The following is a 127,087-nucleotide window of genomic DNA, read 5'->3' on the forward strand; positions in this document are numbered from 1 at the left end:
AATCAGTTGCAGACAAACATGAGTTTAGACACTGGAACAAGCAGAACCAGTAAGTGAAAAGAGAACTCTTACCACACTCAAAACCATTCACTTGTGTCAGCACTTTGTGGGTCTTTTTCCATTTTTCTTTTCTTTTTTTTTAATACAACACAGCCCCTGAAGCCTTTCAGCTGAGGAGAGGCAGCGGCACTCACCCGGTAAGTGGATAGCCTCTATTTACATTGTCACGGGTAGAAGGGTACCCAGCAGCATATCTCTCTTGTACAGACTGCTCGGGGGCTAATGTATATCAGTTCACGTTTGTGCTGCCTGGTCCGCTGCCTTACAGGCACAATCCCATTTCCAGCTCAATGCTTTATCACCTTGATGACCTGTTATTTATCGCGTTCCATTGCAAGCTGCCACGGCATGAGCAAACCCGATTCTGAATCTTTGTGTTTCCCAATCTCCTCTCCAAAAATGTGAATGCTGTCCTGCAGCTGTGGCATTGGTTCTGAGTCCTGTTTGTGTGCATCAAGAAGACTGAAACCATCAAAGGTTTTTCACTTTGGCTCTTTCTAATGCATGCATTGAAAATAATGGCTATGCCAATATGACTGCAGCTCAGACCCATGTTACAGCACAGGAGGTGAATCAAGAATTACTGCCTGGACACCCCCACTCTGCCATCACTACCCTATCACCAATACCTCTCCTCACAAACACACTCCTTCCACCCACTACCACTGATGAAAGACATGAGAGAGTGGTGGAAAAATCAGCCATTAGCAAGGAGCTGTAAGTAGCTTCTCAGCAGCAAATTAATGGACTCTTGTTGACTGTGTTTGGCAGCCAGGTACACTCAAGGGTGAAGCTCTCAAAGAGACATAAACAAAATCAAACAGATCAATAAGGCTTTGTCATCTGATGTGATTGTTTTCTTCCAGAGTCAAACCATTCAGGTTTTTGTGAGGTTCTCCTCATCAGCTGTTTCCTGAAAATGTTGTGAAATGAGCATTGAAGGACCACTCAAATAACATTTGGATGATCTGAAGATGCAAATTCACATTAAAGAAACACTGAAAGGGACTATAAATACAATATGATGAAGAAGAGGGCATGTTTGCGTCCTGGTTCCACTAAATCTAGACCGGTGGTGTGTACAAGGTTCTAACCCCAAGTAGCTCAGATGCATCTATCTGAGTGTAAATGTGTGTTAGAAAGAAAACACTTATATAGAAAAATAATATTTATATTTTTAAATGTTATGCCAGAGCAAATACACTCTGTTTAAGATGGGTTTGAGTGAGCTGAGTGTTATTATTCCAAGAGCATCATTGAGGGGATGCCTTGTGTTTTTAAGGCATCTTTAAAATACATGTAAGCCATTACTGATGCTCTTTGTGCACTCCAGTGTATTATTTAGAATACTGTCATGCAAAGCGACACTTTGAGTTGCACTTTTTCAGAATCTTGGCAAGACGAGACAGTTTTGTCTGCGAGGATAGCTACTGACCTTTTGGGATGCTTAGTTACGTAATATCAGGATGAAAAGGCCTGCCAAGAACATGTAATGATGAGCATATGATTTCTGGGAAATTCCTCATGGAACATTTGGTCAAAGCAACCAGACTGAGTCCCACCAGCTGTGGGGGTGTTTGCTTGATGTCTGTTGTCATTTGTCTTCTTGATGCGTTGTTGCTTCTCTGTAATAAAAATCTTTTGCAAAAAAAGATCACAAAAAAGGCAGGGGGAGTAAGACAGGGCTAAATTGTTGAGGCACAAAAAGGGCCAAATGTTGGCACCAGAGGTTAGAATTTGAATCCCTTACCAGCAGTTTTCAATTGAAGATTCAATCCCAGTAAACCATCAGGTAAAAAGAAGATCTTGTGGATGCAGCATTTAATTATAATTGACTTGATTTGGGGCACCTTTTTTCAGCCGTTGGGTGATCCTTTCTTCACACGTTGGAAAGACTTGAAGGCATTTTCCATTTCATATTCATTTCACGTTAACCACCTGCTACCTGAAACCAGTAAGGAAAGTCGACTGCAGATTTAAATCCTCCACTCAATAGAAAAACACACAGTAGATGTAAAGTGAGGTTCCTAATGTGTTGGATAAAACATACGTTCTGATGTAGTTTTGCTGTACACATCATAGTAGATGTTAAATCAAGATGTGATTGGAGTGCACATTTTCAGCTTTAATTCAAGTGTTTGACAAAAACATTTCATTAAATTTTAAGGAATTACAAAAAATTTTATAAGTAGTTCCTCATCTTCAGAGCATCAAAATTAATTGGACAAATGACTGCAGTTTAATGGCTACAGGAGCCTTGTTCCCTTGACAAAATGAAGCTTTCAAAGCTTTTTACTGTAATTGCATATAAAAACAAAATAAACCTGCTGGAGAGACATCAGGAGTGGCCAAATCAAGAGTGTTGTCCATTCTTAAAAATGATGACTATTCTGACCTACTCAGGAACACCGAAATGCCTGAACGATGTCAGAAAACAAGGAAAGTGCATGATGACAGAATTATTTCCAAGGTTAAGAAACACAACAACATAGAGCCAAGTCAAGGTCACTCCCAAAGAGGTGGGTTAACTCTACAATCAACAGATGCCTTCATGAATGGAAATACAAAGGATTTGAAAATTAGATTTTGCCATAAAACACTGCTTTGTAAACTTCTGGAAACCTTTTGGACAGATGATACAAGATGAACCAAATAGGCAGATAAAAGTATGGAGAAGGGAAGGAACGGCTCATGATCTGAAGCATATACGACATCTGTCAAACATGGTGAAGGCAGTGTTATGATGGCAGGATGTATGGTTGCCAATGGACCTGGGGTCACTGGTGCAGGGCTATATTCGCTGCACAGAATCAGACAAATGCTCCAAAATTAGTTTAACAGGGACGCACGATGCAAAAAGGATCATAACTCAAAGCAAAATGCAAAACCAACATAAGAGTTTCTCAAAGATATAGCACAGATATGTGATATGGAAAATTCAATGGCCAAGGCAATAACCTGATGCCAACCCAACAGAACAGCATTTCATTTATTAAATACAAAACTGAATGTAAACAGAGCCACAAAAAAGAAACTGCTGAAGTTGGCTGCAGTAAAGGTCTAGCAGAGCAACTCGAGAGAGGAAACAGCATTTGGTGATGTCTGTGGATTCTAGGCTTCAGGCAGTCACCGACTGCAAGGAATCTCATGCAAGTATTAAAAACGTTCTTTATATTAAACATAATATTAGTTTATCCAATTAGTTTTGAGACTCTGAAATTGTGGAGTGATGTTTAAAAAAGGCTGTAATTGATAAATAATTACTGCAGGTGTTTTGTAAAATCCTTGGAATTGAAGTTGAATTAAAGTTTGTATTTCACTCACATCTTGACAGTGCTGTTGTGGTGTAGAGAGGCAAAAGTACAAAAATAGTGTCTTTGTCCAACAAATCACTGATCTATCTGTATTTGCTTACCCAAACTCCCTGCCTTTTTGAAGCCGTATTGAAGAAATAACCTGTCACTCTGTTCACAGTCTGATAATCCATCACATTGCATCAGCGTGATGTTCTTTATATTCTAGTGTCTAATCAGCACAAACAAAAAAAAAAAAACCAATCCCATTAGGTTGTTTTTTTTCTTGTCTGATGTGAATGATGAATCTATTCCATAATGTCCAATTTCACACAGAAGATGAGATTGGATGTTTATTTTTCTTCTGTAGCTGCTTCTCGGTTTTGTGAATGTGCAGAGTTCAACTGAACAGCAGAAAGCATGCAAAGAGAGCCCGGTGCATCCTACTCCAACCACACATCTGTTCCCATCATTTGCTGACAATTCATTGCAAGGATTTACTGCTTCATGTAGCTTAATCGTATCTGGGTTTATTCCAACTAAAAGCAACATCACTGAGTCTCAGCTATTACATGCAGAGAAGTTTGTGTGGGTTTTCATAGTAATTGGCCGACTGCTGGTGCCCCTGTGTCTCAAAACACTGAACACAAATACATACAACCAAGATAGCATACAGAATACCTGACAATTATTATCATTTCTTCTTGCAGCACCTGCAGTGGCTTCATTTGTATATATTCTCGATCAAAGCAACACAAGCTGTTATGGAAGAACTGCCAATAGTTCCACACGACACGACGGGGTAAAAATATAGAAAGTAGGGCAGCTGTCTGATGTCTCGTTAACAGCACTCTGTAATATCGACATCACAGACAGTCCCATAGTGATACATGCAGACATGCATTGATACCTGGGTGCTCTTCTTTCTCCACTCCTTCCTCAAACTAATCATTATGTCTTTTTCTGCTGTGCTGTTGTCACAGTCACAGGGTTTTGATTATCTCTGAGTTTGGGTTCAATTATCCCGGCATTTGAAATGTTGGGTTCCTGTTTTCATTTTGTTATTATTCTAAAGTGAATTTTCTTGTGAGGTGTCCTGTGTTACAGTTCATGCTTCAAATGTGTATTCTAGTATATTAAGCTTTCATGTTTTTGCAGAATGCAGACTAGATTCTGGTTTCTGTTCTAGGATTATTCCTAAGAAGTTCCTGCTTTGAGTTTGTTGTTTGTGTTTAGTTCCCTAAATATTAGTTTAGTTCCCTGTCTGTTCATTCCTGATTTGATTTCCTATGTGGATGCATCTGAGTGCTCAAAAGTTCATTTCTCTCTGTCTTCATGTATATTGAGACTTCTCGTCTCTGGGATCTGAATCGGGCTTCCTTCTTCCTTTGTGTTTGTTTTACATCCCACTTTGTTATTGTGCTGTTTGTTTTCACCTGTGACCTGTGTCTCATTCCTCTGCTGTTTCCTACTCACAATCAGCCCTCAGTGTATTTACAGTCCAGTCCTTTCTTAGTGTTTGTGAATGTTTCTGCTTTGGGTCCATTACTGTTCAGTTCTGAGCATTACACCCTTCATGATCATCTGCTCTCTATCTTTCACTGTTTTTTTTTCTTTGCACTTTGCTAAACACTGCTCAGAATAACGAGTAGTCCACTGTAGGTTAATTTTTAAGGCTCTGGCAGCACTCCTGCTGCCCCCCATGCAAAAAAAAAAAAAAGCAGATATGGGCCTGCTGCTGGGTTATTGCCCTTTCTACAGTCCTGCCCAGCTCACCTCATGTCTTCTCCACACTCTTAAGACTCTTAAGACTGTGTTGGGAAATGCAGCAAACCTTGCAATGTCTTGTACGGATGTGCCATCCTGGAGAAGCTTGACCTGCAGTGACAAAAAACAGAGGAAAATGAGTTAGGGGAGGCATAAGGAGAAGGCAGCAGTCTGCTTCCTTTTTTGAGAGTTGTCTTGTTGTTGCCTCTCGAGTTTACCTATTCTCACTTATATCTGCACTAAAGAATGGACTCAGCAATGGTTTCCATGAGAACAATAGACAGTGAAGATTTGTGAAGATTTTCCTAGATATGTAGAACTGTTTGTAGTGGCTGTGAATGGTAGATAAATGCTATTTGAATGAATGTCACCATTTGGTTGTTGTGTCCTTGTGTTCCTTTTTGGCATGACAAAAAAAGAAGAAGATAAGTGTAGTTACACCAGCAGTGACATTCTTTCAAAACTCAGTTACAGATCAGGTAAAAACATGTTTTTTCACTCAGTTTTTCCTCCCCGACAGCACAAAAGACAGGTTATGTTTCTTTGTGGTGGTAATGCGTTCTAATTATGTTGGAAAGAGGTAACAATTTTTCACACCAAGAATGGCACCTCGCATAAATAGAAACGAAATTTCTTTTGTTTTTACCAGAGAAGACGGAGTGATTGCATTACAGCCTTTTGTGCTGCTGTCACTCTTCCAGTATGGTGGCGTCTATCTCATCGGCAAGCAGTCTCCAAACAGCAGCCTGTGCTTTGTCCTGCCAGAAGATGGCAAAATTGAATTGACATCTTTCTTGTGCTTTTATGGTAATATATTCGGGATGACTGAGGTCTTATGGTATTGTGTGGAAACACCACTCCTCCCCTCCCCATCACGTCTGCTTCCCCTCATCGTTTCCCAATATATTTCTCCATCTGCAAAGGCAAATGAAACCGACCAGGATCTGCCGTGTTCTCAATGCCAATTTCATTTGCCATGTGGATGGGGCTCACAGTGGGATTATGTCATGATTGGCCAAAACAATCAAACCCAGGCCTGCAGTCTGAAGTGCTGCTGCACTGTGCACTGTTATCATTATAACCTTGAAAGACCTTCATGGGCAGAGAGAGGGAAGTCAAGAGGGCCTCGATGCCATTACTGTGCAAATAGCACCCCCTGTTGATCAGCAAAAAAGGGGAATTGGCTGTGCACACGCTACACGCTTATGAGGAAAAGATCCCTTAATGCTGGGAATGGTGCTTTGATGCCATGTAAGGACGCAAGAGGAAATCCACACTCAAACAACCTTAATTAATTAAATAGCCATCTTAATTTATTTGATCTTTTCTAGCAGAAAAATAATTCTGCTGTCCTTTGGGGCTACCCCAAGGATTTATGGCTTTCCTGTAGTTTAAAAATAACTGATCTCAGAATTAGAACATCTACAACAAATGTGAATATTGCAGCGGAATCATGAATCAGTGGGTGAATTTGAATTATGTTCTACTCAACCAAAGTAACATGGATATTTGGAGGGAACATTGAAAAAAATTACAGGTGCCTTAAATGAGACGAAATAAAAGACTAATTTAATAACTTTACCAGTTTTAAAGAAAAATAATTGTGAAAATTTCAAACTAAGGAAGTTTTAAGTGCACTGAACAACACTGGATTAGATACCTGTTTTTATTTTATCTGGGTCGTTCTATAACATATCAGTTGACCAAGTTCCCAGCCTGACCATATGTGTGAATGTGTGTGTGAATGGGTGGATGACTGAATGTAGTGTGAAGCGCTTTGGGGTCCTTAGGGACTAGAAAAGCGCTATACAAATGCAGGCCATTTACCATATGTGATTTCCCTGAAAAAAAAAATCCTGGCAGATGGAAAAGTTCTTAAAACTTTCCAATTTTAGTTTTGTAATGTTATTAATGAAATAAATAAAACACTCTAGAGTTTTGTGATGAGGTTAGGGGCATTTTAAGCTTGAGCAGTATTTTTTATACTTATCATCTGTGTTACAAATTTCAACACCCATCTTTGAAATTATTATTTCGATAAACCTTCAAATATGGTAGTTCAGGCCTTGTTGTCAATTTTTTAACCAAACTCAAGCTCTCAGAAATGTATGTTGAACTTCAGCTTCATCGCAAAAATACTTCTTACCTTTTTCTGACCAAACTAATAACAGCGGAGAGCTAAAATTAAGCATTTTTGTTTGTTTGTTTGTTTGTTTGTGTATGGTATAATATGAGGTGGCCTGCCAGGAAACAGGTGGTCAGTTGACATAGAACAGGTTTTTTTTGTAATACAGTAATGCGAACTAGTGCAGTTATTTGGTATCTTTATTTGTTTTTGTTTTAAGAGTTTGAATATTATGAAGACGTCGAAACGTGAACATTTTTGTCATCCAAAAACAAAAACGGCAGCAAAAAATAACTCCATGTTTTTTGAGCGTCAAATGAATCTTTTATTTTGGAGAAAAAAAACCGCCTCCTGATCCTGTTTCTTCCGGTGCCGTAGCCGTGTGTTCCTGGCGTTTGTTTCTGCTGTGGACTCAGGAGTGCATCTTGGAGGCTGTTTTCACATAAATAATCATGTCTCTGGAGGTGGAATCTGCAGAGTAAGTACTCCGCTTAACTATTGTTAAAGGAGTGTTATTATTAAAGTAAACTGGGTTTTAAAAGCTCCATATTTGATCACATTTTTGGGCAGTGAGGCCTCCTTCATCCTGCAGTAAACTGCAGTAGCGGTAGTTAGCGTTTTTGTGCTAAGCTAACGAGCTAACTTCCAGCCATACGCTGAAGTGTATGTAGTGTATGACTGGAAAGTGGAGTTAGGTACTCTTTCAACTGGCACTATGTGATATGAAACATTTGTTTATTGATCATTTATATTTTAATCGCTTCTGTGTACTGCACAAAACTGAAAGAGGTGAGTAAATTAGCATTAGCTTAAGATGTGCGCTTCCCAGTCGCCGTAGATTCTGACATGAGCTGGAAATGTTACTGATTCAAACAAACCCAACCTGGACAACTCACTAAAGTAGCCAGATTGCTTGACATATTAAGTCTGCTTCATTTAGTGTCAGTAACTCCACTTTTTGTCAGAAACTCGCGGTCTATTCAAAACTAGATTCACACTAGATTCAAAACGGTGCTCATAATTTGCTAATATTCAAAATCTCGCAGGAATCCATAATTGAATTATCTAAACTGAGGCTTTTTGCAAGAAAAAATACTAGTGAAAACATTAGTAGTAAGCATAGTGTTTAGAAATGACCACACATCTGTCTGCAGATTCTTACTCCTTAAAATGAAAATTGATGGCAAACACAGTAACAATAAAAAAATAGGGAAAGTTATTAATCACGACTGAAGGATTTGCTCCAAAGCAAGTTTAACATACAGGGATGCCTCAGGATTTTTTTTTCATAGGGGTGGCCATTTGAGGGCAATAATAATATAGGTGGGGTGGCTGTAGCTCAGGTGGCAGAGCAGGTCAGCCACTAATCAGAAGGTCGGTGGTTCGATCCAGGGCTGCCTCCTGGCTGCATGCCAAATATCCTTGGGCAAGATACTAACCCCATGTTTGCCTACTGGTGGTGGTCAGAGGGCCCGGTGGCGCCAGTGTCCGGCAGCCTCGCCTCTGTCAGTGCGCCCCAGGGCAGCTGTGGCTACAATGTAGCTTGCAGAGCGCATGCAAGCAGGGAACATGTGCATATATATATATATATATATATATACTTGAAAAATATGGTGAGAAAGAAAAGAATTACATGACTTTGAATTCCATAATAACCTGTTTTAATTGATTGATTGACTAACTGGAACGTCCCAACTCTTTAATGTTTCTCAGCAGAGCTGAGCAGGAGCAGCTTAAGATTCCTCTCCCAGAATGGAGTTCACTTTAAGAGAAAACTTGTTGAGGAAAGACAAATGAGTATTAGATCATGTATGAGTGTGAACTGTTTGCCTGTCTCTATGTTGGCCCTGAGATGAACTAGGTTTTCTGCAACCTGATATGGATCAAATACCTATAAATAGAGCTGGGCGATAGAACGATAACGATATGTATCGCGATATAACTTTTACTCGATAGAGAAATTAAGCTATCGCGATAGACCTCGCCGCTCTCGTCCTCTTAAAAAAAAAAAAAAAAAGGTCAGCCAATCTAAATTAAGTAGCGCAGAGCCGAACCAATCACAGCCGCAGCGTCACCTCGCGTGACTTGTTACGTACAGCACAAGTGCCAAGCCGCACGTGGGTTTGTTTGGGAAGCAGCCAGCGGAGGTAATGAGTGTGCCGACTAGAAAAATCAACCGAGCGTGACCGAAGAGAAAACAGATGATGGTTCCAATGCCGGAGAGATTGTCGAACGGAAGAGCCATAGAAGTTCCGTAGTGTGAAGGTATTTCGGCTATTTCAAGTCTGACAAAAAACAGAGTAGCGTGCACTGTAAATTGTGCCGAAAGCAAGTCTGGAAATACAATAAACTGGTGCATGCGTCACACTGTGCGCCACGTTATTGTTTCGGTGAAATGAATTTCTACAATACTGTTTCTGTTAATTGTACTCTCTGCAGTGTTTAAATGCTTACATATATACACACAGTTACTGTCCCTCCACACATACGACTCGGTTCTGCTTCTATGCCCCAGCTTTGTTTACTTTTTCCCACCGAGCCTTCTAGACTTCTGATTGGCCAACATTTCTGCACGGTTAGGAATCTAGCGCCACCTGCTGCTTTGGCATGTTCATAACAGCGTTTTCCTTCATTTCTGCCTTTATGTGTGGACGGGATTATTTTTTAAAACGAAAACGGAAAATCTCCGTTTTCAAAAATACCCGTGTACGTGTGGACGTAGCCTCAGTCTCTGACTGGAAGCGCTAATTCGTCATTCGGCTTTTGTCAGACTAAAGTAACTGTTAAAACTGTTTGAAAAGCTCAGCTATACAACAAGGAGAGATTGAGAATTTCCTTTTAGTTCTCAGTTTATTTGATATTGACAAAAGTTAGTCAGTTTTGTCTGTTCTTCTGTAAAACAAACTAAGATTTATTTTTAGAATTAATATTTTGTTTCTAAGTGGAATTGACAATTTAGTCTGTTTCGTTTGTTCTGTTTTGAAACTTAAACGCTTTAGCGGCTGCCTTTTGTGTAGTTTGCAATATTTGCCTTTATTTATCTGACAAAGTCTCATGTTCCTTAAGTACATCTACCCTGTTGAACTTATTATGGGAAATAAATATTTAAATAAAAACAAGCTGCTGATTATTTCACATTTTACTTGTGAGCAACAGCACATTTAAATCTTACAAATATAGTTATTTGGCTTATATCGTGATAGATATCGTTATCGCCTGAAATGAAAAAAACATATCGTGATATGAAAAAATCTCATATCGCCCAGCTCTACCTATAAATAAATAAGACTTTTGACATTTTAAACACCACACAGATATTTCCATGTGTTTCACAATCAACTATTTACTGGTGCAAAACAAAATAATCTCTTGGCAACACATTTATTCAAAACAGTTTTATCCAGCCATCAAAGTTTATTAAAATGTATTACCAACATAGGACAGTCTTGCTAAAGGGGCCTCTGGGGAGGACAGCAGATTTTGCCCCCCTGGCACGCCCTTGGTGGTGCTGATGGTGATGATGATCTAGAACATAGTTTGAGTTTAGAAGTTATTAGTTCACTCAATTCTAAAATGTGTGCTGGACTTTCAGTGCATGCAGTACTGGCATTTCCCTACACTAATGAAAGAGAAATCACTTTAGTTTGTTCCCAGATTAAAGTGAATTATTTCAACAGATTTAATCTTCTCCATGATGAATAGCCAATAAATAGATAAGAAAAACATGAGTAGGCTATCTTCTTAGATTGGCTGCATTTGTGTCAGTATAATCAGACATTGCAGCAGATAAGAGTCAAGCATAAAAGCATTTATTTTCTGCATCAAAGTCTAAATGTATTTCAGTCCCAGTGATTATGTGCCACATTAATGCACCGTGGTGTTAGTAAGGCACAAACACTTATTCCAACACCAGAGAATCTATTTCACTCTTAGAGCGTACTGAAGACTTAGTGAATATAAAATGCAGATAATGGTATATGTTAGAGGTGGGAATCACCATACATCCCACGATACGATATTATCACAATACTTAACGCACAATACGATATTATTGCAATTTTTTTAAATATTTTGCGATATTCAGATTCTGTACATAAAGGTAAACGTTATCAATATTCATTTTATCTAATATCAAAGTCTCACACTCAGTATTTCTCTCATTTCAGTCAGTTTTATTGTTGACAAACTGAACGGTTTGTATTACGGTCTAGTCCAACTTAACTGAATGCAACCATCTGGTACAATTATAGCTATTCTGAACTATGCAATTTATGAAAACTATGCAGCCCCTTCAGCAACTGAAGAATTTGAAAGTAAATTAAAACAAAATATAATTTTACATTAAATAAAAAAGTTTTAAACTTAATTAAAATAAAACATGTCTTAAATTAAAATAAGTAAACTGTCATGTTTATTGCTGCCAAAAAAAAGTTAAACACATTTGGACAGTGTCAGGATTCTTGCTGAGAAAAAGGATCAACATGCTCTGAAGTCAGAGCATGTTCCAGTCCACAAAAACTTTTTTTGTAACAAAATATCGATTTCTGCTGTCCCTGTGTCGATACATTATTAGCAAACAAAATATCACGATACTACACAGTATCGATTTTTTCCCCCACCCCTAGTATATGTTTGGTATAAGTTACTATGAGAACCTAACCAGGTAAAAAGAGTGCCACCTTGTGACATGAAAATTCTGAATTTGAACTCACTATACCTCAAAGTGTAGGGTATCATCAGGAACGTTTCTGACCACCAAATCCTGAGCTTGTTTTACCTGAGCTGAGCTGTCTTCTGTCTCACGTTGTTTGTCTATTTTCACAGCGTGGTCCGTCTGATTATGCAGTACTTAAAAGAGAACAATCTGCACCGGACACTAGCCACTCTGCAGGAGGAGACGACAGTGTCTCTGAACACAGTGGACAGTATAGAGAGCTTCGTGGCAGACATCAACAGCGGCCACTGGGATACTGTTCTACAAGCCATCCAGTCCCTCAAGCTGCCAGACAAGACCTTGATAGACCTTTACGAACAGGTATGGTCTGGATAAAGTTTTGATTGACAGGTCCAGAAGACGCTGGCATCTTATCATCATCTGGGATTATACGGGGGGTGATTGCTTGTTTGTATACAATGAGAAGTGTTGACAGTAAAGTGTGAATATTAGATTTAGAGAGTTATAGATAGATGTTGATGATGATGATGATGATGATGATAGTACATTGAACTGGGCTTTCACACCATTTTGGATGGTGTCCAAAGCTTGGCTAAGTCCTCCAGCTTTATTTCTAATGGTTTCTGGTCAGAAAGGGTTTTTTTCAGGTGTTTCTTGTAATACTATCTTAATCCAGATGTTTTCTTTTCTAAGCATTTGTATCATAGCAAATCTCCCAGTGTAAGCATAGTAGATCTTTTTGTTTGTTTAAGTTGGGCCTTTGTGTTGATTCCCTCACCAGGTCGTGTTAGAGCTGATTGAACTGAGAGAGCTGGGTGCAGCTCGTTCACTGCTCAGACAGACCGACCCCATGATCATGCTGAAACAGACCCAGCCAGAGAGATACATCCACTTGGAGAACCTGCTGGCTCGCTCCTACTTTGATCCCAGAGAGGTGAGATAAATTGCTTAAAGTGACTCTTATTTATTTTTTCCATTTTTTCCTGAGTTTATTATTTTTTTTCCCTCGTTTTTTTTCCCTCGGCTTTTTAAATCTGGAAAAATAAGGTTTTAAATCAGAAAGAACATCAGATTAAAATGTGCTGTACGTTTTTAATAGATGTGCATGTTTCTTTCTTACGCATTGTTGAAATTCTATCCAGGCCTACCCAGATGGCAGCAGTAAGGAGAAGCGTCGGGCGGCCATCGCTCAGGCGCTGGCAGGAGAGGTCAGCGTGGTGCCTCCCTCTCGTCTCATGGCTCTGCTGGGACAGGTATGTGACCTGCAAATTTGCAGGTGTTGTACTAGTTTGTGAAACTCATTTGCCTCTTAATTTTACAAAAAAAAATAGGAATGTACAAGCAGAGTTGTCCTTGATTATAATTCTGCATGCATAATATCGACTCCTTGTTATTGTATTGTCTTAACTACACACTATTCGGTTGTTCAGTGATGACGCGATGAATCCTACTTCCGGGTCTAAAGTAGTCTGCGTTTAATATGGCTTTTGTGTTGTTAACATGTTTAATGTTATGTATTTTCTTATATTTGATCTCAAAAAGCTCCTAAAACAGTCAGTGATCACTGTTGACCTCGCTCGGCTTTTATTACCACTAATCATTTATTTAAGCTCAGTTTTTAAAACCTTAGGATGTAACTACAGCCCAGCCCATGCAGCAGTATATGAATGACTAACCTCGTATTGTGGATGGATTATCTCAGTTGTTCTCCTGGCTGAAGTTTTGTCCTTTTACAGCATCCTGCCATGCGATTACATTTGTTCCTGACCACCGAGAACACTCACGTTAACTTTTATCGAGTGGGAAAAAAGTTAGCTTGTTCATATTATGCTAACATAGCTGTGTCGCTAGCGGTCACGTAGCACATCATTATATACCAGCTAGCCCAACTTCAGTAACCCTACAAACGTCACTGCTGTTTAGTTTTCTGTCTTCATTTATGCTGGAAGTGATAACAGAGCTGTACGTTTGAATTTGTTTCCAAAACCCCGCAGTCAGGACATGCTATATTGTATTTAGATAGAAGCTAGCGAGCTAACTTCCTGCTAACTTCTAACTCCGTTAAATGTCATAAATTCCGTTTTCATGGATGCCTGGATGTTAAACTCAATTGTTACACCTGGTAGAGCAGAATGCTGATCATTTTATTAAAGATGAAAGACTTTAGACAGTTTTTCAACTCTCAGTAATGCCATAGCGATCATTTGATATATGGACCTGCAGCGGAGTTTAGACCCAGACACGGCTAGTGACGTCAGACTTAACAACCGGATAAAGCACCTTGTTGTGATTTGGTGCTATATAAATAAAATTTGTTCCTCAGTTCAGATAAAATGCAAATGCTTATGTCGTCCCCCGTCATCTTTTTCCTTCTGTAGGCTCTGAAGTGGCAGCAGCATCAGGGTCTCCTGCCTCCTGGTATGACCATTGACTTGTTCAGAGGTAAAGCTGCCGTTAAAGATGTAGAAGAGGAACGCTTTCCCACGCAGCTCAGCAGACACATCAAGGTACCCACACTATCCCAAAATGGCAATTTGTATTAGTCAGCTTCTTCACTGTGACCAGGCCTTACTGCCATTTCTTCAAGTTCATGACTTAAACTTGTTCTGACGTGACTTGTTTTTCCTCCCTGTGCAGTTTGGACAGAAATCTCACGTGGAGTGTTCCCGATTCTCCCCTGATGGTCAGTATCTGGTCACTGGCTCTGTGGACGGTTTCATCGAAGTCTGGAACTTCACAACTGGCAAAATCAGGAAGGTGGGTTGAAAGGAAAAGAAAGGCAGATTTAGTTTCTGCTTAAATGTCACTCTGTTTATGCCAGTTATTTTTAATTATTATATATCTTTTGTGTTTGCAGGATCTGAAATACCAGGCTCAGGATAACTTCATGATGATGGATGACGCTGTGTTGTGTATGGGCTTCAGTCGGGACACAGAGATGTTGGCCACTGGAGCCCAGGATGGGAAGGTTAAGGTATAGAGGACCAGCTGTACTTCAGTTTCTGTCATTGTCCTTCTGTGTTTCATTCACCAATTCTGCACTTGCAGCCCATTTCTAGCTATATAACCACATCTATTGGTATAAAATTATAAAAACCAAGAAGACATTTTAATTATTACACATGAAAGCTCTCAGAAAACTGAAAACCTCAGTTTCTTTCACTCGTGTGTTTTCTGTTTTACTAAAACACGAGAACAAACTGTATGTGTCTGTGTAGGTTTGGAAGATCCAGAGCGGTCAGTGTTTGAGGAGGTTCGAGCGTGCCCACAGCAAAGGAGTAACATGTGTCAGCTTCTGCAAGGACAGCAGCCAGCTCCTCAGTGCCTCCTTTGATCAGACCATCAGGTAAACTACTATCTGACTGTTTGTCCTTACCACCAGCAGAGGAGGCTGTGCAGCCATTAGGGTGGTGTTTTTCTAGTGGTGTTTTCCCCCATATGCACAATGTGTTTACCAAACTCAATCATGCACTCACTTCTAGTTTCTCACTGCGACTGTGGTGTGAAATAAAGATAATACAGTGGTTATGGCTGCCACTATTATTTCTCAAAATCTAAAGCTCATACTAAGGACGTGCAAGGTTGTTTAATTGTCACAAAGTGAATGATCTTAGTGCTGATGTCCATGATGACCAAACTTCAAAGCAGGCTATGGGATCATGAGTGTGGTCTGGTTGTGTTCAAGCATGTAGGAGGTGGATGGGAGCAGGTGAAAAGATCACTTTTTCCCAAAGTTCAGTTGGCTTTTTATCGTGATGATTTTGGTTGTTTAAGAAGAACCGTAGTTTTTAGCTCCACTCAGGCTCTCTCTTTGCTGTACACTCTGTGAGTGTACGAGTGGCTGCTACTGTTTGAAGTTCTCTTATCTAACAACAGCTGGTGCCTAGATGCTAACAATACTGTTACCATTGGCAACAAAAGACCATACTAATTGTGTCTTGAAGTATTAAATACACTTACATTAAAAAACAAAAACAGCTGCATTTTTGTGTCAGTAAATCAGCAGTGGTGGCTCCTCTGAACATGATTTACTAAAGCCCCTCCCCCGACTAGCAGCTGAACACATGAACAGTAGCAACAAACAACCAACCAGTAATAACAAGGAATTTCAAGAGCTCAATAAAGCTCCAAGTAGGGCTGGGCTATATCATACCGTTCACGGTAATACCGGTGTCATTTTGGGCAACGATAGGAAAATGACATATCGCGATAGAATATGGGTAAAACGCACATGCGCAGTGCCTATGTTTACATACGCACATGGCGGCGACGCAGAATGAAAAGAGCGAAAGTGGATCGTTAAATGAAACAGATGAACCAGAATTGGTTTGTAAAAATCCCACTGGAAATGCCTTTTGGCAAACTGTCAGCAAGGAATTTGCGCTGTTACATTTTTATATAACTTTAATGCACATAAAAAAACAGCTGCTTGTTTAAGTGAAAATACATTGATGGGGGTTTTTGCACTAATAAAGTTGTGGAGTTGTAAAGTATTTTGTCTAGTGTCAATTATATTGTCAGTTACTGTATATCGTTATCGCAAATTTTCAAATGTATATCGTGATAAATATTTTTGGTCATATCGCCCTGCTCTAGCTCCAAGACAGTTAGAATGTTTACCTGACTGGCACACACGTTAACATTAGCCATGTAATTACGTACATTATGATTATGGTAGCACTGCCGGCTATGACTAATAAATGATAACATTAATGTTGGATCTGGGCAAGAAATAGTTCTGGTCCTCTGTAACATTAATGTAGTGTTGATTTAAAACAATAGCATAGGTACTTTTGTTTCTATTAATGTCCCAGATGTTTACCAGCAACACACAAACAGTGGCATCCAATCTTAGCGTCTGTATTTTATCAGCATCAGTAAATATAGTGCGAAGTCAGCAGAATCACAGGAATTTAACAAGGCGGAATAGACTACTGTTCTTTCATTCTTCATTAAAACTACTGTGCTCTTCAGTAAACCTTCTTAAATTATTATGTCGACGTCATCCCTATTTGTTTGTTGTTGTTTTTCATAAGAATCCATGGACTTAAGTCAGGTAAAACTCTAAAGGAGTTCCGCGGTCACTCCTCGTTTGTCAACGAGGTCACATTCACTCCGGACGGCCATCACATCATCAGCGCTTCATCTGATGGTACAGTAAAGGTAAGAGAAGCGGCTGATTTAAAAATAACCCCATTCATCCACTTCTTTCTCATAATGCTTCTTGCTTTCCCACTCATCTTCAACGTGCTTCAGGTCTGGAACGTGAAGACCACTGAGTGCACCAGCACCTTCAAGCCTCTGGGAACGTCAGCCGGCACTGATATCACAGTCAATAACGTCATCCTGCTGCCCAAGAACCCGGAGCACTTTGTCGTGTGCAACCGCTCCAACACAGTGGTCATCATGAACATGCAGGGACAGGTCAGTTAATGTCGCCACATCACTAACAGTTGTTTGGGATTTTCTTCTAAACCCGGAGTTTTAGGTAATAAGCTGTTTTCTTGTGCAGATCGTGAGGAGTTTCAGCTCCGGTAAGAGGGAAGGTGGTGACTTTGTGTGCTGCACTCTGTCGCCCCGCGGCGAGTGGATCTACTGCGTGGGTGAAGACTTTGTGCTCTACTGCTTCAGCACAGTCACCGGCAAGCTGGAGAGAACACTGACGGTACGTTACGGCACTCAGGATCAGAGTTTCCAAAAATACCACACCATATTCTGTCCTCTGTTCCTCCCCCAAGTTCTTATCGCTGAAGTTTTGAAGTCAGTGTTGAAGGGGGGGATGTGTAACTGCCTTGTCTTCCATATAAAACTATATACATGTAGGTGTTGTACTGGTCACTGCTGATGTTTCCATTTTACACACAGTAGCTGAAATTATTTTGCAAAATAATGGAAAATTTTTGTGTGAATCCATCACTTCAGACTGGAAGAAGCTCTACTCTGTTTCACTCTTGATGTTTTTGGTGTATCTTGATCACATCTTACATCTCCCATCTCCAGGTCCACGAGAAGGATGTTATCGGCATCGCTCACCACCCCCACCAGAACCTCATCTCCACCTACAGTGAGGATGGCCTGCTGAAGCTCTGGAAACCTTAAAAAGAAAAAAAAAAACACCCTCAGGAGAAGAGACTGATGCTCTCCTCAGTCTGGACACGGCTCCGCCCACTTTGATTTATTTAACCTTCTGCAGCCCTAATAAATCCTTCTCAGATTCAGGTGGTTCAGAGGTTTAAATTAATGGGAACACAGTAGTGACTAAAATGCAAAGACTGAGCAGGATTTTAAGAAGTTTTTGTATCATTAAAAAAATATACATGTGAATGTTGACAGCTACGGCAGTTTGGGGTGTTTGCACAGCAGAGTCTTATTTAACTCAGCTTCTTAGGTTTGTTGCATATTTTTTACAAATAAAGTTTTCATTTCATGTGTCTTAGAAAGCAATTTGATGAACAGCGATGGTATTTAATAATTTGTAGGCCACCCGCTGTTGTTGTTTTCAGTAACAGTTTTCCACAGAAATTATTACAAATGTGAAGGAAACGTGATTGTCACAAATTCTCGAACTGTACTCAGTGAAATCCTAAAGAAAAGAATTCTGCACATTTTCCACTGGCTGTTCAATAAATAAGATTCTGTTGTTCAACATGCAAGCATTTCCAACTTTTATATAAGAGCGCTTCAGCAGGAGGAGAGAGGTCCACAGTGAGAGTGCAGATACTTGAGCCGACTCATTTTAAAAGTTTGTTTTTGTAAATATATTTTTGTTTGCATTTTTCAGTAAGATCTGGTTAAATAGTTCATGGTTGCATGTTGGTTCCTCTCATTTAGAATAGAAAAAGTATAAGATGTAGAAAATGTTACCCAGTATTTTTGAATTCCTCAAACGTTGCTGATCTTGGACAGAAAACAGTTTTGTTCAGTGATCTATAAAATACCACCTATTTGGTTATCATTTGGAAATGGGGTGTAATATGTCAAGTGTTTTTTGTTTTTTCCTTCTGGTTTGTTTTTCGGATTTTTTTTATACCCATTTATATGAATTTGCTGTCTGGATGCACACGTCCTGTGTAACGCCGTCTGTCTGTGCCATTAAACTGTTTAACCAGAGCAGTGAAATGTGACATCTGTGCAAAAGAAATAATCCCTTCCAGTGCTTTTGAATCATTGCGACATACCGGTAATTCAAGAAATCTTCCACATTTTAAAGGCGAGAAAAAAAAAAAGAAGCTTCACAAAACATCTGAAGTTTTTAAAGGCAGTTCGGTCTACATTTAATTTCCTGCCTCCCCGAGTTCTGGAAGATGTTTTGGTAATTCTCTGCCTCTGCGTTTGATCCCTGAATAAACTGGTGCATGGCTGTTGGTACAGCAGCTCTGCAGAGGAGAGGAGCATCCAGTCAGTCAGCGAGGTAAGGAAGGTTTGTAAATCCTTCAAAATAAAAGCGCAAATGTGAAAAGTATAATGTACCTCTACTCTGATTGTTGTCACCAGAATTGTTTTGATTATTTTACCAAGTCAAGAGCATTTCAGAAAATTATTAAAGTGTCATTTATTCTAAAGATTCTGGAGCCTTTTATTATTTCCTGTAATGGCAGCATGTAAGAAGGTTGTGGTGGTTTCTTACACCAATGAACAATTACTTATTTGTATCCTACTTTTTTCAACAAAAAAGAATTCCACACAGACTAAGGCTCAATTTATTTTCAGCTTTTTGAAGTCTTATTTAATTTAGCCAAAAACACATCATACTAAAGTTTATTTTTTTAACTTCTATATATATATATATATATACAACAGGAAGTTGTTTGCATTGCTGTGAACTTGATGTTGCAGAGCAGCTGGTCACAGAGGTTGAATGAGAAGTTCGTGTTAGGTTTTCTGCAGGGGAGAGTTGCTATGGCAGGATTTCTGCTCATCACTGTGCTTTTTTATCTGAACTGTGGCTCATTTGTTGTTGTTATAAGCAGACCTGCAGATGGCACAACCTCAAGGAGAGCCACTGTGGCTTTAAACACAGCTCTAACTTCAACTGAGAGCCTTTTTTCTGCAGGGAAACCCAATACCACTGAGGTTCCCACCGCAGGATTCACAACTAGGTATCGTAAGTCAATAAGCAAACCCACCACAGCTCCAGAAAGTCTGAGTGAAGCTGCTGGTAAAACAACTGAAAGAGAAGAAGAAGGTCCTCCAGAGTTGGGTGAGTGGACACAAACTGATATTTATTTCTGTTTTTCATTTTCTTTAATGCTGTTTAATCTCAAATTGATGACAAATTGTTAAATTCAAAGGGTTCTCCTTCATGGAAAAGCTTACATGAGAGCAAATGAACTCCACTGATTGTCCTTTGGTTTTACTGGTCATTACTTTTCCCTTAAGCAAAAAGCCTATGTGGTAAAGCAGTTTCAGTGTAAATGCATCATGGTGACACTGAAAGAGAACAAAGCAGCCAAAACTTTAATTCAATGTAAATTCTGCTTTGAAAGTTAGATGCAACAAACTGTCTACCAACTCTAATCATGGTCGCATTAATCACTGATGAAGCGACAGACTTTCAACAACTTGAAGCCACAGTTTTGTAGATACTCGGAGTGTAAAAGGACTGTGTTAGTGTTTTCATATCTGCGGTCGGAGAGTCATTGTCCGAGGGCTGGGGGAGGATGTTCCACATTCTGCAGAGGGTGCAGTGAAACATTTTAGCCGTGTGTTTCCGCTGATGAAAACCAGATGTGCTGTGCAATGCCTGAGAGCAGAAAACAGAAGGCAACTCTTCTTAAAACCAGTCACATGTAATGTTGGTAATGCAGGAATATTCCACTGCACAGCGAGCAGATGCATATCCAGAACATCTACTGCAGGGGTTGTTAGTTTGTTTATTGAGCTCGTTATTTAATTCAAGAAGGACAGTGCATGTTAACTGTCTCACAGACTTGGGGCACAGGGAGTAACATCTTGTTTGCTTTCTTGGCAAGAGTCATCTCACCCTCAAAAATTAAACCGTACATTATTATTATAGCATGAAAAAATGATGGACAGCACCAAGAAACAGCTGGCCTTGTCTCCATAGTTAAATATTTTTGAATTTTTAAATTTGATTGTTTGTGCAGGGCTTTTTCCCGTTTCTGTGTTAAAATAAGCAGACCAATTCATTATTAATAGAAATATATGAGAGTCTCATCTAGTTCTCTGCAAGAGATTGAAATATAGCTATTCCAACCCCCTGAGCCACGATTGCCCCGTGGCTCAGGGGGTTGGAAATCGCATTTGTAACCGGAAGGTCGCCGGTTCGATCCCTGGGCTCTCTGTCCTGGTCGTTGTGTCCTTGGGCAAGACACTTTACCCTACTTGCCTACTGGTGTGTTGGCCAGAGGGACCGATGGCGCGATATGGCAGCCTCTCTTCTGTCAGTCTGCCCCAGGGCAGCTGTGGCTACAACTGTAGCTGCCTCCACCAGTGTGTGAATGTGAGAGTGAATGAATAGTGGCATTGTAAAGCGCTTTGGGTGCCTAGAAAATCGCTATATAAATCCAATCCATTATTATTATTATTTTCCTTGAAAGCAAAGTTCCATTGTAAAGTGTCCTGTCTAAAATATTGCATATTGATGTGGTATGAGGAATGCATGCCCTGTTGTGTATCAAATGGTTTGCTTTTTTATAGCAAAGAGGTCCACCAGAGGCATTAAGGTAGCAAAGAAGCCCAAAACGGTCCTGAAGAAACCCAAAGTCATCGGCAAGAAGCCAAATGCTGCTGAAAGAGCAAAACCCCAGGTCAAAAAAAGAGTGAGCCCATCAGTGGCCACAGAAACAGCCCCACGTATGTATCGGGGGTTAGCCCCAAAGTATACAGTATGCCCATCAGACAGGTTTGGTTGCTTTTTCCTGCTTGAAAGAGGTCAAGCTGTCAGGTCACACTCACACCAGGCAGCCACAAACCAAACTATTTCCTAAACTAGCTCAGATAAGAGCCATTTATGGGTTTAATATTGTGACAATCAAACTCAAGGCAGTGCTGAATGGAGGCATACTGTATATGTAAAGCCTGATGTATAACTGCTGTGTGTTACACTCATTCAGTGCAAGCTCAAACTAAAGCCTGGCAGCAGCTTCCATCCACCTGCAGCTACTTTTAAAAACACAGGTATTCATGATACAAACGCAAAATTGATTCATTGAAGCCCTTAAAAAGAAGAAAGTGCAGACTCAGACTTTTGCTGAACTGCTCACAGATTTCACCTTTCTGCTTCTGCCAGTCTTCTTTATTTACATTGGGAACACGATAAGCGATGATGTATTGTACCATATACAATGAGTTTCCTCCTCCTTCACTTCAATTTGAAGAGTTTTATTATCTTCCTCTAGCTTCCTTTTACTCTTAGCGTCTCTTGATTTTTGTCCCTCATGTATGATTGAGCCGAACTTAGTCCCTGTAGTTAACACACATCACAGAATAGAAGTGTTTTGTAGTTACTAGTGTGATTATGCACAGTCTGGTTTCTGCCGTGTGCATATTCCCTTGTATATACAGTACATATCTCATATTTGTGTACTAGACTGGAAATCGTGCCAGCTGAGTAAGCGTGTGTGTGTATAGTGCATCTGTCTGCATAATCTGTGTGTACAGAGGGAATGATCAAAGGTTAGCTCAGTGGAGGCTGGCTAGAAATAAATGCTTAGTAGGCAAGCTGTCATGTCATGTCAAATCAGAGCCGATGTTCGTTAAAATCCATGCAGGCCTGTCAGACAGTGCTGGGGTGAGATTAGCAGTGAGTGATATGACAGAAAATGTTGCATGTTGAGAATAAGTACGTGTCAAACTTATAATATTGCCTCTTCCTGGTTGTTAGCGGAGGTGTTTTCATGCCTTCATTCATCAGCAGCATGATGCATAAGTTAATATGAGTGTGACTTGACTTGAACTTTAGAACAACAGGAAGCAGCAAAGAGCGAGTCTGGGAAAAATGGGAAACCAGCACAGAGGTCAGATTCAGGGTCAGGAAAACATCTTCTATGGCTTCATTCATTTTAAATGAAAGATGAAATCTTTAGTGCTGGAGAACAATGAAAGACGCACAATAATGCTCTTCTACCTCTAGAAAAACTCCTGGTGGGATTTATTTACACAGTTAATCAGCTCAGTTGTGGATTCCTTTAATGTAGTCAAAGCTGAGTGTAATCCGGGCATCGTTGTGAGTTTGCCAGCTGTCTTTGGCTCCGCTTCAGAAGTTTGAGAATAAATTTGTGGTTTGGCAGGATTCCCGTGGTCAGCAGCAACAAAGACACATTTTGACTCACAAGCAACTCGAAGGAGATCCTACAGGAGTGCAAGGCAAAAGGGGGAAAGGGTCTTTACAGGAAATGCCATCAACATTTAGCATTCATTTATGCTACTTCTATATTCTGGCCCAACGCTTTTTAGCAGCTAATAAAGCTTCCTAAGAGGAGGAGGCATTTTGAACCGAGCTGAACCCAGCAGACAATGAGAGTCTGTCCGAGGACTCACGGCTGCAGAGCCCGTGAACAGGTTTACAGAAACCTCAGTGCTTCAGCTTTCTCTGTTTTCTACCTGCTGCCTTTGACTTAATTTGTAAACCCATCAGGGTTGAAGACACTTGAACAAGTGAAAATCTTAAAAACATAAAAGAATAATAGTTATGTTTCCGCTCAGCGTTCGTACAGAGGGGTTCAGATTTGCCCACTAAAAAGGTCAACAATAATGATGAGCATTTCCAAATTCATCATACAAGCGATTTTTGTATGGAAGCATCTGCCTTTTTATCTAATCTGCTAAAAAAAACGTGAAAAATGCTTTTGAGGGGTCAACTCTCAGCTTTTTATTCACGAGAAACGTGTGTGCATGTGTTCAGTAAAATATGTACAAGGCACGGTTATGTTTGTTTAAATGCAATGCATCCATGCGGCTGAATATTTTATACAATCACATATTGATGCAGGGCGTCAAAGCGCACTGAGCCACAAGTTCCTGGAAGTTTGATTTGAACATCTGCATTTTAAAATAATCTAACGTGCTTCAGTGTAAATAAGAAAACCCTTTTTTCCAACAGTGTGTTCTGTCTGATGGCACTAAATTATCAGAAAATGACAGTTCACAGATATTCTGTCTTTTAATAACGTTCTAAAAAAATCTGACTTCTACCTTTCGAACTCACACTTCTTCGAATTCACCCCTTCTCCTGTAATTTCATTCATAATTAAGTGAAATGACTGATAAAGCCCTGCTGGTTGTCTCAGAATGTCCTCCACTGGGTCTCGAGTCACTGAAGGTCAAAGACACACAGCTGAGGGCTTCGTCCTACAAGCGCCGAGGCCTGGGTCCCCACAGGGGTCGACTCAACATCCAGGTGACTGCGCAGAATTTAAAAAAAGATCCACCGCTGCACTTCAGGCTATACTTGCAGAAGCATCATAAACACTGTGCATTCCACTTGTGTGTGGCAGTCTGGAATAGAGGATGGAGATATCTATGATGGGGCCTGGTGTGCTCAGTACAGAGATAAGAAGCAGTGGCTGGAGGTTGACGCTCGACGGCTGACTCGCTTTACTGGTGTCATCCTGCAGGGGCGCAACTCCATCTGGAGGTCAGTGCTGGTGGGTTAGAAATCAGTAAGCCTGCTGGGAAACTGGTTTCAGGACAGAATGGAAGTATTGTTTCATTTTGAAGTCCAAGATAATGTTCCCAAAGTCTGCCTACTGTGAGATGTTACTCAATGTTACTTAATTTAAGACACATAAAAGCAGGCTTTGCTCCGTCTTCAGTTTGTGCTCTTTTTCAGAAACCTGGTAATGTCTTGATTAAGTTAAAAAGTGTGTGTCATATCACATGTGCCATATTTACAACCCAGATGTGTGTTTTCTGTTCACAAACAGCTGGGACATTGTGCATACCTACAAGGTGCAGTTCAGCAATGACACACTGGTCTGGAAGCCATGTATGAACGGGACTGAAGAGGCTGTGAGTGAACACCCGAGCTCTGATCTTCCCTCTACTCTGTGTATACGTTTCACTTTCTAAGCTGGTTATAAAAGGAGTCACGAGGCCGTTCTTTGTCTCGGGTTTATCTGTTAAAGGTAACGGGTTAGCCTTTTGCATGTTTATGAAAGAATACAGGCCAAAATAATATAAGCAAACTGATCTATCACTTGACTTTTAGGGATTTTTTTTTGGGGGGGGGGGTGTTTTTCTTGTATTTGTGGAATAACTTTGCGTTATTCTTACTCCCACCACAGAAGCTTGAACCCACTTCATGGACAAAAAAAGGAAAAGCCATTAGAGTTTAATTTACCCGCAAGCTGTTACCATCATTCCAACAAAGTCCTGTAAAGGAAAGTTTGGTCCATAGTGTTGACGCAGCACATTTAAAGATTATATGCTATTTCATTTTTACAGTGTGAGGGCAAAGTTTGTGACGTTCGGTTATTGAAAACTCAAAAACTGGTTTAACTGTGCAGATTTGTTGGGGTTTGTTCTTTCCCCTGCTCTGTCTGGCATGTGTGACTCAGCCACAGCTGGCACGATGTGCCAGATGTGCTTTGTCCAACCTTTTTCTTTCTTTCTTTTTTCCCCCACGGGGCTTTTGAATTCAGGTGGTGAAAATCAGAGGAAATTAAAATATGACAAGCGTGCACAAACTGACGTTAAAATTCACGGTTTGCAGTGATAGAGCAATGTGCTCATATTCAGTTATGAAAATAGTTTTTACAGTACAATTTTATATTTTTATTACTAAAAAAATCGTATTTGTATTATAGGTCGTTAACCTAAATGTGTCCTTGTGTCGCAGATATTTGAAGGAAACCAAGATGCAGAGACACCCGTCCTCGCCCTCTTCAACACTTCCACAGTGGCACGCTATATTCGGATCAACCCACAGTCCTGGTACCAGAATGGGACGAAGGGGCACATCTGCCTGAGAGCTGAGGTGTTGGGCTGTGCACTCTCAGGTATAAGAGGCCACTAGCTGGAAATAGTTTTTTTACATTCATATAGATATAAGTATTTAATTAAAGTGACACACGTTTCCCATTTTACAGATCCAAACAGTATCTATCCATGGCAGACAGAGCCCACAGAGTCCAAAGACAAGCTGGACTTCAGACACCACAACTATAAGGAGATGAGAAAGGTGTTTGTTTTATATCCTGAACATTTTAATGTGTGTGTGGTCTGCTTGGTCTGACCAAAAGCAAATATACAGAGGTTTCATTCTGTTGAATGAACTGTGCTGCCACTACGAGCTGTCTGAATCTGACGGTCAGAAAACAAACAACCAAAGCAAACACAGGTCCACCTTCCCCAAACATAGCCAGAGGTCTGACATGGCTGATTTATGGGATGTAGACGTATGAAATGTTTATACTCCACTTCAGTGACAAGAAGTTTCTCTGTGCCATCTAACTTACTTTGTATGTGTATTTTATGCGTTCTTTGGCAGTTTTTTAACTTCAATTTCCTAAAAGAAGTGTTGGATAAATACTTCAGATGGTTCAAAGACACTCAGACTAAATGAGGAACCTTCAGATAATTAATTTCTAATAATCCGTTTGTAAAATAATTTACCCCACATTTTTATACATATCATTTGTTTCCCGCTGAGATGGGTTGAAATGATGCACTTGAATTTTATCTGGGCATCATCTAAGCTTAACACACTTCCAATGAGGCTACAAAACAGTTGCCCTTTGAAATACTGTGTCAGTGAAACACGTTTTTTTGTTTTTTGTTTTTTGTTTTAACAGCTGATGAAGTCAGTACAAGAGGAGTGCCCTGACATCACGCGCATCTACAGCATCGGGAAGAGCTATATGGGGCTGAAGCTCTATGTCATGGAGATCTCCGACAATCCAGGAAAACACGAGCTGGGTGAGACTTACAGAGAAATGTGAAAGCGGCAGGAGAGGGAAGCTTAACTCTAGGAAGAAAAGCTCATCAGTGAAATCATTTGGTTTTTTTTAACACAAATCAAAGCTTAATCTAGTCTTACTAGTTAGAAGGTTTCCGGTTTTAATCCCTGACTCCTCTAGTCTGGATGTCAGAGTATCCTTGTGCAACGCAAAAAAGCAGAAGACCCTAAATTCCCTGAGGATGGCAGTGGTGCTCTGTGCGTGTTCATGACGTCCACCACCTCCTCACAGGTGTTTTTTAATTTACTTCTCAGAAGCTGAACTTCTTATTTCTAATTAGAAACATGGCACAAAGCTGCAATCATTATTTACTTATTGAGAGCTTGGAACACTGTGAAGAGTCAGGGCTTTGGCTCTTTACTGGTTTAAATCTTATCTTAAACTCAGGATTTTCTCAGCTATCACTAGAAAATACTCCTGCAGATCAGCTGTTATGACATCTGGAGTTCCACAGGCGTTAATCATGGAGCCTGTTCTTTTTTCTCTTTGTACATGCTCCATCTAGGTCAAAGTATTCCTCAACATAATTTGCCTTTTCATTGATGTCTATAATATTTACAGTTTTATTTACCGTTTAATCTGGGCAGACACTGTTTCATAAGAAAGCTCCAATCTAAAGCTTCAACTAAACCTTGAATCTTCCACATGGTGCTGTGCTGCCATGCCGCTTCTCCCCTAATGAGACAGTAAACTAAGAGGTCAGCAGGTCAGTATACTGGTTCTGACCGTGTCTTTCAGCCCTTCTTCAGATACAGTGCACTACTGTGTGAGACATAAACAGTCCAGAGTTCTCCCTCGTTTGCTTTAAGGTGTACAAATGTTTTCTTTGGCCTCATCGACTCAGCCCGCGTGGCAGCAGAGTGGTAGGTAGGGTATTTCCCGCCAAAAAATCACTTCAGGTTGTTATGTTGAAGTCAGTCAGGGGGAGGTTGGGGTCTGTTTGGGTTTAAATCTGTGCTCTTGTTTGGTTAACCACATCTTCTTCATTGTTCTTTTCTCTGATTTATTTTACGCTGCTGTTGATAAGGGTGGCTGTAGCTCAGGTGGCAGAGCAGGTCAGCCACTAATCTGAAGGTTGGTGGTTCGATCCCAGGCTGCCTCCTGGCGGCATGCCAAATATCCTTGGGCAAGATACTAACCCCGTGTTTGCCTACTGGTGGTGGTCAGAGGGCCCGGTGGCGCCAGTGTCCAGCAGCCTAGCCTCTGTCAGTGCGCCCCAGGGCAGCTGTGGCTACAATGTAGCTTGCCATCGCCAGTGTGTGAATGGGTGAATGACTGAATGTAGTGTGAAGCGCTTTGGGGTCCTTAGGGACTAGAAAAGCGCTATACAAATGCAGGCCGTTTGCCATTTACCATGATGGCTTTGTTGAAGCTGAGGTCATATTTATAGCATTTAAGCATTCTCCACTGCAACCACTGAACATACAAGGTATGGACATTGAGGCTGTGGACAGCTACAGGTACCTTGGTGTTCATCTGAACAATAGACTGGACTGGACTCATAACTCAGACGCCCTCTACAGGAAAGGGCAGAGCAGGCTGTACCTGCTGCGGAGACTCAGGTCGTTTGGAGTGGAGGGCCCACTCCTGAAGAAATTCTATGACTCTGTTGTGGCTTCTGCTATCTTTTATGGTGTGGTCTGCTGGGGCGGCAGCATCTCTGCTGGGGACAGGAAGAGACTGAACAGGGTGATCCGAAGGGCCAGCTCTGTTCTAGGATGCCCTCTGGACCCAGTGGAGGTGGTGAGTGACAGGAGAACGGCGGCTAAGCTGTCATCCCTGATGGACAACGTCTCCCACCCCATGCAGCAGACTGTGACAGCACTGAGCAGCTCCTTCAGTGGGAGACTGCGGCACCCACGGTGTGGGACGGAGAGATTTCGCAGGTCTTTCCTCCCCACTGCTGTCAGACTCCACAACAAAGACTTTAACTGAACAAACACACACATCCACACATGTGCAATAACACTAAGTGCAATAATCTTTTCTGGCATCGTTGTATTTTTACTCAGTTGTATATAGTATTTGTATTTGTATTCTATTTTTATCTTATTGTATATTTATTTTTATTTTATTCTACTGTATATAGTATTTTATTTTATTCTATTCTGTACAGTTGTGTACTGTATTTATTCTTATTGTATTCTAATTTTTGCCTCATAACTTTTGCACTGTCCACTTCCTGCTGTGACAAAACAAATTTCCCACGTGTGGGACTAATAAAGGTTATCTTATCTTATCTTATCTTATCTTATCTTATAGAATATGACCTTTAAACATAGTGTGAACAAGAAATTGAATGCAAATCTGCCCCCATACTCATCTTATACTTGGTCCCCTGGTATAATCCCAGAACACCACACTGGGAGGGGTGATGATATCTCCCCCCCGACCTGTCATCCTGGCTCCCCCTTGCCATAGCATGTGTGCTGCACCTCATCAATCTCTAGCTGTGAGAGCAGCATGAGGGGTCTAGCCTAGTACCCTTGCTGAATACAGATGCCCCAGGTGAGAGTCTAACTTGAAAGTCCCACTCCAGAGGCGTGTAGTCTTACCAATACGCTATCCAGCTGCTATTATACTATATATATATCTCTCTCTATAGGTTGGATGGATGGGTGAGCTTTAAATCTGTGCTTTAAAGTGTTTTAAATAGCCTCGGAGCCATTTTCATATTTAAAATATATTTGCTTACAGCACAGCTCGCTGTTTGAAAACTTTCTGAGTGTTATGTGCCGTATTTGTTGTTAGCAGTGAAGTGAGCTCAGAGTCCTCCTCATGAGCATTTCTCAGAATAACATGTGACATTTCAGAGATACCTGCCATTGAATGTGCAGTATGTGGCCCACTGATCTGTGCAACTCTGCATGTAAAACATCAAACTGCACATGTATTAAAAGCTGTTGCATATGATATCCACTGCACATAAAGGATTTTGATGTGATTTGTGTTTAAATCTTTAAAGGCATTAACCAAATGACAAGTAAAAGTCTGGTATGAGCCAGCCTTCCCATCTCTGTGTTTGGCGCCCCCTGCAGGAGAACCAGAGTTCCGATATGTTGCAGGGATGCATGGAAACGAGGTGCTGGGACGAGAGCTCCTGCTAAATCTCATGCAGTACATCTGCCAGGAGTATAAACGGGGAGACCAGCGCATAGTGCACCTGGTCAAAGAGACCCGCATCCACCTTCTGCCCTCCATGAACCCCGATGGATATGAGATGGCTTTTAAAAAGGTGCAGGAAACTCCCCTGTCAGCTCTGAATGTCAGCACTAGACATGAGAGTAATAAATTACCAGAACTGAAAGGAGTTAATCCTGTTTTCTTTGACGTTCAGGGCTCAGAGCTGGCAGGCTGGTCGCTGGGACGTTACAGCTATGAAGGCATCGATATGAACCACAACTTTGCTGACCTCAACTCAGTGATGTGGACCGCCATCGAGCTGGAGACAGACCGGTCCAAACTCATCAACCACTATTTCCCCATCCCTGAACAGTACACCACCGAAGAAGCTTTTGTGAGACACACGAGTGACAAACACACATTTCACACACACGAAAAACATCTCCATCACCTGTTTTCCTGCCTCTCAATTTCATATTTTATTGTAGAATGATTTAAAACTTTGATACTTTAATGGCGTTTTAATCCTAACGGTTTAAACACGACGGTGACGGGTCATAGTATTTTTACATCGATTCAGTCCTGAGAAAAGGCATCAGTAAAAACAACCTGTACACGTGGACCAGGGTCATGTGGAGGCTTTCAGAAGCAGGGATAGTTCAAACCAAACATGTCTAAATTTAACATTTTATTTTTAACTTTAAAATTCTCTGACTGTCTGGGTGATAAATAACGATTTTCAGTATGAATTAATTAATTAAAAAACCATTAAACAAATAAAAACATTTAAAAAAAAGTAATTTAAAAAATTAAACTGGAAAATAGAAAGAAAAAGGAATTTTTTAAAATAAAAACAGATATTTTAAACTTAGTTTTTCTAACAATAGGACAAAGTCCTTTTAATAAGCTTCCAGTTTTTCTTCCTGTAATTTTGTAGGTTTCACTCTTAGATTGTGATGAGTCATACCTAAATGTTTCTTATGGCTAATTTGTGCCTCCTTGTCTCCTCTTTCCTCCTGCCTGCGATCCCAAAGTTAATCTCAATACAACACATTGAAGGATGTCTTAATTCAAATGCATCTAGTGGGTAGAGGAAGAAAGGAGCTGCAGGAGGGTTATAATTGATGCTTCTTTGTTTCTTGTGGAACAAACAACAGCTAGAGCTTGTAAAACAGCTAAAAAGGTGGACAGATATCCACAGCATCATGTTTTCTGGGGATACCGTCCACTATTTACTGGCATTAAAATGTCACCTAAAACAGAGTCGAGTTTACCCTGATTGCAAGTTTTAACAAACTCGCCACCTTTAACATCAGGTGGCGTCAGAGACCCGAGCTGTCATCAGCTGGATGCAGAACATCCCATTTGTTCTGGGTGCCAACCTCCACGGTGGAGAGCTGGTGGTCACCTACCCATACGACATGACACGGGACTGGGCGCCTCGTGAGCACACGCCCACCGCTGATGAGAGCTTCTTCCGCTGGTTGGCGGTAGTGTACGCCAGCACCAATCAGGTGACTGCTCCTTCCACGCTCTTAAACTACAAAACGCCTTAAAGAAAGTGAGTGAACAGTGTACTTTTACACGTAATATAAAACAGGTGATGTCCAACCATGACCGCCGGCCGTGCCACAACAAGGACTTCCTGAGATACAACAACATCATCAATGGAGCCGACTGGCACAATGTGCCTGGAAGTAAGAACGAGTGTTTTTAAAGTCAGATTTAAAGCTTAAATCTCTGTTCTGTTTCTTAAATTAATATTTAATTTTTATTCTGTTTATCTCCTTTATCAGCTTACAAGACAAAATTAATACCATCAGAATCTGCAGACAGATGTGACCTTAACTCTAACTTTTTCACTACCTAAAATTACTTATGCATTACTAGGTTACTTTCAGTCTGCTTAAATTTAATAATAGTATAATCATTTCTTTGTTACCTGTGAAAAACTGATTTGTTACCCTGTTAATCTGGTGCGCCTACCTTTAAGTCAGAGCTCTCGAACTCCAGGCTTCGAGGGCTGGTGTCCTGCAGGTTTTAGATGTGTCCTTGATCCAACACAGCTGATTTAAATGGCTAAACAACCTCTGCAACATGTCTTGTTGAGGTAATGAATCAAATGAACTAATCATTTGATTCAGGTGATTTGATTCATTTGATTTAGTGTGTGTTGACCCAGGGTGGTATCTAAAACCTGCAGGACACTGGCCCTCGAGGTCTGGAGTTCGAGACCCCGACTTTCAGTATATGTAGGTAAATATAACTGCACTTAATTTTCATTTATTTACAGAGGAATTAAGGCCTTTGTCATGGGCTGTATTACAAAGTGCTGCTGTCAAAATATTAAAAGTGTTTTTCAGCTTGCTAACAAACCTGGTTGCTCTGAAACTGATGGTATACATATGCACACCTATTTAAAAGTAAATAAGATGCTTTGGGTGAAATAGGGGAGACTAAATGGATAAAGACGATATTATACAACCTCTGTACCCTTAATGACAGGTTTTGACACCTATGTATTAGTAAAGACGTAGTTTGACAAACATTTGAATAGGTCACAGTTTTTTCCAAGGTCCCTAGTAAGTAGGGATGGGTATCGTTTAGGTTTTATCCGATACCGGTGCCAAACCGGTACTTTTGAAAGGGTGCCGGTGCTTAAACGGTGCTCAAACCGGTGTTTAAAGAATGGAGAACACAAAATTGGTCCAAAAACCTCTCACGTTCAGCTGTTTTTTTGTAAAAAGATAACAATGTTAGCCTTTTCTGCAGCTATGGGGCATATATGGTATCACTCTTGGCTGGAAGCAGTGCTTAAACAATGGAAAAAACACAAACTTTGTCCAAAAACCTCTCATGTTTAACTGTTTTCCACTTTTTCTTTGGTCATTTTAGCCTTTTTGGCCAGGGTGAAGGGAGTATCTGCCATCAAACAAGAAGACAGCAGCATGTAACTACGACGGTGTTTGCTAGTTGCCATCATGGCACTGGATACCGGTACCCATCCCTACTAGTAAGATTCACAGGCGCAGATCAGCCTCACTAGCTTCATTTTGTTCTGAAAGCAGAGCTGAAATATGACTGAAACCTCTCGGGTCAGAACAGATAAACTAGGGTTTCTCCTAGCAGGTGACCAAAGATGTGTTTGATTTAGCTGAACATGACTATGTCTTTAAAAACATAAACTCAACACCAGAAAAACCTCAGCACAAAACATAACTTGGATTGAATAAATAAAGTTCGTCATATTTTTCTTTTTTACTTTCAGGTATGAATGACTTCAGCTATCTGCACACCAACTGCTTCGAGGTGACTGTGGAGTTGTCCTGTGATAAATTTCCTCACGCCAGCGAACTTCCCATCGAGTGGGAAAACAACAGGGAGTCTCTGCTGACTTACATGGAGCAGGTATATTACTTATAGGTTTAGTTTATGAACGGCTTGATTATCATTTTATTTAATTTTTTTAAAGGCTGTGTTTATTTTAGGTGCATCGTGGTATTAAGGGTGTGGTTCGCGACAAGGATACGGGGGCTGGAATAGCAGACGCCGTTATCAAAGTCGATGACATTAATCATCACATTAGATCAGGTACATTTTTATTTCACATCAGATATTGAATCAGTTTTGGTGGTAAGAATAACAGAAGCAACTAAACATCAATAGCCTGTCAATAGATTCTGGACATTTTTAATTATTTCTTTATCATGATGTTAAGTGGAAATCTGATAACGTGATAAAATGTTGGCCCTTTTTGCATGTTTTATAATAAAGGAAAAAAAATAAGGTTTTCTGGATGTTTGTGTATACTGTGATAGTCCACTGCACTGATACTTTTCCTCATGCCACCTTCTGTTATTTCCTTTCTGCAGTGGCCGATGGCGATTACTGGCGGTTGCTGAACCCCGGCGAGTATCGGGTGACGGCCACCGCAGAGGGCTACTTCCCCTCCTCCCGCACCTGCCAGGTCATGTATGACCACTACCCCACAATCTGTGATTTCCGCCTCACTAAGATGCCCAAAGAGAGGCTGAAGGAGCTTTTGATGAAGGGAGGGAAACTTCCCAAAGACCTGCAGCTCAGGCTGCGGCAGCTACGCATGCGGAAGCTGCGTGTCACCACCAAGGCAATCAACCGGAGACGCGCTGCTGCTGCTGCAAAACGGGCAAAGAGGGTGTGATAATGATCGTGATCAAAGCGAGAACAAAGCAGGACTTGGTTCAAAGACCCACCTTCGCAGGATTCACACATTAGAAATGTTTTTATCTTCTGCTGTGGAGCAGCAGAGCAACTTAGGAAAAAGTCTGCAGCGAAAGCCACATTAATTATTCTGATTTCTGGGGAAAAAAATGTATGTGATGTCATATTGTTTTCTTTGAGCTCAAGAGAATGAACACATTTTATAAGAGAAGTCAATAATTGAGTCCTTCTTTATTACATGATTAGTATTTGACCTTACAGTTAAAAATTAAAAACAAAACTAATTCACTTCAGAACACTGAGCTTCCACTTGACACCGTTTCTCATCTTTGGAGCGGTCGGGACCTCGGCGTCTACGGAGGGGAAAAGATGGGAAACAATAAGAGAAAATTTTAAATGGTGGCATTTAATATTTATCTGACTAAAAAGGTGAAACTAAGGAGAAGAGAAGTGACTGGCTAAAGAAACAAATTGTGCTGACCTTGCTGTGAAGCTGCTGGTCTCTGCTGCTGTTGGAAAGAAGCCATGATGCTGTTTGCCGTGGAGTTTGGCCCAGTGAGCTGCAGAGCAGGAAAAGTTTAAGATTTATTTTTGGCCTTTGTCATTTTTATGACAGGTCAGTGGAGTGGGCAGGAAAGGAGGGAATGACGTTAAGGAAAAGGCCCACACTCATGCCGGTAGGACATGTCCACAATACCTTGCCTAGGTGACATCACAGTCAGATGCCAAACCAACTCATCTGGCTCCTTCGATGTGGAGGAGTAACGACTCGACTCTGTGTCCCTCCCAAATGATTTAAACCCTCACTCTAAAGGAGAGGCCAGCTCATAGCAATAAGTCAGATATGTCATACTTCTGAAGAACCTCCTGAAGAAACTACCACAGATTCCTCCGAGAAACATGTTTGAATTCTTTCTCAGTGACTGCAAAACACATGTCGACTGGTTGGGCAACTCCTACACACCCCAAATATCCTCAGGAGGATAAAGAGCTGGTCCAGCGGTCCACAATCAGGAAGAAAACCTGAATCTGATGTTCGACTAATGGAGAGACCTCTCCAGTACCCTGCCATACATCTTCCCAGGAAGGCTGAATAGTGCAAACCCCCCAAATAGTGTACCCTTATCCCAGGCAGGGTGACCAGCTCCCTTTATTTGTTCTCTTTCATAAAAGGTCCTTTTAGTGTATTTAGGATTCATGTAAGTTCATGTAAGATAGATCTTTAGATCCATACTAATGCACAAAGCCAAATGTGCAGAAAGACTGTTAAAGACAATGATAAGAACTATATTTACCGGGGCTTGGCTGGTCTGCAGGCCTTCAGGCCACACCTCAGGAACTCCTGCCTCCATCATCTGCAGAGCTTCATCGTAGGTCAGCTGCAGCTTTTCTGCCTGTTTGTCAAACTGGAACAGCACCAACACCTTCAGCAGGTTGTGGACTTCCTCTGTCAGGGGGAATTAACAAATAAGGTTTCACCTAGATGGATGTAACATCACTGAAGGGTACAGTGACTTATACAAGTCTTGAATTCTGTATTAAAACAAGACGTGTGCATGTGAGCAGTAAAACTTTTCTACTTACTATGTTTAAATTGCACACCAAGTCAGACCAGGAATTAATCTTTTGATGTCGAGTTCAAACAAGAGGAATGATTATAAAGAAAAACCTTGTGAAGGGGAGCAGCACTAAATGTGGACCAACAACTGTTTGCTGATGTTTTTGTTCCATAGTCGTACCTCTCATTTTGTCCACAGTAGTGATGATCTCAGCCAGGGCGAACATCAGTGCTCTGTCCTCCATTGGGCTTCCTTCCTTCAAGCTGAGCTTCTTTCTCTCTGCTTTCCGCCGGTTCTTCGATGATCTCCTGCGAGCACGTTGACAAACATTCCATCAGTAACAAAGCTGAAGTATTTTCCAGCTGGGCTACGCTTGACAAACTCTTAAGGTGGAAGCGGCTGGCTTACGAGGAGATGCGGGAGTTACTGTGAGAGTATTTGGAATTGGTCATCACACTGCTGGCTTCAGAGTAAAGCTCAGCGTCAGCACAGTCTGGACCGTCTTCGTCTGGTGAGGCGGACAAAAGGTCGGGTCACAACACGTTCACGTTAGATAACACAAAAACCGCTAATTCAGTCCGATTCTCACCGAGCATGTCCAGTCTGGCTTTCTCTTTCTGCTCTCGAACCACAGCCAGGCGGGTCTTGTGTCGGGTGAAAGTCCCAACCTGAGCCTCCAGGAAGGAGGTTTGGGTGTTTACAGCTGATGGAAAACATCAACATGCTAAGACTATGCCCTCTTTGTATGGCTGCCCTCTTTCTTAGTAGCATGGTTCAATAAAATAAGAAACTGAACTTCTCTTACCTTCTAATATGGCGGGTTTCAGGTTGGTTTCAGTGATGTCCTGTCTGTTGTGCATGTAAATCTGAGGCAGGCAGAGGAAATATTTGTGTTCTATTGTGTAAAAAGAAAGGTGAAGGCAAAGTGAAAAGGCCCAAGTGATGGCGGTTTATTTACTGACCAATCGGAGCGCCTCCTCCCAGGATGCCCCAGTGATTAGAGCTAAGATGGCTTCCTCACAGTCCTGTGGGAACAAAGGAAAATCAGGCATTCAGACCTTGGCTAGCAACTGCAGGCAGGAAGTGCTACACTGCTGGATGATCTTTAGCTGTATCAGAATTTCTCAGGTTGGTCATGGCTGCAGAAGAGCTTACTTTAGCATACTGGTCCAACAGCAGAGCAGCTTCTGAGTAGCGCCTCTGTTCATTCAGCTTCTCTACAAAGGAACAAAGCAGAAACATTCACTGGAAATATAATCCAGCAGCGATGTGGCTTCTTGACTTTCCACTTAATCTCCAGGTCACATGACCACCTGTTCTTATGATTACCTGCCAGGTCTCTGGCCAGCAGAGCTAACTGGTCGGGTGGTAGCGGTATCTGCTGCGCCACGCAGATGGCGTTCCTCCAGCTGGAGCTGGTGGCAAAAGCTTGCAGGGCCCGTGCTGGCTCTCCACATCGCCAAAGGAGCAGGCCGGCCTGCTCCGCCTGCTGCTGCTCCACCAGGTGCTCGGCGTAGGCACAGCTCAGTGTCTTGAGGTCAAAGAGCAAAGTGTCAAAATTAACTAGCATATAAACACAAGACCGGGTGAACAGGTGAGCGCTTTCTACGGGTGAATTTATGTGTGTGACCTTATTCACAGCGTAAAGTGCCACAGTGAGATTTGAAATGAGGTTTGATTATCGAAGAATGTAAAATAAATTCTCTATTTATATTTGTGTTAATTTCATCCATTAGACTTTGCTCGGTGCCTTTTTATTCTTAAAAATGTTTTTAAGACATTTGTAGTCTGATTTCTCTTCTTTAAATTACCTCTAATAATAAAATAAAAACTTTTTAAAATTGTTCTCCTTTTCTTTAAATTAAGAAAAAACTTTTATATTTAATGTCTTAAGATCTGTCCAGCTTTCATCCAAAAGGCTTCGGTGTCTTTAACTCAAACTGAACCTCACGTAACCCAAGACGTGGCTCACTGCAGTCACAGAGGCCACGGTGTGATGCGAGTGTGGGCCAAATCGCCTGGTAAAGCATCTCAAGTCTGTGTTATACTTCAACACCATCAGCTGGTGTTGAAGACCACCACCTCTGTTTGATGATGGTCAATCACAGTGGATCTACATGGCCTCTTTTGCTTAAACCACGTGTCGTGTCTACTCAGTCCAAAATGTAAACATCTGCACTTAAAGGAAAGAGGAGAGTACAGCTGAGTCCTGGGCCTCATGTTGTGCCGTGGCTGTTCAGTCTCTCCTATGTAAAAGGTCCAAACGCTCCTCCCTGCACTGCACAGCATACAAGGAGACAACCCTGCAAGGGGTTAAATACCTGAGAGTCAGTGTTTACAGCTGTATGAGGTGAAATGTTTCAAATGTTTCACTCCATCCAGATCTGTGGATGACTGAGAACACAACACTGACAAATTTCACATTTAACAAATTATCTTTTATAAAACTTGAGTCTGGGAAAAACAAGCACAATCTCAACAAAATGCCTCAGTTTTCCCACATCCATCCAGTCATTACAAAGAAATTCCACTAGTAAATCAAAGAGCCCCATCAGCACGGCTCTTTTGGGTTTAACCACCCGACTTTGGTGTGGCATGGCAGACAATGTGGGATGTCTTTGTCAGACAAAAGGCTGTAAAACTGACAAAGAATCAGACCTCTGGCCTGGAAATAATAAACAGCTCAGAAAGCCTCTTTCATCGTGATTTAGCCTTGATGATTTTTATGCCATTTTATTTTCCATTTTTTCTGCAAAACTATCCTCGGGGCCAGATTAAACCCTTCTGTGGGTGTATGTTTGTCATTCCTGGTATTAGTGATTTGAAAAACTATGATCAGTGTCATGAATGCATGTGTCATGTTGCAGTGTTTGGGTTCAGCTCGACACGGACCTGAAACAGTCCTGAGCTGTGTGCGTACCTTGTAGTGAGCGCTGTCTGCTGAGTACAGTCTCAGAGCTTCACTGTAGAGCTTCTGTTCCTTCACGAGCTGCAGAGCTTCAGGAAAATGTTCCTCTCCTGTACAAAAACACTCATCATGTAACTTAAAAAGATTCTGGCAGAGTTTCCAAAAACAGCAACTCTCAGTAAGATAAGACCAAGCTGACAGGCACAAGCGGACTGACCACACTTGCTGAGATGGTGCAGGGCCTTTCTGTAGCGCTTCAGGTGTTTGTCGATGGTGTAGCGCTGGTAGTTTGGCTCCAGGCTCTTCAGCATGTTCAAGAAAGGCAGGTACTCTTTGGGGTCCTGCAGGGATTGAGGAGATAGCAACATGAATCAGCTGTATCCTTACTCTATACACAATGTGAAAGATTAACCTTTCTGTTGCTGCACAAAAAATAAAGATCTCAAAACTTTGGACATGGAAAAGTCTTTAATTCACACCAAATTTACTGATACTCTTTCCCCTGATTACACCACAGGCTCTCAGAGCATTAAAGTCTCCTGTTTAATGTTTGAAAAAAAAAAATCAAATGGTCTATCATTATTAGAAATAATGTAAAACGTATTTTAAATAACACATCCTGATGATCCACTAACTTATTTACTGATCTCACTATCAACGATTCTGTATAAAGTATATAGTATATCATGGCACTGAGGTAAAGTCTGGTGGTTCCTCTTCCCCTGCAGTCTCCTACCTTCTGGGATTTCTCCGCCACCATGAGTACGAGGTCAAAGTCGTATGTTCCCAGCGAGTAGTCATAAAGGTCGTTGACATTGACGAGGAAGAGGAGGTACTTTAACGCCTCCTCAGCACTCACAGCACCAGGAGCTTTAGGAGGGTTCTCTAAATAGGAATGCACACACAGAGCACTGAGTGAAGGATCAGAGCAAGTACAGACAGAAAGGTCATCGATGGGTCTAAGGTGTGCTCACCTCGAAGCTCGTGGACCTTCTGCAGAGCAATTTCCAGCTCAGGAACAGTCTTCTTCACATATGCAGTAAGGATGGACAGACAGAACCTGAAAGGAGAATTGTTTTATGTCCCACTGCTCCCATCAAATGATCCAATTACTGAACATTTCTAATCCTTCCTAGTTTTACTTTCAGCTATTTTAAGATCGCAAATAGTACAGTTTGTTACATTAATATGTTTACTATCATTTAAGAAAAAAAAGATTTCACTGACTTGTTTGGATCCATTGAATCCATGACACTCCGTAAAGCATCACACACCACGTCCACTTTCTTCTGCTTCGAGGCAGGCTGAGGCTGGACCGGGCTGCTTTCAGAACGGGGGTACATACTACCGGTCGTATCCTCCTCTCTGAGTAAAAAACGGAAGAATTTTTTTTTTTGTTTAAATAAAAATAAAAAACAAACTGCAACCTTCAGGGATTAAAGATCGAAACAAATGCACAAATAATAAGAAACTGCAGTTCCTAAAATGTCCACTTGAGGCTCCAGCAGTGAGTCAGTCCCCGTAGACGCCCATGTTAAAATCTCTTTACAGCAGAAATAAACATGTTTACAGCCTGATACAAAACTGTTTTGATCCAGGCATCCATCTTTTCACGTATGGCCAATTTACAGTCACCAGTTAAACCAATATGCAAATCTATGGGCTGTGGGAGGGAACTGGAGTGCCCGGAGAAAACCCACAAACAAAGGATCTAACAAATAATATGACTCAATGGGAACGAACATCCAATATTTTCAGCTTTATTAAATTCTAGTATTTTAATTAATCAGTTAGTACTAATTAGCAGGCATCTGTTTCTATGCACTGCACCAATACTAAACATTCTTTTCCAATAGGATAACTTGTGGCTGAAATGTTGATGCCAAGTCTTTAAAATGCAGTAAAAACAGCAGTTTTTAAAAACAGCAGGTGATGTCACACCATACAGTCATTTTTCTTTTAAGGTGAGAATGTATTCCTTTGACCTCTTTGAAAAGTCTTACTTGAGTTCAGTGAGGAAGAGGTTGATGTGGTTGATGGAGCTGAGCTGTTTGATGAAGGTCTCTATGTTCTCCAGGAAAGCCTTTGAAGAAAAATAACATTGTTTTTACTCATTCACAGCCTTGTTATAGCTTAGAAACATCCACCCATCCATCCGTCTTTCAGTGTCTATGCACAGAAACCTCCTGCAGCTTCTCTGGCTTTGCAATATATTCACATCACTTTTGGTGACTAATAGTAGATATTACTATATACTTTAGCTTCATTTTAAATAAACTGCCTGCCCTGAACATTAAAGGAAAATAAAAAGTTATAAAACTACACATAAAGACGCAGAACAAACCTTTGGGTTGTGATCATAAATGAAGTTCAGGTTGATCCTCAGCTTCCTCATGCATTCAAAGGCGTCTCTGAATTTCAAACTGGTTATAAAAAAACCAAGTTGAATGTTTTCAGTCTTAACACATTATTTATAAGATTTATTTAATTAATTTAAAGGGTTTAAAAAAAAAGGTAATGGAACAGATCATCACAGCCTGGGAGCAGAAGGTTGTTGCTGAGATTTCGGCTACAGTATTTAGAGGTGTGATGTCTGGTTCTCAAACTTTTTGGAAGTGTAGAAAGGGAGACATTTTTAAAAGCTCTTCTTCAGAAATGTCAGGTGCACATATGTTTACAGTCATTTGTACTCTCAGATCCCGCATGAACTGTGTACTAAAACTTTCTAAATTCTTCCAACTGTTTCATAGCAACAAACAGAAATAACTTTGAATTTTAGCCATAAACAGAATATATTTTAAAGATAAACTCCATGAATAAAAAGGATCAAAAATTTTAAAAAGAAGGCCATCACCTACGCAAACACGTCTCATTTTTATGATTTAGTGTAAAATGTTTAGTCTTGGCTCTGGATATCAGAACCTTAATGTTCTCTGAAAGAACATAACAAGACGATCTCAAACGCACCTATCCAGCCACTTCCTGAGCTGAGCCAGCACCAGCGCTCTGTGATGTATGGTCTCCAAATTCCCACGAGGCATCTGGATGGACACAATTTAAATCAAAATCCCCACACGTTTGAAGGCATTTTTGAGAGTCAAAATATGGTTTTAGTGGCAGGGTTACAATTAGATTATGGTTAGGTTTAGGGTAAGAGTAAGGGTTAGGCATTCATTTTTGATGGTTAGGGTTAGGGTAAGGGGCTAGGGAAACCATTATGTCAATGAAGGTCCTCACTAAGATAGCTGAACGGGCTTGTGTGTGTGTGTGTGACCTGCAGAATCACTCTGGTGTCTTGTGGCACCACAGTGACGATCCTGGATCCTCTCTCCACTCGTCTAAGTGTCTCATCATTCTGATCATTCTGACCGCCATCGGAGGCTAGAGCCGCCTGCAACCCTGTGGGGTCAAAGTTCACTCAGCTCACCATCACTATTACACACAAAGAAAGAAGACCTTGCTCAGTAAATGAAAAACATTTATGTCCAAGCTACAGTGAGCTGTAAATGACCAAGCTACTCACTTCTTCTTTATGGAAGAGCCCAGAAACCCATTTGAGTGTATTGGTGATTCATTCTTACAGTCAATAGCCAGAGCTCATGGCTGTAGGTGAACATTTATGTGTGATCCATGTAGAAACATGGATCACACATAACATGGATCATAGATCAAACAGATGGAGTAAATTTCTAGCTCAGCTCCCTCTTCACAACAACAGACCAGTATAGTATCTGTACTACAGACTGATCGCCCACTCTGCTTTTCCCTCAGTTAAGAAAATAAGACCTCAAAGATACTTAAACTCCTCCACCTGTGGAAACAAATCATACTTGACCCACAGTGGGCTCTTTCCCAACTAAAAACCATGACGATTATGATGCACAGTTAGCAGGGATTTATGCTTCAGCGGGAAATCTACGCTGTAACCTGACGTGCACCTCTTGAGAAATATTACTACACTCTGGGTCAGCGCAGCCCACAACTACAGTGATGAGCCTGTTCAGTGCAATTCATCCTGATCCTGCACATTTCCCGCTACTTTTTCACTGCAGTTTTTGAATTTTTCAATAAGAGATTAACGATCATCACAACAGAATAAGAAAAGAAAATTATAGCATCAATATAAAGACTCACAAATGTCAGCAGATTCCTGCTAAAAAGATCAGAATTGATGTGAGGGAATGTACAAAGAAGGGGAAAAACCTGAGGGACAAATATGTCTGCCTTAAAAAAGAAAAACTGCACAAAGCAAATGGAGTGGACCCAGGAAGGGAAAAAACAAAATTAAAGGAAAAAAACAAACAAACAGCATTTTATTTGTTTTTAATTGGCTGGTACTGTATATAAAACACTAGAAAAAGACCACATGATAATTAGGCCTTAGCTTCCCTGGGACAAGGTTGCGACTGGAGCCTAAAGGGCAAGTGTCTGGAGTCTAATACCCAAAAGGTTTCTGAGCGCATAGAAGTGTTCAGTCCCCTCACTTCCAACCGTCCCCCAGCCTCAGTAAACATTTACTGACAGGTTTATGAGCTCAAAGCACTATTTTCAAGTTCATTTAGTAAATATGGTCCTTGTTACATAAACCATGGTATGATCACACAGCCAGTGTGCAATGTTAAAACACCAAGATGATGACACTGAAAACACTCAGAGGCTTCTATCCACCAGGGCCCTGTTTCAGGAAGCCGGTTTAGTGCAATCTCTGAGTAAGTATACGCTGAGTTAACGAAAACTCTGGGTTTTCGGTTTCACAAAGCGAGTTTAGATTAATTCTGAGTGAGTTACTATGACGACACACTCCGTGAAGCTAACCTGCCCCCTAGCAGGTTTACTTCAACTAACCCTGACCTTCTCCGCCTCTTTGTCAGAAACCTGACTGTAGGAAGTGTCAGACATGGCGTGCCCCTTCCTTGAAGAGCCAGTAGATGTTGAAGCCCAAATTCTCCGCAGAGCTCTCCGCCGGGAGAGAGTGATTAGAGCGCGTTTGGACATTTTATCATTTCCTGATGATTTCCTGTGTGAACGTTACCGTTTTTCAGCACAATCTATAATTTATTTGAATAACATCCTCAGGCCTAATATTGCTCGTGTGACACATCGCGGACATTCTCTCAGTTCTGTACATATTATTTGTATTGCACTTCGGTTTTTTGCAAACGGGAGCTTTCTGTATAATATTGGTGACGCTGAGCACGTTTCCAAGGCTACCGTCTGTCGGGCAGTCAGGAATGTTACAGTTGCACTGAAACGTCTCCTGTACTCGTCTGTGGTGTTCCCCGGTCATAGACCCACAAGATTTATCAAAGAGGGATGCCACAAAATTGCAGGTAGCAGGATGAACGAAACTTAATTCATGATGTGGTGATATTTGAACTACTACTTAAATTTTACATTTATTTTCAGGGTTCCCAGGCGTGATTGGCTGTATAGATGGCACTCACATTCCAATCATTGCTCCTTCAGTAAATGAAGGAGACTATGTGAACAGGAAGTCTTTCCACAGCATTAATGTACAGGTACATAGTTCCCTGTAGCATGTCAAACTAACAAATTATTTCATTATAGTAATGGATGCTAATGTGTGTTCTCTGCACTGTGAAGATCATATGTGATGCTGCCAACATTATCACAAATATGGAAGCCAACTGCTCAGCCTCTGTGAGTGGTGGTGGTGGAGGACCCCCACCTGTTTTTCAGGCCTCTGCTTTTTTTCTAGTGGCCATAACGGGGTCACATTTGAGCATACAGAGTAAGCAAATATGTACTTGTAATGTGCTCAGATAATTTCAATAAGTGCTTACAGAGGGGAAATTAATGTAGCCTCTAACTGCAATTGATTTACATGGGACAAACAGACCAAGCACTATGGCTCATAATACAATTACACCTCACCTGTTTGGACTATATTTTTATATTTCATTTTTACTTGCTGCCAGGAACGTTTGGGGCCTGTTGGGTTGCACCTGCGCTCACATCACATCACAAAATAAAATGTATAAAATAACAAATAAAATAAAATATAATAAAATAACGTGTTAAATGGGTGGAAATCCCTCGATCAATGTTTAAATTAACACTCACGCATTGACTCTGTCGGCTATGTTTTGCCATGCATGCTCCCTTTCTTTTGCAGCTGTGGCTGTGTTACTTTTTTTCCGCAAAACTTGCATGTTATCGGCATATGCTGCCATCAGAATTTCGGCCTCAAGTGCTGTAAAATACATTGACCGCGCCTTCTTTCCCTCCGTCTCCATGGTGACTCGCTTAATCTGTGCTCCACTAATCAGGGCTTTATGTATCCTCGTGCGCGCGTTTAACTTGGGGTTAAAGCAACTCCGCGTTGATTGAACTAATTGTTATCAGCCTTTCTGAAACCGAATATTCCGAGTTGGACAGTTCGGGGTTACTCAACCCTGAGTATCGTTTTTCACTCTGAGTTTTCTAAACCGGCTTCCTGAAACAGGGCCCAGGTCATGAACCATCATGATTGTTACTTTCACACCTGGGCCCGTATCCCTAAAGAATCTTTGTGCAAAAAGTGGCTCCTAGCGGCCAAATTCTAAGAAAATTCTCAGAGTCATGACGTTTTCTTAGAATTTCCCCTAAAAGTGACACGACAATCCCAGTTAATATAAAAGCTATTCCTCAAGATTCCTAGCGCTTAAAAGGGCTCCTAAGGCGAGATCTGCTAAGAGCAGGGAAGAGGACTTTTAGTGGCTTAGGAGTTCCCCTAAGCAGCTGCACAAAATGGCCAACAGAAGAGGCAGGAGAGATGTCCTGCAAACACTGGATGACAGGGAATTATTGAGATGCTACAGATTGGATCGTGCAGGAATCATGTTTGTGGTGGATCTCCTTAGAGATGCAATTACTTCACCAACTCGACGCCACAACGCTATTACACCGGAGACGAAAGTAATCACAACCCTGAGGTATTTGGCAACCGGGAAAATGCAACAATGCAGCAGTGATGACTTGGGTCTTCAATCACAGACATTGCTAAAAGCTGAGCCGTGTTACCCTCGTTAAGACCACACTGGACTTGTAACGTTGTGATTTCTACTTCATTAAGGACAGCCTCTTGAGATAGGCCATCTTGTTTTCAACGGGGTCCATATGGGAGTGAAAGTACAAAATATGCCAGCTAGGATATTAATATGAGCAAATAAGACACGAATCATTATTTGAACAGGGTGTAATGAGTTTAAGTTTTCACATATTTTAGATTCTAATGGCTATAACCCCTACAGCTTACTATTCATTTTCCAGATATTTTCTTGAATGTGAAATATTATTTACAATTACAGTCAGCATAAGATTAGAGTATATAATATGTTTATTGATTTGAGGGTACATCCTTTGCTCATTATCACCAAAAGCTCATTTCCATCAAACTTGTAGGATCAACCAATCACGGCTTTTGAAATGATGACTCATACCTAGCAACGGGGTCAACCACACCTCCTCACTAAGATAGGATTTTCCATCCATTCCTTGCTCAGAGTTCACTGAAAATGTTCTGGAATCACTTCTAAGCTAAAACTCCTGGCAAGGAATTTTTAGGTTAAGTTAGGAGCTCTCTGAGAGGATTCTCAGAATCTTTAGGGATACGGGCCCTGGTCTCTAAGGCCTATTAAGAGGAGGAAAAACTCCCACCTTTCACTGTGAGCGTGCTCAGCTGGAGGCAGCGGCAGGTGTGTGAGTGCGTGGTGACGAGGAGGAAGTCGTTGCAAATCGCAAAGGAAGAAACACTAGAGGCGAGCTGAAAGTAAGCAGAGACAAATGCACATATTTCTAATAAGCTCTGCTGCTTCTTCACTGCCAATGAAACAAGAAAGAAAAATGCAGACCTCTGAGTCTCCAGCATATAGGTGAGATCTCTCCGTCAAGCCGAGCAGATATTCCTGAGGATGAAAAGCAAAAGCATACATGAGCATCAGGCTTGCAGACTAGAACTTAGAGACAATTACTCATGTAATTAATTACATGCTGGTGAGTTTCTACCTCTCCGCCGATGCTGCAGAGGGCCATCTGGACACAGGGAACAGGAAAGTTGATGCTGCAGCCGCTGGAGTCTTGCCAGTCCTCCACTGATGGCTCTTGACAATCTACACAGAAATATACAGAAATAAAACATTTATTCCTGTAAACTGATACAGCTTCCTTACATGTACAACAAGCTTCAAAGGAAAGTATCAACATGTCAGAAAAATGAAAAAAGGAAAATTAACCCCCCAACCCATGGATCAGTTGCTAAAACGCATGAATAAAGGTACGTTTGCTGACCCCAGATCAGTTTCCTGATCCGTCCATCCTCCAGCTGCAGGGCCACAGTTCCTGTCTGAGAGGAATGAACCACACTGACCACAACACCGTCCACTTCCACCTCAGACCTGAGGCAGAAAATCACTATTAGAAAGATTAATTGTTAATGACATCTGTGACACGCTACAAGCTTTACGGGGCTGCAGGAGGTTTCTTAGTTTGCAGACCTGACAGTGAGGGTATCACCACCATCCTGACTGGGGCGGAGCATCAGCAGGGTGGAGGAGGTTGGCAGCAGACCAGGACTGACACCCAAAAACAGCTCATCCTGCAGCCACAGCAGCTGCCGCAGAGCCAGAGGAACATCCTGAAGAACTGCCGGTCTACAGGAGGGAGAAAAATCTGGGGAAACTCTAGAAACAGCCTAATCAGGTGAAGAAAATGAGAATGTGTGTCCGAAGACTGTGTTACCTGAAGGACTTCTGCAGGATGAGAGGATGAGACACAACCCTGAACCCATCTGCCAATTTGTTTGATTTTTCTCCTGAATCTGGAATCATGCAGGAAGATAAAGTCATGTTTATGAGACAAAAAAAATTTAAGACACAGTCACATAGGTCTTCTTCTAGCCACAAAACTTTAAGTATTATGATTTTTTCTTTTAAGTAGGTTGTATTTTCACTTAAATTTAGAAGTTTCATTTTTATTTCAGAAGTAAACGCTCTCTGGTTTTAACATCCGGTAAACATCGCTTTTATGCATTTGATGAATAGATTTTAAAAGGTGTTACATTCTAAAACTACATGAATCCTTAAACTTCAACTTTTTTTCTGAAGGAAAATTAACAGATTAATTTGTTTTTATTAAGCCACCTTGGGTGTAGATTGAAATCTGTCCATCTGCGGTGAATGCTGCCAGTTGATTGGTTCCCTCAGGCTGGCACAGAAAGGTCACCTGGTTAACCGGTGATTTTAACTGGAGCTCGAAGGAACACATGGGAGGAGGAACCACACACTGCCGGAAGGTCGTCACCAAGATTTTTTCTGAGGGGATTTTGGTAAATCTTAACACCATACTGGAATAAATCTACAACTGAGCACCCTCTCATCTTTCATTGACCCTTACCTCCATCAATCACAGCCACGCTGGCGTTGTCAGTGGCGTCCAGTCCGGTGCTCCGTTCTGTTGTCCAGCCCCAGTCGTAGGTGATACTGGTCCAGCTCCGGGTCACCACATGGAGCCGTAGGGGGCGCTCCGGGTCCCAGCAGACACAAACTGGCACCTTCTGAGGGTCTGGTCCAAACTCCAGGCTCTGCTTCAGATACCAGTGGTAGTTTGCCACTGTCCACAGCTGGACTGCAGAGCGAAGACACTTTTTTTGTTTCCTGATTTTCTGACTGACTACAACATGCAACACTCTCCACATTAACGGTATTTTTCCTGTTCCTGCTTCTTAACAAAAATGAGTTTGCAGCTGGTGGCATCTGTGGCAGACAGTTCACTAAATCTGATGGTGAACTTACTGTAAGCGTTGGCCTGTCCGTCCTCTCCAGCACTCATGTCCTCCAACCAGACGACTAAAACAGCGGAGTCACTGTTCCACAGGAGCTCCTTCACCTAAAAACACAAACACAGTGCAATGATCTGATTAAACTCTCCACTGGATCAGAAGCTGCAGTGTTCGTGCAGAAAGAGTGATTTCGATGAGCATGCCTTGGCTTGGGCTTTACTGAGCGGCAAAGCGAAGTCTCCATGCAGCAGCCCATTCTTCTCCATGAACACCACGCTGTGCTTGTTGGGATGGCGCTGAGTGCTTGCTATCAGGCTGCCTGAAGGTCTGAAGCAGACAACAATAAGTGTGCTTCAGATTTATAAAAGTTCTCCAGAGAGAGAAAGGGGGAAAACTAATGAACTAACTTACTTCCAGCAGAGCGCCTGCTCCAGGCCGTTGATGGGCTCGCTGGTGGCTTGCAGGACACCCTCCCTGTTCCAGACTCTGACCTTCCTGGCTCCAGTTTGGGGACAGATGGCACTGACGGCAAAAAGTTGCCCGTCCCCTCGCCACGTCACCCGCGGCCTGTGGTCGTCCCATGATACAGCAGGTTGCACCTCCTGCAGGCACATGATCAAATCATCAACTTGACTTTACAGTTTCTTTTTATAAACTCAAATATTTGAGTAATTAAAAGGGACCTGGATCTTCCTCTGTGCTGCCTGTTTGCCCTCTGAGCCATGAAACTGAGTCTCCTTCTTCCCCCAGCCCACGGTGATGAACTTCCCTGCAAAACAAACTTATGTGGGTGAGCACATCACCGTCTGGTGAACCTGAGTAGCTCCTGATACTCAGCTGGGAGACCACTAATTTTTTTAGAGTCACCGTACCTTCACCAAAATCGTCCTGGTGGATTCCAACCTCTGTGATCGGCTCAAAGTCTTTAGTCATCATGATGATCGTTTCCTGGCCTGTGAACACAAAACACTAGTGACTCAACCACAACACCTATAACTGTGTGTGATCAATAATTACCTAAGCTATGATGTGTCACAAAATTTAAAAAAAAAAAACTCCAAATATTGAACATTCCATCACAGATGAACTTTTCTTCATCTATGATGGTTTCTAATCTAAGAAATATTGCTCAATATGGAAATCATCAGCATTTCTGATGATTATATAACATACTGACCAGTAGTGAGAATCACAAGCTCTTCATCAGGACTCCAGCTCATCGAGGTGAGGCCCCTATCAACACTGCCGACGCACTCCAGCTGTGGATCAGAGCACACTTACTGAGGACCCCGATTGTCCTAACTTCTTTCCCCCTGATCATAACCAGAGCTTGAACCTAACTTCAGATTTTTTTGGGGGACACAAGTTTTAAAAATCTGTCTGACTTTGAGCATTACTAACCTGGCAGGTGTTGAGGTTAAAGAGGACGACATCACCACCTGCTGTGGCCAAACATGCAGACTCCAGTTCAGCCAGGTCCTGAAGTCCGACCACAACCCCGCTGCCGTCCTCTGGAAGGAAACCGTCTGCTGTCAAAGAGGCTTCACTGATAACCTGCCGAAGAAAAACGGGGAAGAGCTGAAAGCTTATAAGAAAGACGCCCTGTTCAAGTCCCAAACAGAACAGGTATGAAGAAATTCCAGGTGCACCTTGAGGCAAACATATGTTACACTTAAATATTCAAATTTGGACACTTGAAACACATCCGTCTCCTCACTGAATCACGCTAAACTACACCCTGTTGAGTATTAACAGCACTTCATAGTATTTCCAGTGTGTTAGTGTTACATCATCGCTTCTCACCTGGCCTGTCCGGGGGTCGTACTCTGTGATGCAGTACTGAGAGGCGATAAGCAGCGAGCCGGTGTCCGCCCGCACAGAGAAACACTGGGGCGAGCCTGGACCCTGCAGCTCCGAGCTCCGAAGGCTCTTCAGAAGTTTCAGATTCCTCATTTCACCTCAGGACCTGCCTCCAAGTGCCAAAGGAGACCTGACACAGTATATTTGGTACAAATTAGGCAAAAAATAAATGTTTGGTTGAAAGAGTTTTTACCTAAATTACCACAGATTAAAACCACAAGATCTGTGTTTCAGTTTTAAAACTCAACACTTAATAATATTGGAGGGAAATATAGAATAACTATGCTGAATGTGGAGAAAATGACGTTTGCATTTGTTTTGTTTTACTGGAAAAGTCTCATATCCATTCAACCTCATCTTTTAAACCAGTGTTATTAATTTGAAAGTCTAAAGTGTACAACAAAGAAAGAAATGGATGTTATCAGCTGAAAATTTCATCTAAAGAAGTCACATACTTAGTTTGTTTTTCCCTTTAGTTATATTCTCCATACACATTTTTTAGTTTGCTCTCAAATGAGATGGTACACTCAAAAAAACTAACAATAGAATCAGAAAATATCACATATGAAAAAAATAATGCAGGAACAATTCTACATTTCATAGAAAATAAAAAGTTATTTTTAGTTTTGCCTTATGATGGGAAACAAATCTTAAAAGTGCCCAAACAAATTATAAAATAAAATAATAAAAATAATGTATCCTCATCAATACTGGGTTATTTACGAACGATTGCAACTGTATTTATCAAGGCTATTTTAACTGTTTACATTTCTCCAGATTCATAAACATTAAATATATAAATACACATTCTTGTTTCACATGAGTTTAATTACTATTCAAAGGCGTGAAAATAACTTCGAGCCTCCTTACAGGAATATTTATGTATGTAAGGAATCGTATTAAGCTGTTAGCAAGGTTTCTGAGTCAGGACTGAACGTTTTTTACACATAAACAGTAAAATAAATAAATAAAAGTGATGATGGCAAAAGTTTTTTAAAGACATTTAACATTTTAAACAGCTGGTTTGTTGTCCAGTACTTGCTCAGTGTGAGAGGGATGAAGACGCCGAGGCTACAGGGTGTCCGAAAATGGAACAAGACGTGCTAGCTTGCTTTAAGCTAAAGAAACTTTAATACGCGACGAGAACAAAATAAAACGATAACAAAAATAATAAACCCACCGTGAAAAAACAAGCCGAGGTAAGGAAAATCTCTCCAGTCTCCAACATCAACAACATGCATGTGGCGGTGTCAGACTCACAACCTTTAACCTCTGACGCAGAAACATGAATTGGTGGCTATGTCGCCCCCTAGCGGCGCGGAGGGAATCTAAACGGCTACTGAATATGGAGAAGTTAAAATGATATTGATCTTTTATCACATATTTATTACAATCGTGTGTGTTTTTCTGTGTTTTATGGGAAAAATATTTTGCACTCAAATGGAAATTTCAGGGTTTTATCTAGAAATTTCAACTTCCTAGTATTCACTTGTGATTAAAAAATTAATAAATAATTAAAAACTCAGAATTTTGCGTTTTTACAATTAAAATCTGAGATAATACATCAAAGTTTTGCCTTGTGTATGCCAGAAATACTGTTTTGTTTTTATTTGAATTACATTTTATAACTTCTAGTAAGTATAAATGGACACTAGAAGTCTAGTGTATCTTCCTCTTGCTGTTGTAGCTCCTGTTAAACCTTCGGCTGTTGTTTGGTCTGGTAATAACCAACCTTCTTCCACAGATCAGAATCTGTTTGTGACCCACATGTTTCAAGGGATCATGCCCACAAAAAGTGAGATATTCTACTTCTCATGTGTAGACAATTTAAATTTAAACCCATGCAACATCCAGAAGCTGTCACCTCTGCAAGACCAACAGTGCTGCAGATGGGCATAATACTAGAGGCATTACAGAAGCGGATAAGTCCACTACTACATGAGTAGGTTAAAAATCTGGTGGAAGTCAGTTTTATAAACTGCATCGACTGTGGTGCGTCTGACTGTAGTTTGCTTGGACCACGCCCGCCACTGAAAGAGATCACCCACACTCACAATGACAGGTACCCCACCTGAAGAACAGGAGGGATCATGACACCGAGTAGTTATTGAGAGTGTAACTATAAATGAAAGCAAACCTGCACCTTTGCCCCTACTGCCCTGACAGGATCTCTACAGGTTTCTGAAACAGCTCCACGATCTAATACTGCCAAAACATCAAGGCCAAGCATCACCCTCTGGGGCAGAGAAATGAAGTCACCACTAAAGAGGCTGGCTCCAAAAGCGAATCACTTCCCACAGACTCCCATGCTAAAATGGCTCCTCATTAACTGTAACTGTAGGCACTTCAGAAAGAAGTCTGGAAGAAATCTTTGTTGTGATGCTTCACTGAGGAGCAGAAGGAGAAGTTGGTGGAAAAAATCTGTGTCAGAGTGAATAATCTGTAAAGTTACATAATGCAAACCAGAGCAGCAACTTCCTGCTTCCTGCTGTTTTTAAATGTGGAAAATTTGAGGACGCATTTGTTGGAACAACTTAAGCCCACCCTGGAGGTCCAGTTCCAGTCCAGTTCACCTCCTCCAAACTGCTCCTATCAGCCTGCTCACATCTCCTCGTGCAGGTTTAAATTTTCTGCTGTGATGCTTTCCTGCTGATAATCTGCTTGTGTGGGGAAATGAAGAGCAGCTGTCACACAGACATGGACACGTTATGTCTTTGTGCAGAGGGAGTTTAAATGTGGAGTGGTTTCCACTTTCAGATATTCAGATATAAAATCACATCGAACTAAAATAAATCAGTATTTAACCCCAGAAAACAGAAAGTCATTTTTTTTTCTTTTTTAAAGGGCGATCTGAAGCCAGGAACAGACATGTCAGAGACATTTAAGTTCATGGACCAGTAAGAGAAAAAACTGTGACTTCAAACAAAGCCTGGAGAAGAGATCACTGAAGAAACTGTCTGAAATCCTGACCACGCTCTGCACCACAGGCAGCACCAACAGAGTGATTCTGCACATGACAGATACAGGAAATCATTTCACATCCACTAATTCTGTATAATACTGCACATCTGTCCAGCAGAGAATCATCTATTCTTTAATTTTATTGACACATGCATAAATAAAACACCAGACACTTTATTAGGTACACTTTATCAGTGCCAGGTGGAATCCTCTTTTGCCTTCAGACCTAAACTTGACTTTTTACATGTAAAAGTTGACACGACAGCATCACACAGTTGCTGCAGATTTGTAGGCTGCTCGTCCAAAGGTGCTCTGTTGGACAGAGATCTGGTGATTGTGGAGGAAGTTTGAGTACAGTGAACTCGTCGTCATGTTCAACACACCAGTCTAAGATAATCTGAGCTTTGTGACATGGTGCGTCATCCTGCTGGAAGCAGCTGTCAGACAATGGCTACACTGTGGTTCTAAACAGCTGGATGAGGAGTGGTGTTTAAACAATCCTCAGTTGGTAAAGTCTAAAGGACAACATCCCCCACATCATCACACAACCAGCTCTAGCCTGAACCGCTGATCCATGATTTCATGTTGTCCGCATCAAATCCTGAACGTTCCAGCAGAAACTGAGCCTCATTGGCCTGTTTCCTGTTCCTAGCCATCAGGAATTGCACTCGCTGTGATCTTCTGCTGCTGTCCATGTGCGTCGAGATATTGTGTATTCAGAGATGCTCTTCTGCATACCTTGGTTGGAATGAATTGTTATTTACTTATTAGTGGTTACTGTTGCCTTGCTTGAATCAGCCCGTCCTCTGACCTCTGGCATCAATAAGACACTTCTTCTCAGAAAACTGCTTCTCACTGTATATTTTCTCTTTTTCAGATTCTCTGTAAACCTTATAGATAGTTGCTCTGGAAAATTATTTTAGCAGTTTCTGAAATACTCAGATCAGCCAGTCTTTCAAAAACAACCATGCCACATTAAATATCACTTAAATCACATTTTGTCCACATTCTGATGTTTGGTTTGAACATTAACTGTTTATCCTGACCATGTACATGCCTAAAGGCATTGGATACTGCCAAGTGGTTGGCTGAGTGGCTGATTAGATATTTACGTTAGTAAACACTTCAACAGCTGTACCTAATAAAGTAGTCAGTGAATGTGTATGTTTTTTGTTCTTTTTAGATGAGAGGAAAAGGGCAAAGTGAATAACTTCATGTCAGCAGATCTTCTGTGGCCACCATAATCTCGAATCTTTACTGGATACTGATGTTTCTATGTATGATTTAGTAAATATAAGGGAGATGGAAAAGGTGATGGGGTGTCCATTCCTATTCATTTACTTCAGCACACGAGATGAAAATTAAATTAAATTAAAGTTCCTAGCAGCCTTTTTGGCTTTTAGTGCGTGTTTCAAACACAGATTTTTTTTCTTTGTTAAAACCACCCCTGACTGTGTGAGATATTCGTCGGTGTCATCACCATCACGATGAACACAGATGGAAAAACTTCAGCCCTGCCTCAGTTCACAGAGAACACGTGGGCCGACTGTATGAGTTTCAGGAGCTGATGTGAGGAGAAAAATCATGTCATCTGTATGAAGTAATGTCAGAAGACAAATCTGAGCTGCAGCTGTTTAATGCCCGAGAGAGATGGAGGGCAATGAGATCATATGCAAATCTCATATCATCATCTTCATTTTAAATAATCCCTTTTTTTGTGAACCTTAGTGACCTGAACCATCAAACCATGCAGTGGAAACACTCAAAATTACTTCAGGGTCTGAAAGGGAAAAAAGGAAACACACGTGAAGCAAAAACGTGAAACTGATTTCATCCTCACATATTTTATTTGGGATTTCAGAATTTATTCGACCATATTTTCAGTTTTTACAAATCTGTGGAGCCCCTGAGATCTCATAAGGTGACTTTTTTTTTTTTATCTTACTGGAACAGTAAAACATCTCATGCATTATAAAACCACTAAGTAGTTGCGTGCAGCCCCCAGAGCTCAGCGGGTCAAGTTTTAGTTTTACCTGAAGGCCATACAATGAAATTCATAGACAGGCAGTGTGTTACAGCAAATCATGTGAAAGAATTATAAATTGTGGCAAGCGTAGCAAAAACACCGTTATCTATACAAGATAACAACTCTTTCACAAGAAAAGACCATGCAAACCAATTATTATATCATAACAAGTCATTAACTTTGTTCATATTATTAACTCATTTGCGCGAGACAGTGACTGATTTGCACGAGACAGCTCATTTGCATACGACAATAACGAAGGTGACTCCGCTTGCGCGAAATGTGTTCTTTGCACAGGAGAACTCATTCACATGGGATAATGTCTGGTTTGCACGAGATAATAACTGAAAAATCTCAAAATTCAGTGACAAAACACAGACTAACTTTCTGTGTGGAGCTTGCGTGTTCTCCCCGTGTCTGCGTGGGTTTCTTCAGAGTACTCTTGCGTTTTCCCATAGGCCAGAAACAGTTGTGAATGTGAGTGTGAATGGTTGTCTGTTTTCTGTGTTAGAGCTGTGATCCAGGGTGTACCCCGCCTCTCCCCTGTGACAGCTGGGATTGGCTCCAGCCCCCCACCCACCCATGAAAACACCACCACTCTCAACTGGATGGATGAGCGGTTGAGAAAACGGATGGATCAATGGTTGTTGGTATATATAATTAAATGAAATTAATAAAATAATGACTTATTCTGACAATATAACGTGATCAAAGTAAGGGATTCACACCAGATAAAAGAGAAATATTTGATCGACTCGTGAAGAACAATCTACACATAAACCAATAATATATCGATCATCATCGGTGACTCGTGAATTCAAAGCAGTAGTCTCATGTTACTGCAGGGTACTCTTAAAAACTTCAACTTGCCGGGGAGTATTTTACACAATTGTACTAGTACTTCTCTGCAACAAAGGATTCTCCCAGCTCTGCTCTGGTGCGCCCCTCCCCATCCTCCTCGCCACTCCTCCTCTTTCTTCGGTGTATAAAGCCGGACTGTCCTGGTCCCTGTAGGGACCGAGGGCTGCAGAGAGGGAAGGAGGAAAAAGCACAGGAAGAAAGAGAAGAAGAAGCACCAGCAGCAGGTTTTACCTCCAGAAAGTGAAGATGAATGTGTGCGCGCTGGCCCTGGGTCTTGCCCTGGTTCTGACCGCGTGTGTGGCCCGGTCTCCGTTCCAGGCGGTCCTGCAGCACAGCCGGATCAGAGGCCGGACGCATGGGTGAGGTTTTTTTCTTTTTTTCTCTCCTGAATCTAAGTGACCCGAGCCGAGCCTGGTCCTGCCCGACTGAACCTCAACTACTACTGAGCTGATCAATAGAAATGATCAGAGAGTGATCGATAATCTGCGGGAGTGTCAGTACTCTGGTCCTTTAGTCACTACACTAAATGTACTAAAACTTCAGCTTTAATAAAGAAATAAAAGTCCCGGTTTGGAAACAAAGTATGAAAATAAAAGTACTTCATTACGCAGGAACATGACGTGTATCGAATATTTTTACTGGAGAAATAAAAAGATTCCTTCTAAGGGCGACTACTAGAAAGTGACTGAATTTTATTGATTGATTCGTCATGAATATACTTATTTGCTGCAAATGAAAAACAGATGTTCTGCAGATTTTTAATCTAGTTCGTGTTGTGCAGCTTTTTTCTGCACTACACCTCAGCTAAAATATTCATTTTACTCACATCTGTCTGACGGTTGTTTCTTATGGCCTCACTGTGCAGGGAAAAGCGCGTATCTCCATATTTGGACAATGGTTGTGATCAAGTTTATTCAAGAACTACCACTTCACGTTTTCCTCATGATCTCAAAGCGTATAATGCACTCCTCCAAAGCACAACTGGAGAATTGAAAATCAATAAAGCAACTATTAAATGATCAGAGATGATAAAAGGACAATTAAAAAAAATAATTTTAGAAATAGTCGGAAGGAAGTCGCTGACTTTTTGAGCATCATCTCCTCATGTGATTGGTTCAATGTGTCTGTTTGTTAGCAGGACTGCCTTTAAAGTTCTGGATGGATTCACTTGATGGGTTTTTGTTAGAGGTGGAGCTCTGGCCAACTCAGGTGATTAATGTTTCGAGTCAGTCCACATCTAGTCATTCTTCACTGTTGTGGGATGTGACATAATTGAATATTTGTTGTCATATCTTCACACTTCATACAAATACAACTGAAATATACACACAAAAAGGGAGACATCCTGGTTCTTCTGAAGAAAATATGAAAAAACTAGCCCAGCTCCAGATATCCATCTGAATCCAGGGTTTCAATTCGTGCCAGGTGTGGTGGTAATTTTCATCTCTCACTGGAGTGACACGGTTTCTTGTTTCTTAAGCGAAGGATCTGAATTCTTCTTTGTGTACTGCAGTACGATATTAAATATCCATGGTTTTGGGGGGGGGGGGGGGGGGGGGTCAGGGTTTAAACAGCTGGATTTCCTTCACAGACAGGAAACCAGTGCCAGCCTGAGCGAGTCTGTGTGAGTGTAAGCCGAGAGTCAGCGTGTGAGGGTGTTACAGTGATCCGGCTTGTACTCTGTACTGGTTGATATAATCTGCCATAACTCTTCATGTTCAATTTAAGTTAATTTCTATACCTAAGCTGAAGACCCTACGATGTTAGAGAAAGAGCTCCAGCAATCAGTCATCGACCATTTGACAAAAACCAGTGCCAAAACCTTTATAAACGACGGCAGTTTCACTTTTAAGTTTAGTTTCCATCAACTTTAATGACCTCAACTTTTAGAAAAAAGTTTTTCTTCACGTGTTCTGTTTTTTGTTTTTTTTTAACAGCTATAATAGGTTTACAAAACGATCATAGAAAAGTTCTCAGAGGAAAAAACTCCCGGTTTCACTGTCACCCTGACTGGAATTGAAAAAAGCGATGTAAACTGTGTTCATGTACAAGGACAAATGCATTTTCCTAAATACTTCACATCTGGCTGTGAGCCCAGGCTGGAAGGGAAGAAGGGCAGACAACATTTTCTTAGTTACCAAACTAGAAACAACACTTCAGAAAACGGTTGCTTACTTGGTTTCCGCACAGAAGAATTACCTAATATCAGACCTCCTCCTCCTCCTGCCTTCTCCTTCTGGCTCCTCGATGGATATAATCACATGGGTCAGCTAGTGGGAACTGTAAGGTGCCATTACGTAAATCCTCATTTGGATAAACAGCTTTTTCAATTCGGGTCAACAACGTGACAAATTCCTAACCTGCAGAACTCAAACTGAGATCATTTTAATCATTTTGACGGTTGTTGCAGAGGGATCAGCCCTGCAGCCATGAACGATCTGCTCTTTCATGTATTTTACTGCTCTGTTTGTCCTTTATGTTCTGAGTTTGGGATTTCTTTGTGGATGATTTATGGTATAGATTGTTTTGCTTATTAGTCATGCGTGTGTGTGTTTTGCACAGACGCCTCGGGAGACAGCCAGTGCAAATTAGCTTAGGCTCTAAATTGTGTGGTGTGGTTCGTCTTAATATTTATCCCTATGCAGACAGAACAACACACAATGAAACGATATGCATGCCGACTGAGATCACAACATTGTGCTTGAGTGAGTTTGAGTGTTTTTCTTAATTGGGGATAATTATGTTTACCAGAGTTGGTATGAACTGAATTTTTGACAGTCCCAGTTTATCATTTGTGAAACCTATGGCTGTCAGTCTGTTTCAGTTTATGAATTGATGACTCAAATACTTTGATTTAGACTTTTAACAGAGCTTCTACGTGTCTCTGCTCTCACGCTCAGGATTAGCGGTTTACTTAAGCCGACTGTCTCTGTATGTTGGAAATGAAAGTGGTTAATAAGTATAAACATTTGAATTAAAATAAAAATTTTCCTCTTTGTCTCTCTTCTGTTTCAGACCCAATGTTTGCGCCATGCAACAGATTAAAGGCACCAGCAAGAAATATTTCACCAACTGCAAACAGTGGTACCACCGCAAGATCTGTGGCAAACCCACGTAAGTCCCACCGACTGCACTTTTTGCCATATTTACCATTTTAAATACATTCTTAGTTTTCCTTAAGAAGCAGAGCACAGGTCGACTGCTTCTCACTTTTGGTTACAACTGTGGTTCTGAGTTGATTTTTGTATTTGATTTCACCCCAATCTGTTAGTTTGACTTTAGTTCTGCTAAAAAGAGAGAGTTTGTATTCAGATGACAGAGAAATGTCCTTCTCCCTAGGTGTACTTGCCTCTTACATAACCTCAGAATAAAAAGAGCGAAGCACAAACTTCAGAGTCAGTTTACATCTGAGGCTGAGACTCCACTCCCAGTCTCATGAGTTCATTTAAAGGACACGTGGAAACATATACATTGACTTTTCTGATATATTTCACTTCCTTTGGAGTCCTCAAGTCTAAGTCTAAAGTCTCTCGAGTTAGAGTCCGAGTCATTAATTTAAGTCCAAGTCAAGTCTGAATTCCTTCAGTGTTTCCTACCTAAAGCTTCATTTCAGATCAAATAAGGTTGAAACACAGAACTCAGTCCCCAAACTGCGGTAATGATGTTCTTCAAAGTATATAAAGCAAGTTTTTAATTTATTAAAAACACTTATTCATCCTTTGAAAAGTGAGTTTAGCTTGTAAAGTCGTCCAGAGAGTTTCTGAAAATTATTTAAACTGCAATGAGGGTAGCTCTGAATTACAGTCATGCCAGTTTAAAGTCACATAAGGATACGACGCAAGGACAAAGTAGATGTGAAACTGAAGCTTCCAGCCTTATAAACAGTAAAATGTTTATATTATTTCGTAAGGACTGCAGAGCACATCCAGTGTTTCCATGTAAGCTGCAGCGATGATGGCTGTAACCATTGCCAGTAATAAACCAGAAGGCAGAATGATAAACAGCATCCAGTGTCCTAAGAGTGAATCCAGATACCTGCCTATGAATCACACTGTGGTCCAGAATAGGAAAACAAAGTCCTCTTCACTTAGCTTTATTTTACAGAGCATAGGAATATGATCATAACAAGACTTTTAACGTAAGGCTAGTCTCTACACATTCACTTGATAAACAAAAGATCCCTCCCAGGTGAATGGCAAGACGCTGTGGGGTTGCATTAGGAAGGGCATCCAGTGCATAACTCTACCAAATCAAACGTGGAGCTACCTGCTGTGGTAGCCATTTCTGTCCAAATCTGCCAAAACATGCCCACATATACCTTTTTTATTTTTTGTTCTGCTCTGACAATGACATAAACTAAGTTCCATCTGTATTTGGTACCAGTTTTAGATCACAGACACCCTGATAAAAGAAACTGAGGCTATATATACACTCATAGTCACTGACAACAGTCAAGATAAGAGAAACAGGTGGGCAACAAGAAACAGCTGAAACTAATCAAAACAAACACACGAGGGAAGTAAAACTGAATACAAGACATGAGAGATACTTTAAAAATAAAAGAAGTGCCTCTATGTGGCTGTAGCTCGGGAGGTAGAGGTAGAGTGATGTACTAAAGTTAGTGGTTCAGTCCTCCAGTCTGCATGTCAAATATCCCCAAGTTGGTCTATTGCATCCACTGAAGTGTGAATGTTAGATAGAAAGCACTTATATTTTTCTTTTTAAAAAGTGATTGGTGAATGAGCCAAGTGGTATAAAGTGCTCTGAGTGCTCAGGTAGTGTAGAAAAGTGCTATATAAGAACTGTCCGCTTATCATTTAAAGAAGATAAAGACTTGGGGAAGAAAGAATAACCTAAACAAAAAGAAGGAAATATTACTTAACCCAGGAATACAAAGCCCAAATCCTCAAACCACAAAAGTCCTTAAAAGTGACTAAAACCTTAAACAGCAGCTAAACTACAAGACTTAATCTGAACCTCAAAATGACAGAAACCAGTTTGTTCTTAATAAACTCATCTCTATTGATGCATCCATGTAAATAAAGTGAAAGCCTTTTTGTTGTTGCTGTTGCTGTAAGTGTCTATCAAATCCAAGTCTTTGATCAAAGTTGAGGTCATACACTGGAAATCAGGCAGTATAGTAAACAAGTCTGTCAGGTGAAAAGCATCCACAAACAGGAAAGACCTCATGCACATCATCTGAACATTAGGAACACAAGAGAATGCACATAAAGTTTGAGAGGAAATTTGGGAGTGGAAAAATCAAATACTGTTGATTTTCTTGGCTTTTTTTGTCACGAGGTCAAGTTGGCCAGTCAGACAAGTCATTCCAGAACCATCCACAAACACTTGGATTAAAACCAACTTCACTTAAGAGCTGATTTTTCCCATTTGAGCTCCATGAGTGCCGAGAAACAGACTGCTTTTTTACACCTGCTTTTGTGAGAACTTATCTCATTTGGCCTAAAGCTAAACCTGAGCCCAAGTGTGAACAGTTCTAAAGTGAGGGCCAGAAAGCCCTAAAGTCTAAAACTGAAACTCGTCCTCACAGGAATAGACAGACACAGCACTCTGCTTTAATCCTGTCCAGCTCATGAGATCTGCAGCACAGCTGGCCTCTGCTGCCTCATTAATAATGTGGGTGTGTGTCTCTGACTGTAAACCACTGAAATTTACTGTCTGCATTTACTTCCCACCTCCATCTTCAGCCCAAAGAGGAAAAACCTTTCTGAACGTTAAACGCTGCATTTGATTTTTATTTTAAATCCGGATTTCTGCTTGGTATGTGTTTGGAAGGCGCTGCAGAGGAAACGTGCTGCTAAATCCTAAAATCCTCCCAGACTCTTTCTATGGGCACATTCTTGAGTGAAACGCAGCTGGCTGCGGAGTGTCCCTGCAGAGCTGTGAACATGAGGAAGGTGACGGTGGGTGAGGAAGATTTAAAAGACAGGAGGCTTATTTTTCATGCATGTGTTTATACAGACAACACTGTTTAACAGGAACACAGTGATACAGTTTACTTATGAAGCAGCAGTTGCAAATGCTGAATCAAAATGACAGAACACATAAACAGGGATTTGGACTTGAAGCCTCTGCAGTGATAACAACAGCTTTTCTCCTGATTAATCTACATAACATTCATCACTACAGGCATTAAATCTCACTCAGAAAAACTAAACTCTGAGTTATATCCAGTAGCCAGTTTAGCAAAGCAGTAATCAGCTGGACACATGAAACTAAATATGATTTAAAGGCTGTTTAACCACATTTATTCAGTCCACTCAAGCTTTCCCCAGACTTTATTAGCTTCTCTTTTTCTAACAAACTCAAACATGAATATCAGTGTTGATTTTTAAATCTGAACATTTGCAACTTGTCAAGCCTCTGACAGCACATTTTACCAAACACAAACACCCACTGTCAGTGTGAATGCATTCATGCCTTCAAAATGTGCCAGCAGTTTGTTTGTTTGCTGCCACTTTAAACTCAGCTTTGGTCCAATATGTAAGAGGAAGGTGATGGATGTTGTGGAGAAATGAAGATTTCTCGACGGGAAAAACTAAACTGAGACAAAAAAAAATCAACAAAATACAAAAGAAAAAGAAAAACTACCACCAAAACAGAGTACACAAAGTCAGAAGGTATGTGGTTAATGTTGTAAAAGCGTCTATTTGAACCCAGACAGGGTTAAAGTAGCACCACAAAGGAGCAGTCAGAGGAGATTTATATCTGCAGTCGTTTAGATTTACTGGTAAAACTCTGCTCTGGGACCGCCCCACCTTTCCGTGTGTAGCACAAAGAGCCTCTCACAGATCAGAGCAGGCGTCAGTGACAGCAGATATGACGCTGAAACAAGAAAAGAGGGTTGCAAAACAGCTTGCAGAGGCATAGTAAGATGAAAAAGTGGATTTGTGGAAGGGTATCAGCTAAGTCATCAGCTCGTGTGGGCTCAGATCAATTATCAATGAGAAATACTTTATTTATTCCATATTTGGGGAGATTCTTTAAATTAGATCAGCAGATCGTGGCATCCCTGAACTCACGTTATAACGCGAGTTCTTAAATCGGAGTCTAAAAATATTAATTCGGACATCTACTTTTATTTTTAAATGGAACCTGAATCTTGGTGTCCTGGGTGACTCTTCCATCCATCATCTCTCCATGAGCTCTGGACGAGGAATGCTTCACATGTTAGAATTATTGGAGCATTTAGTCTGGATTTACACAGATGATGATAAAAATAACAATTTTAAAACCTTTTTGGTCTTTGTCGCTCTAATTTTTAATATTCAGCAAGCCAGATAGAAGAGCTAAATATCAGCCCTGTCTCTGGTTAATGTCTTTTTATTTGCCACAGTCTAGTATCAGCTGATCGGTTATTGGTGCGTGTTGAATTCAAACCGAAGGCGTTGGTGTTTCTGTCACAGATTTATCATGAGGCAAACTTATGGAAATGTCCGCTTCAGCAGTTTAACAGACAGCATAAGAAATGATTCATAACTTTGTTTGCAATGTTTCATTTACTTCTTCTTTCTTCTACTGTAATTCTTCTTAGTTAGTTTCTGTTCCCTCATCTTCTTCATCTCTCAGCCTGCTCCACTATTTTCTTCTCCCGTCTTGTATCTGAAGATGATCCTCCTCCTGTCCGCCACCTCTTTCTGTCTCATACTGTTTTCATCTCTCCTGCTTACTCTGTGTATTTATTCATGCATTTGTGAGGCTCGTCCTGTGTTTGTGCATTTCCTGTCCTGAATGTGTCCAGTCAGGATGTTGGACACAGCCTTGACGCAGCTCACAGTTCAGCCTGAATGTTTCTCACAAACAGATTCTTTCAGCTGGCAGCAAATAGGACAGAAAGAGGAAGTGAGACTTTCTGTGGACATTTGTAGGAAGTGAAGTTGCTGGAGGACCCTGACGCCCCATGCACACAAATCTTACAACACCCACAGTGTGGGTGTGGAAACACTGAGCTCTTATCTCTGACAGTTTAGTTGGATTTACACTGGTGGGGCATTTTGAGTCTAACAGTCATGTCTTTGTCTCTGCGGCTTTGGACCCGTGGGTTTCTGTGGAGGAGGATCCGGAGGTTAGAGGTCAGCAGAAGGAAGACTCATAACTCCCATCGTAATTCACTACAACCCCCCTCTGAACCCCGGGTCCTCAAAGTACCCTCTGTCTGTCAGACACTAATGCCACATCTGTTTCTTTAACCCTAAGTAATACTGCTAATAATAATAATAATACTTACAATAACAGCACTGAAGTAACCATCTTATTTATGTTATAAAGAACAAAAGATCAAAATATGCAGTTAAAGGAGGTAAAACTATCCAAGTCAACAGGTTTTCAACTGAAGGAGGCAGCTGTGCAGATTGTGAGAGTTCATTCATTCCACAGTTTAGGAGCTAAAACAACAAAAGCAAAATGCGTTAAAGGTTTGGAGTCAAACTGCGAGAAGAGACTTTGTGTCAGCCTACAACTGCTAAAACATGGCTCAAAGGTCAGAGATGTAGCCTGGAGATGTTTAAAGCTCAGCAGCTGGGTGAGATCTGATGGGGGGATTTCACTCTGGTCTACATATCTTTATCACTGTTACATTACTTTTGTCCCTTTGATCTTCTTGCTGTGATTTCTTATGTGTCAGAACTTTTTATAATAGTGCACAGAGGTCTGGTGTCCAAAGTTATTCGCTGATCTTTTGCTACCCAACCTAGTCTTGATAATTATTATGAAATCTGAGAGCTTTGAGGACTTTCCAGATCCTTGTAGCCTTTGGTAGCTTCCAGAGCTCCACAAGTTTTGAGAACTTCAAAGACTTGAGACCTCTGGTAGCTGTTAGAGGTCCAAGAACTTTAAGAGCTCTGAGAGCGTTGATCACTCTGACAGCTCAGACACCTTCAAGGGCTCCACTAGCTTTCAGAGCTTCAAAGGTTCAAGCTCACTTCTAGCTTTGAAACCTCTGAGAGCTTTGGTAGTTTTTAGAGCTACAAGATTTTTTAGAAGCAATTTAGTATAATTTTCAAATCCTTTATTTGTAAAATGCAAAATAAAACTGAACTTTCTGTCCTTTTTGCCCACATAATAAGGCATATAGCGGTACACACTGATGTACACATGAAGTTTGGAACGCTTGACTATGATTTGAGCTGTGTTATGTTTAGACTTTGATTATTGGGAATGTGTGATGTGGTTTGTAGAGTCTGGATTTAAACTGTTAGCTGTTAGCTTGTCATGACTGACTTATTCAGAGTTTTTATTGAGATGTTAATAAAATCAGTGATCTTGCACCTGTGCGGTGTATATGACACAGAATTCGGTCAGAAGATTAGATTTCTGGCTCTTAAATATTGTGTAAAAGTATTAATTTTGTAGAAAAAAAATCTAGATCGTTAACGGGCATTTTTGTTAAATAAAGGGCATTTCATTTAGAATTAACTAGCACACGTTCACAATAACCAAGCTTGTGTAACTCGTCCCTTAATTGCCTCACTGTGGTGTCTAACTTTAATTCATCAGCTTTAGTTAATAAAAGTTTCTCAAAGACAAAATTTGTACGTGTCCACCTTGTTTTTACATTCTGGAAATGACTTTTAATCCCTGATGAAACTTTTCTCAGGCTTTTCATGGCTGGCAGTTTCATGTTTGAAGCTTCCTCTGACAATCTGAAGGATGACGTGCTGCTGACTGATGTGAAAGCATTTCTTTTTTAAGGTTTTCATCGAGCAGCTCGATCCCGGCGGCAGAATTACTGCAACCTTGCTCTGTTTGTTTTGTCATAAATCCACAGCAGCCATCTTTACTTATGTGGAGAACAAAAGGGACCTGAGTTTCCATCTGCTTTGATAATCAGTCCAGTGTGTGTTTGCGCACATTAACACACACACCATCAGTAGCTGCTCTTCACATGTTTGCACTTATGTGATGAAGGCTGCGGGAGCTTTGGGAGCTTCCTTTTTCTCTTTGTCGACGTTAAACTTTATTATAGAGGACCTGAGAGCAGAAATAAGACCTCTGTCCGCAGACGGTTTAAGTGTTAATATGGAGCAGTGACTGGTTGGTGGTCCTGGCTTCACTGAAAGATTCGTCCACTAATCGCTCTGTTAAAACAAACACAAGAAACTCAGAAATTCATAATGAGATTCCTCCATCAGGGGACTCTTCCCATCAGGAAAATTTATATATTTAATAAATTTGCCAGTCAACCTTCCAACAATTGTTGACTCGTAAAGCTGAAGAAAATACACATCTGATGTTTATAGACTCAGAACGTCTCAGAGAGAGGACATAGTGGAGGAGCTGACACAGGAGGAAGTTTAGGAAATTGATTTTTATAGAAGAATTCAACTGCTGGCAGACTGATCAATCAACGATTTATCTCCAGCTGCAAATTAAAAAGTTCCCATGTCATGCAACATAGAGGCAGGCTGACACAAAGAGGTTGGCTTATACATGCAGGATAAATATTAAATATTAAAGCGACACAGGTGGTTGTAGCTGCTGGCTGTCTGCTAGGCTTCACCTCAGCTAATCTGCTCTCCACCTTCTACATTCTAACTACGGTGTTCAAGACTCAAGACTTAATCTTTGGCCCACTGTTATTTCCAACGTATTTCTAATACATGTAGCTAGAGCTTTCATAATGATAGTATTGTCACTGTCACTGTGTGTCATTGTTATGTCCCTCTGGAATTCAACCCCAGCAAACTGCTCGATAAACAGACTGACCAAGAAGTTTTCTCCAGTTTTGATTCTGTCTTTTATAAAACAGTCTTTGAAGACGACATTCAAATAAATGAAGAATTACTCTGTCATACATGTAATCAAAGTATTTGTCAGAGCTGAGAAGCTTTTTTAGTGAAGGTTGTTGAGCCAACGGTTGATTTTTTTCCCCCGCTGAATTATGTTCATTTGCTCTCAGTTTAAAAGACACTGACTATTATGGGTATGCAGTCTTCTTCACTACCTTTGCAGTGACATAATAGTTCAAATCTGCTTTGGTTAAGTCTTAATCACCCTCAAGCTGCCGGTTAAACTGAAACTAGTAATGTTCATGTCCAGAACTATTCAAACTGCAGTCGAGTTGCCACTTTTCTCTTCATAATGACCTTTTATTTTGTAGTGAACAGGAAGTGAGGAGGATGGGGGCTCCTGCCCTGGTTTTAGTGTTTTTCCTGGCAGTGGGTGCAGGTTTCCTCTCAGACGTCTAGTCTGGTTGCAGATTCTTCTCCTCTCTGAGGAAATGAGCTTTATGAGCCCAGACGGCGGAGCCACATTTATTATGGAAATCTCAACAGGAAGTCCTGAAAGCTCCATTCAGGCTGTACGCTTCATTGCAGCCCACATGTGCCTGTAGCTGAAGTAACGTTCTGAGATTTTTCCAGCAGACAGACCTCCACAGGTCCTCCTGGTCCCACAGTTACTGCTTGTAAATCCTGCTCAGTGGGTGCACTTCCCAGAGTGACCACTAGGTACACTAGGTAATCAGAGTCAGAATCCATTATTAATCCCTGTCACTCACAGGGTAACCCAGCCATAAGCCATACTGTTCTTTCTCCTTATTTTTTTTTTTACATCCAGACCATAATTTATAAAATAAACTGTGTTTTTTGGATTTTTTAAAAGATTTTAAACTACAATCTGACACCATAAACTTGTCACCAAAGCATTTCTTAATTTCCTCCTTTCTCAGACAAGTTTATGTTTATAATGCGAATTCCAATTATTTTTAATTGTTTTTCAGACATAGAGGAACCTTCTGCCCACCATGAAGAACAGATTGTGGACAGACTGCGAATGTGTTGGTGCAGCGACGAAAAACAGTCCCATACATACAGCTTTACAATGAGTAGGAATAGTAGATGTGCTGCTTCCACTAATGTGTGACATGTAAATCTAGCACACATAACATGATCTGCATGTCATGACTGAAAAACTCTTCAGTCAGTGAGAAACTGGAAAAAACCAGAGGGCAATTAAATGCTCTGGATGCAGAATAATTTTTCTGGTGGAATACACTTCAAACTGTGAATCCAAAACACTCAGGGAAACACAAAGCCTTTCCTTGTCTGTTTTTCTTCTCTTTTCCATAATTTGCAGGCAGCATGTCACTCACCTCATCCACTCTGTGTCCAAATGAGTCATGTTTGGGCGCTCAGAAAAGGGTCATCAGCAAAATTCAGTGCTCACCTGTCCCACTGGATGATATTGGCTGTAGTACAGCAGCGTGATTTTTCTCTGGCTAATATTGTGGCCTCAATAGGTCCGACTTTTCCAGTGATTATCCAGAGGGTGTGCCCATTCTCTTTTGTCTTCTACATACAAATGCTTATTTAAATAGGTAGATTGGTGTCATTTGTACATAGGCACACTGAAGAGCCACCAAACAGGCACACATGGAAGGATGATGTTCCTATCATATTGCCATTCCACTATCTTATACTTTGCCTTCATTCAGCACTTTGACATAATCCAGCAAAGAGTTGAGCTGCCTCTGATTCAGATCCAGCTCTCTCAAAGTCTAAGTTGCTTTTGAAGACATCTTTGGTTTCAGAGTTCCCCTTTTAGCTTGTGTTGTACAATATTAACTCCTTCCATCTGATGACTTACTCAGGCTGAAAGATGTGTAGGTCTTCCATTCAGCTAAAGCCATAATACAGATAGTTTTATGTCTTTTCTTTAGATAAACTAGTGGTTAGTGTGCAAAGTACTGATGCAGTAAACAAAGGTGGGTCTTCAGCTTTGTAGAAGCTGTTGTTTTCCTGGACAAACAGGTGGGTTTTGTTGAGTCAGGTAAGGGCTGATTGGTTACTGGAGCTCTTTTTTTGTCATTTCATAAGACCACTTGCACTACCTGCAGACTCTCAGGTCTGCTCATGCAGCTCGTAACTTTATTAGCATAATTACTGTCAGACAGGAATTTATGAGTATCCTGTAGCAGAAACCCTACAGACAAGTTACGAGCTCCTGATGCGGCAGAGAGTTTTATAGAGAAACAGGAACATGAAGTCTGACATGAAGCCTCTGCTCTGACGTCAGGGAATACAAGAAGGTCTACAAGAATCCTCATGTTCTCCTGTGTTTTTATGTGTTCTCTGCAGGGTGATCACCTATGAGTGCTGCCCTGGTTATGAGAAGATTCCCGGGGAGAAGGGCTGTCCTGCAGGTATGACCTCTCACCCCTTACACTAAATATGTTTAAAACATCTGTTGGGATTTTACTGCAGAGAGTCATCAGCTGGGTTTGTTTATGTGCACCATTGCAGCGCTGCCTCTTGTGAACATCTACAGCACTCTGGGCATGGTTGGCGCCTCCACCACTCAGATGTACTCTGATCGAGCCCAACTCAGGGAGGAGATCGAAGGTCCAGGAAGCTTCACCTTCTTCGCCCCGAGTAACAAGGCCTGGGAATCTCTGCCAACAGTCAGTACACACTCACACACTTTTACTGCAACCTCGCGCTCCTTTTGTGAGGAGCAATCAGCGATGGTTCTCCTGCTTAACTCATTGTGTGTCGTTTATTGTCGTTTTCCAGGAGATCCTTGACGCTCTGGTGAGCAATGTGAATATCGAGCTGTTAAATGCTCTTCATTACCACATGGTCAGTCGCCGGCTAACCTCTGAGGAGCTGAAGCACGGATCCACCTTCTCCTCCATGTACCAGGACGCCCCCGTCCATATACACCACTACAGCAATGGGGTGAATGAAGACATACTATTGTTATCCTGTAACTCTGGCACAGGAATCAAGTTTAGCTGTCATGATAACATGAATATAGACCAGAGAAATTTGTAATTAATGTGAAACCACCGCAGGAAGAATCATTAGCTGAGACAACCGACTTTAGTCAGGGTTCTGAGTATTGATCAGCTAAGCTATTGCTCTCCCTTCTCCACAGAGGACTTTGGTCAGCAGTTCCAGTGCTTGTTAGGATACTTTTTTTTTTTTTACCAGACTGTCTCCAGGCTCAAAACTGAGGCTGTATGTACAGTCTTGCTCTGAACATCATTATTATCTTACATTAGGTATCATATCACGTGTATGATCATCAATGTATGATCATACACATAACTGTTAAAGGCGTAACACAAATATTTGCAGTAACAACACATTAATACATTTTCTTCTTATATCTACAGATTGTGACTGTGAACTGCGCTCGTCTGGTCAAACCTGACCAACATGCCACCAATGGCATCGTGCACGTGGTTGACCGCGTCATCACAGCCATCTCCAACAACATGCAATCAATCATTGACATTGATGACGACCTGGAGACTCTGCGTGTAAGTCCATTGAATTTAAAATCCTTTTGTTGTTTTAAACCTTTGGAAAAAATTGTATTAAAACAGCCTACGAAATTAGAAATACCTGCTTATCTAAAAATATTTAAATGAAGTTGTTACATGAACAGCTAAAGGAACTGTAAAAGTTGTGTAACAGCTGGTGGAACATCAGCCAGCTAATTAGGTTCATTAGTAACATGACTGGGTATAAAATGACTATCACAGAGAGTTTCACCAGGCTGTGAAACATAGCAGGGGCAAATACCTCAGCAGTTTAAGAAGAACATTTTTCACCATAAAATGACAAAGAGTTTGATTCCATCACAGTAAATCATTAAAATATATCACAAGGTAAAGTATCAGTAAAAATTCTAAAGTCCCATGAACTCTCCTTCTGAATCTAAGGTCTACCCCATTAACTGGACCTGCTAGTCCATAGTTGCTGTTGCAGACCTCTATGGGACATTGTGATGGACCGAGTTGAAAAAGCAGGAGGAGTCACAGGAATTATTACAAAAATAGGGTTTTCATTTGTGAACCCAACCCAAAAATTATATTTACAAAAGTCATAAATGTTGAGCTCATAAAAGAGGTCAAAGAAACAAAACTCAACTCAGGCAAAGACTGCAAACTTAACAAACCAAATGACTGCCCAAACAAACATAAATGACCTCCACATGAAATTACACACGAGGGTATATATAATGGCTGATCAGACCGTTGAGACACGAGGGGTAACTAAACAAAACACAATCATAAACAGCAAACAATGCAGTACAGTCTTGTTTGTTAATAAACTAAACACCAAAGAAGGAAATCAAAACTACTAAACCCTAAACTAAACTCAAACATTTAATTAAGTAAATGGTAAATAGCCTGTATTTGCATAGCGCTTTACTAGTCCCTAAGGACCCCAAAGCACTTTACACAACCAGTCATCCACACATTCACACACTGGTGATGGCAAGCTACATTGTAGCCACAGCCACCCTGGGGCGCACTGACAGAGGCGAGGCTGACAGACACTGGCGCCACCGGGCCCTCTGACCACCACCAGTAGGCAACGGGTGAAGTGTCTTGCCAAAGGACACAACGACCGAGACTGTCCAAGCCGGGGCTCGAACCGGCAACCTTCCGATTACAAGGCGAACTCCCAACTCTTGAGCCACGAAGTACAACTACTTTATTTGTAAATTAAAGAAAACACACATTCACCCTTCAGCAGGAAGTGGTGGTGCGGTCCAGTTATCCCTCTTTGCATTTAGTTGTTTCAAACCCTGGCCACCGATGCAAGCTGCCGTCAAACATGAAAGAAGAAGAAGAAGAAGAACCCTGGCCACCACCTTTTGTCTGGCAATTTAGAGTGTGTTGACACTGGGGAAAAATCTTTTTCACAGAAGTTGTTTCTTATGTCAAAAAGACATTTTTAACCACATGCTCCACAGTAACAGATTCTGGGTGACTGCTGTCCATATCTGTCACATACAGAAAACAATTAGAGAGCTATGAAATCCTGAACATTTAGCTTTTCTACAGCAATAGGTTTGCACGTCCCCAGACACTTGTAGTAGTTGTAAGTTCTGATGGAATAAGCAGCTTAAACTCTTGTCTCTGTTTTCTTGTATATCTCATTGTCTGTGTTTCAGACGGCCTTTGCTGCTGCAGGTCTCACCACCATGCTGGAGAACGAGGGTCATTACACGGTCTTCGCTCCCACCAACGACGCCTTCGAGAAGATTCCTCGGGAGACCCTCAACAGAATTCTGGGAGACCCCATAGCTCTAAAAGGTGACTGGCACAAGACACTCTGACTCCTTCTATCTGGCTCTGTTTATATTTTTAATTACTTTTGTATGCCCCCTCAGACCTGCTCAACTACCACATCCTGAAGAACATGCACTGCGCAGAGTCGATTGTGTCAGGAACACCAATGGAAACGTTGCAGGGAACCATGCTGGAGGTCGGCTGTGATGGAGAACACGTGACCCTGAATGGCAAAGCTATCATCACCAAGACGGACCAGCTAGCCACCAATGGAGTCATCCACTACATCGGCGAGCTGCTCATTCCTGACTCAGGTAATTGCACTACAAACAATACTACTAATACCACAATGCTTCACCCAATATAGGGAAGATATTGCTGCACAAGGAATCCGCACAAAATAGTCCTTCAGTAGTGGTTTTAACATAAGCACTTGGAATAATCATGGACTCAGAGTTGAATTATCACCTTCAGGTCATTGGAAGAGCTTCTGTCTTAGCAGGAGATCCAAAAAAAATCTCATGTTTATTATTTTTACAGATCTTTCAAAGTTTAGGGTCCTCACTGAGACTAAGAGACAAGATCCGTCCACTTCTTGGATCTCTACACCTGGGTGGTATTCAACCAAATCAAATTTTGGTGTTATGAAATCACACCTTGAACCAATTGATTGGGCCGATGGTGGTGTCGAGTGACTATGGGACCAATTATATTAAAATAAACCAAGTCACATTTGTCCACATTGAGTACCACTGGAAGTGAACAATGGTGGAAAATTTACAGTTACCATTTTTAGGTTAGGGTTAGGGTTACCTAAAAGGATTATTAGTTGTACCAGAGATAGTATTAATACTTCTTTGTCTCTTGCAGCTAAAACTCTCCTGGAGCTGGCTGAAAGTTCATCTGTTTCCACTGCGACCAGGATGTTTGTTGAAGCTGGTCTAACCCCCCACCTGACCGGGTCTGAGGCTCTGACCATGCTTGCTCCCCTGAACGACGCCTTTAAAGGTAACGTGTGGCCCCCAAAAAAGGCCTTTCCTGCCATCCTGTAGGGATAATCAGAAATGGGTATGAACAGCCATTGTTTCCACGTGTCTAACAGGAAGTATGACAATGACTCCCAGCATGAGAAAATTAATGAGTAATCACGTCTTGAAGGAGCAGCTGTCATCCAAGGCTCTATACCATGGCCAGGAGTTGGAGACACTGGGAGGCCTCAAACTCAGAGTCTTTGTCTACAGAAAAGTAAGAACTGACATTTCTTTACTTGGTGGTTTGTTCCACAGTTTGTTAGAGACACTTTTCAGATTCCTTGTGTCTCAGACTCAGTTGTGGTTACTAACCATAACTCTCTGTTAGGGCGACTGAACAGCCAAAAATCACAAATTCTAGAAGTGTACAGATGTGGTTAGGAGTACTTGGAATTCACAGGGTAAAGAAGCAGAGTAGTACTGTTTCATCATGTGTCAAAATACAGCCATGAGAGTGTTTAATTGGACCTGAAACAAGTTAAATATTCTGAATGCAGAACAGCCAACTGTTCAGCTGTTTGGCTGAATTGAGTGTGGATAGTTCTCTGCTGGATCAAGAGGCTGTTCACAGCAGATGTTGCTCTTTTATGTGGTTTTGTTTTATGTGATTGTTTGTGGTCAGAACAGGAAGCTGCTGCTGAAGAATCAACTTCTGATGGAGCTGCTGCCTCCGTCTGCTGCTGCCATGAGGAATTAAACCGCCTCCATCTCCTAACGAGATGCTGGTTTTCATCTCTCTTGAAAACCTCTTTTCTTTATTAACCCTTGTATGGTGTTCGGGTCTGTGAGACCCGTGTTCAGTTTTTTTCAAAAGAAAAATTAAACAATTAATTATTTTTTCACGTGTAAATGTGTTGTGTCTTTCCACTCACTCCACTTGATTATAACTGATTTATTTATAACATTTTATATAAAAGAAAAACGAGAAGCACATTAATTCATAAATGTGATCTAACAAAGGTAAAGGGAAAAAATTAACCATGTTTGCTGTTCATATGTCTTGTAATTGGGATGAAGTAAACATCTGTTGAGTAATTTAACATAAAATTGTTTGATAGTGTTAATTTGGAAAGCCAAAACTCTAGCGGGTCCACCAGACCCATGAACACTGGCTGAGTAACAAAAATACGAACACCACACAAGGGTTAACTTTAACTTGAAACATGCAGACAGAACTTTATTGAAGTAATAAATGAAACACAATAAATGCTTATTTTCCCATGATTGTTTGGAGCTGAACAGTCAGCATCACCAGTTGCTGAGTAGGCTAGCCAGATTAGTCATACCATGTCACTATTTTGGGTGATTACTTTATGTTGTGCACCCTCTACTTGGTTGGTCCTTGTTTGTATTGTCTTAGTTCTTCTTGATCTCATTATTGACTTTAACACTGTTGATCATGACATTTAATTCAAAGCCTTTATGATTTCATTGGTTCAGGTCAGAGACCTAAACTGTGATTAGTAGTTAAAAAAAATCCAACCAGGGGTTCCTCAAGGCTCACGTTTTGGCCTATCTTCAACTTGCTGATTCTCTAACCCAGTAAGACCTCTCAAGTAATCAGATGCAGATCTTTTAACGGTTCCCAGAATCAGATCTCAGCCTGCTGAGGGTGCTTTCAGCTACTGTGGTCTTGTTCTTTGGAACAAGCTGGCTGCTGACCAAAGGTCAGTTATAACTATGTCTACGTTAAAAACCTTTTTAATCTCACAAGCTTACACCTAATAAGTTGATACCTATTTGGCCTCTATCGCCCCTGTATTGAGTCACTTTGGCCTTTACCCCATGTTAGCGTTGCTGGTTCTTGTGTGCTCCCTTGCACGCTGTTAGCCCTTGTTTGGTCCCCGTTTCTCTCCCCTCCGTTGACCCTTGTTCTGCCCTTGTTAACCCCTCTCTATGTGTCAGTTTTAGTTTTTTCCTTAGGCTCTCAGAAACATACTTTGCAAAAGTCAAGTCAGATAATCGATGAATGACCGAAAAATGAACTGATTTTGTAGTGGATTAGCTGCCTCTCACACTGATGCTTTACGCATTGATACGTCCTAGCAGTAGTATTGATTGTGCTCTGGTGACACAGGATGTGAGGCGTTTGTGTTTCTGCTCGTTTCCACATGTCCCAGGTCTGGTTTGTGGGTGGTTGTCTGCTCGGTAATGAACTCTGCAGACCACATCAAGCTTCCTGCATCCCACAGTGGTTAAGTCTTTCCATACTTAACCATTGTGGGACTGTGTGTGGTGTGTTACCTCATTTAAAGAGGATATAAACCTGTCTACTTAGCCACAGAGTTACATTACACCATTAATTGTTACATTTTAATGTGAAGTATGTTTTAAGGTTTGTGTTTGACACTTTACATTGTAAAGATAAGACCAACATAATATCCTACACTAGACTCTAGAATGTGGAGACAGTAGCATGAAAAAATTCTTAGTCATCTGTGATTCCCTCAGGCCTGTAGTCAGGTTTCCTCCGCAAGTCAACAAACATTACAGAGAAGAAGCTTTAGTTGGTCAGGTTTTTTAATCTAAGCAACATAATAATAACTAGAAGAGTACCTTCAAAATCAAGATGGTCAAACTCAGCATGGTCAGTGTGAAGGTTAACAGGTTTCCACAACAAATATTAGATCAACAAATATATCAGAAACACTCTGGCTTGCTAGCAGTGGTATCTAAACAGTATAATAACAGTAATAATAATAACTAGAACTCGTTTTTTCTGATTCCAAAGCCCAGTGTTAGGTATTTAAACACAATTTTTTTTCTTTGTAGAACCTTTGCATCGAGAACGCCTGTATCGCTGCGCATGACAAGGTTGGACGCTATGCCACCATGTTCACAGTGGACAAAGTAATCACTCCACCAATGGGAAACATCATGGATGTCTTGAAGGCCGATGACCGCTTCATGTGAGGATCTGTACCATCTGAATCATGTTTCTCTGATGGAAAAGTACAGCAAAAACACTCCCTGTCACCTATTGGCAGTTTTAATGACTCTACAGTGCACCTTAGAGGCACAGAGCAGCAACTGCACAAACTATGATCAGTGAAAAAGGGTTTTTTGTAGTTTGAAGCTCCAAAAAAGTGAGTCAGCTGTTAGCCTAGATTATCATAAAGCTGTTAGTTTGGTGTTGCATAATGACTGGAAGCAGAGGTGTTAGTGTGTTGTTGTGTAGTTGCCATTCGAGCTAACATCATTTATTGCTGTTTTCAGCACGCTGGTCAATGCCATCCAGACAGCAGGTATGACCGAGCTTCTGAACCAGCAGAAGGTGTTCACCTTCTTCGCTCCCACCAACGATGCCTTCAATGAATTGCCGCAGGATGAACGCAACAGGCTGATGCGTGAGTTTTGTTCAACCACACAGCTTCTCTTTATTCACATTCTTAATTAATCCACATGGACAGTTTCCACACACGTGTGGAAAGCGTCTATTTTCTTTACAGCAGTTTATACTGAGAGGTGGTTTGTAGAGATTTCTCAGGGGGGCTAATTTTCTGCTCTTTGTTTGGACTGAACACGCTGAATGTTCACAAACTGTTTGTTTAATCTGCTGCACAAACAGCAGCAGCTTCCACCCTAATAAAGACATACAGAGACTCTGCTCTGATTCCAGTCATCTACTGACACGGGGCAAAGCAAGTCGTGGCTTATACCAGAGCTTAGCATGAAGAAGGAAATGAGATCAGACGCACAGTAAGAACCGTTTGTGTTTCTGTGTCCAGGTGACCCTCAGCACCTGTCAGGTGTGCTCAAGTATCACCTGGGGGAGAGTATGCTGGTGAGCGGTGGCGTCTCCTCTCACACCAGGTTCCAAACTCTGCAGGGGGAGAAGCTAGAGCTGGGCTTGGTTGGTTCAAAAACGTTATTTAAAAGATGTCGAAATCTTTTTTGTTTAAATACACAGTTTATTATTATTGATATTATTATTATTATTATTATTATTGTTGTTGTTGTTGTTGTTATATTTTGATTATTCATCTCTAATTTGTCTATTTTATATTTGTTTTCAATATTTTATTCAGCACTTTGTATCTTATTTCACATTTGAAGGCATATTTAATTTGTGTTGACCATAGATGTTGCACAGTATTGCTGTCTTCTTAGGAATAATCAGCGAGTCTGACGCCTTTCTTTGTCTCTCAGCGTAACTACACGGTTTACGTCAACAAAATCCCCGTGGCCGACGCTGACCTGATGGCGACAAACGGAATTATCCACGCGGTCAACAGCATCATCAGACCTCTGCGTGAGTACCGTGTTTACAACATCGAACTATGGATAAGATAGTTGTATTATTGTAGGGTCTATCTTACAATATAAAGCGCCATGCAGCCACTGATGTTGTGATTTGGCGCTGTATACATAAAATTGAAGCGAAGTAAGCAATTTTCAAATGTAGACCTGTCCTTTAAAGCTGACCTGGCGTTTTTGTGTCTTCAGCTCCAAAGGTGGACAGAGAGCAGAGCGACGGACCTGCAGCTCCTCTCAGAGCCATTCCCGCTTCCAGGGTGAGAAAGGCCTTTCTTTATGCCAAAAAACCTTTTCACAAATAATCTGAATATCACTTTTGCACCTCAAAATGTCCAAAATCCTGAAATCAGAAAGATTGATGTAATACCTGTCCTCTGATTACTGAATCACATGTTTGGGCTGCAATGCCCTCCTTTGTGTCTTGCAGGCAGACTCCAGGGGCTTCAGGAACGGTGAGTGTTTGTAATGTCTTCATGATATGTTTAGTTCCTGCTGCACGCCACTCTCATCTGAATCTGCTCTGCTTCATTCTCTGTTTCTTCAGACGATCTCTTCAATAAGGTTCTCAACAGTCACTCCAGCAAGATGATCAGCCGGAGGCAGTAACACTGCCAAGAGGGAAGACGACAAGGAGAAAAGCAGAGGCTCTCTAGAGAGGGTCAAAGGTCAAGTGTTAAATCCTCTGCTGCGTGGCCATGAGAGGATCTGAAGGTGATTTTCTGGTGTAATTCATGTCTGGAAAAGAAGAAATGTGTGTGAAGACTTTTTAAAATTGTTCCTTTTTTATTTTTAATCAAACCAATGTTGTTTTTTCTGTGCGCTGTAAAAAAAAATATATATATATATATATATATATATAACAGCTAGTCTTTACTTCCATAATTCAGAGTGTGAACTTTTGTAAAGTGTGTTTTGTACTCGTGTTGTTCTGCAGCATGTCAGAGCTCGAAGCAACCATAGAGCTGATGGTTTCTGTGTGTGTTTTGTTTTTTTTTTGTAAAATAAAACCGAAAAGTGAGACCACACTGCCGCTCGTTTGACACCATGTGTCCTTCAGCCTCACCTCGCATCTGTCTGCACTAACATCTCTGTATGAAAGTGAAGTTGAAGAACAATCAAATCATTATGTCTTAGTTACATTTTTACAACAAAAGTTGCTCTGTAATTTTCTCAGATTCTACCTATGACAGTGGTTGTGACTCCATCCCTCTAACATTTGGGAATCCTGCATCGTCCCTGATGTGATCCAGGTTTGAAACTGAGCTGCTTTTTGCACAGTTTAATTTGAAGCAGTGAACGCCTCTCAGAGACCAGAACATGCTGTTAAAATGATCTTGTTTCAAGACCGAACATCAACATCAGCCGTGAGCTGTTCGATGAGTGTTTCCCATCAAAATCAAATTTCAGACATGAGCACAAAACAAACTCATAGTGAGTCTAAATCAAGTCAGTAATAAGTCACCAATATCATTAGTTTAACTCTTATCAGCTTCAGTTCATCTGAAACTTTGGAAACGGTGAGGATGACCTCTTCTACAAACATGCTCTCCCTGCCTGATTTCATTAAATTACCGGGCCTTTTATTTAGTTAGTATGAGCAGACTCTGGGACTTCCTGTCAGTCTGCTCTCTGTGTTTGGCTTCTTTTAATACAGAGCAGGTTTAAAGCTGCGGCTCAGGTGTCAGCTGTGGAGATGAGTGACAGCAGCAGGTAATGCAGGACAGCTGTGGCTCGCAGCAGGGCACCACGCGGAGCGGGCACAGAAGTTGGAAAAGTTCTCTAACTCAAACCTTTCAGCTCCGTGTAGCACGAACATCTGACCCAAGGTAACTGAGTTGCATAACCCTCAGGTGATGGGAAATTTCAGCAATCACGACATGAACTTGTTTGTTTTAGACTTATGAGTTTATAAGTTGGTAAAATGTTTCCAGCACCACACATAGGGTGAAGTATTTTTTCTCTGAAAAACTAAAATCAATGCCAGAGAGGGTTAAAATAATTTAATGAAAATGTGAATTCCACACCAACCGCAGGAATAAAATATTATTAGTAAGACAGCAGGAATAAATATAAATAAGAGAAATGCATACAAAACAAGAAAAAGGCACACATGAGAGAACAGGTCACATGACAACACAGCATATTCTCTGAATTTTGTACCCGCAGTTTGAACTAAATAACAGGTAACACATGTATTTATTCAACTTACAGACAATGGAAACAAACAGAAAGAAAACTTGAAGTCATTAGTCATGTTAGTTCAATTCAATTCACTTCAATATGTATAGCACCAAATGAAATGGTGTTTTTCTCAAAGCCTTCACAATGTAAGGTTAAGATCTTAAAGTAATACACAGCAAGGTAAGCTTGCAGCGTATTACTTTAAGGTCTTAACCTTACAGTATTAAAAAGAAAACCCTAACAGACAAACTCTGAGCAAGCAATATGTAACAGTGGAGAGGAAAAACCAGGCAATCGCGACCGCGCCAATTTAAGACGCAAGCAACCTCCGCTGCTAAACAAATTTATAGACTGAAGATTTGGAGACAAAGAAGCCTAAATGGAGACAGAAGACAACGCCGTCAACCGAGAAAACTATGTAGAAAAGACGGAGGACGAGTGCCTGTGGCCGTACCGGAGGAATGGGTTTTTCATGTAGAGAGGGAGAAAAGGAGACAGCGTCCAGATGCAGTGCAAACTTTGACCTCTACAGTGATATCAGCTTACAAGACTTCAGCATCTAATCTAAAAAAAACACATTGAGGTAAGAAGTCTTACAACTATACCTGTACGATATTGTTTTTTTTATTTTTCATGTGTGTTAAGGTCATTAGTTTGGCTAAGATATTGTCACTGCCGTTGGTTAGCCTGATACAGTATTAAAGTAACACGGAGCTAGCTAACTCGTACAATTATAATATAACACAACTGAGCTACACTTCTTAGGAATGTTTTAGCTTATTTAGACAACCATCATCATTACAATAAATTAAATCTTGAGTCATATAAAACTCAGAGGCCTAAAATCAGCTGGTCTATATTAAAAACAAAAATGGCACACACTGCTGAGCTGCATCTCAAATTAATCTTCCAGCTCTCAGTTGACACATAGCAGAGCCACTGATGGATCAGTATCATCGGCCAAATATAGGTCTATCATAGTGACATGGGTCTTAATCGGTAGGGTTATATGTTTCCCAATGTGATTTTTTTTTTACAGAACATAATGTGGATTGTTTTGATTTGTTAGCTCTATGGGCAGCATTTTTGTGTATGTGATCCGTTTTCTGAACTAGCGTGCAAAAGATTGAGAGGGTGTCGCACATTTGACATGCTTGCCGGTGTTGTGCCAAAAAGTGATTGTCTGCCAAAAACTGATTTCCGGTATTTGCCAAAAAGCGATTGCTCATATTTAAAGTGCTATAAGTAACTTGTTGGGCTATAATATGTTAAACATATGTCAAATGCATCCCTTATGGATGACATAAAGTCATCTTGAGCCACAAACAACATTCGTGTAACAAGATACAAGCTGCAATCAGTTTTTGGCAGCGACTTTTATATAACCTTTATTTATGCAGTAAAAAAAATCTCATTAACATTAAAAATGTATTTTGTAAGAGTAAGTTGCCCAACAGGACAGCAGAAATGGCAGCAAATATTACAATAGTTCTGTAAAAATATTTTAAGTGGGGATAAAGGACCGGATTGGTTATAATGTAAGTACAAGTTGTAAAGATACTTAAAAAACAGATAATTTTTTAATTCTTTATGTAACCCCTTTGTATCCCCTGTTCACCGAAGTCTATTTACGAACATACGTAAAGATATTACACATAAAAAATACACAGAAACACTGGAAATCAGTTTTTGGCAGACAATCACTTTTTGGCACAACACCGGTTCTCTTGATGATCAAGGTAAATATGTGAGTAAAATTGGACACCTACCAATATGGTTGCAAATTTTGTGAATTTTCTTTAATAGACGGTTGAAAACGTGAGCAGACTCTTAATATTTAATAAGAAGATCCCTATTTTTTTTTTTTTTTTTTTTTGTTTCACACATGGTAATGCATTCCCATACACAACCTTCCTTTCAATTAAAGTAACACTGTTTCCATGCATGAAAAGGAGCAGGAAGAAGAATAAATTCTTATTGATACCTGCCCCCTATCTGTGATAATACAAGTAGGCAACCAAAATTACACTATGACAATTTTCTGCACATAACAAAACAAAACAAAGCAAACAGAACAATATACTCAACAATGAGCAATACCACTAAATATCAAACTAAAAGGATCATTTTTCTACAATTAAATTCTATTCTTTTCAACTTCTTCATATTGGTTTATCATTTTATTCTTATAGTAGGTTTTAAATTGGGAAACATTTATACAACACTTAAGATGATCACTGAGAGAATTCCAGTTTCTTATGCCATTGACTGTTGGACACATTTGCCTTTGTGTGGTTCGAGCAAACCGGTGCTTAAAATAAAACTTCCTTCTGCCATCCCCATTTTCTGAACACAATACAAATAAACTTTGTAACTTAAGAGGTAGTGTTTTATTTTTCGCCCTAAACATAATAGTTAAAGTCTGTAATTTCACTATGTTTTCTAGTTTTAACAATTTCGATTTTATAAACAAATTATTAGTGTGTTCTCTATATTTAACATTATGCATAATTCGAAGCGCTCTCTTCTGTAATAAATATGTAGTCATTAGGGGTGCAACGATACACAAAATTCACGGTTCGGTTCGGTTCGATACTTTGGTGTCACGGTTCGATATTTTTTCGATACAAAAAAAATGTTCATTATAAATATATATTTTAACTCAAAAGTACAGTTTTTAAATTTAACCCTAACCCTTGTGCGTGTTTTTTATTTTGACAGCGAATGCGCACCTGCGGACCACTTATGTGCAGCCCTGGTTATTTAGCTCGTCATATTGCAGCCACAGAAATTCTTTTGTCCATGAAACCATAAAGCTGCACTTTCTTTTTGCCTTATAGTCTGATTTGTCATAACTTCTCCGTTTTGTGGTAAGCTTTTCTTTGGCTGTCACTTCTTCACCCTGACCTGTCTTATTTGGCTCAGCAGAACTAAAATATATATCTGTCTGTGAAGGTTCTCAGTCATCCAGGTCATCGTAGTCAAATATAAATCCTGCTGCTTTTACACACACTCACATAAGCTCAGCGATTCTCTGCGCGATCAACCTCTCACATGTTTAAGCTGCGGGAGATTTCACTTGTCATGTTTGCATAGTAAGCTAACGATTAATAAGACGATGTCAGAGGAATTGGTGCACAAATTATCATCACTCACAGATCAGTGCTGTCGCTCTCTATACACAGTTCGCGCAATTGCAAAGTGAAAGCAAAAAACAAGCGCAAATTCAAACGCGATTTCAATATGTCACATATTGACAGTGGCTCACCCAATGACATAATTACCCAGCTACATTTCTGAAAGAATGCAAAAGCATTGACATATATTTTTCCTTCTTACAATAGCCCGACAGGCAGGGCAGAGATAGATTTTGGTAGCCCGACTGAAAAAATCGCTAGCCCCCGGACGTCGGGCTAGCGATATTGCGAGCCCTGTATCTGATTGAGGAATCACTCATCTTTGGAAAAGAGAGTTTATTACAGAGAAATGTCTCTTTCCAAAATAAAAGCTATACTATCCGCTTCTTCTGGGCTATATTCTCAGCAGCATATTAAACATATAAGGAGAATCATGTGCTAACGGCTGTCTAAATGACTCGGCTAAAGTTAGTAGCATGCTTGCTTGTTTTTTTCTGCTTCCACTTGTCTTTGCACTAGGATGATGTCGGCGTAAATGTGCAGTCATATTCGTTGTGTTCCCACTAGTGCTTTCAGGTTAATCTCGTTGAAATGACCTTAACGCCACAACACGGCAAATCTCCGTTAACGAGCTACCGCCGATCGCCCCATGCATGGGGCTAGACGGCCAACACGTTAACGAGCTAACTGCGCTAACACACTAGTTCCCACCCATGTAATTGAGCATTGCATGGCACATCCAACATACTGTTTTACTTTAGTCCATGACTCGCTTACCTTCAGGGTCATACGTCACATGAAAACCAAAATAATTCCAAACGCCAGATCTGAATGAGGGTGGGGGAGGTCCATGTTGCAAGGAGAGCTTAACTTCTGTCTCGCTAGCTTGCCCTGCGCTCTTCCTTCTGACGATGCTGTCTGTGTTGAGCGCTCAGTGAATCTGCATTCGACTACTCCGCCTAGGCTGCACTGTCGAGCCTAGGCGGAGTAGTCGAACGCAGATTCACTGAGCGCTCAACACAGACAGCATCGTCAGAAGGAAAGTTGATAAAATAAATTACAAATTTTGTATTGTTCGATACATATGCGTACCGAACCGAAAGCACTGTATCGAACGGTTCAATATCGATACGAATATCGTTGCACCCCTAGTAGTCATAGTGGCTTTTGTTGTTGTATCTTACAGGTTGAGTCCCGCAGAAGTTGCATTCCTAAGGCTGTACCACCATGAAGCCACTGGTGAAAGCTTCAAACATCCTCCAGTCTGAGTCCACTTCCTTCATGGGAGGGCTGCTGCCAGTAATCCAACAACTACTGTCCAAACTTAGCAGGCTGGAGACATCAAGCAAGACATGCATGCCACTCATCAGAGTGCAACATGGCCTTCAAAAGCATTTTGGACCGATGATGGAGGATCCAGAGTTGGCTGCAGCTGCAGTCCTCTTACCCAAGTTCAAGCCTTCCTGGACTGATAGAGCAGATGTAATGTAGGCTGGTATGCCAGATTCATATGATCCCATTTTTGTGTATTATTACATTTGAACACATGTTTATGTCACCTAATACATTGTAAGTTATTGATGGTGTGTCCTTAATATCAAACGATCCTTGTTGAGAATTAGCTGATTTTAAGTTTGTGTGTTCAGGAATAATTACTTCAATTTAAATAACAAAATTGTGTTATCTACTTGCAGCCTTGACATACATCATACAACATCTTTAAAAGATTGAGCATGAGAGTGAGGATCAGCAAAGAGAGTCATGAAGATGAATTCTTCTCCAGACCAATCTCCAGAAGGCTGCAAATTGCAGTTGAGCTTGATGGTTATCTTGCTTGTGCCACAGACACCATGGAGCTGCTGCACTCCTTCTCAGCCATCAAGAACCTCTCTCTTAAGCTGAACACAGCTCTGCTTGCTTCTGCTGCATGTGAACAACTTTTTAGCTGTACTGGTTTACTCTTCACAGCCAAACAAAGCCAGATAGCCTCTGTCAATTTAGAAAAGCAGCTCTTGCTGAAACGGAACAAAAGGTTCTGATAGTGAAGTGTGACAGAAATGCTATTATGTGTGAGAGTTTAAGACACTTACCTGCCTGTTGTTCACAGTGTATTGGGAAAGGTTTAACTGTTCCATGCAGGTTCAGAAACATTTTTGTCATTGTTTTAACAAACAACTTTTCTGCTGTATATTTATATTTATTTACAAAACAAATTACCTTTCTGTACCTTTTTAATCTGAGAAATGTGCTTTGAACATAAATATTTTATACTGATGAATCGAATCGAATGCCTGCTATAGGACCAGTCAAAGGATTTTCAAAAGTGACTCCATGAATTTAAAAGAGCCATTATAATTTTAAAACTAGCCAATTTAAAGTCTCCAATTAGTATTCTAGAAACATTTTAAAATCGATATCACTATTTTTCCTACATTACAGAAACCTTGTTACTTGACTCGAAGGTTCAATATCTACAGCTTGTCCAAGTCCGATTTAATATCAACAATTTCATCTTCAATTAATTTGCTATGTAATTCCATAAGAACTTCTCCATGTGTCCAGTTTTTACACAGGACTTCAAAAATCATCTGTCGAGGTTTGTGAACTTCTCTAAGGGGATTTTGGCAAATTCATCCTTGGTTTTAGCCCAGATTCTGTTGGTAAGCCTGTTGCAGATGACTGCAACTCTTTCCTGAGTGAAGAACGTGCCGAAACATTTTCCAATCCGCATAACTAGTTTTTCTACACAGATTTCCACCAATATATTTATGTTTCTTGTGCCAACTTATCAATATCTGTTACTAAAAATTACTGTCTTTCATCTGTAATAAAATGATCAGTGTGGCTGCTCTACCAGGTGTAACAATTAGGTTAAACATCCAGGCATCCATGAAAACGGAATTTATTAAACTTAATGGAGTTAGCAGGAAGTTAGCTCGCTAGTTTTTATCTAAATATAATATAGCCTGTCCTGACTGAGAGATTTATGAAACAAATTAAAACGTACAGCTCTGCTATCACTTCCGACATAAATGAAGACAAGAAAGTAAACAGCACTGACGTTTGTAGGGTTACTGAAGTTTGGCTAGCTGATGTGCTACGTGATCGCTAGCGACACAGCTATGTTAGCATAATATAAACAGTGAAGGTCGAGGATGAACGCTAACTTTATTCCACTCGATAAAAGTTGCCGTGAGGATTCTTGATGGTCAGGGTCAAATGCAATCGCATGGCAGGATGCTGTAAACGGACCAAACTTAAGTCAGGAGAACAACTGAGATAATTCATCCACTGAGCTTTAAAATGAATAGCGGTAATAAAAACAGAGAGGGCGACAGTGATCACTGACTGTTTTAGGGGCTTTTTGAGAATAAAAAGAACCAGATACAAAGCATTAAAACTTGTTAAAAACACAAAAGCCTTATTTAACGCAGGGTACTTTGGAAGCAGGATTCATCACGTCATCAATTAAAGACCGGATAGTAATAGTAGCAGTTACTGTTACTATAGTTACATTATACTGTTAGTGCAATTACATTAGTATCTGCTACTGCTACCACACTTGAAGTGTTGGTCCTTGGTGTGGATTAAGTCTGATGATTCAAAATAAATTGCAGTTCAAACTTTCATCTTCTGTCATCTTCTTAATTAAAATAGTTGCAAATATCAACATTTCTTCTCTATAGTGTCCAGATGTTTATAAATCCAGTGGACCAGATTGGTGTCAGAACCTAAACCACATAACCACATACTGGGCAGTTCTAGCATCACAGAATACTTCAAATACAAGAGTCATATATTAACATGTTGATGTGCACTAACTAATAACGCATTTGATATATTTCCATCTATATAAGTATGAGTTCAGAGTGCCCTCCGACCTACTATATCTTCTATATAAAAGTAAACCCCACAGTAATCACATTACTGCTGTAATGTGTAATCAAGCTAAGACGTTTTTAAATGTTAGGCTCCTGTTCCAAAAACCAACAAAGTGGGATTTTCATGGAAGTGAGCAAGTCATACTCTTTAACAGAATAGGATTAGGGCCACTGGGGAAAAAAAGTGCGCACATCAAAATAAATCTGAGGAAAAAGTCAGAATTCAGAGAAAAAGAAGTCAGAATTCTGACTTTTTTCTTATAATTCTGACTTTTTTTCTCAGAATTCAGACTTTTTCCTCAGAATTATTTTTTTCAGAATTCTGAGAAAAAAGTCAGAATTCTGACTTTGATCTCAGAATTCTGGAAAAGAAGAAAAAAAAAAGATGTGCCCATTTTTTTTTCCATTGGCCCTAATCTTCTTCGGTACAACCCTTTACTTTAAAACACAAGTAATACTTCATTTACCCCCTCAAGAACATTTATATTACTGTGTGTGTGCCCCCTTCATGATTTTAGCTTTTTGCATATTTGTCACCCTGATCATTTCACTGTAACATCTCAGTTGAGGTAAAAAAAAAAAAAAATAATTAAGAAAAAAATGGAGCGAAAATGGCATCCAAGGGAGAGTTCAGGGAGAAAACCACTGCTGAGTATAAACAGGACAAACGCTCATCTCACATTTTTTGAAATGCTTCTGCATGATCCCCAAGACTTTGAGGAAAATATTCTGTAAACTGTTTGGATAGACAAAAGTGGAACTATTTTGAATCCCATTACATCACACTAACAACATTTCACATTTCAAACATGGTGGTGGCAGTGTGATGGTACCCAGGAGCCATAAATTCTGCTCTCTACTAAAATCCATCCATCAGTTCCTGTCCTGAAGCTCAAGCACACTGAGGTTAAGCAGCAGGACAAAGATCAGAAACACAGCAGGAAGTCCACCTCTGGATGGCTCAGAAAAACAAAATGAAGGCATTAGAGTGGCTGAGTCAAAGTCCAGATTGACTCAGCCAAGATGCCAAGATGCCTTGGTGTGACTTTAAACAGGTCTGTCATGCTGGAAAACCCTTCAATGTGTATGAAATGAAAACAATTCTGCAAAAGAATAGTGGGCTAAAATTCCTCCACAGCAATATGAAAGACTTATATTGTCAGTTATCAGAAAACCCAATTGCAGTTCTTGCTGCCAAAGGTGGTGGAAAATTTTAAAAAAGATCTGTCTCTGCTGAGTTAATGGTAAAAATCTATGCTCTAAATTTTGCTATTTTCCTTTATTATGGCCTGAATTGAATGAGTTGATTGATCTCTCGTTTGCTCAAGAAAAGAGATCTGCTGATGCGCAAAATTAATTTGAAATTAACTAGGTGTGAGGTGTATATTTACATAAATAAAAATAGAAAACAGCAGCTGACTGGACAAAACCTGCCAAAATATAAAATAAATACAAAAATATATTCATACCAATTAAAATGTACAGTAAGTGCCATTAAATGCACAAAATGTAACAACTAAAGAATCATTAATTATATAATGTGACATAACTGTTTTATTGTAAATTAATTTAGATTAGATCCTCTGTTTGTCTACACATATTTATGTATTTATTTAGTTGTTTATTTAGGTGTACAATGATCCTCACTGTAAATGACACTTTTTTTCTTGTAAATTATAATGTTACTCTTGGATTTTTGTTTTTTCCCTGTTTATTTAATTGTTTGTTGATACAATTGGGACTTCACTGTTTAGCCTTTTTTCTCAGACGTATCCCTATTTTTTTCTCTTGTCTTTCAATCTACTGTCATATCAAAGTATCTGAAGAATAAAATAACACTATAATGATGTATGCTTTTGTTCTCAATTTATAATCACTTTGAGATGTTAAATAACATATTTAATAAAGAGACATGTTAAAAATTAGGTAAAGATCAGTCAGACCTGGTAATAATGGTTTGGGTCACACATGTTTTTGGTTTTTATTTTGTTTTGTTTTGTTTTCTAAATCTACCAACAAATTACTGGCATGTTTGCCAGCATGTTGTAATACCTCCTGACTGACAGAGGGCGCTGTTGGATGTTTCCTGCGTGTGATACTGGGGGGGGGGTTCCGGTGGAAAACAACAACAACCTGTTAGAGGAGTTAACGCTGAAGAATAGGCGGCAGCATGTTTTCTACCGTGAAGGAAAGGGTTGGGGAGGTGCTGTTACCGGGGGACGAGTTCTCCTTCGAGGCCGAAGAGAACATTTCTCTGACGGCGCCGGTGAAGTCGGAGAAGGTGATGTGCGGTCCGGGCCTGCGGCGCTGCGGTGACCGGCTAGTGGTATGTAAGAGCGGCGTGCTGCGACACAAGGAGCCCAACGTGTTCTGGATCGATTCCCAACAGAGAAGGGTGAGAGAAATATTAGTAAGATAACGCCAGTGTGAGTTTCTGATAACCTAATTCATCGATAGGGGCTGGTTTTCTGCTCTCTGGATGCTAATTTATCTCAGAAACCTGGAAGTGTGAAACGTGTGTTTCTCTCAGTGTTCAAGTATAACCCCGAATTAATCACAGCACCAAGCAGACCTCCGTAAACCAGTGCGTGCTGGGAGCTGATTATGTCTCTCTTTATCCTCAGTATGTCCCAGCTAAAGGAGAGAGCATCATCGGGATCGTCACCGCCAAATCTGGAGATGTCTTCAAGGTGGACTTCGGAGGGAGTGAGCAGGCGTCTCTGTCCTACCTGGCATTCGAAGGAGCGACCAAGAGGAACAGACCCAACGTCCAGGTATCCAAAATCAGACTGGAGTTTGGTGTGCAGGGAACTCTAAAGGTAATCCACCTTTAGGTTAAAGAGAGCCACTGTAATGATTCCCCCTCTCTCCTCCCTGTGTGTTTGTGTGTCACCTGTACAGATGGGCGACCTGGTGTTTGCTCAGTTCCTCATAGCCAATAAGGATATGGAACCAGAGCTGGTGTGTATTGACAGCTCAGGACGAGCTAATGGGATGGGAGTGTTTGGAACAGGAGGTCTGCTATTCAGAGTCTCTCTTGGTCTTGTCAGAAGGTAACTGACACATGGCACCCTCTGCAGCTAACATGACACCAGCATTTGTGTCTATGGTCTTTTTAACTCAGGCTAAACATTACTTTCCCCCCCTCAGGCTGCTGGCACCCCAAAGCAACATCCGCTCAGACCTTGAGCACCTCTTCCCGTGTGAGCTTGTGGTCGGGATGAACGGACGCATTTGGGTCAAATCGGCCAGCGTGCAGCAGACGCTGATCATCGCAAACCTGTTGCAGAGTGCCGAAACCATGACGGCCCAGCAGAGACAGCAGCTGTTCAGGAAGGTCCAGCAGGGGGCGTTCTAGACGACTTCTTGACTCCAGGACACCGACTGAACCAGCAGAGCCCACACTGTAGACCACTTCAGACCTGAGTCCAGGTGTAATGCTGCAGTGATGTCACTCCTGGGCTCTGTGACATTACACTGAGCATGGCTACAGCTGTTCAGTGTTTAAAGGATCATTACATGTTTTCACATGGAGCTCCAGTCTGAACGTTTTTGAAAAGCAGCTGTCAAAGAACCTGCCCACTCAAAAACCACAAACATGACAGACTCAAGATGAAAATAAATAAAACTAGATGAGGGTGAGGGGGGAATATTTAAAAAAAAAAAAAAAGTAATGTCAAAATTATAAATGTTCAGAGAAGTTGAGGATTGACCAAAGAGCGGCTCCTTCCTACAATCCTGGAGCAGTTTGGTGACAGTCTGTGCCTTTTTCACCACATCACAAGGTAAAGTGATCCCTCAGAGATCTGCATATTAATATCTCAGATCCAGGACCAGAAAATTCCACTATTAATGAGATTGAGAATCTGTGATCAACTGGAGTGCTGATGAGGCAGGAATGGATCTAGAGCACATTACGGAGATCTGTAGAGGTTACAAAGAAGGGTCAACACTGTAAATACTAACTCTGTGCATACATTTGATTTATTTGCCAATAAAAGCCTTTAAAATGTATAAATTGCTTTGTTCTCTATGAGATGGAGACATTTAAAAAAGCTGAAGCACACATTTCTGACACTGTCAAAACCTTTAGCCATGATTATTTTCTTTTTTTTAATCGGCTCCAAGTCCAACATGAACAGCTTGGCTTCCTGATGGCAGACACAGCAGCAGCATAACTGGAGACACTGCATGATAAAATTTGTATTTTCATGATTCCTTTAGATTTTCAGATAGTCTGAAGTTGATAATTGTCCCCCTGTTAATGAACCCAAAGATGGGATCAGGATCAAAATTAAAAACTGAAGCATAACGTGCATTTATCAAATATGGATTTAATTTTTTACTTCTGGTTTTTAAAGAGGTTTAAATTTAAGTGTTAAGTAAAAAGAAAATTGTTTTTAATTTTTTTTTTAATTCTAAATGACTGTAGGTGACCTGCAGCATCTGTGTTGACCACCAGGGGGCAGTGGAACACGGCAACACATAAAAACAAAGACAAAAGAAAATAATATTTAAAAAAGACCAAAGCAACTGTTTCATAGACAGTGATAAGAACACAGTTTCATGCTTGTTTACTGCATTAATATTATCTCATAAATTCACAGGAATATTAATGCTGTTCTGCAGCTTATAGATCTTTATCTGCTGTTGTCTGTCACCTCTCCCTCTGATAACGTCTCTGACTGGAGCTCACTTGGTCAAGTTTGAATAGAAGAGAAACGATGCACCAAATGCCTCCTCTGCTATTGTGCTATCAGATAATGAACCACAACCTGCAAAGGCAGTTGGTAACCATGACATAAAGAAGTAACCGCCAACTTCCTTATCCTCCCTTATCTCTGACACATGTCTGATGAGGGCTTAACACAGTGCAGTGATGGTCTCAAACATTCATCACTTTCTAAAAATGATTCTCCAGTTTTTTCATTTAGGAAATTCAGGCCTCCACACTTAGTCTGGTTTCACATGTGGGTGTATGGAGGTCGCTTCCCTTATATCAGGCTTGTTTTGTATCTTCTGTTTGGGGAAAGAACAGATTAAATGTGCACCTGTCACCTCAGTTTGTCAACAACTTGTCACTTTTAAAATCTCGGGTTTGTTTCAGTAAGATTTCAGATTATGTTCCAAGCCTTTTTCATGTTCTTTGAATGAGTCAGGTTTATCTCTTATCTGAAGATTAGTTGCCAAACTAGAAACTTTTCTGCATCCCAGAGCCCCAGCGGCATGAGACATTCGTTTAATTCAAACCAAACTCAGACTGGCAAACACCTTGACTCTTGTTCTTTCCCCAAGAAGCCACATTAGGGTATCGAAGTTATAGGAAAACAACTTTATTCCAAAACAAAGGTGAGCAGAGCAGCTTGAGGACTGGTTTTAAACAGTTGTTAATGACAGTGAGCCAGGGTCAAATTTGAGGAAGCCGGTCGGTTTCAGGCTGATGATCAGCACTCGTAGCACCACAATGACACTGCTTCTTCACAGAAAATGAGAAACTATTAAATGCTTATAGGTAGTCTGTTATATGGTGATTGATACCTTTATTTGGTTTTGTCAATTGTAATGAAACATCATCAGGGAGCACAAATTGACACCTGATTCTTCAGACAGGAGATATTTCTCATGATAGTAAGGCTGCAGACATGAAGATGCTATGAGAAGTAATGCACAAGAAGATGCAACTGAGGAGAGCGCAAAACATGCATTGAGTGGAACGTTCTAGATCACTGCAACTGTATGCAAAACCTTTGTACCTACTTGGAAAGTCAAATATGTGACTGAACAGGACAGCATTTTGGGAACTTGCGAGAAGATATAGCAGAAATCTCAGGGTTGAGTTTAAGAGTAAGAGTAAGAGGTCAATATATGGTGCCACATTTGCCCTTGACCTCCTTAATAGAATACAAATTTGAAGAAATTTGTATTGCATTCAGTATTTAAAAGTCCTTAACTGTGATTTTGTTATTTTTCATATTTCTTAAGTTTTAGTTATTTATATTTTATTTTTTGTAGAGACAGCAGAACTTCGGAGTCCTGAAACAGCGAAGAGCTGCAGGGACTCTGGTCCTTCAGCAGGGGTGTGCTGTTTCATCAAGATCCCAAAAGGTTGATTCTGTTCATCTGGACTTAGCTTTTTCAGTGGGAGAATCGTTTTGTCACTCATCCAAGTGACTTCTTCAGTCTCAGCTGACTGCAGGTTTCTTCAGCCTTATAAACAGTAAATTTGCACAATGACTGAAACTAGCCCACTAAATGAACAATGGGCTGTGACTTCAATTTGTTTCATGGAGACTTTAGCAATCATCAAACCTCCAGGTCTGAAAATACCTCAAACTCTCTCAAACTTTCTCTTATGACTACATTCAGTAAACTCACTCTGATCAACACGCTGATAATAAAGGTGTTTGGTTATAAATCTTGTTTGAAAACCACCTTAAACTTCCCGCTGACACTCCCAGTGTCATCTGGAAAGGTATATTACAGTCCTACCATTAGCTCCGTTTATTTACTCAGAGCAGTGCTGGACAAATCTCACACTTAGATGTGACATCAGCAGTGTTGGTCAAGTTACTTGAAAAAAGTAATCAAAACTAATTACTGATTACTTCCCCAAAAAAGTAATCCCGTTACTTTACTGATTACTTATTTTCAAAAGTAATGAATTACTTAGTTACTTTTTAAAAACACGATTTACAACCTGAATATAGCGATAGATCTTTCAGCCCAATTCTACTTTTTCTGCATAATCCATCATACAAAATGTAATCAAATGGAAAAGTCTCTTTTTTTTAACTTGTTTTATCAGTTTTAATCTTTTAACTTTATGCATCAAGCAAAAATTAAATTATATGCACCATTCTCTGACTTGAAGAAATTAGTTTAATATCTAAACCTATTTTCTGCACATTCCAGCACATAAAATAAAATATTTGTTGTGTTTACACTCAGTCTTTCAAATAGATGCAAGTAAAACACAGCAGAAAATAAATAAAATCAAAGACTAGCGGTCCTGTTGCTCTATTTTCACCTGTAAAGCAGGAGTGGAGTAGGCGGAGGTGTGCCCTGGTGCAGGTGTGCCGCAGTGGTCAGTGGAAGAATCTGCGAGTTTCTCTGTGAATTTCCCATTACGTCGTTGCGCACTAGGAGCTTGTTTAGGGGTTTTTTCGCTGTAAAAAGAAGTTTTCTTCCCACGCTAATGTTTTTGTCACTTTTTATGGAATCAAACTCAAAGTAAGGTCAGTACTTCCACGCTTTAAACACTGCATGCTCATACTCTCTCCCGCACTCGATATATGATCCACTGTTGCAGCGTTCCTACAGGAAAGTAACAGTAATCTAATTACCATTTTTACAATAGTAAACCCTTACTTTACTCGTTACTTGAAAAAGTAATTATATTACAGTAACAAGTAACGCGTTACTGCCCATCTCTGGACATCAGTCACTCCTTATTTGGTCTTATGTCACATGACCACATGCTGAGCCCATCCATGCTGGTGCTCTGTTGGTGTAGAAATACACTGAGGTCATACAATCGGTTGTTTTAAATGTTTCCTATTAGATTTTTTTCTCTACTCAGACACTTAATTTATTTAAAATGCTGTCTGCAATACTGTTCTTGATGACCCTGATGAAGGGGACAAGCTGAAACTCTTTGGTCAAGTCATAAAGCTCTTCTTTATACTACATGACTTGGTGAAACTTCATTCTCCATCAAAGGTGTCAGAGCAGCATTATGTATAAACAATACAATATTAGATTATCAAAATGTTACATGTTATTTTCAGTAATTATCTCACTATAATAGTATTCAGAACTTGAAGAACTCATTTGTGAAATGATCTGATGGATTTTAATCCAGTCCTGTGACCAGCATGAAATGCAGTAATGAAATTAAGAAAGAATCATTGCATTCAATTATGTCTTCGATGCAGCAACTGTCAGTTAGTTCCTAATGAATTAAAGTAGCTATGCTGTATTTAAGCATATGACACATCTTTTTGAAATGTTTTTTAAAATATAAGAGTGGAATCTAAGGTAACCTCTGAATATTTAAACTGAACAGCATTTTTTTAACTATTTTCCATCAGTGTAGATACTTGGGTGAATACGTTGTGTTCATTCTGAAAGAACAGTCACTGATTTCTGTTTATTCAGAATAAAATATGAATGATTTTGGCACTTTTTGAATACTGAATGTTAATTTGGCAGCAATTTGTTCAAGGTCTTTAACGTGTAAATATAGCACTGGGTCATCAGCATACATCAAGGTTTTAACACCATCACACAGATGGAAAATCATATTTACTAAATTGTTTATAGTGAACAGCAATGGTCCTAAGATTGAGCCTTGTGGTACTCCCATACAGGCTCTCAGTTATATTTTCAGTTTTATCCTGAAACACTGAAAGCAGTACGATAAGCAGGAGTCAGGACTGAATCCAGTTTGTTGGCATTGATAGACAGATGGAGTTCGATGTGGAGCAGTAAGCTCGAAAACCAAACTGTATGGGGTGTAGTAGATTTTCTCCAGTTAGATAGGCCATCAGTTCTTTAGACACAACCTTTTCAATCATTTTTGAAGAGGCTGGTGGTATATTGATAGAGTTACAGTAGAGGTTTTTAATGGCATGGGAATATACCTTCCTCCAATGACTAATTAATAAAATGACTAACAGAAGTAGTTAAAAACTCCTTATAATTCTTTAGGGGAAAAGTATCAAGCCCCCAGGTGCACTTTGCTCATGAGTTTGGCTATAGTTTAGATATTTTTACGTACTTTATCATCATCATCTTTGTAATTGGGAGTTAAAGTAGTTTTACCAATTAAAATAAAGCAGATTGTATTTCTGCAAACTTTATTAATAAAATATTAATAACAAACATTAATAAAATAGTCATTAAAACTGTTTACAAAAACGAGACTCATTTTGTATGGCCCAGTTTACTTGAAGTTGTATGGATATATTTTTCAGGTGCTCTCTGATTAATACTTTTCCACAGTAATTTAGTATTTCTCTGTTGTGTTCTGATCTCGAGGAAGAAATTTGTTAAGTTGCCCTGTAACTTTGTTTCTAATGATTCTGTACATGCAGTGGTCAGTTTTAAGCTGTGATTTTAAATATTTGCTTTTAGGACTGTATCACTTTCCCTCATTTACTGGCGTAAAATGTTTTTTAATCAAAGCAAAGTTCCTTTTCTGTTATGCTTCGGAGGCACAGCTTTTATTGAATTTGGATAGAATTTCCTGAAACTTGAAAAATTTGAAGATTTGCAAAAGTTATTTTATTTCAGTAATTTAACTTAAAAAGTCAAACTAATATATGATATAGACTCATTACATATGAAGAAAGATATTTCAAGCCTTTATTTTTTTTATAATGTTGATGATTATGGCTTACAGCTTACGAAAACCCCAATGTCAGACAACCTCCTGCAGAATCAGGCACTGGCAGGGGTAGCCATCTGCAGCAACAAGTTGGGGGGTGAAGACAGGAAGACAGGACTATAGTGTCTTTCTTTTTCAGGCAAAACAGATTCAAACGTTAAATAAGCTTTCCGAGTCAGAAAGAGCAGTTGGGCGGGGCTTCTGTGAATAACATTTAACTAAAAAACCTGTTTTTCAGTAGCAAAAGCTTTTATAATATTCTAAGAAGCATCAAAGCATATTAATGGTGCAGGGAAACCAAATAATTCTTTATTTACTTAATTTTTTTTAAAATTGTGAAATGCTGTTTGCATTACAGGAAAGGAATCCAAATAGAGGAAACAATGAAAAGCCCAACACATCATCTTTAATGTCCACATACAGAAACATATTATAGCCAAAATCACTGCAGCAGGACAGAAATCTGATTTCAGGTATTTATTAATTTAACTGGTTTTATGAATCTGAATTTAGTGCTTTTAAAAGGATCATTACCTTTTCTTTTTTTCTAGCCTGCTGTGTTCCCATTCACGTTTCATCTCTGTGGGTCAGGCTGACCTCCACCCTGGAAATGATTATCTACAGCACAGCATGACCCACAGAGACAACACCACAAACACCGAGTGAAACAAGACACAAAGAAGAACATACACATGGCATATTAAAAGGGGAAAAAAACAAAACAAAAAGAACCCACACATTCATACACTGGCTTCTCCACCAGTCCCACCACTAAGGCACATTTACAGGTGATTTGTTCACAGAGTGAGGAGGAGACTGGTCTGCAGACACAAATGAACATGCAGGACGGATAACACACACTGAATCAATATGTGTCATCAATAATCAAACGAACTTGTCCAGCAGTCAGTTGACCTCATCCACAGGATCAGTAAAGTCTTTGGTACCAATAAGGACACTTAGAGATACAATCAATCAATCAAAATGAAGTACAGCTAATCAGTCAACAGAGAAACCAACCATCACCGATAATCTATCATTTTTCTTTTTTTCCTGTTTTGTTGGAATCAAAACGAGCAGATAATCAATCAGTGCTGATTAATTAGTAATAGAATCTATTGAGGAACAGACTCTTGTTTCATTTTGGATTAAACTTTGGCTGTAAAAAGAAAAGAAACATTGATCACTGATTGAAAACCTGATTTTTAAAAAAGGTAAAACAGACACACTCAATAACCCCTAATCCTCCAGCAGTAAAGCCCAGACCACATGACCCTGAGGGCCGCTCTGATTGTCTGATTTTCAAAACAAAAGTCTTGTTTAGGAAATATCCCAGCAGCAGCGTCTGACGCACAGATGGTGGGAGCTGATTGGTTCCAGCTGACCAATCAGAAATGAGTCCTTAAGGCCCCGAAAAAACTCCACAAACCATGAGTCTGTTTGTGCAAAAACCCAAAAAACAAAAAAAAGAAAAATCATGGAAACAGTCCAGTAGTTCTGGAGCAGAACCAGAACTTAAAGCTTCAAGTGTCAGAGGCACGGTGTGAATTTCAGCCTGGTCCCAGTGCCACAGATCCTTCATGGCTTTCCCACATCCACGGTGATCATAGTGAAAAGGTCAAGCTTCTGGATGCTCACCACCTGGTAATTCAGAGAGTTTATGCCGTCTTTGTACATGGTCTCTCGAGTGTGAGCAATCCGGTTAAACCTGGAACCAAAAACAGCATCCAGACCCTTCAGAACCAACAGCCTCACTCTTAAAACCACATTTAGCCATCATTTTAATTAGCAGTATGAATATTGATGAGTAATGGTACTTGTTAGACAATTGTGGATCATTATGGTTGTCAGTGTGCAAGATGATTAGGTCTTTAGCATGAATGCTCACCTCTGTTTTCTACACAGACATACATTCACTTTTCACTGATCACATCACATGCTCACACACACACACACATCACACGTTCACTGTTGCGGACACACACGACATATGTTCTGCAGGAGGGGGCCAGAGTTGGAGGCCTCTGAGGTTGGGTGCAGAACTCACAGCTCTAAGATTCCAACTGGGCTCCCCATGCGCAAGTTAAAACCGATCGATCTCTGTTCGTCTTGCTTTGTTCACGGGAATAAGTCTCTGAGTCAGCGAGGTCTATAAGTGTAGACCTAACAGTACTGATAACAATAATAACACATTTTTTGTGGGCGCCTTACTAAAACCCAAGGTCAGTGTTCAAAGCATAGAAGACAAAGAGTAAAAAGGATTTAAAAAAACAAAACAAAAAAAAACAAACACCATTAGACAATAATTGGAGTCGATGTTTAAAGAGAGTGAGCCAGTTTGAAGATGCATTTTTAGTTTTGAATTGAATAAGGGAAAAGAGCCTGTGTTTCTAATATCAGGTGGAAGTGAATTTCCGAGCTGGGGAACAGAGCAGCTCAAAGCTCTGTTCCCAAAAGTGGTGAGATGGGTGCGGGGAACAATAAGGTGAGTATCAGAAGAAGACATAAGGGAGCGGAAGGGACTAGCAACACAAGCAGGGAGGAGCCAGGTTATGGAGAGATTTGAAAGTGAAAAGCAATATTTTAAAAGTGATTCTAGACACTACAGGCAGCCAGTGAGGTGGCTGAAACACAGAGGTGATGTGCTCTCTGAGGGTGTGGGCGAGTTACGATCAAGGCTGCAGAATTCTGGAGTTCATCAAGGGACTTGTTAGGGAGACCAAAGAGAAGAGAATTACAATAATTCATCCAAAAAGTGACAAAGCCATGGACAAGGATGACAGCAGCATTGAGGGTAGGGCTGCCACAAACGATTATTTTGATAGTCGACTAGTCACCGATTATTTTTGCCATGAGTCGACTAATCAGATCATGCATCCATTGGACGTAAAACGTACAGCTTACTGCACCAGCATGGATCTGCTCTTATATAACTATCATTAGCTTACAGCTTTGAGTGTTTAAGGTATGTGCTAACTAAAAATAAAGACAAGATGATAGTTTATTCAATTTTAATGAAATTAGCAGATTGTCTTGGTGGAGTTTAATAAACGCAGCCGTCTGCTCCTTGCTATCTAAAATATAACAGGACACTGGAGAATATTCTCGAGCATCTCACACTTCTGATAATCAGTTGTCTGCTTGATGTTTATTCAGCTGTGTAAAAACTATAACTTTAATCTCAGCCAAACCGATTTACTCAGGAACAAATAAAATACTAAAAAAAACCAAACAATAACATTTTAAGTTATCTAAGTGACTCATATATCATGTTTAACCTGAGTAGCGAAAGACGGCGGTGGGTCTGAAAACGATTTACCAAGAGTTCGATGTTCTCACGGCTCTAGTGAGCCTTGAACCCCGGCTAGCTATCGAGCTAGTGGGTAACAGACGTCTCCGAAAACGTCGGAGCGCTTTTGAAAATATGTGGTTAGGGGTGGGTTTTTATAATAGATTCATTGATTAAAATCGATTCTGGCTTGGATAACGTAAAATCGATTCATTAAAATCCTGAATCGATTTTTTTAATATAAATTTATTTTGCCCAAAATGCCAGAATCTCTGGTGACATCTCACAAAATTTCAAGAACCACCAAACAGTTAAGACAGTAAATGAGAGCAGGAACACGGATTCTGCACATAGACTTAAACACACAGCGCGACCCGCGGATCAGAATCAGATGTTGCCTTTCTCACAGTCGGGGCTGAAAGCCGACAGCTCGCTGATTCTGATCTGTCGGCGGCTCCGCGCTTTGTGTTCACGCCCTTAATGAGCCGATTCTAAAGCTGTTAGTTTGATCTCTCTCCAAACAATATTGACCGAACCAGCAGCAAAAGAAGATCCAAACTACGCTTCACATAAACATCGTCATGAATTCACTCTGACTTTTACTGTTTTGCTTCCACCGCGATGCACAGCTCTCTCTCTCCCTCCCCCCTCTCTCTCTCTCTCTCTCTCTGTACTTCAAGAACAGTTTCGCTTTCTTCATTATTCGCTTGCTTGTTACGCAAAGTCTACTGTTGTTTACAGCGCTGTCAGCCGCTGTTTTTTCCCTTTTATATTCTTCCGAAAAGAAAACCTAATTTCTGCTGTTCAATACTGAACAAATTTAAACTTTTTAAAATTATTCAAAATGCAAAACGCTTAACCGTGTCTCTAATAAAACCGCTGTAACGTCAGAGGTAATGTTCATATGTTGATTAATGGTTTTCTTTCGTTTTTGATGTACTGCAGAATATTTTTATAAAATCCCAGGCCAGGAAAATCACCTTCATGTTTTTCTGTGTTTTATCTTCAGCTACTTTGACACAAAGGCCTCTGCTGTGATGCTCACACCTGTGATAAAGTCTTGCGTGTGTCAGCTTCCTTTTTATAGATACAAAAATATGTAAATGTACTGATCTGAATTATAATATTTCTGACTGTCAAAATTTCCCAGATTTAAATCGAATCAAATCGAATCGTGGATCGAATCGATTCGGGACCTTGTGAATCGGAATTGAATCGATTCTAGAAATCAGTGACGATACCCAGCCCTATATGTGGTGTCTTGATAAACTGAGCAGATATTTGAAGTTTACACAGCTACATTCTCGCCTGAAAATATGTTAAATGTTTATTTTGTGACCCAGAAAGAATAATTAAAATATCAAATATCAAAACTAACTAGCTGCCGCCATTGTTGGAAACTGAGCAGGGCCGCGCTATGAATTCTGGGATAGGTTTGGCCACGAAGTATACACCCGACCCATCCTTCAAATCTGGGGAAATGAAGGGCGCATTTGTCGGCCGCATTTGTCGGGAGTCTTCGAATTTGGACAGTCTTCGTCGTGTCACTGTAACGTAATCGGCCTACAAATGCGGTCACAGGAGGATGCGGTTCCTGAATTTGGACACAGCTACGATACCGGACGCTGCTTCTTCTTCTTCGGGTTTTAACGGCAGCTGGCATCCTTGTATATGCAATGCTGCCATCTTCTGTTTCAGTCCATTATTACACTCTTAAATCCTACTACTTATTCCTGCGTCTTTTGGGATCTTACAAAGCTTCAAACGATGCGCCGACTATTAAATTAGTCATCAACGATTTTGATAGTCGACGTAATCGTGACTAGTCGACTAATCGTGGCAGCAGCATGGAGGATGATGATGGGATAGAGATGACTGATGTTGCTTAAGTGGAAGATTAATAAAGTACTGTCGAGGATGACACCCAGACTCTTAACCTGAGTGGAGAGAAGGATGGAGTTGTCATCAATATTAATGGAAAACCTGTAGGATTTAGTTGAAGTGGAATCTGTGCTGACAGGTGGAGCTTCTATTTTATTACCACTGAGTTTGAGAAAATCAGAGAACTTTGGTTAATCTTCTTAAAGCAATCAAAGAGAGATGGGTGGAAGGGAGAAACTGGGTTTGGAAGAAATACACTGCAGCGGATCATCGGCATAGCAGTGAAAGTCAATGTTATATTTCCAAAGTATGCAACAGTGAGGAATAACATTGGAAATGAAATTAATGAAATTAAATCTCATGTGACAAGTTTTATATGAAGTGAAAACAGTTCAGGAGTGGGTGTACTCCAGCGTGACTCCCTGTCATCATGCAGAATAAACGACAGTGTGTGTTGTGTGTGTCTGGTATAACAAGCAGAGTTGTGTGAAGATGATTTGGGTCTGCACCTCTGTGGGTTTGGATCATTCATCTTGTCTCTGTTGTGTCGGATCATGCGGCACTTCCCGATTTCACCGGTGGCTCTGGAGATGGACATTCCTTTAGATGCCACCCTGAAAACACAACAGTTTTTTTAAAAGAATATATTTAAACTGTCTTTCTTTGATTTATATTTTTTAAATATAATAAAGATGGTAATAATTAATTTGTAGCATTGAATTATTTTTTGGTAATTAAAAATTTTTTTTATTATTGTCCAGGCATGCATTTTTTTTTCTTCATAATTTTATAATATATTTTATAATATAATATTTTCCAAGTGTTTGTAAATGTTACATATTTCCTTTTTGCCCCATATAAAAATGTTCTTTTCAAACGTGGGTAATTTTCATGCACATATTTATTCATTTTTATGATGATTCATTAGCTGATGAGTGGATAACAACACATATTTGCTGTCAATTCAAATCAAATAAAAGCCTCAGACACATAAAAACTGACACTGGAGCTGTGGTTGACCTGTAGACTGTGGATCATGTGACATGTGTATAAAGACGGTATGTGATGTAGGGCGGCTCGATTATGGCAAAAATGATAATCACGATTATTTTCACTGAAATTGAGATCTCGATTATTTGACGATATTTATTTAACCCTAACGACCTACCATAGAACCAAGTCCGCCAGAGCTTATATTATTTTTTTACATGTTGTAGTGCCATTTGTGGGAGCATTTCAAGTTGCTATACAACTGTTATAGCCCATATTTTAATAATATGTATGCATTAAGTCCATAGTAACTACATTAATTGCAAAAAAGTGCAATAAACTACAAAAAAAATTGAAAATCGTTTTTGTTTTGTTTTTTCACATATATTTCTACTTGGAGAAATTTAAGAGGCTTATCCCTCAAAACTTTAAATACAAAAAAGTTGGAAAAAATAGTTTACAACAACAGGAAATTTATTTTGAGTGTCTTCATAGTTTTATTTTGGAGATACAGCAATTTTTATATACTGCAGGAAAAACAAAAACAATCCTATGATGCAAATTTGCAAAGAAAACAGCATGTGCATCAAAATAAACTATTTCCAGCAGTGCAAGCATCCCAGAAACTATTCAGAAAAGTCAAACATGACCAGTATAGGCTTTTAAGGCCTACAAGTTAAAAAAAACAACTACATTTTCCGCGAAAATGACGTCACTTCCGGTTTCGGGCAGGAAATGGCGGACATGCGATAGTTAGCGGTGACGTCTGTTTCAATGTGGGAAGTGTTACGAACAGCTGATCGGATCGGCAAAGCGTGTTTCTGGAATATTATGTTTTTGTTCCTGCAAGCGCTTTTTATGCAATTTTTGCAAAGCTTTATGTGGAAGGAAACCGTGACCGAGGACAAGCTGATGGCATCAGATGTAAGTTTCATATGCAAAACAAATTATTGCGCTAGCTTACACAGTTCAGGTTCTACAGGGATTTAAAAATAGTTACACAAAACAGAGCGTGCAGCTCTGACCGGCTTTAAAGGGTTAACAATAACAATGTATTGAATAATGACTTTAAAAAAATAATATAAAATAGTGTGCAACACCACTGAAGTTTTTTTTTTTTAAACTCTCTTTTCAACCAACGGCAGTCACTCTCCAAATAACTTCTGCTTAGCTTTCCGAGCTTCCCTCGGGTCCTCTTAATCAGCGGTCTCCAACCTTTTTTGCGCCACGGACGGTTTATGCCCGACAATATTTTCACGGACCGGCCTTTAAGGTGTTGCGGATAAATGAGGGAGGGGCTAATAATCGGCTCAGTCATTTTTAATGATTGTTGAAAGCCCAGATCGTAATCGTGATTAAAATTCGATTAATTGAGCAGCCCTAATGTGATGCGTTTGTAATGACACGAGCGAGTCCGCTGCAGCATGTAAAGCAGAAAATGTACCTGTTGTAGATGTCATCGTCCTCTCCTCCCCAGCCCCAATAGTTGTTGGGAAAGCCGTTGATCTTCAAGTATTGCTCTTTACTCAACGAGGAGACGCCTCCAAAATACTGATTGTACGGTAACCTGCAGAGGACAAACAGGTCATTAAAGCTGACCGACATGATCGATCTTGGATATTAAAGGCAGAGGAGCTAAAATGGCTCATTTCAGACAAAGCATGAACTGAGGGACTGCACCAAGGCCTAATATAAGGTAAATTATTATTATTCTAAACTGTGAATCGTGCAAAGTGACTCTAATAAAGTCAAGAAGAAAAACAAAGCTGGACATGATAAGGCCTCACTCAGCTGCAGCCTGCAGAGCATAGAGGAAGCAGCTTTCACTTGTTCTCATAACCAGTTACCATCCTGTATTTGTACAAAGCAGTTTTGTGTAAACACTTCGTGTCGTGATCTGAGTGACAGTGGACATTTTTTCCTTCCATGCTCAGCCTGTTTTTCACAGAACAACAGCAGGAGGTGAAATGACACACATCAGCTTCTTTGGGCTTCCTGACAGGAAATGCTGCTGCTCAGGGACAGCGGTGACAGGAAACAGGAAGGGAGGTTTTCTTTCAGTACCCACCTCTTTCTCAGTGGTTTCAAAGTCTGTCTGTTCTCTTCACTAGAACTACACACTGTCTGCACGATTAACCCGGCCCACAATACAGATTCAGTGCTGAGCACATCCAGACCTGAGTACTGACACGTCAGCTCTGCGGGATGATCCGATGCCAAAAATGGCACTTTCGTTTCACATCTCACAGCGAGACCAAAGACAAGGATTTTTAGAAAGAAAAAAAAAAAAAGACCCTCATTTCTCAGCTAGGAATGCTTCAAGGAGGCTTTTTTTTTTAAATTTATCTCCAGCAGCAAGTCTCTTTTACTCCAAAACTGTGACTAATGAGTTCAATCACTTTTGTGTTATATAATTATCCCAGCCTCAAACACAGCATTACAGTCAGCAGCTGCACAGCCTCTCCTGTGTTGCAATGCAGTCAGACAGGCTGGAGGATGCAGCAAGAAAAAGGAAGAGGATGTTTTTCCTCAAAAACTTCTAAATGCATGCAAGCAGGGGTCATTTTTTACAGTTCCAGGGTATTGTTATGAACTAATCATGAGATAATTCTGCCTGACCTTGTGTTCGACCTTGGGTTACATAGCTGAGATAAACACGACTCCTTTAAAAGTCTCCTCCCAAAACATGTATCTGACAGGTATACGGCACATACTGTGCCTCTCTCAGCTGACCTCAACAGAACAGAGTTTGACACCATCAGCTCAAAGCATGACAAAGAGATCCTCAATAACAGGGTCAGGTTACAAGAAATTGATAAACCATTACTGTCTGTCTCCGTCCCATCTCGATGCACTAAAGTTGCTTTGAAGACAACAGTAGACTGCAAGTTATTGCAGACCTGGTCCCCGACTTTGAAGTAATCACTTCAAATCAACGAGATCCCAAGTTCATTGGAGATGGTCACAATAAATCTGCTTGTCTTGCACCTCCATTCAGTTTTCCGTAGCGTAACTGTCGTTTAAGTTTCTCATCCCTTTATTTCCTGTGGCGTCTCACCTGAAGCCGAACTTGTCCATGGACACAGACAGGTGCCGAGGCTGGCTGAAGCACTTGTAGGTGTTGCGGTCGTCCATGGGGATGAGGTCGACATCGCTGAAGACGAAGCAGTTGTAATCGTACTCCTTCAAGGCCTCCGCGTAGCCAATGTTCAGCAGCTTGGCTCTGTTGAAGGTCTCGTCGCCATCCTGACACACACACAGGTAATCACGGGGTTAAAAGTGCAGCACTGGTTAAAGAACAGAGTGTGAAGTTAGTCACAAAAAACACTTTCAAACTTGACCTGTATCGTAGAGTATATAATATAGATCAAATGTAATGAATCCATCACCAGGCAAACAATGATGTTTTTTTGTCTCCTTGTACAGCAGCTTCCTGATCGACCGGTTTGAAGAATGTTAGACAACTTGAACTGTACAAATATGCAGAAACTGATATGCGTAAAAGCCTCCCTCGAGGTAATACAAGATAAAGCTCAGTATGACCTTAAAACATTGCAGGATTTTGAGACAACACAAACAGTTTAATGAAATTTTACTGGGTTTAAAAATGTTTATGTCTGCGCTGACGTACGACTATCGTGTCATAAGATTACAGGGGCTACTTTCAATGCAGCCTAATCTGCATCACCCATTTAGTGGTGACAGACTTTGAGTCTCCTGCTACACTCTTAATCACTTTATGCAAGTTTGCAGCATTTTTCTTGCATTTAGTGTACTTTCTGCTTCATATGAAAAAAAATGACTTCCTTCAAAGAGAGAGTGAAGTCAGAAGAGCCGTTTAAGGACAATAAGACAGCACGAAGCTGCTCCAAATAGAGGTTATTACAGTGCACAGAAACTTTAAACAGATGGACGAAAACTAGAAAAAAAATATAGTTAATCCCAGCATGATGGATCATTCAAGCTATTAGACTGAGTCTTCTGGATTCCTCGGTGACTTGTTACCAGCCACCCAAATCTTCATACTGCCTCGAGGTGATAAATAAAAAACATTTAAGTCACACATCTGCACTACCCCATAAAGTAAATAAAGTTGGTCTGACAGCTTCAAGTCACATTGATCAAATAAAATCCTGTGTGTCTACACTCTTCACTCTTCAAAGGCACAATGCCCAACAAAACATCCTAATAGATAGGATTTCTATCGCACACTAGGGGAGTTTAAGGAAAGTTGACCGTTTACCTGGATGTCTACACTACATGGCCACCTGGCGGAATGACAACAATATAGGGAGTGCAGAATTATTAGGCAAGTTGTACTTTTGAGGAATAATTTTATTATTGAACAACAACCATGTTCTCAATGAACCCAAAAAACTCATTAATATCAAAGCTGAATGTTTTTGGAAGTCGTTTTTAGTTTTAGCTATTTTAGGGGGATATCTGTGTGTGCAGGTGACTATTACTGTGCATAATTATTAGGCAACTTAACACAAAACAAATATATACCCATTTCAATTATTTATTTTTACCAGTGAAACCAATATAACATCTCCACATTCACAAATCTACATTTCTGACATTCAAAAACAAATCAGCGACCAATATAGCCACCTTTCTTTGCAAGGACACTCAAAAGCCTGCCATCCATGGTTTCTGTCAGTGTTTTGATCTGTTCACCATCAACATTGCGTGCAGCAGCAACCACAGCCTCCCAGACACTGTTCAGAGAGGTGTACTGTTTTCCCTCCTTGTAAATCTCACATTTGATGATGGACCACAGGTTCTCAATGGGGTTCAGATCAGGTGAACAAGGAGGCCATGTCATTAGTTTTTCTTCTTTTATACCCTTTCTTGCCAGCCACGCTGTGGAGTACTTGGACGCGTGTGATGGAGCATTGTCCTGCATGAAAATCATGTTTTTCTTGAAGGATGCAGACTTCTTCCTGTACCACTGCTTGAAGAAGGTGTCTTCCAGAAACTGGCAGTAGGACTGGGAGTTGAGCTCGACTCCATCCTCACCCCGAAAAGGCCCCACAAGCTCATCTTTGATGTTACCAGCCCGAACCAGTACTCCACCTCCACCTTGCTGGCATCTGAGTCGGACTGGAGTTCTCTGCCCTTTACCAATCCAGCCACGGGCCCATCCATCTGGCCCATCAAGACTCACTCTCATTTCATCGGTCCATAAAACCTTAGAAAAACCAGTCTTGAGATATTTCTTGGCCCAGTCTTGACGTTTCAGCCTGTGTGTCTTGTTCAGTGGTGGTCGTCTTTCAGCCTTTCTTACCTTGGCCATGTCTCTGAGTATTGCACACCTTGTGCTTTTGGGCACTCCAGTGATGTTGCAGCTCTGAAATATGGCCAAACTGGTGGCAAGTGGCATCTTGGCAGCTGCACGCTTGACTTTTCTCAGTTCATGGGCAGTTATTTTGCACCTTGGTTTTTCCACACGCTTCTTGCGACCCTGTTGACTATTTTGAATGAAACGCTTGATTGTTCGATGATCACGCTTCAGAAGCTTTGCAATTTTGAGACTGCTGCATCCCTCTGCAAGATATCTCACTATTTTTGACTTTTCTGAGCCTGTCAAGTCCTTCTCTTGACCCATTTTGCCAAAGGAAAGGACGTTGCCTAATAATTATGCACACCTGATATAGGGTGCTGATGTCATTAGACCACACCCCTTCTCATTACAGAGATGCACATCACCTAATATGCTTAATTGGTAGTAGGCTTTCGAGCCTATACAGCTTGGAGTAAGACAACATGCATGAAGAGGATGATGTGGACAAAATACTCATTTGCCTAATAATTCTGCACTCCCTGTACCTCTGCCTTTTTTGGGGGGGGTAAAAAGTATCTCATTGAAGTGTAACATAAGTGTCTCAGGTGACTGCGGGTTTCCCCAACATTATAAACTGTATATTTGCATAATAACTGAAACAAGCTCACTGAATGAACAATGGGCTGTGAGGAAGACCTCACCATCTCTAAATCGAGGACAGAACCTAAGGGTGCATCTTTCACCATCTTACAATGCTGTTACTGCAGCCATTCTCCAACTGTTTGTGAATGGTACTCATGACCATTGTTCACAAACAGACCAGCAGTGAATCCAACACTCCTTCACTGATCCTGGTCCAGTTGTCCTTCATGATGAATAAAGGAGCTGTGAGCAGCCACGTGGGATGGATGAGAGAAACTTCAGAACTTCATGCCTGCTGCTGCTGTGCTAATAATAACTCGGGTTTCTATGGGAGCAGTAAACAGACCTCAGGTGATTACGCAACAAACGTGAGCACTGAGCAGGTGTGAAGGGAGCCTAAAGATGAAGGTTGATGTACATCTACATAAACGTAAATCTTCAGATTTTCCATCCAAAAGTACAGAAGCCAATTAATGGGTAGTTTCTAAAGTCTAAACCTGACCAAGGTGTATGGAGGGCCTAAACATAACTGAGTTCTTGTTAGTGACTAATCTTAACAAAGTAGTTTTTAATGCTCTAACCAAACAAGCGTTCTTTTTAAAAGACTAAACTAAACATATTTATTTTTAGGGCAAAATCAACCCAACAAAGGAGTTGTGTTTCAGCTGACAAGCACACAAAGCTAGAGATCCTTCAGGTGACTTCATGAGGCATGAAGGCAAGTTGAGATCTGCAGCTGCTGCAGATATCTGCATCACAGCAGCTCTGTAGCATGCTTTAACAAGTGTAATCATGCAAAAAAATAAGAAGTGCGCCCGAAGGGAACTGATAAAATTCCTGTTGCCAGAATGAAAAGATCCACAAAGAGGTTAGTAAAGCTTCACAGGAAACAAATACAGTAGAAACAAGTTGGAGCAGATAGAAAACAAGAGAAGAAGGAAGCCTGTATTACCAGTGCGACCCCCTCAGTCAACACCAAACGGGGGTTGAGCCTCAGCGTCTCCAGGGCCACAACCATTGATCAGAAAGGCCTGACATGCAAAGGGAGGGGAGGTTGGAGGGGTGAGGAGGGGCAGCAAGATAAGCACAGTGAGGAGGAAGAGGAGGAGGAAGGACACACACACAAGAAAGAGAAAAACAACAACTGTGAGTCACACAGAGAAACAAAGCAGAAGAAGAAAGTTCAGAAATCAGTCAGGTGATTGACTATGACGTTCAGTCTTCAGTCACTGGGGTCCATGCAGTTACAACAACACACACACACACTACATACAACAGCTGCGTGTGCCAGATGATGTTTGTAAACAGTCACTATCACCACATATATTTACTGAGTGTTAAATATTTATGATTCAAACCCTTCAATTTAAAATGATTATATTACAAAACTATTGTTTGTCATCTTCCATTCAATTGTGTGAAATTTTCATCAGCGACAGCCTCCTGCTGGCCTACGCGCAGACCGATGTTATATTAGCATTTATCTTAAATTAAGTTTTGTGTATGTTTACGTTAGCATATACCTATAGAGAAGGTAAATCAGCAGATATTTGAATGGAGGCTGGGAAACATTTGGATTAGGTTTGGATACATGCAGAGTGACTGCAGGTAAATTAGAAGATATTTGAATAGAGTTCCGTGGTATAGAAAGGCAAAACACTGAGGTCTTTGTTGACTGGAAAAGCAGGTGCTAGTTTACTCGTGTTTACTCGTCTCTGTTATTTAAGTTTTCTGCAAATGAACTCCCACGTATTTAGTGAATATTCATTCGTTAGGTCACCTGGGTTCACCTGGGTAGGTGTAAACTGACCCTGATTCTGTCTGCAGGTGGGGCACCAGCTCATTTACATGTAAATAACACCCGAGCTTGCTTATCCGTCCTCAGAGGCCTGGTGGCTGGCTTTCATCAAACCAAGCAGCAAAGATCCTCAGACCAAGCACGCAGATTGTAACTATACGCAAAGTTCTTATTCCCACACAGACAGCAGAAAGCAGCGCCCAGAGGCACAACATTTGGGAGCAATAACAAATTTCTAACAAGTTTTTAATTGATGGCCTCTACTGCATATCACAAGCTCTCCGGATGCTGTGTAAACACATTTAACATTTCAACTATGCAAAGATCCAGAAACACTGGTGACTTCTGAGCCCCAAAACTAAAAACTGTCCTTTTATTCAAGTAATCAAAAAATAATCAACACAGATGAGAGTTATTAATTTTGAATTTTTATTTCAATTCAGTTTTGTTTCCCTTTGTAGGATTTATCAGGAACAGGATCTAAGAAGCTGAGAAAAGACATTACTATCCAAACACAACACTTGATGTCACACAGACACATTCGTTTGTTTAGTTAAACGCATCATCATCACCTACATCTTGGAGTAGCAGAATCTGTCAGCTTATCAAACTGTACAACAATAGTTTATTTTGATAATAATTTGCCTGAGTGGGTTTTGTTGGGCTTAAAATAGATTTAAGCGTATTTACTTCAGTCCTGCTAAGAGAGATGTTAAATAACTCCTCTGGTAATCTATAAGTGGTGGGAGTAACTGCAATACAATGAATCTTCCTAGTAACCAGAGTCCAATCTAAACCTAAAATTGTTTGAGATGGGTTACTGATCCGACTCGAATTTCAGCTCCAAAGCCACTAACGCTGTTAGTGTTGCTCCAGTTTGTGTTGTGCTGATAAGCCTTCTGCACAACACAAAACACAGTGAACACACCCTCTCTGTGTACTTAAGCAAAAGCCACCAGTCTTTCAGTCACACAGTTTCCAGAATCCTCAAAAGTATGTGACACTGCGGCCTGCAAACATCAATAGCACTAGTGATCACACTCCCAGTTTCCAAGAATTCACAGTAAATTCTGCTGATTGAAGAAGCTTCGCGTAAGAAAGAAGTTTAGAGTTCTTACTGTGAGATACTCTGTGAACCACCTGTGGATTTTTATGTTAAACAATCATGATGTGATTGAAGAGTAGACAGAGAAGTTCAAAGGTATTTCATTAATTGTTCCAGGATTGAAGCCTTTTTTTAACCACTGTTCTCCACCCTAAGAGGAACTTTAAGAGCTTTACATCTGATAGCCACTGCTCCTTTTTAGTTATAAGATGGGGTCCAGTTCAAAAAGAGGCAAAAAAATAAATAAATAAAGATTATCATCTTATTTTTAAACCCCATGGCTTGCTTTCATTACTTATTTTTCTTGTTAATCTAATACTCAACAGTAATTTTAAAGGTAGTTACTGCATTAATAAAAAGTTTGATTTTGTACAGAGGCCTTATTATAAATGGTTTATTCCTGTTGTAAATCAATAGTTAGCTACATGAATAGCTTAACTGACTGGTATTTCTGGTCAGAAGTAGCAAGATCAACCCCCTGCACACACCCCCATCAGTCACATTTGATAAACTTCTTTTTATCACTGACAGCTGCACACTGCAAAACAAACTCCTGCCATCGCACAGTAAGGGGGAGTGATAGTGAGGAGGAAGCACCCAGACACAACAGTGTATTTAATGTCTCCAAACTGATTATTTCATGTAAGCAACAAGCTGAAGCTTGAATTCCAGGAATGTATCTGGCGTTGTGAGGCTAAAGAGCCATTCATGCCAACACTGGCGTCACACAGGCAGGAGACCTGATGTATTATTTTACTATTTGTGAAACCAAACTCTGGATAAACATGCTCTCTCTCATTTCATTTTTACGCAAAGAGGCCAACAGTCCACCCTGTCAAGTAAACAGTGGAACTTATACACACAGGATTTTAATTGTCCCTTTGTTCTCATGTATGAACACACATCGCAAGTGTACCTGGTTGATGACGTAGATCCCGTAGTCGAGCTGCTGCCTTTGCAGGATCGGGTGCAGATAGTACAGCCAGTACTTAAGGTGCTCTTCTCGGTTGCGGAACGGGATGATGATGGCCACTTTCTGCAGCGCCTCGCAGTCTTTGGGTTTGAAGCGTCCGCCCGGCTGCACGTTGGGGTTCTCCTTTTTTATCAGCTCCAGGTTTACAGGAATGTTAAACTCCACTCGCAGGGGACCCACTGAGGACACAAACACCAACATCAGAGAGACTGACTATAGAGTAAAGGATCAGCACAACCTTTTCAGGTGGCCACAGCAGAGAGCTTCACCCACAGGCAAAAAACTGAGACAAAGTATTATTTAAAAAAAAAAAAAAAATAGAGTGTAGAAAAACAAAAAGTTAAATAATATATAAATATACAACAACTAGGCCTCATTCACTAACATCCACATGGAAAAATACAGTAGGATAAGCTAATGAATAAAAATTATTCCAAATATTCTGGGAGACAGGCAGGTACCCTGGGAGTGCTGGACAGGGCCATAGAAGGCCCTTAGCCCATATGGCATTAGCCATAGAATACCAGAACTGGCAGGTCCACCACTGGCGTCCTGCTCGTCACAGATGAGAGCAGCTTCACCGTGAACACATGTGACAGCCGTGAAAGCATATGGAGAAGCCGTGGAGAACAATATGTTCCCTGTAACATTGTTTAGCATGTATGTATTAGTATGTAGGGTCAGTGATAGTCTGAGAGGCATATCTATGGAGTGACGCACAGACCTCCACGGGCTCAGCAACAGCACCCTGACTGCCATTAGATATCAGGATGAAATCCTGGGACCTGTTGTCAGGCGATACACTGGTGCCGTGGGCCCTGGGTTCCCGCTGGTGCACAACAATGCCTGGCCTCATGTGGCGAGAGTATGAAGGCAGTTCCTGAAGGATGAAGGATTTGATACTACTGACTGGCCCCCACACTTGCCTTACCTAAATCCGATAGATTGCGCTCAAAACTTATGTTTGGCTTATGCCAAGTTGCAACTCAGACTGTCCAGGAGCTCAGTGATACCCAGGACACCATCTCATCTCATCAGGAGCATGGCCCAACACTGTCAGGCATGCATACAAGCAGGTGGGGGGGGGAGGCATACAAACTACTGAGAACCGCTTTTGAGTTGCTACAATGAAATTTGGGCAAACTGGACTAGCCAGTCACACCTTGATTTTCAGGGTTCATCCCTCTGTGAGTGATAAATTTCATTCCCATCAAACGATGCGGAGTCCTTTCATGCCAAACATATCACCAAGATAACCAGCACCGCCTCCCATTAAACTCTGATGTGTTATAAGCATTATATCTGAATGAATGAAAAGAGCGGCCCCTGAGAGACGAAGTAAAATGTATCTGAGGAAAACTGCTGTGAAGAGTCTGGTCACATAATCGTCAGGACAGGTTAAATGTGTTTGTGTACGCCTGCAGCGTGTTCTTCCAGTCTGTTCTGGTTTATTCTGACTGAAATGATGTGAGCACAAACAGCAGGACAGAAAACTGTTTTTGTCCTGCAGAACATTTTCCAACCTTCTGCAGTTCTCAGTGTGTAATCAGAGAAATATGCTGCTGCAGAAAGCGTCCAAAAGTCCAAACAGCTCATTAACACACAAAGATTTGCGCTCTTCATCCAGAGAGCAGTTAGACGCTGATCTCAGGTCAACAACTTTTATACAGCCTGTATATTCACGTCATTTTCCTGAACACGGAAACATGTCTGCCCGCGCGTTACGGACATCTCTGTAACAGTGACATCATGCTAGACCAGTGCCAAGAAAACTACAGCTAGAACAGAGTCCTACTCATGTCAGATAAAATGTTCTGCTCCTCTGCAAGTCCAGAGTACAATTTCTCACCGTGTGATGGCGTGTCAACAGAAACCAAACAGGACTCCCTAACAGAGGAAGCAGGAGCACAGCTGGAACCATTTTACCACATCCTTCACTGTTAGCCTTCCACTCGTGGTTTCAGCACAGTTTCACATGTTAATATGTTCATCTTTAAGCCACTTCAAGCTGCTTTCAGTTGGTCATCCCTCTGGATAAAGATTTAAGGTCAGCTATTAAAAGATGTACGCCTGTGTGAGATTTGATTTGTTAAATAGAGCAGCGTGCAATCATATTTCAGGAGTTTTGAGATATCCTAATGGAGTTTTGTTTGTTTTTTATAAAGGGGGAGTTAATCTTGAGCTGAGTATTTACAGTCATATACAAAAGTTTGGGCAATGGCTCAATTTTCTCCCTATGATACAGTGAACAACAATCATAAGCATGTCATAAGTTTCAAAGACTTTATTGCTAAATAATTCACTTTTACAGTGTAGAGTCCGTATTTACAGTTGTGAGTCTCCTTCATAACGTTTTCAATCCTCCGTAGCATGCTGGACTTACCAACACTCCTAGCTAATCACAGTTTGTGCTTTTAAAGGACTGCTCGTAGGTCTTCAGTTGAATTAAAAGTTGAGAAGTTTCCTGCCAATGGATACAAACTGCTGGATAATGTCACTTTGCTCCTGGATCATTCAAGCTGGTCTTTGAGGAGATTTAAGGGCAGTCTTTAAAAAGCAGACTTGCACAGATCATTTTACTGGAGCTAGAAGAATTTGGACTGTTTTTAAGTGCTTGTTTGATTCTGAAACCCGAAGGAGCGCTTGGACCCAGAAAGAGCGAATGGCAAATCATATCCACTTAACAAGCGGATTTCAATGGTCTTTCTTTACTGTGAAAATTCAAACCTATTTGATAGTGAGGGTTCACTTCAGCCAGTTTGCCATCTATGAGATTGGAGCAAACACAAGTCACTTGACCTAAATAACCCCACAGCTGACCAATCGACTGATCCTACATACCCATTACTGACCTCTGGCTGTCAGACCGTAGATTACATGGAGCCATCTTGTGGCTCCACGTAATCTGCCCAATACTTGAGTAAATATTAGTTAGGATAATAGGAGCTTTTGGTCTTACAGAAACAAATAAGTGTTGTAGAGTGAAACCTCTTTATATGACACAATGTCTGACAGAGTTCACAGAGTCAAACCATTGATCATTTTCACTGCTCATTAATAACCAAGGAGAGCAAACTTAATCCGGCTCAAACAGAAAGAAAATGGACAGTGTGCAATGAATATTAATTGCACACTGCAAAAAATAAATGAATAAATAAATATATAAATGTCTATAGTAGATTGTAAAAAACAATCTTTTTTGTGTAGCATGAACATCCATATATTGGGTAGATAAAGCTATAAAGCTTATGAAAATACAGTTAAAAATGTATGTTTTCTGTCACATTTTCTAAAGCTGTCTGTACGAGGTCACAATTTTAAAAATCCACACTTTCACAAGTTCTCTGTGTAGTTAAAAGTCAAGATGGGTTCAGACTAGTTCGCACTCAGAAACCAAAGAGTGCGATGAAGCTGAATGTCTGTGGGCTGACAGAGCTGATCTGAGAGGTCTGAGGGGGTCCGAGAGGTCACAGCTGAGGAAACGGTGAGATCATCAGACTAATAACAAACATCCTGATCAAAGTTACACAAACTGATCAAACTGAAAGTCCAGACAAACACGCAGAGAGGACGTTTATGAAAGAGAACACAGAACTCGTACTAAAAGTGTACCTGCACTACAAAATATTTTATAACACTGTCTGCACCTGTGATTTGGAACAGACTTGTTTTAAAACCACAGTCCACCTCATAATGGACACAACTCATTCAACCAAAAATGCAAAGCACCTCATGAATATGGATTCTCTCCTTTTAGTTGCAGCACTCTAGCTAAAACCTGCAGTAGGCTGGCGAACTGGTTCATGGGTGCTGCTATGCCAAAGTCACAGAGGTTGCAGAACAAGACGAGGACTCCAAGCTGCAGTCCAACACGGAGGAGATTGAGTGTGTCTATGGGAGGAGAGACGCACTCGAGAGCCAGCTGGTCTGAATGTTTCCGCTAAAGGGGCTCTGTAAGCGTTTTTTTATCTTATAAATTCCAACCTTGACATGAGGTGTGTGTGTGTTTGCATGTGTGTGTTTATAAAGGAAGCCTCAGGACTGGAAACCTCAGGTCAGATGTGAACATACAGCATCTGGTTTCCTCTACTCTACCTCCTCAGAGACTCGTAAGCCTGCAAACTGCTGCTGCTTCTGTCGGCTGTTTCTCACAAACAAAGCATGGAGGACAAGCAGCTTTAGCAGAAACCCGAGCTCCAGCAGAAACTCAGAGGAGGAGCATGTACAGAGGCTCTGATTGGCTTGCATTATCTCACATCTGGAGAACATCCCAGCACCTCTGACTGCATCCCCACACCAGGAGGAGACATGAGGAGAGAGGAAACACCTTATTAGAGATCTTTAGATCACAGCTGGATGACACTGAGATTTAATGTGAGCCAAAACTACGAAGTTTAAAAGTAACCGAACACCTGGCTGCAGCTGTACGTTGTATCTCCTGAATGCTGTTTGGACTCCAATCAGATGAACTCAAGAACACACAAAACTCCCCCATAAATCAAGCCCATTCTGGTGTTTAAACTAGAGCCATCTGCAACCCCACAGATTCATGAAACCTAACGTGGAGGCAGCTCCTCGTGTTCTTCCACCTCATCTATTTAAAAAGTAACGACACACACAACAATTACTCTCATTTTGGTTATTTCAATCTTACTGCGCGGTCATGTGATATCGAAAAAAGTTGTTTCCAGCTGGCTAAAAAATAAATAATGGGAAAATGGTAATAAAGTTGAAACTTTTCGTTGTTTTGGGATTTAGTTTGTAATTTGTAACCGTTCACAGACAAAGATGAGTTGGAAGAGGTATTAACTGGCAGTAATCCTCTTCGGCCAAAATCAGCACAATACTATCATAGGAATGATTTCTCAGCTTGAGAGATTCCGGCCCTCCGAGGAGCACATGAATGCAAAGGTGCATGCACTCTTATTATTAAAGCAAATTAATCACATTTTTGAGGTTTAAGACTGTGAGGAGTGATTAAAATTTTAATATTTTCTGTCTAATTGGTTTACTAAAAAAAAAAAAACCCAAAACAAACATTAAAGCTTTCCCACTGCTAGATTTAGCATGTGTCCATGAAATTCATACACATATGCAATTTGACAAGATTAGTCATTTGAATTCTCCTTTATGGAAGGAAAGGAGATAATGCTGTCCCATAATTCATAGTGATGCAGACATGAGAAGCCTTAATAAGGAGGAAGAATGGAGTTACACTGGATCTTTTTTTTGTAATGACTTTTTCATGGTAACAAACTGTTAGCATGAAGGCAGAGCACAAGTTCTTATCAGTCGTACTTCAGAGCTATCTTTGACCTCACGACAGAAGGAGGCAGGAGGTATTTTTGGACCGAGATGTCATTTAAGCTATTTCCAGGTACACTTCAAAACATATCATGTACCACAAAACATATTTGGTTAATCTAGTCCAGGGATCTCAAAGTTATTTTGCATCATGGATCAGTGAAAGTATATAACAAAATGTGTAAAATTACAGAAAATATAACTGCTGACGGTTCATTGTCCAGACTGTCCTGTAAATATAACATATGAAGTTTTTGTTCATTCACAAAAGACTTCCTTGAACTCGCTGGGGGGGGGGGGAGAGTAATTTCTATACCAGAAGGCAGAAGGTGACCTTTTTTTCTTTGTGTATCTATTACTATTGCAGGGAGGGGTCTTTTATCAATATAAAAAGCTGTAAAACCTATGAAAAATACCTGATCAAGTCTAAAGATCTCAGCTAAATTGCAAAGCCTTGTCTGTTCACCTATCCTGATACTGGAGCAGATCCTGAAGCTTGAGCTTCATATTTAGATCATACTTTTAAAACCTGTAAGTTTCATTTCTGCCAGCATCACTGAAAGTAGGTGCTCTCTAATGCCATAAAGTGGGAACAGAAAGTGATTTGTAACTCGATTGTGCAACAGGCAAAAAGAGTACAGGAATGTGGCTTTAAGGCAGCCACATTTCTGAATTAAACTCTTCAAGTGCCGTTTTCATTTATTTAATATCATAGAGGTATGGACTGTTTGTTGGACAAGATGAGCACGTGAAGGCGTCTCTTTGAGTAACTGTTCTCGCGCCTCTTCTCCACAGCAGAGTGATGTGCCATACGTAAATAATAACAACCAGTATGAACTAAGTTTAGTAGATAAAGCTACCCTAACTGTAGTTTTTGTCAGGAAAGGAAGACACGATGTCCAGTGTGCTGCTTTTTTCTGCCACGACTCATGCTGTCACAGCATCGTCAACCTGAAAAGGATAAGCGCAAGAGAATGGATGGATGGATCTTAAACAATGTCTTACCCCTGCAATAAGGCAGCATTTCCAACCTCGGGCAGTTATTTAAAAAAAATCCAGCTCCACAAACCGTTTCTAAAACAACAATTCAAACACTCAAGTGACCTCATTTGTTCTTGGTGATGAAACTTAAAGGAGCAGTACAGTATCTTGCTACAGAAATACAGTGAGGTGTCGGGAGGGAACAAGTACACTATTTAAGCCCCAAATGCTTGGTTTTAATTGTTAGTAATCTGCATTTATGCCGTTAAAAAGTAAACGATCGTGAGTCGTGAAAAGCATATTTATTGTTTTTGGTAGTTGAAGCTAAAGTCTGTTTGAATAGGTTATTAAGTCACAGAAACCAATACTGTCACAATTATACTGCCCTGTTTCCTATTAAAATGTGAGGACCGAAACTAGTCAATCTCCGAGGTTTGTGCTGTTTTAAACCTTTAAACAGACTGTGGACCTCAGAACCAGGGTTCTGGCTAGTCTTACCCAGCAGGGGGGACGTCTCGGGGCATTTCTCCAGCTTCTTCACCGGCTGCTCCAAGACTTCCCCCTCTTCGGAGACTTTATCCCCGTCTTTCGCAGGCTCGAGTCCGGAGGTCACCACCGGGTTGTTATTCTGGATCTTAGGGATGTTATTACTGGACTGCTGATTCTGAACGAAGGCGAGGCGGAAATCGTAGGAGCGGACATAGAAGACCACAGTGACGGCGATGTGGAGAAAACAGAGCAGCACCACCAGCTTACAAATCCGGTGGAGGACGCCGAAGTTGACGGAGGACTCTCCGGGCATCCTGGCTCGCACAGTCCCGGAGGTGTTTCGTTAAAACCCGGCCGATGAAGCGGAAATAACGTCTGTTTCCCCTGGTCGCTTAATGTTATCTGCTTTCAGACTCCATTTTCCTGCAAGTTGTCGGGAAAGTTTCCAAGTTTCCTGTGATATCCGGTTAAAATAAGAGCGAAATGTCGCGGGAATAAAGCGAATAACCGAGACGTCAAAAACAAAAACGAGCTCCGTCACGTTCAGGTGGATGGTAAATTAATTAGTTTGCCCCTCAGTTCCGGTTTAAAATAAACTCACAGCTACGCGGCTCGGAAACTATGCGTCTCCGTTAAACGGCTCTTTTAAAGTTGGCTAACAAACGTTAACAAATCCCGCAGAAAAGTTCTGAAAAGTGCTCGAGAGAAACATCCGCACGTCAGTCAGTACCGGAGCCGGGAGCAGCAAACGTCAGTTCGGAGGGTGAGCTGCGAAGTTCCGGAGAGAGTGGATAAACTTTCGCGTGCCGCAGAGGACACTAACCTGTCAGTGTGACGAAACTATTGTGAACACCTCCGGTTTCAGACTTTCACAATAAAACACAAAACCACCCGGAGTGCCGTTTCTCTAAATGCTTACTAATAAATTATATGTTATAAATTAATCCCACTGATCTGTCAGTCAGTCAGTGAATTAATCAATCAAGAAGTCTTTTTCTATATAAAACATGGATGTATCCATTGATAAGTTTTTTTTTCTTTTATTGACAAACACTCTTTTTAATATAACACCCCCCCCCCCCCCCACACACACACACACACACACTCCACCCCAAGGGAGGGAGTAGGTAGTGTCGGTTTGTTCGCATCCACAGCTTTAAAGACATATTAGGCCTTGCATTTGACCTTTACCTTCACTCTCACTGCCCAAGGCCAAAGTTAATTGAAATAAAAATTCAAGAAACCATATTGAGTGTTCACATATGAAAGGGCAACACACTTTTGTACCTGTGCAATACAGTACCCTAAAATGCCACAATGAGGCACATAGTGATTAATATAACATTTCAGCCAGTTCTGCTCCAATCATATAGATAAACATAATAAAAGAAACACCTCACCATTTAATCTGTCACTGTTAATCAGCTATGTACCACATGCCTTCAAGTACTTTCATGATCATTTTTAAAGGCCACTGTCTTAGCTAATTATAGGCCAATCTCCAAGCTTCCTTTTATCTGAAGATGGTTTATTTGAAGAGATCCAGTCAGGTTTCAGAGCTCATCACAGTACAAAAAACAGCTTTAGTGAAGGTTCCAAAAGATCTTCTTATCCTAACAGTGGAGAGGCAGACCCAGGCCAAACTGTAGAGGTCAGAAGAATTGTCAGATGATTAATGAGACAACATCGAATGTAAGAACTACTAGAACTCAAATCAGAAATTATTGTTAAACATAAAAAATATACAACTGTCAAAATTATCAGAGCACCAAATCATTTAGGATGTATCAGATTATTGAATGAAATTACTCACATAATCAGTTACTTTTTTCCTATGCTAATATGCTAGGGTGACGATAACACCTGAGAATAAAATTAGCTAAACTCTTCTTAGCTCCTAGCCAGACCTTTATTTTGAAGGCAAACGCAACGATTTTCCTGGAGGAAGTTCACGGTAGTGAATTTGAAGAAGAGACTTGGCTTGCGGTTATACAAAGCAGTGACGTCTTCTTACCGCCTACAGACTTCACAAATCTTTTATTTGCGTTATGAATCATTGATCTTCCCTGAGTCAAGCTAGTTATTCTTAAGGATTAAAGGCTGTAAAGAAATTAAACGAAGAAGACGAAAAAATAAATAAATAAATACATAAAATGAAATGAAATGAAATAAATCATACTAAAATAAAATAAAATTACTTAAATCAAATGAATTACACAAAGTAAAATAAGAGATAAAAATAAAGTACATTAAGACAAAATAAAACAATGAGAAGAAACAATTTAATAAACAACCAATAAACAGGTAAACAACAACAAACAATGCTTCAGTTAAACAAACAACAGAGTTGTCGTTACTTAAGTGACAATCAGTTACGTACCTTTAAAACAATGACTACATTAATTTAATATAAATGCATTTAGACGATTAAGCAAACAAAACTAAAATAAAATAAAGTGAAATTAATTAATTGAACATTGAAAAATTGGTACAAAATAAAAACTACAAGCCAAGTAAATTATCTGAAAATAAATCATATAAACTACACAAAAGAACTTAAAAAGTATAATAAATTGTTGACATGAAGTTTATTATTACAATCTGAACGGGCTGTGGTAATTTACGAATGTTTACTGCGCCTCCATGTGGTCAAAATGTTGAAATACAACAACAAAGTTTTCTTAATTACACCAATCTCAGTAATATCCGTTTGGGCAATAGCACATATAAATGAATGATATTGGTGGTGTCTGGCCGTGTCAAGAACTTTGTTTTAAATTCAGTCTTCGCTTTAATCCAAAAATCTATAAAAAGTTGATAAAACAGTCCCACTCTCTCAAACTTTAGCGAAGATCTGCAGCACTCACAGATTTCAAAGATCCTGATCTGCGCCACAATGAAAATATTACATTTAATGCTAAAAAAATTATACTAATCAGGTTAAAAGACACTATATCTTTATAAGATATTTTTATCTCTATCAGATCAGATAACCAAAATTTGGAGACAACATTTTAAACCATTTTAAATGAAATTTATCCAGTTAATGATTTTATTACACTAAGATTTAAAGAACAGGTAAATCACTGTATTTTTGTAACAGTGAGTCAGAAAAATTCAGTGTAAAACAATACAGTCCTTTTGGATTGGTTGCAGGCCAGAATAGAAAAGCAGAAATTTGCTCAACAATCCATCCATCCATCTTCATCCGCTTTATCCGGGGCTGGGTCGCGGGGACAGCAGCCTAAGCAGAGAAGCCCAGACCTCCCTCTCCCCAGCCACCTCCTCCAGCTTATCCGGGGGAACACCAAGGCGTTCCCAGGCCAGCCAAGAGATATACTCTCTCCAGCGTGTCCTGGGTCTGCCCCGGGGCCTCCTCCCAGTGGGACATGCCCAGAACACCTCCTGAGGGCATCTGATAAGGATGCCAGGAGGCATCCTTATCAGATGCCCCCAGAACACCTCCTGAGGGCATCTGATAAGGATGCCAGGAGGCATCCTTATCAGATGCCCGCTGGCCCGCTGGCTCCTTTCGATGTGGAGGAGCAGCTTCTCTACTCTGAGCCCCTCCCGGATGGCCGAACTTCTCACCCTATCTCTAAGAGAGAGGCCAGCCACCCTTCGGAGGAAGCTCATTTCGGTCACTACCCACAGCTCGTGGCCAGAGGTGAGGGTAGGGACGTAGATCGACCGGTAAATTGCGAGCTTTGCTTTTACACTCAGCTCCCTCTTCACCACGACGGACCGGTGCAGCCTCCGCATTACTGCAGCTGCAGCACCAATCCATCTGTCGATTTCCCGATCCCTTCTCCCATCGCTCGCGAACAAGAACCTGAGATACTTGAACTCCTCCACTTGGGGCAGGAACTCATCCCCGACCCGGGAGTGGGCACTCCACCCTTTTCCGGCTGAGAACCATGGCCTCAGATTTGGAGGTGCTGATCCTCATTCCCGCTGCTTCACACTCGGCTGCGAACCGTTCTAGTGCAAGCTGGAGGCCTTCACCCGATGAAGCCAACAGAACCACATCATCCGCGAAAAGCAGAGATAAGATTCCGAGGCCACCGAAGTGAAAACCCTCCGCCACTTGGCTGCGCCTAGAAATCCTGTCCATAAAAATTCTGAACAGAATCAGAATCAGAAAGGGTTTTATTGTCAAATGTTGAGCAGGTTTACAACATTAGGAAATTGCTGCGGTACTTAGTGCAAACATACTGTCATATAACGCTTAAATAGACATAAAAATAAAAATAAGAATTAAAAGTGCTAAGTAGATAGATATATACATGAGTGCAGGTGGTGATCAGTTCCAAACATGGAATGATGCAGTGAACACAGGGGGGGTGGGGCTGTGTGCTTCCTGAAGTCCACAATAATCTCCACTGTCTTCTGGGCATTCAGCACCAGGTTGTTGTGGCTGCACCAGGACACCAGACGTTCAACCTCCCTCCTGTAGGCAGACTCATCCCCGTCTGAGATGAGTCCAATAACAGGCTAACGTACAGGCTAACAGCCTAAAGAACAGAATCGGTGACAAAGGGCAGCCCTGGCGGAGCCCATCACCTACCGGGAATGAGTCCGACTTATTGTCGGCAATGTGAACCAAGCTCTTGCAACGGTTGTATAGGGATCGAATGGCCCATAGTAATGGGCCAGACACCCCATACTCCCACAGCACCTCCCACAGGACACCCCGAGGGACACGGCCGAATGCCTTTTCCAAGGCCACAAAACACATGTAGACTGGTTGGGCAAACTCCCATGCACTCTCAAGTGTCCTTGAGAGGATAAAGAGCTGGTCCAGTGTTCCGCGACCAGGACGAAAACCGCATTGTTCCTCTTGTATCCGAGGTTCAACTAGCGGATATACTCTCCTTTCCAGCACCCTGGCATAGACTTTCCCAGGGAGGCTGAGGAGTGTGATCCCCCTGTAGTTGGAACACACCCTCCGGTCCCCCTTCTTAAAGATGGGGACCACCACCCCGGTCTGCCAGTCCAGGGGTACTACCCCTGATCTCCACGCAACATTGTAGAGGCGTGTCAACCAGGACAGCCCTACAACGTCCAGAGCCTTCAGGAACTTGGGGCGGACCTCATCAACACCAGGGGCTCTGCCACCAAGGAGTTGTTTAACTGCCTCAGTGACCTCGCCCCCAGAAATTGGCGGGTCATTCCCCTCATCCCCAGACTCTGCTTCCTCCTCGGAAGATGTGTCAGTGGGATTAAGGAGGTCCTCGAAGTATTCTTTCCACCGCCTGACAATTTTCTCAGTCAAAGTCAGCAGCGCTCCGCCAGCACTATACACAGTGCAGGTAGAGCACCGCTTTCCCCTCCTGAGACGCCTGACGGTTTGCCAGAATCGCTTCGAGGCAGTCTGAAAGTCTTTTTCTATGGCCTCTCTGAACTCCTCCCACACCCGAGTTTTTGCTTCAGCCACTGCCCGAGCCGCATTCCGCTTGGCCTGTCGATACCTGTCGGCTGCCTCCGGAGTCCCACAGGCTAACCAAGCCCGATAGGACTCCTTCATCAGCCTGGTGGCTCCCTTCACCTCTGGTGTCCACCATTTGGTTCGGGGATTACCACCACGGCAGGCACCAACCACCTTGCGGCCACAGCTCAATGCAGCAGCTTCGGCAATGGAGACGCTGAACATGGTCCATTCGGACTCAATGTCCCCAGTCTCCCTTGGAATGCTGTTGAAGCTCTGCCAGAGGTGTGCATTGAAGATCTCGCGGACTGGGGCCTCTGCTAGACGTTCCCAGCACACCCTCACTACGCGTTTAGGTGCACCGGGTCGGTCCAGCGTCCTCCCCCGCCACCTGATCCAACTCACCACCAGGTGGTGATCAGTTGACAGCTCAGCCCCTCTCTTTACCCGAGTGTCCAGAACATATGGTCGCAGGTCTGCTGATACGATTACAAAATCGATCATCGACCTACGGCCTAGAGCAGGGCTGCCCAATCCCAGTCCTCGAGAGCTACTATCCTGCAGCTTTTAGATGCATCCCTACTCCAACACAGCTGAATCAAATGAATGGCTTGTTATCAGGCCTTTGCCAAACACGATGGCATGCTGAAGAGGTAACCAAACCATTTGATTCAGCTGTGTTGGAGTAGGGATGCATCTAAAAGCTGCAGGACGGTAGCTCTCGAGGACTGGGATTGGGCACCCCTGGCCTAGAGTGTCCTGGTGCAATGTGCACTTATGGACACTCTTATGTTCGAACAAGGTGTTTGTTATGGCCAAACTGTGATTTGCACAGAAGTCCAATAACAAAACACCGCTCCGGTTCAGATCAGGGAGGCTGTTCCTCCCAATCAGGCCCCTCCAGGTCTCGCTGTCGTTACCCACGTGAGCATTGAAGTCTGCCAGCAGGACAACAGAGTCTCCAGGTGGAGCACCTTCCAGCACACCACCCAGGAACTCTAAGAAGGCTGGGTACTCTGAACTGCCACTCGGTGCATAAGCGCAGATGACAGTCAGGACCCGTTCCCCGACCCTAAGGCGCAGGGAACAAACCCTCTCATCCACCGGGAAAACCCCAACGTACCGGCAGCAAGCCGAGGGGATATTAGAATACCCACCCCAGCCCGCCGCCTCTCACCAGGGGCAACTCCAGACTGAGACAGAGTCCAGCCCCTATCCAGGAGACTGGTTCCAGAGCCCAAGCCATGCATAGAGGTGAGCCCGACTATATCTAGCCGGTACCTCTCAACCTCACGCACTAACTCGGGCTCCTTCCCCACCAGAGAGGTGACATTCCATGTCCCTATTGCCAGTCTTGGCAGCCAGGGATCAGTCCGCCAGGGCCTCCGCTCCTGGCCGCCGCCGGGCACACAATGCACCCGACCCCTATGGCGCCTCCAAGGGTGGTGGGCCTGCGGGAGGATGGGCCCATGTCCCCTTTTCGGGCTGTGCCCGGCCGGGCCCCATGGACTAAGCCTCGGCCACCAGACGTTCACCCTCGGGCACCCTCCCTGGGCCTGGCTCCAGGGCGGGGCCCCGGTAACCCTATTTTTTTTTCTTCATAAGGGTCTTCTGAATCGCTCTTTGTCTGGTCCCTCACCCAGGGCCAATTTGCCATGGGAGACCCTACCAGGGGGCAAAAGCGCCCAGACAGCATAGCCCCTGGGATCCCTGGGAACACAATAAGGTAGCGATTCACGGAGATTCTCCGTGAATTGAACTTAACAATGTAATTTTAATTGGAAAATATTTCATTCACAAATGCAGATTCTGGACGAATGATCTAAACCTGTTTAGTAAGTCTCTGAAAGCAGTTCAAAATGGATCAGTCTATAAATTACTCTCATTACTTAGTAATTTAAATTTAATATGTGTGTGTGCCTTTTTTCTTTTTTCTCTTTTCTTTTTGTATAATTTTTATTTATTGACATATTTATTTTTCATATTTATATTTATGGATCATTGTATTTGGTCAGCCTGTGTTGTTGTTACAATATGTTCAATACAGCTTTTTGCCTGGCAAAAAAGAAATCAAGTATCCATCCATAAATTTAAAAGTTTATGCTGGACTTGGAATCAGTTTCGTTATGTTTTTCCAGAAGCGTTTAGCAGCACCTGCAGTCTTCCTCGGCCGGCAGTCTTTGCTCTGTCGTCTGTGCAAACTGAAGGAGAAGTGATAATACCTGTAAGTAAGCTGCTGGTTGTTTCTCACTGTGGATGAAACTTTTAATGTTAGGCAGGCTCCAGATGGAGGCCCAGAGGTACCAAACCCCCACTTTCTCTCCTCATTCTCATTCCTTTTTTTAAGTGGTAACTGCTCCAAGATCCTTTTAGAAAAATCTAAATAAATAAGGTTTGTATTTTGTTTTGTAACTCCTGTCACTTGTTTCCAGTAATGATGCCCAGGTATCATCTTTTTGAATTAGCTGTGTCTCGTTACCCTGATGTTTCCTGTATCACTGAATACTGCTCACTGCTCTTGTTAAACTCTGAGAACCTTGTTCTTGAAAATAGGTACCAACGCACTTCTATTCCATTTCTCAGTCATCCTCTCCAGAGCACGCCTTCGCCTCTCCGGGCTCTTTTCCAGCTGTTCCCTACTCTTATTGTGTTAAACAATCTGATCAAAAGGTCCACTGCCCTCTCTCCTAGACATTTCCTGGTATGTCATCTGGACCATCTGCCTTTCCACTCTTTGTCCTCATCATAGCTACCCTCATTTCCTCCCTACGAATCATCAGCTCTTCCTGATTCACTCTTTCCACCATCCATCCTCCACTCAAAGTACTCATTTTGAGTGCTAGTACACTTCCATCTCTGCCCTTAATCACCCTAACCTGT

General features: G+C 40.9%; 6 protein-coding genes across 7 annotated transcripts; 4 read left to right on the top strand and 2 right to left on the bottom strand.

The window, feature by feature from the left end:
* Positions 1 to 7,574: 7,574 nt before the first annotated feature.
* smu1a (SMU1 DNA replication regulator and spliceosomal factor a) lies at positions 7,575 to 19,030 on the top strand. The gene is made up of 12 exons (XM_085285637.1): positions 7,575 to 7,723; positions 12,070 to 12,280; positions 12,702 to 12,854; positions 13,063 to 13,173; positions 14,299 to 14,427; positions 14,558 to 14,677; positions 14,778 to 14,894; positions 15,139 to 15,266; positions 16,957 to 17,083; positions 17,177 to 17,344; positions 17,433 to 17,585; positions 17,921 to 19,030. The coding sequence occupies exons 1-12, from the start codon at positions 7,698 to 7,700 to the stop codon at positions 18,017 to 18,019; spliced, it is 1,542 nt and encodes a 513-aa protein (XP_085141763.1). The 5' UTR covers positions 7,575 to 7,697; the 3' UTR covers positions 18,020 to 19,030.
* A 755-nt stretch (positions 19,031 to 19,785) lies between these two features.
* Positions 19,786 to 34,769, top strand: cpxm1b (carboxypeptidase X (M14 family), member 1b). Of its 2 annotated transcripts, XM_085285640.1 has the most exons (15): positions 19,786 to 20,120; positions 21,581 to 21,736; positions 24,172 to 24,281; positions 24,379 to 24,518; positions 24,808 to 24,892; positions 25,722 to 25,881; positions 25,972 to 26,063; positions 26,677 to 26,800; positions 29,880 to 30,076; positions 30,179 to 30,358; positions 31,281 to 31,478; positions 31,565 to 31,661; positions 33,233 to 33,372; positions 33,453 to 33,555; positions 33,837 to 34,769. In XM_085285640.1, the coding sequence occupies exons 1-15, from the start codon at positions 19,820 to 19,822 to the stop codon at positions 34,142 to 34,144; spliced, it is 2,391 nt and encodes a 796-aa protein (XP_085141766.1). In that variant the 5' UTR covers positions 19,786 to 19,819; the 3' UTR covers positions 34,145 to 34,769. The 2 variants fall into 2 exon arrangements, with proteins under 2 accessions (XP_085141766.1, XP_085141765.1); XM_085285639.1 differs by lacking the exon at positions 21,581 to 21,736.
* On the bottom strand, positions 34,377 to 51,564 carry elp1 (elongator acetyltransferase complex subunit 1). Its single transcript, XM_085285638.1, has 36 exons — positions 51,450 to 51,564; positions 50,213 to 50,399; positions 49,811 to 49,963; positions 49,587 to 49,668; positions 49,282 to 49,362; positions 49,093 to 49,178; positions 48,821 to 49,011; positions 48,613 to 48,736; positions 48,423 to 48,516; positions 48,025 to 48,255; positions 47,772 to 47,942; positions 47,371 to 47,449; positions 47,127 to 47,282; positions 46,921 to 47,027; positions 46,639 to 46,742; positions 46,485 to 46,538; positions 46,291 to 46,396; positions 41,906 to 42,030; positions 41,599 to 41,672; positions 40,976 to 41,054; positions 40,635 to 40,714; positions 39,859 to 39,996; positions 39,606 to 39,691; positions 39,368 to 39,516; positions 38,849 to 38,972; positions 38,644 to 38,741; positions 37,053 to 37,254; positions 36,879 to 36,940; positions 36,686 to 36,748; positions 36,529 to 36,589; positions 36,313 to 36,426; positions 36,132 to 36,231; positions 35,904 to 36,031; positions 35,460 to 35,611; positions 34,646 to 34,724; positions 34,377 to 34,517 (listed from the first exon to the last, which is right to left on the bottom strand). Exons 2-36 carry the CDS (start codon positions 50,360 to 50,362, stop codon positions 34,450 to 34,452), a joined length of 3,951 nt encoding a protein of 1,316 aa, XP_085141764.1. The 5' UTR covers positions 50,363 to 50,399; positions 51,450 to 51,564; the 3' UTR covers positions 34,377 to 34,449.
* Positions 51,565 to 56,254: 4,690 nt separating this feature from the next.
* Positions 56,255 to 78,478, top strand: tgfbi (transforming growth factor, beta-induced). Its single transcript, XM_085285641.1, has 17 exons — positions 56,255 to 56,476; positions 59,133 to 59,231; positions 69,215 to 69,279; positions 69,380 to 69,537; positions 69,650 to 69,814; positions 70,255 to 70,401; positions 72,048 to 72,189; positions 72,267 to 72,479; positions 73,036 to 73,173; positions 73,268 to 73,410; positions 75,969 to 76,105; positions 76,413 to 76,543; positions 76,925 to 77,049; positions 77,346 to 77,448; positions 77,643 to 77,710; positions 77,881 to 77,905; positions 77,998 to 78,478. Exons 1-17 carry the CDS (start codon positions 56,364 to 56,366, stop codon positions 78,057 to 78,059), a joined length of 2,034 nt encoding a protein of 677 aa, XP_085141767.1. The 5' UTR covers positions 56,255 to 56,363; the 3' UTR covers positions 78,060 to 78,478.
* Positions 78,479 to 88,762: 10,284 nt separating this feature from the next.
* Positions 88,763 to 90,294, top strand: exosc3 (exosome component 3). Its single transcript, XM_085285646.1, has 4 exons — positions 88,763 to 89,047; positions 89,277 to 89,426; positions 89,554 to 89,705; positions 89,803 to 90,294. The coding sequence occupies exons 1-4, from the start codon at positions 88,823 to 88,825 to the stop codon at positions 90,008 to 90,010; spliced, it is 735 nt and encodes a 244-aa protein (XP_085141772.1). The 5' UTR covers positions 88,763 to 88,822; the 3' UTR covers positions 90,011 to 90,294.
* Positions 90,295 to 96,325: 6,031 nt separating this feature from the next.
* b4galt1l (DP-Gal:betaGlcNAc beta 1,4- galactosyltransferase, polypeptide 1, like) lies at positions 96,326 to 119,609 on the bottom strand. The gene is made up of 6 exons (XM_085285660.1): positions 118,789 to 119,609; positions 111,949 to 112,184; positions 105,259 to 105,446; positions 103,645 to 103,767; positions 101,720 to 101,824; positions 96,326 to 97,748 (listed from the first exon to the last, which is right to left on the bottom strand). Exons 1-6 carry the CDS (start codon positions 119,090 to 119,092, stop codon positions 97,619 to 97,621), a joined length of 1,086 nt encoding a protein of 361 aa, XP_085141786.1. The 5' UTR covers positions 119,093 to 119,609; the 3' UTR covers positions 96,326 to 97,618.
* Positions 119,610 to 127,087: the final 7,478 nt, after the last annotated feature.

The sequence above is a fragment of the Mchenga conophoros genome, linkage group LG2, assembly GCF_057382185.1.
Source record: "Mchenga conophoros isolate Kocher_MC1m ecotype Shallow Benthic linkage group LG2, M_conophoros_male_GT1.1, whole genome shotgun sequence".
Taxonomy (NCBI): domain Eukaryota; kingdom Metazoa; phylum Chordata; class Actinopteri; order Cichliformes; family Cichlidae; genus Mchenga; species Mchenga conophoros.

Bases quoted from the DNA above. Each gene is read 5' to 3' on its own strand.
- smu1a (XM_085285637.1), top strand. From the start codon at position 7,698: ATGTCTCTGGAGGTGGAATCTGCAGA. The intron at 12,281-12,701 runs GTATGGTCTGGA...TTCCCTCACCAG, and splicing joins TGATAGACCTTTACGAACAG to GTCGTGTTAGAGCTGATTGA. The intron at 17,345-17,432 runs GTCAGTTAATGT...TTTCTTGTGCAG, and splicing joins TCATGAACATGCAGGGACAG to ATCGTGAGGAGTTTCAGCTC.
- cpxm1b (XM_085285640.1), top strand. From the start codon at position 19,820: ATGGCAGGATTTCTGCTCATCACTGTGCTTTTTTATCTGAACTGTGGC. The intron at 24,282-24,378 runs GTGACTGCGCAG...TGTGTGTGGCAG, and splicing joins GGGGTCGACTCAACATCCAG to TCTGGAATAGAGGATGGAGA. The intron at 25,882-25,971 runs GTATAAGAGGCC...CCCATTTTACAG, and splicing joins GTTGGGCTGTGCACTCTCAG to ATCCAAACAGTATCTATCCA.
- elp1 (XM_085285638.1), bottom strand. From the start codon at position 50,362: ATGAGGAATCTGAAACTTCTGAAGAGCCTTCGGAGCTCGGAGCTGCAG. The intron at 48,737-48,820 runs GTAAGTTAGTTC...TGTCTGCTTCAG, and splicing joins GAGCAGGCGCTCTGCTGGAA to ACCTTCAGGCAGCCTGATAG. The intron at 48,517-48,612 runs GCATGCTCATCG...TTGTGTTTTTAG, and splicing joins TCAGTAAAGCCCAAGCCAAG to GTGAAGGAGCTCCTGTGGAA.
- tgfbi (XM_085285641.1), top strand. From the start codon at position 56,364: ATGAATGTGTGCGCGCTGGCCCTGGGTCTTGCCCTGGTTCTGACCGCG. The intron at 72,480-73,035 runs GTAATTGCACTA...TGTCTCTTGCAG, and splicing joins GCTGCTCATTCCTGACTCAG to CTAAAACTCTCCTGGAGCTG. The intron at 73,411-75,968 runs GTAAGAACTGAC...TTTTCTTTGTAG, and splicing joins GAGTCTTTGTCTACAGAAAA to AACCTTTGCATCGAGAACGC.
- exosc3 (XM_085285646.1), top strand. From the start codon at position 88,823: ATGTTTTCTACCGTGAAGGAAAGGGTTGGGGAGGTGCTGTTACCGGGG. The intron at 89,427-89,553 runs GTATCCAAAATC...TCACCTGTACAG, and splicing joins GGAACAGACCCAACGTCCAG to ATGGGCGACCTGGTGTTTGC. The intron at 89,706-89,802 runs GTAACTGACACA...TCCCCCCCTCAG, and splicing joins TCTCTTGGTCTTGTCAGAAG to GCTGCTGGCACCCCAAAGCA.
- b4galt1l (XM_085285660.1), bottom strand. From the start codon at position 119,092: ATGCCCGGAGAGTCCTCCGTCAACTTCGGCGTCCTCCACCGGATTTGT. The intron at 105,447-111,948 runs GTACACTTGCGA...TGTGTGTGTCAG, and splicing joins GGATCTACGTCATCAACCAG to GATGGCGACGAGACCTTCAA. The intron at 97,749-101,719 runs GTGCAGACCCAA...TTTTGGTTCCAG, and splicing joins AATGATCCAAACCCACAGAG to GTTTAACCGGATTGCTCACA.